This window comes from Antechinus flavipes, chromosome 2 (assembly GCF_016432865.1).
Source record: "Antechinus flavipes isolate AdamAnt ecotype Samford, QLD, Australia chromosome 2, AdamAnt_v2, whole genome shotgun sequence".
NCBI lineage: Eukaryota > Metazoa > Chordata > Mammalia > Dasyuromorphia > Dasyuridae > Antechinus > Antechinus flavipes.
Window position 1 is genome coordinate 22980945 of NC_067399.1, and position 109830 is coordinate 23090774.

The following is a 109830-nucleotide window of genomic DNA, read 5'->3' on the forward strand; positions in this document are numbered from 1 at the left end:
TCCATCTATTCTATGTATCAGTCTATTTATTTATCCATGTTTATCTATATCCATATCTATCTCCCTATCTATAATCTATTTATCTATATCTATCAATCAACCATCTATCTATCTGTCTACCTTATCCATCCATCCATCTATTACCTGCCTTCCTATCCACCCATTCATTTACAAATATAAATTCCTCCCACTCCATGGAATCTTTGACAAAAACAGTCAAGTAAATAAATCCAAGCCCCATGATGACCTCCTTAGACATATATTCAATATTTTTTACCTGTAACCCCTATTTCTCTTGAGGAGTTCTTAACTTGGGGTCCATGAACTTTTGTTTTTTTTTTTTTAATTTTGTTTTTTAAAGAACTTCATTTTAAGTAGAGCTAGCATTTACATAGCATTTTAGGTAGCTAGGTAATACAGTAGAGGAGAATGCCAGGACTAGAGTCAGGATCTGAGTTCAAATCTGGCCTTGGACACATCCTAGCTGTGTGCTCTTGGGCAAGTCACTTAACCCCATTTACTTCAGTTTCCTCATCTGTAAAATGAGCTGGAGGAATAAATGACAAACCATTCCAGTATCTCTGCCAAGAAAATCCCACATGGTCACAAACGGCTAAATATAACTGAGATGACTGAACAACCATAGGTGGTTTACAAGGTGTTTAAGGTTTACCAAGCATTCCCTATGTCTTTCCTCATTTGATCCTCACAAAAACTCTGGGAGGTAGGTGATATTATTATCCCTATTTTACAGATGAAGAAATTGAGGCAAATAGTTAACCAGCTGGTGACTGAGACCAGATTGGAACTCAGGTCCTCCTCATTCCAGATCCAATGTACTACACAAAAATCAAAGGAGAAGATAATAACTGAAAAGCCGTTAGCACAGTGCCTGGCCCACAGTAGGCATCCTATAAATCTTAGCTGGTAGTAATAGTTTTATAATAATATTTTATCACATTCACACACTAATTTGTTGCAGCTCCTCCCTCTACTGTCCTCCAATTTCTGATGTCACAAAAGCAGAGTATTTTGGGTCAGGATCGTGACAGCTTTGTCTTTGTCTCCTCAGCATACTAGCACAAGGAGCACATAGTAAGTCCTCCATAAATGCTCATTGTTCATTGATTGCCTCTGACCTTGATAGGACTGTCCCAGGAGTCTCCCCTCTTCTCTTCTCAGGGTCCTTTGCCTGTCTCCTCTACTTTGGCTCCCTACCAGCTGAATCCCCTGGTTCTGCTTTCGTTAGACTCACTCACTGTACTTTGTATCGTGTTGATCTCGAGACCTGGCAACCCAGCCCATAGACCCTCCTTTGATCTAGCCTTTCGGAATATCATATTCCAGGCCCTTTGATCTTTTAATGTGGATGCTGCCAGATCCTGGGTGATCCTTATTGTGGCTCCTTGATACTTGAATTGGGTTTTTCTAGCCGCTTGCAATATTTTTTCCTTCATCTGAGGGTTCTGGCATTTGGCCACTATATTCCTTGGTGTTTTGATTTTAGGATCCCTTTCAGTGGGTGATCGATGAATCCTTTCAATGTTTATTTTTTCCTCTGTTCCTATGACTTCTGGGCAGTTCTCTTTGATAATTTCCTGGAAAATAGTGTCCAGGCTCTTTTTTTCATCATGTTTTTCTGGAAGTCCAATGATTCTCAGATTGTCTCTCCTGGATCTGTTTTCCAGGTCTGTTGTCTTCCCCAGAAGGCATTTCACATTCTTTTCCATTGTTTGATTTTTTTGGATTTGCTTGACTGATTCTTCTTGTCTCCTCGAGTCATTCAATTCCACTTGTTCAATTCTGATTTTCAGTGAAGTATTTTCTTCACTCACTTTTTTAAAATCTTTTTCTAATTGTCCAATTGAGTTCTTTTGTTCTGTGGAATTTTTTTCCATTTCGCCAATTTTGTTTTTTAGAGAGCTGTTTTCTGTTTCCAGTTCACTAATCCTATTTTTCAAGGATTTTACTTCTTTATCCACTCTCTCTTTAACTTTCTCCAGGCTCTTTTGCCAAGCCTCACTCTGCTTTTCCCATTTTTCTTCTAGCTCCCTTGTGAGAGCCTTTTTAATCACTTCTATGAGGTTCATCTGTGCTGAGGAACAGATGATCTCCTCCTTTGGGGATTCACCTGGGGACTGTTTGTTTTTAGTCTCCTCAGGATTTAGAGTCTGCTCTCTATCTGTGTAGAAGCTGTCAAGGGTTAAAGTCCTCTTCAGCTTCTTGCTCATTCTGTCTAATAATCAGAGACAAACTACCAAAGAAAAACAGAAAAAACTGGAGTCTTTCTTTGGGGGAGGGGCTGGGTATGTTATCGAGCTTCCTCTCCAGACTGTGGGGGGCAGCAGTGAGGCACTAGCAGGACTGTGTGCGCCTGCGCACTGAGATCCCAGAGCGTCCTGAGTCACTGTGGGGGGGGGAAGGGGGGGCGGCCAGGTCCCGAGAGACTCCAGCTGTTTGGGGTTGTATTCTTCAGCCCCGGTGTTTTTAGCTTCTCTGCTGGGTTGCTGACTTGCTGCCGGAGCAAAGTATCCAGTCCTGTAGCGAAGCTCTCCCCGCAGAGACGGCTGCGATCACTCCCCACCCCCTCTCCAGTCTGCTCCCGTGCTCTCACTGCCGCTGCCCTCAGCCTGCGCCCGATCTAAAACCGTCCCAGCCCTCCAGTAAAGACAGACCTTTCTTGGCGGATCTCAAGGATGGCTTCTCTTGGTAACTATATGTGGGTTTTTTTTCAGTCAAGCATTGATTCAGAGGCTTGTAATGAAGTGGATAGTGAGAGAAAGCGTGGAGCTTATGCAGCTGTGAGCCTCCTCTCCGCCATCTTAACCGGAAGTCGACCCTCCTTTGATCTAGATCAAAACTACCAAAATAAGAACTCATAGATCTCTCTCCTTTTAAAAGACAGGTGGGTATCTGCTGATATGGAATGTCTCATACCCATCAAATCAGTCACAGCACTACTTAGTCTTCCTTAATTATCTTTCTTTGCTCTAATTGGAGAACATTTATCATTGGCTTCTACAGCAAAAAAAAAATTGATAAAACTTACTTTAAAAAATGTCTGGGGGGTAACTGGGTGGCACAGTGGATAGAGCACCAGCCCTAAAATCAGGAGGATACTTCCTAGCTGTGTGACCCTGGGCAAGTCACTTAACCCCAATTGCCTCAGGAAAAAAAAAAAAAAGTCTAGGCCTTCCTCAAAATCAATGGCCCAAGGATGGGGCCACTAGTATGATCATCCAGTAATCTGGCAGGACCATTTCACCACCAAAGATCCCGGACAGTTTTGAAGGAAAATTGCTCTATTTTCTGCTCCCATCATTGGTAGGAAGGAGTGTGGCTGGAGTCAGTCCTTCCATGGAGGATTGGGCAGATTTTCAATGCCCCAGCCAGTCCAGCAAAGCTTCTGTGCAGAAGCCGGTGGCAGCTTTCTGAGCTGCTGACTCAGCCCCGAAACCCAGAAGTGGCTGGGCCAGCTCATCCATGGATCTGTCCAGATCTCTCCTAAAGGTTCTCTCCTTTCACCCAGAGACAGGAGAACAGCAAAGTGAGCTGAGGAGCTACCGGGTGGGAGAGGGCTGGGGAGCTCCACAAAATCCGAGGGAGGGAAGGGGCAGCTTTGACTTTTGCTTTATGGATTACCTTCAATTTATTTTATATGCATCTCCTGTGTCCAGAGTAGTTTACACATTGTCTCCCCCATTTGGCTGGGAGTTCCTCGAGAGCAAGGATCGATTTTTTTTTTTTCTCCTTTCCTTGGCCTAGTGCCTGGCATATATAGGCATTTAATAAATGTATTTAAAAAAAAAAAAACCTTTATAACAACCAACAAGGACTGATTTTTTTTTCTCACCTGGCACATATAGTCATTTAATAAATATTTTTTAAAAAACAACTTTAATAACAACCAACAAGGATTGGGTTTTTTTCCTCCTTTCTTTGGCCCAGTGCCTGGCATATATAGGCATTTAATAAATCTATTTTTTTAAAAACAACCTTTATAATTCCAACACTAGGATGGGAAGTGATGAGCTCTTTGTCAATAGAAATATTCAAGCGGACATTGGACAGCCATCTGTCTGGGATTTTACAGAGGAGATTATTCCTGCCTTGGGTGAGAGACCAGACTAAATAACCTTTCATGTTCTATAAAAAGGATAACAATGGCCCTGCTACTGGGGCTGAGCCTTCTACCTGGACCATTTTCAGAGACCCACGGGAAGGCCTTTGATCCTCCCCTCCCACCCCCTACAACTCTCTTTGGCTGACTTGGCAGAGATCCCTCTAGAACTGTTCCCCTAGGCTGGGGCAAGGCTCTTCCCTCCCCTCCCCCTTCCCCATTAGAAAAACAAACAGGAATCTCCTGCTGGGCATCTCCGGGCATCTGTCCCTTCCCCAGACGTTTGGTAATCCTAGATGGCTGCATGTCTCCTCCCTCCTTCCTCCCGATCTCAGCTCCCCTCCACCCTCCTGGGCTGGCCCAATAACAGACGGCAGGGCCTGGGAACGCTTGGCAAGAAGATCTGGAGTTGGCAGCGGTGAGGGCAGAGACAGCTCAAAGCCACAACCAAACCCAAATCATTCTCCAGGAGTCGATGTTCAGCTTTGGGGGGCTTTGGGGGATGGCTTTTCCTCTTGAATTGTGTTTCCTTTTACCAGATCATCAGGCATCTCTAAGAACATGACTCTGGAAGATCATATCTAAGCAGCAGGTACCATTGAGTCTGCCTGGAAGAAAGAGCAGCAAATAAAATGAGACTTTACTCTTCCATCACCCACCACATTCAATCCAATCAGCCCGTTAATTAAAGTATCTACTCTGGGTTAGTTGGTTGGCTGTCGACCAAAATGACATCCCTATGTAAGAGTTAAAGGACAGGGGCAGCTAGGTTAGAGCACCAGCCCTGAGTCAGGAGGACCCGAGTTCAAATCCTGCCTCAGACACTTAACACTTCCTGGCTGTGGGACCCTGAACAAGTCATTTAACCCCAATTGCCTCAGCCAAAACAAAACAAAACATGGGAGCGAGTGCCCAGGCCTGCTTCACTCCATTGTAGACGGGGCAAGTGTGAGAGCATTGTCAGAACGTAGGCAAGCATGCCATCGGGAAGTTGACATATGCTACTGATGCAGTTCTTCACATGGTTTCCCCAAAGCCCTCCCAGGTGACAGTATCAAAGGCCTTGTCGGACTGATGAATATTACGTACAGAGCTCTGTTCTTGGCTTCTTCTGGGGCTGTTGGGCAGCAAACGTCACATCAATCATTTCTGGAGCCGCACTAGCTCGGTGAAATAACCTCTCCCAGTGAAGGACCAGCCTATCGAGGCCTCAGACAAGAATCTTGCCAGTGATGACCCCTCTGTGATGGTCACGGGATGATCTATTTCCTTTTCCTTTACAGAGACAGACCACGGAGGCATCCTTGAGCTCCTGGGGATAACCTCCTCTTGCCATATCACACAAAAGCTTGTGTAGGAGCAGTGATCCTTGTTCTGCCATTGACCAGCTATGGAACCATGAAGGGCCTGGACCAGAGGAGTCCTTAAGGCTCTAAATCAACTACCATACTTTAAAAAAAACAAATCCTGACCCTTCTGATGGTGAACTATTGATATTTCTAAAGTCTTTGGTAGCTTGATCACAACCCTCCATCTCCTCCCAATTCCTATCCTATTCCCCTCCATTTTTGGGAAACCTTCCCTCGGAACCCGGAGCTGTGTCGGAGTCCACAGCTCATCAGTGTATGAAAATGTTTGTGCTCTTCAGCTCTCGTGACAGCCTTCTAACTATCGAACCAAAAAATATTCTGGTCCACGACAGAGAAACACTTTGAACTAGGTGGTTGTTGTTTGACTTCCTGGTCCGATGGGACTGTAAAGCGAGATAAGTCTCCCCCCTTGCTTATCGGGCAAAGTTGCTGCTTATCTAAGGCACACAGGTGACGGGTTCCTTACAAGGCCACTTCCCAGTGTTATACAAGCATTTAAATATCCAAGACTCCGAACTTAACATGGATCGAGTCCAAGAGTGGGGGCTGACCTCCATGAGGATTAATTTTTATCTTTGGTTCATTGCCGCCATCTGCAATTGCTCCAGAAACACCTCTAATATGCTGGGGCTTTTATTTCGGCCTTCCCAAATGAGATATCGGAGTCCCCCGTTCACGTACAAATAATCAACGTATCCAGTGCTCACTGGGTTCAGGACAGCCATTATTTTCCCCTCCCCCTCAAAACCCCCCCCACAAAAGATACATAAGAAATCATCAGACACTCAGTATGCCAGACACTGTATCAAATGCCTGGGATACAAAGAAAGGCAAAAAATAGTTCCACACACATGACTGAATGGAAACAATAGCAGTTTGTACAACAAGGCATAAAGAAGCTACAGGCAGGATACATTGTAGATAATCAACTGAGGGGAGACACTTAGTGTAAAAAAAAGAATCAAAAAAAGGCTTTTTTTCTTTCTTTCTTTCTTTTTTTTTTCTTTTGCTGAGGCACTTGGGATTAAGTGACTTGCCCAGGATCCCATAGCCAGGAAATGTTAAGTGTTTGAGGCCAAATTTGAACTCAGGCCCTCCTGACTTCAAGGCTGATGCTCTATCCACTTCATCTTTGCTTCCAGATCTGATCTTTATGGCCGAGAGAAACAAGTAAATTCCTCTTTGACATTACACGTCCACTCCAAGTCTTTTCTACTCCAGGGCAAACATTCCCAGCTTCCTCAAGTAATTCTCACCCCCACCCCCCAATCTGGTTGCCTTCTTCCAAATGCTTTCCAGCTCATCAACAGCTTTTCTAAAACGTGGCACTATGAACAACACTCTAGAATCAGACTGACTCACACAGAAACGGTGGGCCCCTCACCTCCTTATTCCTCAAAGCTGTATCTCTGCCTATTAGTCAGTTAAGGAGCATTTATTAAATGCCTTCTGTGTGCTAGACAGGGTGCTCAGTGCTAGGAATATAAAGATAGGACGTCAAGTAGGAACAATCATTTCCCCTTTTAACTTTGTTCATATTCTTTTCAAAATTTTGACAATAGCTTTTTAATGTTCAAAATACATGCAAAGTTTTCTTTTTTTTTCCTTATTTATTTATTTTTGCAAAGATAGTTTTCAACATTTACCCTTGCAAAACCTGGTGCTCCAAATGTTTCTCCCTGCCTTCCTCCCCACCCCCTTTCCTGGGACAATCTATGGGGAGACCGCGGGCCAACCACACACTAAATTGGAGACGGCCTAAGCAGGAAGGCATTTTGTCTTTGCTATAGATACTTGACATGGGCCATGGGATCACAGATGGGAAGGTCCTTGAATGGCACCATCGTTCTACAGATGAGGAAACTGAGCTTCTTTCTTTGAGGTTAAGGGATGTGCAAAGGGTTCAACAGTACTAGGAGCCAGCGCTCTAACCACTGCATCATCAGCCTCCTGACACGTGTCCCAGACAACCTAGCGGTAGATTTGCCGAAAGACTTTGCATCAAGCGCCGATCGAAGTGCCCTTGCAGCCTCGGACGCGACGGAAGTCCTCCGTGCCTTTGCCCGGCGCAGAGAAGCTCCGGCTCCTCTCACCGCTGCTCCCAGGCAAGGGAAGCCGAGACGTCACTTCACTTTCTCTTTACAAGTTTGACAACCGGGGAAATCCCATCAATACCCGCCCCCTATCGAGGAGCTTTCTTAATGCTGATTGGTTGATCTAGATCAGAATGGCAGCTCATTGGACCAATAGAAGCACGATTAGGGCTAGCGCTTGGGTAAACAAACCCCCAAGGTAATCGTCGCCCCGAGCTCCTCCCCCACGTGGGGACCGTATTTAGCCCTGAACCAATCCCGGGTCCGGATGGACGTAGTCTTGTTTTAACCAATCAGTGATAACTTTTAAGTAGTGGTCATGCTCCACCCCGGGGGAGTACCCCGCCAGAAAACCGGAGTGCCGGAGTGAGGGGGCGTAATGACGTTTACAATAACCAATCAGCAGCCGGGAAGGGCCAACCGAGGGGGTGGGGAGATCCTCGCGTTTCGACCAATCCGAGGCAAGGATTCTCCTTCTCTGGGACTGAACAGCAGCCCCCTCAACCCAATGGGGCCAACGGGGCGGCCAGTGACGGCCAATAGGGCGGGCGCGGGGGCGGGCCACGAGGCGAGTGTGCCGAGTGTGGTAACGGAGCGAGTGGCATCGGCGGCAGCGAGGGTGGCGAGGGCTCCGGAGCTCGGGCTCCCCTCTTGGTGCTTGAGGGCCGCGGCGGCTGTGGCAAGGACGGCGACGAGGGCGGCAGACTCCTGGCGGGCGGAGAAGCCTCTTCTCGGCCCAGGTGAGCAGGGGTCCGGCGGCGCGCGTTGCCGCTCGGGCCACTGGGGCGCCCCCCACCGCGTGCTCCCTGACTCGGCGCGCGCTCTCCCCAGCCCCGCGTGCGCGCGCCCCTAAGGCAGGTGGGGAGGGGAGGACTCCGGGGCGGGCACGCGCTCGGGCTCCGGGACGGCGGCGCGCGCGGGCGGGATTCCGCCCCCCTCTCCCGCTCCCCACCAGGCTTCCAGGATACCTCACCCCGGGTTCGAATCCTGCCTCGGTCATTTATCTTGCCCAAGTCTTTTAGTGCCTCCCTCAGCCTGAGTTTCCTCATTTATCAAGCGGGGAGACTAGATGCCTGGATTGAAGATTTAGCGCAAAAACCTTAGAGGTCCTACTGATTTTACGGAGGAAGAAACTGAGGCTCAGGACCACAAAGCCAGAAAGAAGTCCGAGGCAGGCTTCGGACCCAGGTTTACACTTTGCTGTTGATCTCTAAGCGTCTGGCAGCCCCATAAGTGCATACTCATCACTAAGCTCTCTTCCTCAGGGAGTCAGAGGCTCAGGCACTTTTTTTTTTTTTGGGGGGGGGGGGGATTGGACAATTCGACTCTTTCCTCCCCCAGTCAGTAATCAGAGAAACTGCTCCCAATCGCCGTCCCCTCCCCCCTGATGGGACAGCCCCGGGCTGAGAGAAACTGGCCAGGTGCCCTAAAGAAACGAACCTCGAATGTTGTGTCCCCGAATTCTGCCCCCTGAATGCGGCCGCCCCGATATCGAGGTGGTCCCGATCTGGCTGTTTAAGAGTGAGGGGCTGGCGGGCGTGCGCTCTGCCGTGAATGGGGTGGTCCCTTGCTGGGGGCAGCCCCGGAGAGGGGGGATCCCATAAGGTCACTCTGAATTTGCCGGCTGGTTTTGCCCGAGCGAAGTGTTCCTGTAGCCACCAGACCGGGCGGGTTTTGTTTTGTTTTAGTGGGAAGAGATTTGAAGTGTGGGCTAAATAGAAGCCTTATGGGGTTTTTCTCTCAGCGTGTTTGTGAAAACCCTGCATTGTGCTCTTAAACCAATCGCTGCTTTGTCTCCTGCTTTGCCAGGCGCATCTAGGCTGTCCCTGGGGGTGGCGGATGGGAGCGGGGGGACAGCCGCCGGGCTGTCCTCGCGTTGTCGCTGTCAGAGCCTTGGGGCGCTGGGAAATGCCCCTGCCCCCTGCTGCCTCTCACTGGGATTCCGTGCGCTTGCGGTGGCTCTTTTTACAAGATTTTAGTGAGACAAACTCAGGAGCGCTCTTAGCAGCGTTGTTCCCAATTATTATGTAAAATAAACATCATCGGAACAAACTGGCCGGAGCCGACACAGGGTCCATGTGTTTGAACTGGGCGCAACAGAAACCGGCTGTGGGAGCGATCCCTCGTGTTCAGTGAGGGTCTTGGGCTCGGCGACACGTTTTATCATTGAGAAGCAGGGCAGGCTGCAAGTTAGAGCGGCCAGGTGAGCGAGTGAGGAGCCCGAAGCAGTGAAGGGGCTGCTCTGGCCGGGCCGCACTTGCCCAGCTCTGAGTGACTGATTCTGATCAATTTAACCCGTATGTGGATGAAGTCCTTTCTCTACAGGAACAAGTCCCACAGAGCTATTTGGTTGTGGCTGAATTTTAGAAAGCCAATTGCAGGAGCCCAAGTTTGGAGCTGGAAGGGATCAGCCCTGTTGTTGTCCAGACCAGGCTGCTGACTTCATACGTGTAAGAAATGACAGAGCCTGAATTTGAACCCAGGACTTAAATCCAGGCCTGCTTTCCCACACTTGTTGCAGGGGTCCTCAAACTACAGCCTGAGAGCCAGATGCAGCAGCTGAAAACGATTATTCCCCCTCACCCAGAGCTATGAAGTTTCTTTATTTAAAGGCCCACAAAACAAAGTTTTTGTTTTTACTATAGTCGGGCGCTCCAACAGTTTGACAGACAGTGAACTGGCCCCCTATTTAAAAAGTTTGAGGACCCCTGTTAAAATTAAGTAACCTCATGCCTTGGTTCACAGCAGAATATTTAACTCGGTTTTTAGTCCAGTTGAAAAAAAAATTTGTCAAGTCAGACATTTTCTCAGGCCATTTATTTGGACAGTAGCTGGCTGTAAGAGAAGCCGGTAGTACAAAAGGACTCTCCCCTCATCCTTTTCTATTCTGAACTTGTGTGCGAGGATCATGTTCATTTGATGTTTACTGCAAATCTTAGATTTCTGTGTCCGTGTGATGTCTCAAGCACCCCGCGACTAAGCCATGCTGTCTCTTGAATTGCTGGAGCAGTGAGTTGTGATGGCCCGAAAGCCTGTCCTTCCCGTCCATCTGGTTTTCAGAACAATCCTCAAAACATAAGTTTCTACTGAGCGGGCTCTGGAGAAGTGAGGGCATTGCCTGCAGCCCCCAAGCAGGTCTAGCATCCAGGCCCTCACTGTCGAGGCGGCCCCTCCGAGAGCCCCCTTCTGCTACTCCTCTGCTCCTGGCACTCCTTTGTCACTGAGCAGGACCCAGTGTGTCCGCCTTCCCTTTAGTCCACTTTCTAAGTCGTTCCAGCTTCAAGGCTTGGGTGAAAGTGCCAAGAACAGTGTGGGCTTTATACCTGTTTCAAACTTTTTGAGCAACCAAATCAAAGAATCTGGAAGGCTGCCTGAGGCCGTTTAGTCGGGTCTGTACCTGAGCAGCTTTCATTTCTGTGGCATCCAACATTTACTTGAAGAACCCGGGATGCTTCCTGTCCCCCTTTCAATTTTTGTAGGGCTCTGATAGGAAGTTTTCCCTTATTATGTATCCCCTAACTCAGCTGTCTTGGACCAGGCAGAGCAAGTTTGCTCATCTCCCAGTTCTGATTCTCTCCCTTCCCCTCTAGTCTTCTTTTCTCCAAATTAAATATCCCTGGTTCTTCAACTGATTCTCCCTTGACATGGTCTTGAGTCTGTCTTTTGGGCCCCCATGATCCTCTGTGCCCTTCTTAAGAGCTCCATTCTTCAAATGCCACTTCCCAGCTGGAGTCAATATTCCATTTCTGCTGTTACCACAAAGTACCAAGTACCTCCCTCATCCCAGGCAGTTCCTTTTTTAATGCAGCCCAAGATCATGTTGTTATTTTGGGGCTGCCATATCATACTCCTGGCTCAGACTGAACTTGAAATCAACTGAAACTCAGGTTTTTCCCAGACATGCTGCTATTTATCTTGCTTCCCTTATCTACTGTTTGTGAAATGGACTTCTTGAAATCACATATAAAATTTTCATTTGTCCTAATTAATTTTCATTTATCTGTATCATGAAATTGGACAATTATTTATTTTCATGATGTTCTTTACATTTTTTTACATGGGTTAGTCTTGGTTCTCTAGAGAGAATGCCAGTTTCTTTACAAGTAGAGATCAGGTTGTTAAAGGCCTAGCCTAGTGCTTAGCACATAGTAGGTGCTTCCAAAAATTTATAATCAATAAAAAGTATCCATCTATGGAGAATTTGGGTCTTAGTCTTATTTAAATATATCAAATTGTTATAAAACTATTTTTGTCTTTTACACCAGATAGCTAAATTTAGAAACTATTGTAAATTAATAAGGACAAGTACATTCATTATTTGTTGAGATTGATTTATTTCAGTTTATAGTTCTTAACTATGCTGGATGAGGAAATTTAATTGCAATTCTAGTAAAAGCTGTAGTTGAGTATGGATTGAATTTCATTGAGTAGCCAGCCATTCCACAAAACGGAGTTATATCATGTGACTTCTCTGATGTAGTGCTTCTACTGCCCTGGCAGTAGAGATGTCTATATTTCACTATTCCCAGAGGAATGGGCAGTTGGCTTCTCCAGTTATTTGTATGTTAAAGACTTTGGGTTCCATTATGTGGACCATCTGAGCTCCAAAATTTAGTTTTTACTTTAAGAAAGTCTTTAAAAACTACTTTAAAAAAAAGTCCTGGATCATAGAACCATAGATTGAAACCTTGGGGATCAAATAGTTCCTTTCATTTTAGAGATGAGAGAAAAGAGACCTTGAGAGGGGAAAGGGCTTCCCAGAGAGAGGATGAGGCAGAACAGAGCTTGAACATGGGCTTTCTGACTCCTGGTCACTGAATTCTACAGTCCAGACCTTTTAGACTCTATGTGCTTTTCCTGGGGAAAAGTTTTTTTTTTTTTTAAATTGCGTTTTCATTTGAAAGATGAAAAAGGATTTTCAAGAAAGACTACCAAAATGGCCAAGGAATTAATATTTGGAACCAGAAATCTCTTCAATATAGGATATCAAAAGATATCCACTTGTAGTTATATAATTGGAATGCTGAAATCTATTTAAAGAGAAGTCTCATCTTTCTGGGCTGGGGGGGGGGGGCCCATTGTTGGTTCTCAGTTTATGTGCTGCTTCTATTTCCTCATGGATTGTAATGACTTTCTGTCATCTTACTAGAGTATTATATGTTCTAGTAATATAGCATTATATTACTATATAATATGTAGTATTATATATTATACTACATATATAATATATGTATTATATTTGGCATCATATGAATTGTTATGTCCCTGGGAGATGGGGCACAGTCACAGTTTTTGCGGGACAATGTTTTGTAATTAGTGGAAATTAAGGTGACCAAAGGCATGCTAGTTAATTGTTTGAAGAGTTTCACAAACCTTTGGATAGGGAATATCTTCTTCTATATGTATATGGATCTATATGTGTTAGTATCTCTCAGAACTTTTGTAAGTGTATGTATTCCCCACTGCTTTTGTTTTTTTCTGGAAGTTTCCTTCTCCAAATTCTGTCATGTTATAGATAAATATAGCATTTGCTTGTTTTTTGCTAAATTTTGTTACAGATTACTCAGCTATACAAGGCCTTCATTAAAGTTTGGTATCTTGTTTTTAATAGGTATGAGAGAAGCTATGATAATCCTCTGTATGTATGTCAGTATTAATAAGGTTGTGGGAAAAGCAGATGATTTTATTTCCCATGGAAGCAGCTGTGGAGAAACTCTGATTTACTATTGATAAGTACTGAGATGTCACATTCTCACTTTTTTATGAATTTTAAAAGCTAATTCCAAATAGTGCTCAGAGCAAGAGTGCAGATCAGAATTAAATTACTGCCAAAAAGATTTTTTTTTTTTTAATGGGACTGAACCAGTATGGGAATTAGGGATAGAACCTTTTAGAGTTCCTGGCAGGATAAGGATATGGGAAGAAACATGTTTGAGAAACTATTGATGACTTTTAAGGATTGTTAGGCTTTCTTTGGGGCACCAACATTTTGTTTGAATAACAGACTCCTACCTCCCGTTATAAAAACACCTTTCATGTCTATGTAAGGGGGTGACCAGTCTGTTGGATTAGAGCGTCAATGTAATGTTCAGGACATGTATTTCAAGTTGAGTCAAAGAGCTTTTAGTCAGCAAACATTTGTTACCCACTCACCGTGTACCACACATTATGCCATGCTCTCGGGGTACAAAGAAAAGCAACAATATTTCCTGATCTCGTCCAGTTCAGAGTCCAATGGGAGAGACAACATCTGCTAATAGAAACGGGGATCTATCTCTAGGCTGCCGATCCTGGGAGACAGGGGCTGTTACTACCTCCATTTCTCATGGGGACCTGGGGAAGGCAAGTGAGCACAGCCCCTCAGGTTGTCTGAGGCCGGAAGCGCCCACCTCATTTAGATTCCGCATAATTGGTGATAATCACAGGGGAAGGTGAGGGGGTTAAAGGAGCAGAAAAGACAGAAAATGGCATTTTATCTGGGACCTGAAAGAAGCTGGAGAAGCATTCCAGATGCAGGGCACGACAGGTCAGAATGCCTGGAATCCCCAGTTGGTCCGAGGCAGGGAAAGGCCCTAAGGAAGGTCGGCTGGAGGCAGGTGGGAGGCCTGGGCAAGAAGGTCAGGGCGGGAAAGACCTTACACACTGAGGCAGGATTTTATATTCTGATCCCGAGGGAGATTGTTGAACAAGATGGGGACATGGTCAGACTTCTGGTAGCTGAGGAGATCTGGGATGTGCTGGAGTGGCGAGGGACTCTGGCTTGAATACCACCGTGATGGGAGGAGCACTGTCAGAAGAGAGAAGGGGGCACAGGTGAGAAACCTGATGGGAGCTGGCAGCTGATTGGCTGGGCTAGAGAGGGAGGAGTGAAGGAAAACACCTGGATTTTGAGTCTGGGCACCTGGTCGACTCAGTGGTGCCCTTGACAGAAATAGGGAAATCCAGAGACATCTTGGTGTAACACCCAAGTGGAAATCAGCCAGGAGATTTAACGAGTGGATCTGAGAATCAAAACCATCGAATTACACATTGCGTCCTTGGGAGCTGACATACTCACTCCTGAAATAGTGTGGAAGGGGAAGAGGAGAGAGCTCAGGACAGAGCCCTGGGAGACCCTGACCTGGAGAGGGAAACAGCAAAGGGGACTGAGAAGGAGCAGACCAGGAGAGAGCTAGGTCCAGAGGCCCTGGAGAGAAGGTGGTCAGGGAAAGAGGGCAAGAGCATCGGAGAGGGCTGGGAAAAGGCCTTGGATTTGCCAAAAGTAAGAGGTTATTGCCAACTTTGTTCAAGTCAGAAGCCAGATTGCAGAGTTCTGAAGAGAGGGAGAGGAAAGGAAGTGGAGGCTATTGTAGGTGGGCTTCTCCAGAAGAAGAAATGGGAATGGGAGGATCAGCTGGTGGGTGTGTGAGGAGACTCGGGTGTGTTTGTGGAGAGCAGGGGGGCAGCTGGGAGAGACTGAAGATGGTGGGGTGATGGAAGTGACATCTGGAGAGAGGGAGGGGAACAGTGGCATGGAGAAGGTCGGCGTTTTATTTATTTCTATTCTAGTGACAAGGTGGGCAAAACTTTGATGCGCATGTGAAGCTTCCATGCTGTCCAGATTATATTGCAAAAGGAACTCTACCATGTGATTATTAATAAATTAAGTCACTGAGATTTGAAAGGTAGGGTTCTACCTCTCTTTCCCCTGCTATAAAACGGATTTAATTTTCTTTTTATGTGGTATTTGCTCACCTACCAGTTGGATAGTTCCAGCTGGGCGGCCCAAAGAGCGCCTTCTGGACTGGCTCTCCTCCCTCCCTCCCCGCTTTCTGTTGAGGGCTCCACCATTGTTTCTATTCCCCAGGTTCATGAGTTGAATCATCTTTAACTGTTCCTTCTCCATCTCTCCTGGAATCAATCCTTGGCTCCCCTCAAGTGCTGCTTCTGCTGGCAGCCCTTGCTTGCCCTCTCTCCCTTACTTCAAAGGCCTTGTTCTTATATGCTTCTCTGTGTTCACTCTTTAGCCCAGTGAAGGACAGGAGGCTTCTGCAGGGCAAGATTGGTTCGCTTTTGCAAGTTTCCCCCATGCATTGTGCCAGGGTCCTGGGCCTCTTATGGGCGAAGGCTTGTCACTTCAGCCTGACTCTTCGTGCTCTCCTGTGGTCCAGGCTCTGCCTCCTGCCGTCAGCTTTGAAGTAGGGACCTAATCATCTTCACCATTTCTGGAAAGGACATATCATATAATTGTTCTGTGATTTTTCTCCCTCTCCCCATGACTTGTTTACAGAATCCCCTTTTCTGCCTTCGCTCTCCCAAATGTGGGATGATCTTCTGTGAGAAAGTAAACTTGAGAACAAACTGGCCTTTTCTGTTAGTATTATTAGTGCTTAGCATAACACCTGGCACATAAGCAGTGTGTGTAATAAATGCCAGTTGAATGAATGAGTAAAAGTGTTACTTTTATTTAGTGAAGAAAACCCACATGCTTTCTTTTAAAAGGCCCTAAATAGTAATATGAGATTTAAAAAAAAAATTGTTTTCAAATGTTAAATAGAGTTTGGGGTACAGAATAACAGGAATGGGCCTCAAAACGCACTGGTTAGCTATCAACAACCCAAAGCAAAAATGTTATTTGTCTCCCTGGAATTGTGAGAGATTAAATTTTTAAGAAATGATTTAGCATCTACATGTTTAACCTGTTTTGGATTGCTTGCTGTCTAGGGGAAGAGAAAGAGAAGAAGGAGGGAGAAAAATTTGCAACACAAGGTTTTGCAAGGGTGAATGTTGAAAACCGAATTTGATTGTATTTTGAAAAATAAAAAGCTATTATTATAAAAAGAATATGGTGTGACATATGTAGAAATATGTTTAGAAGAATTCCACATGTTTAATCTACATCAGATTGCTTGCTGTCTTGGGGGGAAGGGCAAAGGGAGAAACAATTGGAATACAAGGTTTTGCAAATGTGAATGTTGAAAATTATCTTTGCATGTGTTTGAAAAAATAAAATATTATTAAAAAATAAAGAGTAAAAGACCAAAAAAAAATATTTAGCACCTATGTGTGTACCAGGCTTTGTACTGAGGGATGGGATGTCATTGAAAATATTTAAATAGGCCCTGTGTGGTGGTCAGAACTATCTGGAAGCATAATTAATCTGTCGGGTGCTTACAGAGTGAATTGGACACAGTTTATGTTTGGATTCAATTCTAATATATATGACTTAGTCCTCTTCTCTTCCCCCCTCTATACTATTTTGCTTGGTGATATCATCAGCTCCTATGGATTCAGTGATGATCTTTATCCCGATAATTTTCACTTCTCCTCATCCAGTTCTGACTTCTGATCTTTTCTTTTCTTTTTTTTTTTTACTTAATTAAAAAATAATAATAATGGCTTTTATTTTTCAAAATACATGCAAAGATGGTTTTCAACATCCACCCCCTTCTCCTGGACAGCTAATAATCTAATATAAGTTAAACATGTGCAGTTCTTCCAAATATTTCCACACTTTTCATGCTGCACACAAAAAAATCAGATCAAAAGGGAGGGGGAATGAGAAAGAAAGAAAAAAAACTACAGCAAAAAAAAAAGGTGAGGATACTATGTTATGATGCACATTCAGTTCCCAGAGACCTCTTTCTGGATTACATATAGTTCTCTCCATCACCAATCTATTGGAATTGTCCTGAATCACCTCTTTGTTAAAAAGAGCCAAGTCCATCACAGTTGATCATCATGAACCTGTTGTTGCTGTATATGGTGTTCTCTTGATTCTACTCACTTCACACAGCACCAGTTCATGTAGGTCTCCCCAGGTCTTTCAGAAATCAATCTGCTGATTGTTTCTTATAGAACGATAATATTCCATAACATTCGTATATCATAACTTGTTCAGCCATTCTCCAATTAGACATCCACTCATTTTCCAGTTTCTTGCCACTTTGAAAAGGGCTGCTATAAATATTTTTGTACATGTGGGTCTTTTTCCCTTTTTTTATGATCTCTTTGAGATATAGCCCCAGTAGAGACTCTGCTGGATCAAAGGGAATACACAGTTTGATAACCCTTTGAACATAGTTTCAAATTGTTCTTCAGAATGATTGGATCAGTTCACAACTCTCCCAATAGTGTATTAGTGTCCCAGTTTTCCCACGTCCCTCCAACATTCATCATTATCTTTTCTTGTCATCTTAGCCAATCTGAAAGGTATGTAATGGTACCTCAGAGTTATCTTAATTTTCATTTCTCTAATCAGTAGTGATTTAGAGCATTTTTTTCATGTGACTGGAAATTATTTTAATTTCATCATCTGAAAATTGGCCATTCATATTCTTTGACCATTTATCAGTTAGGGAATGGCTTATGGTCTTATAAATTTGATTCAATTCTCTCTATATTTTAGAAATGAGGCCTTTATAACCTACTTACTTCCAAGATCAAATGTAAAATCCTATTTGGTCTTGAAGCCATTCATAACCTGGTCTTTTCCTACCTGCCCAGTATATCTCATATATTCTGGGACCCAGTGACACTGGCCTCCTGGCTGTTCCTGGAATAAGATACCTTATTCCCAACTCTGGGCCTTTTCTCTTGACTGTTCCCCAGATCTGGAATGTTCTTCCCTCTTATCTCTACCTCCTGACATCCAAGGCTTCTTTCTTTCTTTTTTAATTTTATTTTCCCCAGTTACATGTAAAAACATTTTTGTTATACATTCATTTTTTAACATATTTTCTTATGAATCATGTTGGGAGAGAAAAATCAGAACAAAAGGGAAAAACCATAAGAGGAAAAAAAGAAGAAAAAGAAAGTATGTGTTAACTCAGGCTTCAACTAACATCCCATCTTTTGAGAAGTGCCTCTCCTGGTTTTCCATGAAAAGCTTAAAAAATGTTTGTTGACTGAGCCAGCATAATTAAGTAGAAGTTTGATTTTCTTGTTCTTCTGTATCCAGTGAAGTTGATATGAGAAACTTGAAACAGGAACGCTGTTTTTGTTAATTGACAGTTACATCCTTGCTTCAGAAATTGAGAAATAGCTCTTCAGGAAGGAATTTTAACCAAAGAAGAACTAGAGATCATTATTGGTTAGAAAATAGAAAATTTTGATTATATCAAATTGAAAAGTTTTTGTACCAAAAAAACTAATGCAGACAAGATTAGAAGGGAAGCAATAAACTGGGGAAACATTTTTACAGTCAAAGGTTCTGATAAAGGCCTTATTTCCAAAATATATAGAGAATTGACTTTAATTTATAAGAAATCAAGCCATTCTCCAATTGATAAATGGTCAAAGGATATGAACAGACAATTCTCAGACGAAGAAATTGAAACTATTTTAGCCATATGAAAAGATGCTCCAAGTCATTATTAATCAGAGAAATGCAAATTAAGACAACTCTGAGCTACCACTACACATCTGTCAGATTGGCTAGAATGACAGGGAAATATAATGTGGAATGTTGGAGGGGATGTGGGAAAACAGGGACACTGATACATTGTTGGTGGAATTGTGAATACATCCAGCCATTCTGGAGAGTGATTTGGATATCAAACTGTGCATACCCTTTGATTCAGCAGTGTTACTTCTGGGCTTATATCCCAAAGAGATTTTAAAGGAGGGAAAGGGACCTGTATGTGCCAAAATGTTTGTGGCAGCCCTGTTTATAATGACCAGAAACTGGAAACTGAGTGGATGCCCATCAATTGGAGAATGGTTAGATAAATTGTGGTATATGAATGTTATGGAATATTATTGTTCTGTAAGAAATGACCAGCAGGATGATTTCAGAGAGGCCTGGAGAGATTTACATGAACTGATGCTGAGTGAAATGAGCAGGACCAGGAGATCTTTATATACTTCAACATCAATACTATATGATGATCAATTCTGATGGACATGGCTCTCTTCAGCAATGAGATGAACCAAATCAGTTCCAATAGAGCAGTAATGAACTGAACCAGCTACACCCAGCGAAAGAACTCTGGGAGATGACTATGAAGCACTACATAGAATTCCCAATCCCTCTATTTTTTTCCACCTGCATTTTTGAATTCCTTCACAGGCTAACTATACAATATTTCAAAGTTTGATTCTTTATGTACAGCAAAATAACTGTATGGACATGTATACATATATTGTATTTGACTTATACTTTAACATATTTTATACATCTATTGGTCAACCTGCCATCTGGGGGAAGAGGTGAGGGGAAGGAGGGAAAAATTGGAACAAAAGGTTTTGCAATTGTCAATGCTGAAAAATTATCCATGCATATATCTTGTAAATAAAAAGCTATAATTAAAAAAAAAAAGAAAAGAAAAACTGAGAAAAAGGATAATAAAAAAAGAAAAGAAAGAAATATTTGTGCTAGATGATCTCTGACCCAACAAGGTGAAATACTGGACAGAAAAGTAGGTCGAGAATCTAGAATTCCTGAGGTCAAATATAATCTCAGATGCTAATACTGTGTAATTTAGGAAAGTTGATTAATTCCTATTGGATTCCATTTTTCTCAAATATAAAATAAGGCTAACAATACTGTCAATCTTACATGTTTTTTGAGGCTGTAAAGATAATATTTTGAATATGTTTAGTACAATATTTGGTGCTTAATAAATGTTTATTTCCTAAAGAGAGAGAGAGAGAGAAAGCGCTCTTCAAAATGCATCATTATCCCATTTTCCTGCTTTAGTCATGTATACCAAATATCGTTGATTTTTTCTTGGGTAATTCAGGATTGGGGTACCTGTGGGTCATTATCCTGAAGATTCTTAAAGATTATCAGTTCTGGAATGTAGCAGGATAAGCTATCAACCCACATTTTGGCCTAAGAATTTTCTTTAAGTCCTTGATAAAACCTGTTTCCTTGTCACTTATCTCTTTCTCCTTTAAGTTTGAGCTGACAGAAGAATAGTCCAACAAATGAAGTGAAATGCCTTTAAATTGAATATCTGCATTTAATTTACCAAGATATAATATCCTTAGCTTAGCCCCTAGAGAAAGAAGCAATCTCATTTTTGTGCTGTGCTAATGACCATATGACAAAAACAATTCCTAGAAAATTTGGTAATTGAGAAGTGCTAGAAACATGCAAACAGGAGCAAAAAGACAATGGAAAATTCATCTGTCTCCTGCCAGCATATGGAATTGATGTCATGATTGACTTCATTATCAGTGATGTTCCAAAGCCCCCTTTTTACACTTAGGCTGCTAAGAGAGTAGCCAAAAATCAGCCCCATATCAAGAAGAATGTTTGCAGACTCTAGGACAGTGAGAACCGTTTTGTGTATTTCTGCTGCCTTGTTTGGTATTTGACACTTTACCGATAAATTTTTGTTGTGTTTAATTTATGGGCTCCACAGGATGGAAGATGTAGAGAAAGAAAGGACCTGATGGACCCCGGAGGCCAATATGGAGGCTCAGAGAGGCTGAGTGGCCTGGGATTCAAACCCAGGCTCATCCCTCCTTGTAGCCTCTCCACTGTGTTCCTCTGGGCTCTGTGGAAGACCTGGGGTACTATTGGAAAAGGGCTATATACCTTGGGGCCCCTCAGGTGGCCCCAGCTCAGTTTCCTCAGCTGCAAAATCAGTGGCTTGGACTGGGGGGCTCCTGCGGCCCCTTCCGGCTCTGGCATTCAAGGGTTAGGATGTGGGTCCCTGCCATGTTGTGGCACGGTCAGAAGTCCTCAGGGGGGCAGCCTGGAGGGCCCACAGAAAGCTGGCTGGGTAATAATGAGTAAGGATGCATTTGATCCTGACAACAGTGCTAGGAGAGGGGAAAGGGGAATAGGGAAAAGCAGTCTTCCCTGCTGGGCTTCTCGTTTTCCAAGGAGGGAAGGCAGACGGCAGGAGCCCCACCTGCCTGTTGGGAGGGCTTCGCTTCAGCCAGTTTTTCCTGTCGGTTCGCTTCCCTGTGGTGGAGCCTTCTGAGCGCCATTGCCTGCTGCTGCTGGACTCAGAAATGGCTGGGAAGCCCTGCTGGGGCTGGCCTGGGGGCTCTCTCACATCTGCCCTGCTTCCCCCCCAGGACTGGGGTGCACCCTGCTGATGGGGAGGGTGGAGCTGGAGCCCGCGGTCTAGACACATCTGGCAAACCCTTCAGACCAGGGAATGTGATGTCAGAGCCCGGATGTCAGGTCTGGAGCCTGGCTGGCTCTCCCAGCAGCTCTACGTGTCAAATGGAGGGGCTGGATTCTCTTCTCGAGGTCGGGGGGGAAGCCCAGGATCCTGTGCCAGTGGGGGAACTTGGACTACAATAACATGGGCCTTGGCCAGCTTTTGTTTTCCTTCCCAAGGTCTCAGACAGTTGTTCAGAGTCTGGGAGAGCCGGGTTTCTTTGGGTGATTGTTTTGTGAGCTAACCTGAGTTGGATATTCTGGTTCCTTCCAGTACCGCACAGCGCCACACTTCCTGGGGTTCTCTGTAGAAGCCCTTGGGCTTTCCCCGACATGTGGCAGGGAGACAGGAGCAGCCTCCCTTCAGTCGGGCTATTTCACCAACTCTGCATGTGTGCCAGGGTGCCCTGTCCTGGAGAGCCTCCAGCTGTTTATGTTGTCTCTGGTTCTCACGGTGCTGGAACCGGTGCCACAAATCGCCCCAAATTACTGGGTACTTGGTGGTGGGGTGTTTCTCCTTCTGAAAGTCAGGGTAATAATGAGTCTTGACTGAATGTCCCTGACTGGTTAATCTCTTGGATTGATGATAATATCACAGACCAGTTAGGAAAAGCTGTTTACTCAATGTTCTTATGAAGGCTCAAAACTGGGTGTGTGGGGGATGGAGGCTGCCTTGACTTCTGATGTTAATTGAAAGATGTCTCCTCACTAAAGTGGGGAGTGGTCTCAGGAATTACTGACTTGGATTAGGAGCCAGGACTTACAAGCTTTTTTACTGGGCACCAGGTGGGTGCCAAGAGCTGTAGGGAACACAGTAGGAGAACCTCAAGAGGCTTTTGTAGCTGAACATAGATGCAACAGTGAGAGTGAGGAGAAGGCGGGGGGGCCTTCGAGCTCCCCTCCAGCTTGCAGGGCCAGACCACGAGGTCAGTTTGCACATAGACAAACTGCAGTATGGCCCTAATATCCTAATCGTTCAACAGAAATGAGTCCTGATTACCCATAAGATAAGAATCAATTTGTTAGGCTACTGAGGAGGTCAGAAGACTCATTTTGGTAGCTGCTTATTAACATTGTAATTTATTTGAAGCAGCAGCAATTGGAACAGCATTTCTTAATTTCTTTTATTGGCTCTGCCATCGATTCATTCTGTGACCATATTAAAAAATTCCTTACCTGTGTTTTTTTGTTTGTTTTAAAACAAAAATTGGTTCTCAAGCTGATGTCCAATTTGTGTAGAGGTTGTGTTTTGGGTGACAAAAATATTGTTTGAAACTCAAAATATGTTTTCTAATTAAAAGGATTTATAAACCCAGTCCAGCTATCATTTATCAAGGGCCTGCTATCTCTAAGGCGCTGACTTAGGCCTGAAGACATAAATAAAGAATTTGTTAAGCTCTTACTGTGTGCCAGCCACTGTGCTAAGCACTGCAAATACAAATAATAGCTTATGTTTTAATGGTGAAGAAAGTACATAAAGATCAGTTCACAAGCATTTATTAAACACCTACTTTGTACCCGGAAGACAGATGGGGAAATGGGCATAGTCTGGATGGGGCAAGGAGAAAAGTGAGAGCAAGACTATCTTGGGCACTTCCTTCAGTGAGGGTTCTGGAAGAATTCTGCCCTCTGAAGGAGTGGCCGGGGCCCGGCATCTTCCAGGATGGGAATATTGCTAGGGCAGAGGCAGGGGCCAGAGAGTCAGAAGAGACCCCAGGAGAAAATATGTGGGTCCCCCTCTCCCCAGAAAAGTTAAAACCAACAACGAGAGGCAGCCCCTGCTCTGAGGCCTGGAGATGATGCTTCGGGTCAGACATTTCCCCCGGGACAGCATCTTGAAGGAGGCTTCAACTTGAAGGGGGCATAAGAGGGCTAGCTTAAATGGAAGGGAGAGTGGGACGGGAAGGGGGGTAGGGTAGGCCCTAGAGCCCATTCCCTCCTGATGTCATAGGGTTAAGCTTTAGGTGGTAGTCCTGTGAACTATGGGCCAGGTGGCCTCTCTGGTCTGGGTGAATGGCTGTCTCAAAGCCTTTTCAAATTCAGGAAATCTGGGGTATTTTCTCCCTGGGCATCCCTCCCCCTACAGAAGCTCTGCAAGTTATTAGAAATAGATAGATTGACTCAGAGGCTTCTGGCTCCTGTCATTGAACTATCTTAAGACAACGAGTGCGGTTTGAAGGATAATAATTTTTGAATACAAATGAATCTCGAATTGGTAGAATTTTAGTCGGTATCAGAGAAGAGATTTTTGGGGGACAGGAAAGCTGCCATACATCACCCTTACTTGAGAGAATGGATCTTTTCTTCTTCCTGCTCATTTTAGTTACCCTCAACTGTTGCTGATTTCATTGCTTATCCCTTTCATTTTTGAATCCAGAGTTCCGATTATATGCTTTCATAATGACTTCATGGCAGTGGACCCTCAGGTGATTTGGGGAGAGAATGGCGGCAAGAGAGGAGAATTTGGAATTGTTGTAAAGTTACCTGTTACCTGCCAAGTTATTGAAAGGGCCTTGACTAGTAGAATGATGCCAGTGATACAAAGGTGGGATTGCTAGTTACATTACATTTCAATTTAAGAAAGCTCACCAAGCAACCTTGAACAACTCCTTTATTTCTTTGTTTATGTGTTTTCATTCATCTTAGTAAATTTTTTCCTGAAATGCCTGCTTCTCTATCAAGTATTTTCCCTTTATTCTTAAAGTTAGTGAGATCTCCCTGCCATTTGCAGTATTTATGTGAAAGAGGAGTATGATTGTAGTAGGAACTTTTAAGAATCACATTTATTTCAAGACTGCTTATATACTGCTGCATTTTGAGCCGCACCAAAAGGTGCTCAGCTGTGGTAGGTGTCCAAAAAAGTGGGGCCGCCGTTTCTGTGTATTCTCTCAGTTTCTATGTATTCTCACTTTTCTTTGGAGGTAAAGATCCTCTTGTAAAGCCCCCAGGACATCACAAAGTTGATGTTTACTTTGAAGCCATGTGTTGGAATGGAAAAAATGCCGGCCTACCAGTCCAGAGGACCCGGCTCCCAGTTCCAGCTCCTCGTCGTGGGCTGTCCACCTCTGACTAAACATGTTCCCCCTTCACAAGTGGCCCGAAGAATAGCACTAACCTCCCTGGGCTTTTGTAAGGACAAAAAGGTTATGTTGATAAAGCATTTTGCAGACCTGTTGCATAAATGCTGCAGCCAGGGGCCACTCTGGAGGAGGCTAGATTCCAGTCAATGTTTATCAAATACACGAAGGCACCAGAGGAAATGATAAATGAAAGATTCCTTGTGCTCAAGGAGCTTATGTTCTGGCATGAGTATAAGTAACTAAAAGGTGAGCTGAAGAGGTGGAGGCTCCCCAGATCCTGGCTGAGACATTGAGGCTGGCCCTGCAACCTGAATGGTTTGGCTTATGAAGAACAGTCATGAGACATGAGCTCAGAGGGGTCAGAGGTAGCTGGCTCTGGAGAGCTGAATCACCAGGCAAAGGGCTTGAATTTTAATGGAGGAGTTCAGGGGAGCAGCTGGGGAGTTTTAAAGGTTTTAGAAAGCCTTGTTCCTTTAGTATCTAAGTCAGTGATTATAGGGGGTGGAGGCTCTAGGCAGGGAGACCACTTTTGGAGGCTGCTAGAATTGTCTAGGTGAAGAGTGCTGCAGACCTGAACATAGAAGAATTAGTGTCTTTGATAAAGCTTGACTTTGACAGCTAATGCACGGGGAGGTAGAGTCCAAGAGGACATCAAGGTTTTGGACCTGGGTGCTAGTCTCAGTTTGGACCGGAACATTTACAGGATGAATGGATTGAGAGAAAATAATCACCTGTGTTTTTTGGTCTCTGGAATTGTGATTCCAGAGGGATATCAAGCCAGGGAGTTGAATATGTGGGAGTTGGAATTCTTGTGAAAAAAATTTTAGAGCTGTCTCTGTAGATTGGAGAGTTATTTACATGACATAATAGAACTCCTGGGAATGGCTGTGACTACAGAAAGAATACAGCAAGTATTTACTAAGCACTTACTATATATCAGGCACTAGGGCTAAGGGTTGGAAATACAAGAAAAACAAACAAAAATAACGTGAATATAATGAAAGTTCTCAAGGAGCTCAGTTGAGAAGACAATATGGGGGAAAAAAAAGTTACCCTTGTACAGTTGTATAGTCTGATGGGAGAAGAAAAAGAGCCCCGGCACAGAGAGTTCATTGAGTGATTCTACACTTTTGGGCATCTAGCAATAAAAGCTGAGAAAGAATGATGAACTAAATAGAAACACCAGGAAGGGGTCCTTAGGGAGACAGTATCCACATGGGGGTAGTTGAGGGTCAGAAGTCAAAGTATGAAAAAAGGTGTGTGAGCTTGGCAGTGAAAATCAAGAGGCTTAGGGCAATGGCTTGAGGGGACAGCTGCGGCAGGAATGAGGCAGCTTGGAAGGAGCCAGGGCATGACAAAACTGAAGATATGAGAGAGGGAATGAGTGGAGCTAGCACAGGAACAACGCTGCATTCAAAGGAGCTCTCCTTAGAAAAGAAGAGGAGAATGGCAAAGGAGGAGTGAAGACGTGAGGGGAATTTTGGTGTGCAATGGTGGGGTAGGAGAGAGTTTGGCAGGGACCCATAGTTTTAACAAATTTTCATATTATAGATTTGACAAATAACCAGAAGCATGAAGATAAATTGGATTGTATGTCAAATTATGAGCTTTCATTATTTAGTTTCTTACACTTATATTACATTTAACATAATAGTGATAAAACTATCCTGTTTGTGGCATCTTTTGAACTTTAAAATTGGCCCTCAACCGTGTACTAATCCATGGATTTGTCCCCTCAACCGACTGCCATTTTCATTCTCATCATTTCACATTTGAACAGAATCCAAAGATATGTTTAGATATAGTTTTATAATAACTGAATTAACTCTAGGATTCTTAAGACGCTGTAGCAAAGCATGTGGTGATCTTAAAAAAAAATCCTAAATATTTAGTGATGTCTGAATTTCCTCTTGTATACTTTTCCCTTTTTTTCCTTGTCTCAATCCATTCTATATAACAAAGAGTCTTTTAAAATAAAAAAAAGTTAAGCAAAATCAATTCATACATTGAACAAATCTGACATTTTATGCTGTGTGCCTCATCCTTGGGCCCACTCCCTTCCTTGCTCCGGCCTTTGTAAGGGAGTGGGAAGTGTCTTTTCTTATATATTCTCTAGGGCCAACTTTGTTCTTTGTAATTTTGAACCATTTGTTTTTTATTGTTTTGGAGTGGATGTTTTTTCCTTTTACTTTGTGGTAGTCATTGAGTATCTATTTTTCTTGGCTGTGCTGACTTCACTTTGTATCAATTAATGTAAGTCATTCCATTCTCTAGTCATCTTGTTCACTTTCCTCATAACAGTAATATTGTATTTCATTTATGTACCACAATTTGGTTACCATTCTCCAGTTTATAGGCCTCTTTTTTCTTTCTAGGTCTTTGCTCCCATAAAAAGTGTTTCTTTTTGTTAAGGATCTCCGTGGAGTATATGCCTTGTAGTACCAGCTCTGGGTAAGAGGGTATTGTCATTTTAGCTATTTTGTTTGCTTCATTCCAAATTGCTTTCCAGAACGGTGATACTGATTCATAACTCCACCATGCTTGTTTTAGTGGACTTTTCTACAATCCTCCAACACTGATTATTCCCATCTTTGCCATTTTGCTCTGTATGACTTGAAACTTTATGGTTGTTTTTATTTATATTTCTTTTATTAATAGCAATTTGTCAGTCACCAAGCATTTGCAAAGCACCTATTATGCGCCAGTCACTATGCTAAATGCTAATGATACAAAGAAAGACAGAAATAGCCCCTGACCCTAAGGAGCTCACAGTCCAATGGGGGAAACAACATGCACAACCCATGGTGCAAAACGAGATCAGTGCAGGCTAAACTGCAGCTCCTCAGTAGAAGGCAATCATAGTGCTGGGGGAGAAAGAAAGACTTCTTGTAGAAAGTGGGAGCGTAACATCTGCTCTTCAGTGTCATTTCCAGTGATCAGATGACTTGAAACCATTTGATAATGCCAAAGATTTTGGTGTCAAGTATTCCCTTTTTTGGCTCATTAGTAGCTGCTGCTTTGGTGGAGGTGGGACAGCAAAGGGCTTGCCAGGCCGTCTCTCCCCTGGGACCCCTCTCTGCAGCCATAGTACCAGGGCTGACTTCTGGGCAGCGTGGGGGATCCAGGACGTGCTGCCACTTCTGGGCTCTTGGGCTTTACCTGTCTTTTGGTGGCAAATGAAGGTGGGCCTCTTCTTCCCAGGTCTGCTGCTCTCAGGGATGGCTACTGCACCCAGGCAACACTCCTTTGTGTTCAGAACTTTGAGGATATAAATGCTTCCTCAATGTGGTAAATAACTCCAAAACCAAAAGTTAGCGCTCTCTATAATAGAGCAATGCTAGAGGCCTTTCCAGTTGTGTTAGAGAATTCTGTGATCTTCACTATTATTTGATATATTTAAAGAAATGCTTGCTGTAGCAATAATATCAGAACAAGAATGAGGGAATAGGAATAAAAAAAGAAGAAATATATCTACTTTTTGCAGATGACATGAAGACTTAATTGAAACAATAACTTCATCAAAATCGCAGGTTATAAAATAAACCTTATCAGCCTATTTTGATATTACTAACAAGACATAGCAGGAAGCTAATAAAAAGAGAAAATTCATTCAAAATAATTGGGAGTCTATCTACTAAGACATGAAGAATTACATAAATAAAGCAGCTAATAATAATAGCATTTATATTTATTTGGCACCTACTGCATGTCAAGCACTGTGCTTGAGTGCTCATTGCCTTACAGATATTATCTCACTTGCTTCTCAAAGATAACCTGTTTGGTACGTGCTGTTATGAAGGCAAGTAGTTAAGTGATATGCCCAGGGTCATACCTCAAGTTTCTTAGGTTGCATTTGAACTCATGTTTTCTTAACTCTAGGCCCAGGGCTCTGTCCAATGTGCTGCTTAACCTCAGGAGCTATAAAGCACTCTTTACAGAAGTAAAAACTGACCTACATATAAAATTACTTTTTATAAATTCCTTTACTATTCAGTATCGTACTAGACAACAAATCAAAAAGTTACTTTAAAAAAAAAGTTACTTTACAGAACTAGAGGAAAATACTAGATTCGTGTGGAAAAGCAAAAAGTTAAATTTTAAAGAAAATAATAAAAGGGGTCTACCAGTCCCAGATCTCAAACTAAACAATTATCCAAAAAATTTGATATGAGTCAAAAAATAAAAAAGTTGGTGAATGGAATAGAAGCAGAGTATTAATAGATTATTAGGTTAAGAACTTCTTTGAGTCAAACTGTCAATATACAGATCAATTTTGTTTACCTATTATTTGTTACAAAGGAGGGCATTGTTTTTTTTAGTTGTGGAATAAGAGGTATTAATAGTGATGCTAAAACTCAAGAAAGGAAAGGAAACATAAAATACACAGAAAACACATAGTCATTTAGAGACAATCAAGACATTGTGGAATTAAGATGTTTAATTTATTATGTGTTTTTAAAAAATAATTACGTAATTGAGATTCATAGTTTCGCACATAATTCTCTTTTTCTGTTCTTTGTATAAAGGTATCTTATTTGTTGATGTTTGTCAAGTTCATAATAGTCAGAAAAGTGAAAGGCGGCACCTGATTAGACTTGCCTAGAAGAGTGAGTCAGATGAAACTTTTCCTAATGAGGCTAGACAGGGGGACCGGGGACCTGAGCTCTGACAGCATTAGGTCGTATGGGGTAATGTTAATCATGTTATGTCAGATAATCTACTAAGTAACTCTGTGATTGTTTTTCAACATTCATTTTCTTTATTTTTTAATGATATTCTATTTCCCCCCATTTACCTATAAAAACAAATTTTAAGTTTTGAGTTTCAAAATTTTGTTTCTCCCACTCTCCCTTACTGTCTTCCTAAGGTGGTAAAAATCTGATATAAGCCATACATGTGCAATCAAGTAAAACATTTCCATATCAGTCATTTTGTAGAAGAAAACTCAAACTAAAAAAAAGTGGAAAAATAATAACCCCTTCAGTTCTTTCTTTGGAGGTCGATAGCATTTTTCATCATGAGTCCTTTGAACGATCTACCTCAGGATCATTGTATTGCTGAAAGTAACGAAGTCAGTCACAGTTGATCATTGTACAATGTTACTGTTACTGTGTACAATGTTCTCCAGGTTCTGCTCACTTCACTTGAATCAGTTCGTGCAGGTCTTTCCAGGTTTTTCTGAAATCATGCTGCTTATCATTTCTTACTGCACAGTATTATTCCATTACACATTCTTATACCACAGCTTTTTCAGCTACTCTTCAATATATGAGCAATCCTGCAATTTCTAATTCTTAGCTATCACAAAAAGAGCTTCAGTAAATATTTTTGTACTAAACTATTTTTGATCTTGTTGAGTTACAGACCCAGTTGATATGCATAGTTTTATAGTCTCTTGGGATCCAAATTGTTCTCCAGAGTTGTTGAGTCATTTCATAATTCCACCTGTGATGCATTAGTGTCCCAGTTTTCCCACATCCCCTCCAACATTTTTTGTTTTCCTTTTCTGTCATATTAGCCAATCTGATAGGTGGGAAGTGGTACCTCAGAGCTGTTTTAGTTTGTATTTCTCTAATCGATAGTGAGTTAGACCATTTTTTGTATAAATATAGCTTTATTTGTCTAAAAATTGCCTATCCTTTGATCATTTATCAATTGGGGAATGACTTGTATTCTTATAAATTTGACTCAGTTCTCTATAAATTTGAGAAATGAGGCCTTTAACAGAGATACTTGCCATAAGATTTTCCCCCATAGTTGGCTACTTTCCTTCTAATTTTGGTTTCATTGGTTTTGTTTGTGCAAAGACGTTTAAATTTTATGTAATCAAAGTTATTTATTTTACATTTTGCAATGTTCTCTATATTTTATTTGGTCTTAAATTATTTCCTTATCTATAGATCTGATGGGTAAACTGTTCTTGTAATTTACTTATGATATCACTCTATATATCTAAATCATATGACCATCTTTATCTTATCTTGGTACATGGTGTAAGATGTTGGTTTACATCTAGTTTCTGCCATATATTTATTTAAAAAAAAATAAAGTTCCAAATTCTCTCCCTCCCTTTAACCCTTCTCCTACCATTGAGATGCCATCAATATGATCCCCATTATATATGGGAAATTATATTAAAAATATTTTCATATTAGCCATGTTGCTTCCTCTCTCCCTATTTCCTCCTTTTCCCCCCAAAATTTTTTTTTTGCCCAAGACATTGTTCATTCCAGCCCTGTCACACTTTGACTAGAGACTTTTCTAGACTGTTTTCTTCCCAGGAATAAACTATGAAAGCAGATGTCTATATGAGAGGGAAACTGTACACCAAAGTAGACAGAGTGATTTAAATGCCATCAAAGTAGCATGGGTTTTATACCTTCACTCTGTCTACTGGAAGGTACCCAGATCTTTGTACAGTGCTAGGGAACTTATTAGTAGTATTCCTTATATAAGGTGTCTTCTTGGAATATGTTAAGATTACATAGGAATCCATGATAGAACAATTGAATTAAATTAGCTACTTGAGGATTGCTTAACAGCACTGATCTACATATAAAACAGAAGCCTTCATTTGAAAAGGTCTTAGCCAGTCTTATGAAGCATGTCTTGTAAAAGAGCCAAATAGAAAAGGCTTCCTTCGAGATGTTGAGGTTCTCCAGGTTTTCTTTGAGGTTGATAATTATATGGGGTCCTGGAAGTAGTATTGAACTTCTTCAGTGAGCTCAAGAGCTTTTCAGAAGAGATTGGTCCAACAGTTCACTTAGGGAAAGCCAGATGGATGGAGAATGAGTATAACTTGTGTGCATTTGGAAAAGCAGGTGAGTTGTTCTGTTAGTGCATTTTTTTTTTTGAATAGATACTAAAGATGGACACTAAGCTGAGCCAGAAGTAAGGAAAAAATCCAGGCAGGTCATATTTTGGAATATGCCCACAGCTTCAGGGGATACTCCTTGGCCCAAAGGGCTCCTTTATTCTTTGATATCTCTGTAATAAAATCCTCCTGTACTGTCTCAGGATGATGCATGGAAATTATGGTCCTCTCAGGTCAGGCTAGTGCTACACAAGCTTTGACAAGTTTTCCAAGTTAGAAAGTCTTGGGATGTGGCCCTGGTCACAAAGGGTATCTGTGTGAGAAGCCAACCCGGCTGATATAAAGTAATTTATCACTAGCAGCTTACCTACCTCTTTTTACAGTTTTGCATTTACTTAATCGTGACCTCCCCCCACAAAACAAAACTATCATGTCATTTTCTTCTCAGATTACTGCTCTTATTCTGCTCATCTAAGTCAGGTTCCTTCAGGTTTTGGGGGGATGAAGAGTGGGACCAGACAGCTGGGGTTAACTGACTTGCCCAGAGTCACACAACAGGTAAGTGTCAAATGTCTGAGGCTGCATTTAAAGCCAGATCCTTCTGACTTCAGGGTGAGTGCGCCATAGGTTATTTTTCTATTTGCTCCTTCCATAGTGCAGAGCCTTCCAGCTGGTTGGTCACAAAGTCGAGCTTGTTGATGGCAAAATAGCATACCTACCATGTTTCCTTCTGAGAACAAGAGAGAATTACCTTGAGAAAGGTGATGGTTTAAGAGGCCTCCTTTCTGCTCTCCCCCGATAGACTCGAGGTCCACTAACTGCACTCCCTTTGGTGCTCTCAAGACTTAAGAGAAATACAAAGTAAGCTCTTTCTGCAGAAAGATTGGAAAATTGATTTACAATATAGGAAATCTTCAACTTAGAATTAATGTCCAGAAAGTTTATACATATTCTAAAAGTTGGTGGTTTAGAATTTGGAATTCATTTTTCCGTGGAAACAGTGTTGGAAATGATAAAGACTTTTGCAGAGATTCTGAAGGGGACTTCTGGGCACTTTCAAGGGCATTAGAGGTTGATGACATTGGTTATTATGTCTAATTTCGTTTTGTAATTTGATGATTTTCCTTTTCCTGAGTACAGATTTATCATTAACACTACATTTGTGCTTCTCAGTCATGATCAGGATCACTTTGGGGGCTCACAAATGGAATGAAGAGAGGGACGGAGGGAGAGAACAGAAAAGAGGGAAAGAAATTTTCCTGAGGTAACTGGGGAAGAGTTGGAGGAACAAAGGGAAGGAAGAAGGGGGATTAGAAATGTGTATTGCCTAGAAGGGAAAACTGTATAAATTCTGATTGGTTGGGCCAGGGGAAGAAAAGAGGTGGTTGGGAAGAGACTTTGGGTTAAAATGTTTCTCCGCCAGTCACTAGGCAGGGCGTGGCCTTGATTAGAATGGAACACACAGTTTGTAACTAATTTTTAATGATTATAAGATGGCCTTAACCCAGGGAGAGCCTTTAAGTATCTTTTAAATGGGACTAAGTATGTCTTACTATGAGCCTAAAGGAGATTAGGGAACATCTTCCTATTGTTGAAATGAAATAGGACAGGTAGGTGACCCGGGGATGGAGTGTTAGATCTGGAGTCAGAATGACTCCTTTTCTTGGGTTCAAATCCCACTTCAGACACTTACTTACCTTGATGTGTGACTGTGGGCTATAAAATGCACTGAGAAGGATGTGGCAAACCGCTCCACTATCTTTGCCAAGAAAAGTCCAGGGGGTCGTGAAGAGTCAGACATGTGAAAGGACTAAACAGCAGAATCAGTATTTTTGAATTGTGAGGGGAAGGAAACTTCCTTATTAGGAGTATCCCAGCTCAATGAAATCAGAGATCTAGTCTAAAACCTGAGTGATCCCAGGCCTGGGCACAATGTTAGGGCCCAAACCAAGGAAACTTTGTGAATTCAAAAGCACTCTGTCAGTGAGCGGAGAGGAGGCATTTTCAGTCCTGGGGCCTTGTCAGAGATTAACTTGATGATGTAAAGGTTTTACCTGTCTGATAGTGGCACGCAACCACAGCAGAATTAGGTTGGACAATGTTTAACCAGTGACATGTCAGAGTTAGGAGTTATTTCTCCTCTTTGTAATTTACATTGAAAATAAAGTTGGTTTCCTATTTGCCTTTTTAACAATTGCTTGAAATCTCTCCCTTGCCTCCCAACACTTTCTTGGCTTCTTTATCTGATGAACTTTGGAATGCTCATTGTCAAAGTTCTTTGGGTGAATGAATACATGTTGTGAGAGAACTTTTTGCTTGAATTAGATGGAAGGCAGCTAAGGCAAGTAGCAGATGAGCATCAAAGCTGCTGACGCATAGTTTTAGGGGCTGATGCTACAGAATCCCTTAGATAAGGTCTCTTAGAAGGAATGGAGATTACTGTCATTTTCAGACTGACATAGAATATTACTGTTGGAGCTTGGAGCTACACACACACACACACACACACACACACACACACACACACACCACTTTTTCCAAACTTCTGTTTCTTCCCCAGAGATCCCAAAGAAGAACATTGGATTCATTTAGATATTGAGAGAACAGATAGTGGTGTTGAAGACAATGGAAATGTAATTTGTGATTTTTCATGAAAAAGATTTGACTTCTTCCAGATCTGTTTTTTAAAAGATTTTTGTCTTTGAGTTTCATAATTTTAAAGGAGTTTTTAAGAAGTTTATTCCACTTAAGTCATTAGAAGTATGATAGAAAATGTACACAGAACAAGGCTTAACTTGTAAAATACTTGACAGAATACTTGGAAATAAAAGAATTACATATAAAGACAAAATCTGAATATTAGATAGCAATGGCAAGGTTATTTTTTTTTTTTGCCTGACTAGAAATGAAGTATGGAGCACGGATGAGGGTTAGAGAGGAGTAAAGAAGAATAAGAACAAATGGAACTGGTGAAGATGATGTGAGAAAATGTGTCTGAAATGTAGCTTCTAGGTCATTGAATTTGATTCTGCAACTCTACCTAAGAGGAAGGAATTCATACAGGCCAGTCAAACCAGGCTCTGCATTGTACAAATAGGATCAAGTTCAGCAGACACTAAGCCTGTCTTACATTGAAGGCATTGATGGCCTAGCCCTGTCTCAAAGAGATTTATAGGCCAGTAAAAGGGCTGACACACACAAGTAATAACTGTAAAGCGGGCTAGAAAATGACTATGTCCATAGAAGAGATCAAAGAGAACGAGATAGAAAGAGAGGCAGGAACATTTCTGGGGTGAAGGGAGGTGAGGATATCAGGGAAGCTTGGCAGGTAAGCCAGGTCTAAAGGATAGGGGAAGAAAGGGGAACATCGCATCTCGGGCAGAGAAGGCAAGCAAGGAAGTTCAAGAGGGCCATAGGAGATCAGGAAGCAGTAAAATTTAGCAAGAAGATGGATCCTTGATTCAATGTAAATTATTGGGAAACTTAAAGGACCTTATATGTCCCTAGTTTGTGAGATATTGTTTCTCAGATTTGAATTGTAAGACTTTAGGAATTAGCTTTAACTTCAAAGGACAGAAATAGAACCTTTGGATTGCTGGAAAACAAATTTCCATTTAATAGAAGGAGCTTGCAAAGAATGAGAGCAATCCAACAGTAAAATGAACTGCTTTGAGAGCAAATGAAGTAGAAGACTGGCCAGTGTTCAAGCAAGAGGCTGTCAGGAATGGAATGGAGCGGATTCATTCTTGCATGTGGTCTGAGGATGGGCTCCATGACCTTGAAGGCTCAATTCAGCTCTTCAGGTTTACTGATATTACTTAGGCTGGCAACATGCTCACATCTGGTTTAGGAAATATCAAAGGGAAACCAAGAATGAGTGGAACCTAAACCTGGAATGCTGCCTCTTGATATCAGTAAATTTAGGGTTGGTAATTGTCCCAACCAAGATTTTAGTGGTTTAAAATTAGATTGGATGAAATGGCTAAAATATGGAAGGTCTCTGAGTCATCATTCTCAAGAGTGCGCCCCATTTCATTCCAGCCTATATAAAGTGCATGGGGTTTGTGCTTGTGTGCACACACAAGGCGTTTTCACGTTCTGTACCATGGCAAAGAAGCCCAGTGGTCCTTGAGCAAGAACAATTTTGAGAAGTCCTGTGTGTGGGCAGCTGACTAATCGTATCCCAGCTGTCCCACTAGTCACTTTCTGGTTCTTCACACAATAGGCCTAAGACTGTCATAGATGTGCTGGGACAGTGTCACAGCAAATGGAGACCTGGCAGTTCAGAGCACAGCTGGTTTTCAGCATGGACATGTCAGGTCTAAAAAACTGGATTTTTAGTGTATGAAATTAATGAAGTGTGTTCATAGATTTCACATAAAACTATTTGTACAAATGAGCTGCCCAGACTAATCCCAGCCACTGGTTCTATTCAGATCCTAGTCACTAGTGGAGTGTTCTGAACCAAACTGTTGCTTAAGCACTTTTTTTTGGTAGTAAGAAGAACCATGTGCTTCCCACCTTGAGCCAGAATGCTTAGCTGCTGTTTCCTATCTTCTGGATATTTTTTATTAACTTCTCTGTAGAGAAGAGTCTAGTTAAAAAAAAAAAAAAATATATATATATATATATATATATATATATATATATATATATATATACATATATATATATATATATATATCAAGCTAAGCTTTCAGAACGTAGTTGAGATTTATCATAAACTTAAGGAATAGACAAACCAGTTATGTAGCCCCTTACCCATCCCAGTTGGTGGGAATTGTGGGAAGTTGCCTAGAATGAGAAGCTTCTCAACCTAGCAGTGACTTCAGGCCTTGATTGTGGGGCCTTTTGTTTTTTGGGTAGGTGAAAGGTCTCATGGCACCTAGTGATTCATTTGTCTTGTAGTCCATAAGCTATTAACATTTATTAAACACTTGCTGTGGGTTTCGTGATATCTCCTAGGGGTGTTTAAGGAAGAGGGATCCCTGCTCTTTGGAAGCCCACGGTCTAACTGTATAGATGGGACAGTAACATATCTGCCTCTAAATCAAGCAGTGGATGTGTATACCCAACCATACATGTAATATAACATAACATGTAATAAATGTGAGGGGAAAAATGGGAGTGGAGTTGCCAAATCCAGATGTGGTGGGATGCAGAAGCTTTGTTGAGGAAAAGAAGGGGCATTTAGGGAAGCAAAGTGTCCTGTGCCAGAGTTTGGAGACAAGGGAGTGGAAGCTATTGGCAGATGAGAGCAAATGAACTCTGCTGGAGGCTGGTGCTGATCAGGTGGATAGAAAAGATAGGAAAGAATTCCCTATGGTGCTTGAGGTGCCCTCCCGGGGGCAATTAAGAAGGCTGTGCAGTATCATTCCTCTGCCAGACAGTTTTCTCAGCTTCAGGCAGCATCTTTCTAGCCCCATGGGGTCTTGGGATACTTTCCATCCTCAGAGATTTGTCAGGCCAGCTCTTTATCAGCCCAGCCCATGTGTGATTTTTAAAATCTCTTTTCTCCCAGTGGGTTTTCTCTCTCTTTTGGCTCCAAATGAGGATTTCTTGTTCCAGTCAATATAAACAAATGTCTCCTCCTAAGAAAAGTGGACAATTTTTTCACTTCAACTATTAATATATTTACTTCCAAAATGCATATGTGGAGGCTTTATTCTGACAGAAATATTTTAACTTGAGCTGTCTGCTTATTTCAGGCTAATGGAGAGTGCTGAGCTCCACTGTCCAGGTAACTTTGCTATGGAGTTTGGAACGAGATGAATATTTGTTCTTTTGGGTGCTCTGCTGGCCCAATGCTTACTCAAAGACTTCTTGCCTCCCAAAATTATTGAGAAAATAAATGAATACCCAGAGGCATTGTGAACAAAATTAGTTGGTTTGAAGGTACTAGATTCCTCTTCCCAGTGTTTTCTTATGAAAAATGCTTTTGCTCCACCTTATAACAGAAAGGGGATTTGGCCAATTTTCTTTTTAACTATTGCTCAGATCAGGATTGGCCACTTTTCAAAGGTGGGGCCAAACCCTCCCTAATTCACTCTCAAAAGGGAGAAGGCTGAGAAAAATGTAGACAAGTCCCTACTTGATGAAAGATTTACAATCTAAAAACACTGTGTTGGTTTAAAATGTTGAATTTAATATGTGTATAAAGGTCAAGTATACCTATCATTGAGGATCTAAGGCAAGAGTGCTTTTCTAAGAGTTTTCTTGGATGGGTCTGTCTGTAGTACCATCTGCAGTAGAGAATAGCAGATCCTTTTGCTATCTTAGATTTTATAGATGCAAGATTCTTTAAAAAATAAGCTAAAAATAGATGCTTGGGGAACAAAAAGGTAAAATCTCTACTGCATTGCCCAGGAGCTCAAATTTTAGTGGAAGAGACAACATTCAGATTTCTTCCTAGAGGTAAGAGGGAGTCACTGGAACCGATTGAACAGGGAGAGCTTTAGGAAGATCTCTGTTATCCAAGAGGAGGGAAGGTGGCCTGGGAGGGAGAGGTATGTGACAGGGAAGCCTACAGCAGGTTACTGCAGCAGTCCAGAAATGGAGAGCTGAGGGCCCGTCCTGTGGGGCCCGAGTGCCGGGGTCTGGGCAGCTGATTGCCTTGGAGGGTGACTTGGCTCTTGGGGCTGGCTGAGAGCCCTCATTGATCTCAGGAACCAAACACTATGACTTTCCCAAGCCTGGGATTATCTCCTCTTCCGCCACTTCCTTTTCTCCTCCTTTGCAGAACTTTCTCGTTTGGCCCGAGGAATGGCTGCTCCCCGAGGCAGGTGCTCTCCTTTCTGGGCACACCTTGTTCTGAAGGACGGGGACAAAGGACACACGGCATTTACTGAGGCTCTGACATGTGCCAGGCGCACACCAAGTACTGGGGGCGTAAAAAGAGGTGAAAGATGCAGGTGCTTTTCTCGCTGCCCCTCGGCTGGTTGGGTGCTCTCTCTGTCCTGTGTTTTCTGTGCCCGTTGGCTCTGTGAGTGCCAACACTGACTTACTTTTCTCTGCATTGTCAGATATTGGCACAAAGCCCTGCCACACAGTAGGCGCTTAGTAAATGTTTATGGATTCCTCAAAATACTTAAATAGGCTCCACAGGTTTCCCTCCCCTGGGCCTTCTGTACTGGCCCTTATAAGTCAGCGTGCTTCTCTCTGGGGAGCCCTGATCAAGGTGATCTCGACTTAGGATCGGAGAGTTAGGGGTTTACAACTGGAAGGGACCTGGGGAAAGCCTCTCGTTTTACGAGTGAGCGGAGGCCTCGAGAGGAGGCAACTCACTCAGTCTCCCAGTGAGAGGGAGACCCCGGTTCGAACCCAGGCCTTCCCACTCCAAAGCCAGCTCTGGGCCCCTCCTGGGAGAGCTCACCCTCTCTCAAACAGCCAGACACCCTCCCTCAAACATCACTCCTGTGTCCCAAAGTGTATTGGTAACATCAAGTCACATTCGAAATGTCCCGGGGAGATAGAAGCTCCTAGTGGACAACTTCCCTACAACCATCAGCCCGGGTCAGTGTCAGCTGTGAGTCTGCGTCTGCTTCGCCCTCTGGCGGCGAACTCTGTAAACGTGCAAATCTCTGCGTCTGGTGGAGTGGGACTGAATGGGGAGAGTCCTTAACTGTAACAGAGAGTTGCCCCATTTGGGGGACGCTCTCAGAGTCTGTGGAACGTTCTTTTATCCAACTTAATGGCAAATCCTTTAATGATGGGTCTGATTTGTTTCTTAGCCAAGAGTCATCCCAAATTAAATCTGATGTCAGATCGATTAATAAATACCTTATTGGAGTTAAAAAGTCGTGGCTGACAAGCAATGAGACATTTTCTGGTGTGGTTTAATGCTCTTTCCGAAGGCACTTTTTAGAACAGGGAATATTCTTAATATGATTCCCAATGTGTTCGGAGCGTTGACATGAGTGTTGGAATCCGGGAGTGACTTTTCAGTAACCACTTGGAAGGAACGGACTCTCTGGGACGGATAAATCCTGGTGCGTTAAGTGTTTAATCTTGTTATTTTGTAAGTAGACGCCCCATTACCCAGCGGCTCCGTGGCTGTGCCCTTTCCTGTTATGGTGATTCCAGATCTCTGGCCTGAACCTGGCACCAAATCCAAGGGCCAAGTATGACTGGAATTAGGAATGATTCAACTGGAGGCTATATTTAATGGGAGAGATTACTTTACCCGAGGGACCATCACAGTTGGACTTGCTTTCTACTAGTCTCACACATTTGGATGTTAAACTAATACTGGTTAGTAGCATTTACTTCCGTTCTCTGGGCTTACCGTGAGAGCCTGGGTTGTCAGTTCAGATTGACGGTTACCTGGGAACTCTGAGTGCCAGGCTGGAAGGGGGAAATGTCTGGGGATGATTAATGGGGAGATCAGCTTTCTCCCTGCGCTAATCCTTTCTTTGCCTTTGCCTGGGTCTGCACAAGGAAGTTCAGTGACCTAAGGGGAAAGGAAAGTACAGAGAGTCATGCTGCCATTGGGACATTTGAATTCCTGTCTCACCCCCCACCCCATCCTTTTTGACTCCTCATTGAGAAGGTATGCACTCTGCTCATGTACAACAGTGTCTGTGGAAATTCCTTAAGAAATAAGCTCTCCATTGTGTGCTCTCCCAAATGAACCCGAAGTATATCAGAAAGGCCTGGAAATTTTGTGTATCCTCCTTTTCTGACCTGAGAGTTGCTAAAAGAACTTTGCAGCAAATTGGTCATGGTTTCAGGATCTTCAAGTACTAATTTCAGTGCGATTTATTTAGTCCTTTCTCTGCCTCCCAATAGAGGAGATGTGATTGCTCACTTCTTGCTCACTCTACAACTGATACAAGTCAGCTACTTTATAGCTTTGATACAAAATGTAATATTCTTGAATTTGTTTTTAATGTGAAACTGAAAGTATTTTTCTTGCTTGTGGCCTTGAGATTTTTTCCCTGTTAATAAAATAGGATAACTGATTTGAATCAACTTTGCTTCTATAGTTTCTTTCAGGGAACAGGCATGGAGGGGATTGGCCGCACCAGCCCCCCTTAGCTAGGCCTTCCTCCTCCGTGGCATAATCTCTTCCTCCTCAGCCTTGCCACTGCGGCTGCCGGGCACCACGGAGGATTGACTCCTGAGCTTCAGCCCTTTGATACTGCCCTGAGACCCCTTCACAAGTGCTTAGCATCCCAGAAAGTCGCTACAACCTTAACCTTTTGGCCTTTTTTTCCCCTTTCTAAGGTTCACAGATAGCTTTTGTTTTTATGTTAAAAGTTGCTTTACAGTGTTAACATGGCTGCTTCCACACTTCACCTCAGTTGAATCCTCCCTTGTGACAAAATGTTGTTCAATTAAAACAGCTGACATTTCAGTCCGGGCAGCAAATGGCCCCAACCATCTGTCAAGAGGAGTCTTCATAATTATGTAGATGTCCCCTTCCTTTTGGACTTTTTCTGCAGCTCTTTCTCTCTCTGGTTTCTCCCATTCATCCATGTTTTGTAGTGTAATGATTGTCTATAACTTTTACGTATCACAATATGTTCGGCCACTTCCCGTTTAGGACATCTAGGTGACATAATATTTAGAGAACTGGAGTCAGGAAAAACCCATGTCCCAATCTTGTCTCAAATATTCAACATCTGTGTGACTCTGGGGAGTCAGCTAACCTCTTCCAGCCTCAGTGTATTCACCTGTAAGATGTGAATGATAATAAGGCAGTTATCTCCCATGTTTGTTGAAAGGACCAAGTGAGATAATGTCTATAAAACACTTTGCAAACCTTAAAGCTCTCTAGATGTTGGATGTAATTATTATTCATTGATAGGTAGTCTGAGTAACTTTATTTTCTAGATGCCTTTTTGAAGTCTCCAAAATAGTTTCTTATTGAGCAGAAACCAAACATTACAAATTTCTGTAAATGAAGAGGCATAAAGTCAGATTGTGCCCTGAAATAGTCAGTTCATCCCAATGTTCACCTCATGGGAACTCAGTATTTTTCCAATTTCCTCCAAATGTAGTCTCATGATTGGTTTCTTATATTCTTGTCTCATTCCTCAGACAATAGGATGATTTGTTCCTCTTCTCATCTCGCAAAAAGAATTGATTGATTTCTCTGGCAAAGGCAGATGTTTCAGAGAATTAAGCTTTAGTTCGCTGTGAATGTTCTCCACTTCGGTAGAGAAAAATCAGCTTGCTCTTTGTTATATCTGCCAAGTGCTTTTCAAGGAGGGGAATACTGTAGCTCGCCCTTTCAGCAAGATTGGGGTTGTGGCTGTGACACGGTGTGTTCAGTGTGGCCCCTTTCATCACCAGTCTTTGCTAGTTCTGCTTTGAGGGTATCCTCTGGCCTGGGTGGCAGGAGGTTGGCAGTGGCAATGGGCTCGCCAGCTGCATTGGAGACACTACAATTAATGGGCAGAAAGAGGGAGTGGGCTTGTGCAACATCCAGAGGAGTGTCCCATGCTTTGTCAGGAGGCCACAGTGAGAGATTTCATATCAGGTGGCCTGTTTTAACGTCTGTCCGTTGTGACATAAGCAGAAACCTCTTTTCCCCCTTCCTTTAGCAACCTGTGCGGTTTTCATGCTCCACTTATGGGTTGGAAGATGACACAAATTCTTAAGGGGGCACCTAGATGATGGAGCATGGATTTGGAGCTGGGTGGGACCTTGGAGTCCCTCCCTCCAGGTGAGGTATTTGTTGCAGGTTTGCCTCCATAGAGAATGGGATTTTTTTTGCCACATGGGTTAGGATATTTGCCTACCACAGCAGGAATGGGCATTTTTGGGGAGTGGACAACTACTAGCCTTGGAGCCAAGGCCTTGGTTGAGTTCTGATTTCCTCTTTGCCCAGCTGTTGGGCCTTGGACAAACCCCATTTTCTCTCTGTACAATATGGTTATAAGATCAAGAAGGCAGAACTGGAAGGCCTCAGAGACAATCTGGCCCAGCTCCTTCATGGGGCAGAGGAAACAGAAGCTGAGGACAGCCCCTTTCCTTTCTTTTCTCTCTGAAATCACCCCCTCCCACATCGAACCCACTTTCTCCCTGTTGGTCTTCCCTTATCTGTTGGATGTTTCACGGTTGTTTCTAGACTGCTCCTTCCTCCCCCAGCCTCAGAAAACCTGCTTGAGGTACCCATCTCTGCTGGGAATCCCTTTCTCTCACCTTCAGAAGACCACCTAGGGTGGGAGCCTGAATCTTTCCTTCTGACCTCGTCACTCAAGTGGCCTTGGAGGAGCCTCGTGCTTCTTGACCCCCGCAGCCTCTGACACTTCCTTTACTCAGTCCTCTGGGGCTGGTGGGCGCTCCCTCGGGTTGGAGCCTTACCCTCGCAGGGCACAGTGGCGTCACTGCACGCCCCTGTGGCCCACTGACCTCGGACTTCTCCAGCAGGCCCTGGGGCCTTGCCTCGGCCCGTTCCCAGGCAGGCGCTCTTCAGTGTTAGTGTGTCCTGTGTGTCTTGTTGGAGCTCCCGTCTCTGGCCTTTCCTCGTGTCCCGGGCCGGCCCAGAGCGGGTGCTCTGTCACCCAGGGATGCGGCAGCGGGATGCAAACAGTGTCCCCGCGCCCTAGAGATTCCATGTAAAGGTCACACGGCTCGGAGAGATGGAGCCCTTGGTCCCTGGGCAGAGAGTGACAGTCAGACACCAGCTCCCAGACCCTGGGGGGAGAACTTCCCCAGAGGAGGCCGGTGCCCAGGGGAAGCCCGGAATCCTCATCCACCGCCCAGCCTCGCCTGGGACCTGGGGAAGGTCACCTCCCTTAATACTGGCCCTGCCTCCTCCCCAGCGGCGGGATCGGATGAGAGCGTGTCTAAAGACTTTGTCTTTGCTTGTGCCATCTGTTCAGACCAGCTGCTCTTTCCCATCTCCGCCTCCCTCCCAGGCCAGTGAGAGCTGAGCCACGGACCCCCGACCAGCTAACCGTGAGTGTTTCCGATGGCCTTGGAGGAAGGGAGAACGCTGCACTGACTCACTGGGGGAGCCTCGGGGAAGGTGAAGCTTGAGTTAGGTCATGTTCGAAGTCACGCCAGGAGCTGCATGGATGGGCTGGTGTGAGGGGAGAAGCGGGCAGAGCGTGACCGGGGCCGGGCGGAGAGAGACTGATGCGGTTTGAACTGGAGAGGATCGGAAAGTAAGGGTGCGAGGCAAGTGCTGGCCAGCGAGAGGGTTTTGGCAAGCCAGGTGGACTTTGGATGTGGTCAGCCATTGTAGGTCTGGGGACATGATTAAAATCACTGATTTAACAAAATTAATCCAGGGTGATCTATTTGAAGTTGAAAGGGGCCTTGAAGGTGATCAAGTCCCATTTTTCAGATCTGGAAATTGAGGCTGAGTGAGGTCACCCGGCCAGTAAGTTCCCAGGTCACACAGTGTCTGAACCAGTGCCTTCCTGATGCCTAACCCAGGTTTCTTCTCCAACAAGTTGTCTCTCCTAAACAGGAAGAAGCAAGGAAGGCAACTTGTGATCTCAGGGATAAAGCAAGGAAGGCTTGAACTAAGGTGGCAACAATGGGCTGGAAAGGAAAGAGTGAATCTGAGCTGGGGAAACTGCTGCAGTCTGGGATTAGTTCTGGAGAGTTTTGTGCTCAGAGGAGAGGGCAGTCATGGGATTGTGATAGTGAGTTTTTCAAAAGTATCAATAAGATGTTCAGCCTTTTAAAATTCATAGCTGATTCCCAGATTGTGAGCTCTGTTAGGGGAAGGAACACATCTTATTTATCTTTGTATTTCCCCCTTCTTGTAATCAATTTTAATGTCTACAGACAATTATGTCTACAGTTTAAAAGCATAACGTTACCTGTTTTATTGAACTTTCACTTATTTTGTTAGATATTTCCCAGTGACAGTTTAAAATGGTTTGGCGGCTTTGGGCCATGTTGTTGGCTCAGCCACATTAGACAGGATTCTCTGATCCGTACTGGCTGGGTGACCCTGAGTCAGTCTCTGAGGCTCCTTACCCGCTCAGCCCATCCTCCAGCCAGTTGCCAAAGCTCTGACCTAGTCACCGCCCATCCCTCCACTCTAGATTCAGGAGAAGATCTTTGGTTTTCCCAGCCTGGCCCCTCTCCCCCTTCCCATCCTCTTCTATCTTAGCCCATCCACATGTTCTAACACTGGGCCCTGACCCCATGCTTGGTTCACACCGGATCCATTTCCTTTCCCTGCTGCCCTCATCCCCTTCTCACAACTTTGCTCCTTCCAGACTTGGCGTAAATTCCAGCCGGATGGCTTTTCCGCCTGTGCTTCCCCCTCCCCCCCCAAAGTATATCTAGATAGATATTAATGTCTACCAATGGGCTGATAGACGGACGTCTTACATGCAAATAGTCCTTTGCACGTTTCCCCTGTTATTGAGAGGCCCATGAAAGGCAGAGACCGCTGCCGTCTTTCCCAGTGCCCCGTGCTCAGCACAGTGCTGAGCTCATCGTAAAGCCCGACCCAGTCAACTCCATGACTTCCTGTGGTCTCTCAACCACGTATAGACTCCTTTGTTTGGCTTTAAGTCTAGTTTTCCAGCCCTTTGGACATTATTGCACTTCCTGCACTCCTCAGTCTGGCCAAGTCGATCCTATCTGTGCCCCTTGGTGGATCCCCATCCTTCATGCCCACTTTCAAGGCAGTCAGCGCCTTTTCCCCAACTACCTAACATTTAAGTGCTTGTATATATGTGCGGTTTTTCACTTTATGTTGATGCTCTGTATCTGTGTGTGTATTTTTATGGGGTGTGTGGGATGTTCAGGGGAGACTGGCTCCTTTGGGCAAGGGCTGTCGAACCCTCTTCAGGGGCACTCATCCACCTTCTTCCCTGACGTCCCTGTGCATCCCAGAAGTGTAGCAAGCACAGCAGCCACACCTCAGAGAGCCACTCGGCAAAGGCACTAAGCCAGGTGGAGGGTAACCAGCAGGCTGCAGGGCTGGGGGCAGTGAGAACAGTTTATTCCACTGGCCATGAAGGGGGCTGAGACAGACTCTGGGGAGGACACTGAAGACCAGGGCACCCCTGAATCCTCCAGACTTTGGTCCTGCCTCTAGAGTGTGACGACTGCGAGAGAGAGGCCGACGACCTTGTGCAGCTCTGCCTCTCTGCAGTCCAATTCACGCGGGAGTCGAGTGTGGGATGCCATTGATCCTCCGTGATAACAAAGGACCACCACCAACGCATGTGTCTGTACTTGTTGTTTCCCCTTTTCTCGCAAGGAGAGATTGTTTCGTTCTTCGTACTTCCACCTCCAGGCCTGTCCTAAGCACTTAAATCGATGCTTTGATTAATGACCAAGCTTGACTCTACAGAAAATTCATCTCTTTCTCTTCCCAGAAGGATAAAACTCTTCAGAAACTCTCTCACTTGGTATTTGTTGGTCTGCTGAACTGTCTGGTTCCTCCTTCCTTTATTCCTTGTTACAAAGGATAGTTTAAAATGTTGGGTCAGGAAGAAGGGAAGCAATGAGAGTGATCTAAAAACAAAAGATAAAACAATTACTATTGGGGGCAGCTAGGTGAGGCAGTGGATAGAGCACAGCCCTGAAATCAGGAGGACCTGAGTTCAAATGTGACCTCAGACACTTATCATTTCCTAGCTGTGTGACCCTGGGCAAGTCACTTAACCCCAATTGCCTCAGCAAAAAAAAAAAAAAGAAGAAGAAGAAGAAGAAGAAGAAGGAGAAAATTACTAGTAATAATATTCTTTTGGCTGTGTTCTCCACACACATGTTAAGGGGTGCCACTTATGTCCTATGTAGGTAGATCACAAGAGAGAGTGCCATGCGGTTAAAAGGTGGCCTAGTTATGAATCCCTGCTTCACCACTTGTGGTGCAACTGTAATAGGACAAATTTTTTGGAGAAAGATAGTTTAGACTGGATGTATAGATGTAGGAATCATTTGTGGAAACTCATTGGATCTAAGGCGATCCCCAAATGAGATGGCAGCGGGGAGAAGAGAAGAGGGCCTCTGACAGAGGCTGGTTAAAGAGGAATGATCTGGAGGAAAATGTGTCCATGACTCAGGAGGCTTGGTCAGAGCAGAGGAGAACCAGGAGGGAGCAGCACCCCAAAACCTCAGGAAGAAAGTGAGCTCGGGAAGGATGGAAATTGGGAACGGGCAATGCCGATTCAGAGCTAATGAGTGGGGAAGAATGGCCTTAGTAGGATGGGACGGCCAAAGCCGGGTGGTAGAGAGTCAAAAAGATCTGAGGAGGCTTAGTGTTTGTCACCAGCATCCAGTCTCACCAGCTCATCTGAGCCAGGGAATGTTTAACCATAGGAACCATAGTCCTGTTCCTCTGTGGCTTTCTCCGCTGGCTGGTGGCGCAGGGGTCTCTCTGTTTGAGTCTGACACCATTGGTCTTGATACCTTTCTTAAAGAACTTAGCCAAGGGGCAGAAAGCATTGATCTGGTTAGGCTACTTCAAGATGGACAGGAACTGGGCAGGTTTGTGGGCAGCAGAGAAGGAGCGAGGAGGGAGGATGTGCTGGGTTTGGTAGAAAGCGGCTTTCTTAGGAGATGGGGAAGAGGGAACACATTCCAGACATGAGGGTTCTCTTGTGCCAGGAGAGGAGGGATCTCCTGGTCTATCTGAGGAGCAGTTGGCTGGGCACTTGGATGGAGAAGGTCCATGGAACCAAAGTGGGCAAGTTTAAATTGTGGGCAAGCACTTCATCTTCTGTTCTCTGGTAATGGAGAACAGTGCCTTGGTGAGACTTGTTTCAAGAATATCAGTTTGTGGAGGATGGGTTGGAGAGTGGGGGAGACCAGTAGGATACTCTTGCAGTCTCCAGATGAGAGTGAATGAGGACCTAAAGCAGGCAGAGTCTGTGAGGGGAGAAAGTGGGGTGTGTATTAGAAATAGGACTTCATCAGATATAGGAAATTCAAGTGTGTGTGTGTGTGTGTGTGTGTGTGTGTGTGTGTGCGCACGCACGCGCGCACATGCACATGTGAGTTCACAGCATTGTCCATTGCAAGGTTGTATTTGTGGTGCTTATTGTTGGGGTTCAAAGGAGACCCCAGAAAGGTTGGGTTCCACACTGGTGATGTGAGGTGTCTCAAAAGAATTTGCAGGCTTGGGTTCGTGTCCAAGTCAAGGGACAAAGTTTCTTGGAATTGTAACCCCCAATTAGAATTTGGAGCGAGCTAAGCTCCCAAAGCAAAGAACCAGGAACAGAGACAAATTTATAGGAAAAAGTAAGAGACCAGGGGCTTCATGTCACAATTACTCTAATGGATTTGAGGAGTGATCTGGTATGTTCCTCATTACTGGCTCAGAAATTTTGTCATTGCCGACCACGTTTGTGGTCAGCCACCTGACTTTGGAGTTATTGCCACATCTCCCCTAGAAGCTGCACCCCACCACTTACCAGGTACAGATATCCAGCAGGGAACGGGTATTGCAGAATCAGAGTTGGGAGGAGGAATTAGGTCTGGATATCTGGGTTTGGAAGTTTCTGCATAAAACTGATCAAAAAAAAAAAAAAAAAGCTCCCTGGGAGCTGGTGAGATCGCTGAGGTGGGTGGTGTGTGTAAACAGGAGAGAAGGGGGGCTTAAGGAGAGACCCTTAACTAGAACCTGGGACACTCCAAGAAAGGAGACTGAGGAGAGATTAGATTAGACGGGCAGGGAGGAAAGACACAAGGTGGTCTCGGCCTGTGTGGAAGCCAAGGGGTCCAGGACCAGCATTTGTGTGGTCAAATTCTGTGGAAATGGTCATGGGACTGAGCACTGGTAACTGTGGAGAACAGTTGGAGGCTTAGTAAGCGTGAGGCTGAGAAATGGGGGCTTGGGAGAGAGAAGAAGGGCCAACGCAAATGGCTGCATTTAAGGAGAAGGGTAAGGGACGTGCTGATAAATTGTAGGAAAAGAGCCGGCCCATGAGGACAGCATGGAGCTGCAGAGACAGACGGCACCAGGCCAGGGACTTTAAGCCTTGGCGCCTCCAGAGCCTATTACTACTGTCACGACTTAGCAGAGCTATGCATGAAGAAAACCAGGTTTTGGGATTAGGATTTGAGGGTATCTGGGCAACAAATTGGACCCAGGACCAAACCAGAAGAGAAGGAGGAGAGGGAACTGGATTGCTTTTAGGAGACTGAAGCTCTATAACAATTCCAGATTTTTCAGTGGAAACAAAAGACCATCTTCCTTCCTCTCTGCGATCTCCCCTTGTTTTTTTGTGAAGCATGAGCTGAATAAATATGTGTACGTGCACATATGGTGGCTCCATTTCATTTTGGTGATTGTGGGGGAACATGCACAACCTGCTTTCCCCACGCAGCAATACGGTGTTTCCAGAAGTTTTTACTGAATGGTAATTCCCCTTGCTGGTGTTGCCTACACCTGTTTTTCTACCCAGCACCTAATGGCTTTTGGTTTAATGCTTTTTGGTACATTTTTGTCTAAACAGAGCTGACCTCTTTTTGCTCAGTTCTTTTTCATAATCTTTATGATCACCAAATTACATAATCCCTCATTGCCTCACGTCTGGGCTGTTGCAGTAAGTAGTTCCTTGGAGGTCTGCCACTCTCAGGTCTCTCCCCCCACTCCAGTTCATCCTCCAGCCCCTGAGTTGAGGAAAGTCTGATCATCCCACTTCCCTCTCTGGCAGCTCGCTGTTGTTTCCAGGAGAAGTTCAAAATGCTCAGCTTGCCTTTTGGAGTTCTCCATCTACCTCAGGGCTGCATCTCTCTGGGGACGCTGGCCTCCCATCTGGGTCATGTAGAAGATACTCTGGCTCTTGCCATCCGGCACCCCCTGTGCCTCCTTACCTCCTTGGCTTTGTAAGTTCCATCCCCTAGGAAAACCCCATCTCTGGCTGGAAATCTTTCTTCCCTCCCCTTAATTCCAGTGCTTTCCCCAGTGGGACATTAGCCATCTCCTATTTACTTTGCACCTAATTTGCTTTGGATCTGCTTGTATTGCCAACATCTTGAGTGCTGGGACTGTCTTTTACCTCTTGAGTCAGTGTGTGATGGCTTAATGAATATTAATTGTTGAGTTGATAATATCCTTCTAGCAGCTTTGTGGCTCCTAGAGGCCCAGGCCTAGAATCAGGAGGAATCCTCTTCCTGAGTTCAGAACCAGCCTCAGACTTACTAGCTGTGTGACTCTGGGCAAGTCACTTAGTCCTGTTTGCCTCAGTTTCTTTATATGTAAAATGAGCTGAAGAAGGAAATGTCAAATTATTCCAGTAGCTTTGCCAAGAAAATCCCAAAAGGCATCACAAAGAGTTGGATATAATTAAAGCAGAAATAAAGCAGGATATAATTAAAGTATTACTGTTCAGTATACTTGCCTAAGGATCCTTGTGTTTGTGTTGTAACTGTCAACCAGAATTTCTCTGATAATCCTAGGAGTCTTAGACCTACAAAAAGGACCATAGCACTCAGTCATCTAGCTCATGCCCCTTAACTTATAGTAAAGATGAAAAAACTGAGGCAGAAGGGAAAGCTCCCTGCTCCATATCAGATTGGAGAGTAAATGCCTGGGCCAGGAGCACCAGGAAGTGCTGAAACCACATGCTAGGCTCCTTGGAAAGATGACAGGAAAATCTGGTGAATGTTGGAGGCGATGTGGGAAAACTGATATTAATGCATTGTTGGTGGAGTTGTGAACTCAGCCATTCTGAGGAGCAATTTGGAACTGTGCCCAAAGGGCTATGAAACTTTGATCCAGTTGTGTCATTACTGGATCTGTATTCCAAAGAAATCATAAAAGAGGGAAAAGGATCCATATGTGCAAAAATGTTTGTAGCACCTCTTTTTGTAGTGGAAAGAAATTGGATTGGATGTAGTGGGAAGGATTGGATGCCCATTATCTGGGGAATGACTAAATAAGTTATGGTATATGAATATAATGGAATATTATTGTTTTGTAATGAATGATGAGCAGGCTGCTTTCCAAAAAACCTGGAAAAGCTTAACACAAAATGATGGTGAGTGAAGCAGGCAGAACCAGGACAACGTTGTATACAGTAACAACAAGGTTATGGGATGGTCAAAGTGATGGACTTGGCTCTTCTCAACAGTGTGGTGATTCAAGACAATTTCAGTAGACTTGGGTAGAAAAATGCCATCTGCATCTAGATAAAAAAACTGTGGATATCAATTGAAGCATAGTATTTTCACTTTTTTTTTCTTTCTTGTGGTTTTTTCCCTTTTGGTCTGATTTATCTTGTACCACATGACTAATGTGGAAATATGTTTAAAATGATTATACGTGTATAGCTTATATCAAATCGATATGGGAGATTGAATATGGAGTCACATTGTTACCACCTTGTTCATACTTTCCTTTCCTTTGTTCAGATTCTTTCAGGATGAATGGGTCCAATGTTGCCAACACAACAGCCAATGCAAAATCCAAAGAGGACCAGGTGGTGAATGGGCGTGATGAGAAGGAAAGCAACCCCTTTGCAGAGTACATGTGGATGGAGAACGAAGAAGACTTCAATAGACAGGTAAGGTGTGAGTGCTGCACTGTGTTTAGTTTTCAGAGCCTTTCTTCTCCCCCAGGGCCTCTCTCTGTTCTCCATCTCAGCTCTCTCTCCCTTCTCATTCACCTTGTGGCTTCTCTTGCCATGCTACTTAATACTGATGCCTTCCCTCTGCTGATTATCTCTGATTTATCCTGCATACATCTTGTTTGTTATTTATTTTGTTGGGTTTTTTTCATAAAACCAACTCTTTGTTTTGTTTATTAATTTAATAGTTTTCTTATTTTCAGTTTTATTAATCTCTTTTATTTTAAGAATTTCAAATTTGATATTTAACTGAGGTTTTAAAATTTGTTCTTTTTCTAGCTTTTAAAATTGTATTCTCAGTTCGTTGATCATCTCTTTTGTCTATTTTATTCATGTAAGCATCTAGAGAGATAGTTTCCCTCTAAGAACTGCTTTGACTGCATCCCCAAAATTTTGGTATATTGTCTCATTGTCATTCTCTTGAATGAAATTATTATTTCTATGATTTGTTGTTTCATCCATTCATTCTTTAGGATTAGATGATTTAGTTTCCAATTAATTTTTGGTCTATTTTCCCTTGGCCTTTTATTGCATGTAATTTTTGTTGCATCGTGATCTGAAAAAAATGCTTACTACTTCTGCCTTTCTGCATTTGATTTTGAGGTTTTGATGCAGTTTTTTGGTAGGTTCCATGTACTGCTGAGAAAAAAGTATAATCCTTTCTGTTTCCATTCAATTTTTTCCAAAGGTCTATCTTACCTTACTTTTCTAAAATTCTATTTAGATCCTTAATTTCTTTCTTGTTTATTTTGTTGTTCAGTTTATCTAATTCTGATAGAAGGAGATGGAGATCCCCCACTAGTATAGTCTTGCTGTCTATTTCTTCTTGCAACTCTCTTCTAGGAATTTGGATGCTATATATACCTCTTGGTGTATATATGTTTAGTATTGATATTACTTCATTATATATGGTACTCTTTAGCAAGATGTAGCTTCCTTCCTTATCTCTTTTAATTAGGTCAGTTTTTGTTTTTGCTTCATCTGAGATCAGGGTCACTACCCCTGCTTTTTTTTTTTTTTACTTCAGTTGAAATGTAATAGATTCTGTTTTAGTCTTTTATCTTTACTCTGTAATGTATCTCTCTGCTTCACGTGTGTTTCTTGTAAACAGCATATGGTAGGATTCTGGCTTTTAATCCAATCTGATGTCTGCTTCCATTTTATGGGAAAATTCATCCCATTCATTCACAGTTAAAATGACTGATTCTGCATTTCCCACCATTCTATTTTCTCCAAGTTATACTTTTCTCTTTCCTTTCCCCCTTTCCCTCCTCACCAGTGTTTTGCTTCTGAACACCGTCTCCCTCAATCTTCCCTCCCTTTTGTCAAACTCTGCCCCTTTCCTTTTCCCTTTCCCTCCTACTCCCTATCAAATTAAATGTCTGATATTCCCTCTTTCAGCCAAATCCATCGAGATTAAGATTCAAACAGTGCTCATCCCTCTCCCTTCTTTCCCTCCACTGCAATAGGTCTTTTTTTTGCCTCTTCACTTGATGTAATTTACCCCATTTTACCTTCTTTTCCTTTTCTTCTGATACAATCTCCTTTTTACCCCTAGTTTCTTTTTGATATCACATTAACGTCAACTTTTACCTACACCTTCAATACCCCTAACAAAGATACGGTTCTCAAGAATTACACATATAATTTTCTCATTTGGGATGTAAACATTTTAACCTTTAAAAAAGTTTTTTTTCTTCCATTTTTACCTTCTTATGCTTCTCTTGAGTTCTATATTTAAAGATCAAAAATCTCCTTTTTCATTGAATGTCCTTTTTCTCTGAAAGATAATGCTTCAGTCTAAGCTCCTTTGCCCTCTGGAATATCATGTTCCAGGCCTTTCCATCCTTGCACTCACTCATCCATAACTTGCACTCACTCTTTGTACCCACTAAGCTGCCTTCTCTCTGCTCCATGTTTTCCCTTTGGAATCTATTAGTGGTACTGACCAGAGAAACGTGCCTAGGAGGGACAATCCTTACAGGCCAAAGGGAAATGAGGGTTTGAGAGGGAGGGATTGCCTTTGCAGAGAAAGGATGATAGGGAGATGTACAGATGGCTGGGAGTGGGCAAGAGACTTTCCTGGCCTTTTTACTGCATTTTTAGATGTTAGGCTTTTCTGAGACACACTGGAGTCTAAAGACAAAAATTGTTTATATAGGGTTTTCATTGTAACCCTAAGCCTGCTCTTATTTATGAGTTTGGTTGGAATTTTGATCACTTCCAACTTCCTGAATTTGGTTTGGGCCCAAGGGAGTCCATCTCTCTTTGTGTCCCTACGTCCCCTCTGGGAACAAAACCATAAAATGTGAATTTTCCCAGGCCATAAGATTTTTGAGGTACCACTAGGTCTTTTGTTGACTTAGGTAGGGACCTTTATCTTGAAATATGTGGATTGTGATCTTGTGTTGTCATTCACATTTAGCCAGAAAGCCAGAAGCTAAAGGGGGGGAAGTGAGACTGAAGTATTGTGCCACATTGGCTCCTAAAAAGGAAAATTAGCCATGCCTAGAATGGTAGAGGATTTTTTTTCTCGGTGGTTTCAGAATCTGGTGAAGCTTTTATTATATACCTACACTTTATGAATATGGTCGATCTCCCCAGGTATGTGACCTTACTTTAGCAAAAATTGCCAAGAATGCAAATAGAAACAGGTAGGGAGCCTGGAGCTCTCCTTCCAAGTGTAGAGAATGCCTAACATTCCCTCTGCTGGCTCAGGGAGGAAAGTATCTTGCCCAAGATGTTTCTGGGCAAGAATGGGTTTTCAGAATCCCTTCTGGTGCCTCCCTTTTCTAATTAGGTGGTATGGCTAGGAAACTGGGCTGATCCATTCTTTGGCTAATAAAGTTCTTCTGGCCAATCAGGGGCAAAATAGCTACAGACAAAAAAATTATCTTTGGCTTTTTCATTACTGTTAATTTTTTTTTCCTTTGAAAATGTTCTGGGTAATCCTGATTGTGGCTCCTCAATATTTGAATTGTTTCTTTTTGGCTGCTTGCAATATTTTTTCTTTAATCTGATGATTCTGGAATTTAGTTACAATGTTCCTTGGAGTTTTCATTTGTGGAGCTCTTTTAGGGGTGATCAATGGATTCTTTCAATGACTATTTTACCCTCTAGTTCTAGGATATCAAGGCAGTTTTCCTTGATGATTTCTTGAAAAATGTTGTCTAGGCTCTTTTTTCAACATGTATTTATTTCAAGGAGTCCAACAATTTTTAGATTGTCTCTTCTGGATCTATTTTCCAGGTCAGTTGTTTTTCCAATGAGGTAGTTTACATTTTCATTCATTTCCATTTGTCCAATTCAAATTATTTACTGAATTATTTTCTTTAGGTAAATTTTTTATCTCCTTTTGCATTTGGCCAATTGTAGTTTTAAAGAAATTGTTTTGTTCATTGGATTTTTTTTCCCATTTTACCCTTTTTTTTTGGCTGAGGCAATTGGGATTAAGTAACTTGCCCAGGCTCACACAGCTAGGAAGTGTTAAGTATCTCAGGTCAGATTTGAACTCAGGTCTTCCTGATTTCAGGGCTGGTGCTGTCATCCATTTCACCAACTAGCTGCCCACCAATTCTAATTTTTTAAGTTGTTCTCTTTTTCCATTTCACCAATTCTATTTTTCAAGTTGTTTTTCTTTTTCTGTTTTGCCAAAGCTGTTTTTTAAAAAGTAGTCTTTTCCAGTATATTTTTTCCATTTCACCAAATATATATATATTTTTTTAAGGAGTTATTTTCTTTAGTTCTATGTTTCCTTTTTCAAACTGTCCTGCAAAGCTCTCATTTCATTTCTTCATTTTTCTCCGCTCTTTTAAAATCCTTTTGGAATTCTTCCAAGAGAGCCTTTTGAATTGGAAAGTAGTTCAAATCCCCCTTTGAGACTTCATCTGGAGGCATTTTGGCTTTAGTTTCTGACCAGGACAAAGTACCATGACTAAACAACTTCCTTCTTTACTTAGTTCACTAATCTGTGCTTTTTATGCTACTTGTGTCAAGTTTTTTACTTTTTCTGCTTCATGTAATTGAATTATAGGCAGAATGATAGCAAAATTGTCAAGGTAAATACAATATTTAATAAATACCATGTCAATTATCCGTATGGCACCAGGCTAAGCAAGTAGTTTATTCTGGAAGAAACCAACCAAGTGTCTGAATAACTTAGAATCTTCCTAGAGTGTGTAGACTTGGAGTTATTTTAACAGACTGTTTAGACTACTAGATACTTTCTATTTCTCCCTTATCCTGATTTGAATTCTAGGGCTTCAACACTGGTGACTTGCTGGGAGAGTGAAAAAATTTACAAAACTAATTCTTCTGTAAGCTTTAGTTCACAAAACAATGCACAAAACCTAAAAACCAGAATGCAAGAAATAATTCAAATTTCTTTTGACACTGAAAATATCCTACTTTTTAGAATTGCATATCACATACTTTGAGAGTTGGAAAGGACCTCAGAGACCATCTGGCCTAACCCATACACAGAAGGAATCCTCCATGCTTTGCTTTTAAAGATCTGCATGAGGGGAACCTACCTCCCTTCTAGCTAACACATTCCAGTTTTGTCCAGCCTTCATTGAGGGAAAGTTTTCTCACCCCAAAGCCAGATTGGCCCCTCTGCAATTCTGCCCATTGCTCCTGCTTACTTTTAGGCTAGGCTGGTTCTTTTTTTTTTCCCCTCAACAGTGTCTTATTTTTCCAATTGCATGTAAAGATAGTTTTCAACATTTGTTTTTGTAAGATTTTTGTAACATTTTAAGTTGCAGATTCTTTTCTCCTCCCCACTCTGCAGGACACCAAGTCAATATTATATAGGTTATATGTGTACAGTCATTTTAAACATATTCCCTTCTTAGTCATCTTGTAAAAAGAAAAATCAGAACAAAAGGAAAAACCATGAGGATGAAAAAGCAAATAAAAATTGCTTCAATCGACATTCGGTCTCCATAGTTCTCTCTCTGGACGTGGACGGCATTTTCCATCTCAAGTCTGCTGGACTTGTTGGATCCGGGTATTGCTGAGAAGAGCTAAGTCTGTCACAGTTGTTCATCAGTCTTGCTGTTAAGCGTGTACAGTGATCTCGTGCTCGGGGCACTCGGCACCATCAGTCCACCTGTTGTTCCCCGTGGGGCAGTAACACTTCATTACAGTCTCCTACCATCACTTCCTCAGCCGTCCCCAGTTGAAGAGCCCCTCAGTTTCCGTTCCTCCTACCCACCCCAAGCTCACGGCCATCCTGTCTTCTCCAAGCTCGGCCCGCATCACGCCTCCTTTCCCCACCTTAGTTGTGCCCTTTCGTGGTGTCCTTCCCCTGTGGGGACCAGAACCAGACTCAGGGCTGGGGGTCTGGGCAGGGAGAGGGCCGGAGCACTGTGGCCTCTTCTCCTGGCAGCTCTGCCCTTGGGCATTTCCTTCTCTAAGGGCCCCCTGGCTTGGGGAGCTAATAAAGCCCCTCGGGGTTTCCTGAGCACCTCCCTGGTTTATTTTGTACCCGAAGAAAAGGCCTGATATTTAGCTCTATGGAATTTCATCTTCAAGCCCAGCCCTCGGGAGCCTTGTTAACCTTCCCTCCCAGCTTTGAGTTGTCTACATGTCTGAGGAATCTGCCATCCGTGCCTGGACATGAGCCCCTGATAAACAGGAGACCTGCTGCCACATTGAGGTTAAACTGTTCATGACTTCTCTCCTTGGGAAAGCCACGGAATGAAGCTTAGTTCAGTCTCCAAATGTGATGTCAGCCTGGGGAAACAGGATCCGAGGCTGGCGGCGGCCTAAGGACCCAGGGAAGGACGTGGCGAGGGCCGCTGGATGTGATGATCCTCTCTCAAAGTCTCTTTCACTCACTCAGATAATTAACAAGAGCTGCATGGGGTTCTGGTGGCTTTTGGTGCCTCTAACACCTCGGGAAGGATTTCTTTTCTGGAAAATAGAGCTCTAAAGGCTCAGTAAGCTACTGGGGAAACAGGTGGAAAGGAAGCAGGTCTGAACCTTTGGCGGCATTGAAAACTTCTGTTTGCTGGGAGCAGCCCCTTGAGTTTTGGGGTTTCTCAGGTCTGTTACACATTGCACACGGAGGTTTGTGGCATAGCCTTTTTGGCAAATTGGGAGTGGTTCCCAGACTTGTTTGTTACATCCGGTGGGACATGGGGAAATTCAGGAGGAAGAAACCCATCTCACTTTCCTGATCTATTATCGGGCCAGTTTCTTCTTGGATGGGCCGTTCGTGTTTACCGTGCATAAGAAAACATTTCAGAGAAATCAGTGACCTCCTATTTTTAGTCAGTGAGGCTCGTCTGGTATCTAAAAGGACCGGAGTACGGTTTGTTCTTTCTTTATTCTTTCTGTAATGTTTTCTTTGGAGTTGTGGGCAGCTGGCTGGTTTGGGAGGGTGAGATGGAGGGCACAAATGCACGAAGATTTCCTTACAGCCATCCTTGCCTGGGATTATCTGTGCCCCTCGCAGTGACAGCTGCAGACAGACTCCCCTGGCTCCCGGGCTCAGAGCCCGTGCCCTGGGGATGGAGCCTGACGGGCCGGGCACAGCCCCTCCCAAAGCACCCACCCTAGGACGGTGCAGTGTCAGCTGGGCTTTCCAGCTGCGCGTGTAGCAGAGGGTCAGGGTCAGGAGGCGCTCTGAGACAGGGACATGAAGAAGGGGGAGGATGATCTGAAGACACGTAGGAAGGTTGTCTGCAGGGCTGGCGGGGTGCCATTGGTCTGGCCGGCCGACTCTGCATCTGTGCTTCCCCTGGAAGAATCAGAGCGGACTGGACGAGAGAATTCCATCTTCAGGCCCGGGAACCTGGGACTCTGCTCTCACATGGCCCAGAGAGCAGACATCAGCGCAGCGCAGGGAAAAAGCTGGGAGAGACGTGATCAGCAAGGGCAGGCTGGGGCACAGGAGATAGAGCGGCTCCAGCTGTCTCCATGGTCTGGGACTCCAGAACCTAGCCAGCTGGGAGGCTCCCCTGAGGGGTGGGCCCGCGCCACCTTACCCGTGTCACCGCACTCTGTTGCCTCCCACTCTTGGTGCTGCAGAAGCCCACAAGCTAGAAGCTTGCAGTGCCCCTCACTGAACCAAGGGAGAGAGCCCGGCATCCGCAAGGGCTGATTCTCTCTTCCCACAGGTCATTTGGACTAGAGACTGAGGCTTCTGAAATGTCCACAGTTTTGAAGTCCAATCCCTGGGAGTCAGAAAGTGAACAGTAAGGGAACACAAGGAAAACAGGTTGGAATGAACAGGGATCTCAAGAGGAAGACAATTCAGTGAAGGACTTTGTGTGTAAACAGGCCACCCAACCGGGAAAATGTTAATGAAAGGAAGGAAGATGGCCTTCAGATCAGCCAAAAGAGTTCAGACATCAATAAATAAATATTCTTACAGTGTTGGACAAAGGAAAATGAACCAACACCTGATGAAGTAGAGGACCTTCTTACCTAAAGATCATGGAACCACAGTGGAATGTTCCTAAATGGATTAAAAGAGAACTAAGAATTATAAAAGCAGAATTTATGGCCTGCAAAGCAGAGATATTTGGCAGCTTAGAAACACTTGAATCCACTGTAGCAAGAATCAAAGAAACAAAAGCGAGAATAACTGGACAGCAATGCAAATGTAGAGAAGTAAAGGACAGTCTGGAAGATGAACCAATAATGTTAAAAGAAAACAATCTTCATACGAGGGATTTGATTTTGATAGGATGTGTAGAAATCACCTAAAGATTATAGATCTCCCAGAGGAAAACGAATCAAAAAGCCTAAAAACCAGAATGCAAGAAATAATTCAAGAAAAGTGTCTGGAACTTCCGAGCACAGAAAACAAACAATTGAAAACAGATTGCCTCCAGAAAAAAAGCCAGGTGCTGCAAATGCTTTACTAAGGACTTTCCTGTGTGCCGTGCACTGTGCCTTTATGCTCGGGAACACAGATGCCCACAAAAAAGGAGTTGATGTTCTAAGGGAATGAATCATTCCAGTGTCCCTGGTGGGAGAGGCCCTTCTGAAGTGTGAGCTCTAGGGCTGCATTGACCACCTTGGAGGAAGAAGCTTCTGTGATGTGAGGGGGAAGTCCAGAAAAGTGCAGACCTTGCACACCAGGGCCTAACCTGGCCCTGTATATAGAAAGATGCATGGTCAGTCAAAGGAAGGGTTTGAAGCTTTCCTAGAAAGAAAACCAGATCCTCAAACACCCTCAGATGCCAGAAATACAGGAAGGGCAAACAGACATAGCAACAGCAGAATAATGACAGACGTTTTACATGCATGTGAAACAGGGTTGAAAGAAGTTAAATATATAAACACAGAGAAATGGGCCTGAACTGGACTAACGCTCACAACACCTACAGATGAGTTGTGTTATTGGATTTTTTTGGTGGGACTAAATTAAAAATGAATGGCACATAAAATGGGGGAGGGTAAGATGAGAGGTTAATATATAATGTACCATAATTAAGTCAAAGGTTAGCAGTAAAAGGAGAATACCTCCTATAGTTATTCAGGAACATGTGATCCTAAGAAGAATGGACAAAAAGGCATAAGAAGGGATTAAAATGCAGAGGAAAAGGAAGATATTTTAACACTCCCATGGCAGAGGAATTTCATAAAGAAAGATGGAGACCTTAAGAGTATGATTTGCAAGGATCTGGCCTCAGGAAAAGGAAATCAGAGCTCTTGGGGACTACTAATTGAGACAGTTGTTTCAGCTGAGTTAAAGGCTATCAAATAAACCCTCAGAAATCAAGAGCATTTATATTAATTGGATCCAACAGGCAATAATAGAAAGGGAAATCTCATTTCAAGTAACTACAAAACTTAATAACTATCTGGAGATCAATCTTCCAAAGCACACAAAATGCCTGCATCTATTCCATTACAAAATGTTGCTTGGAGAGAAATAAAGAGTAACTTTAATAGCTGGAAATATATTCAGTATTTGTGACTGAGCCATACTAATGTAATAAAAATGACAATACCACTCAAGTGAATTTATGGTTTCAATGCTATACCAATCAACATAGGTTATAAAACTTGATAAAATATCAATTTGGAAAAATACAATATTTAAATATGGAACTATGCCCAAAGGGCTATCAAACTGTGCATCCAGCAGTGCCTTTACTGGTATCCCAAAGATATCATAAAAAAGAGAAAAGCACCCACGTGTGCAAAGTGTGCAAAAATGTTTGTGGCAGCCCTTTTTGTAGTGGCAAAGAATTGGAAATTGAGTGCATGCTCATCAGGGGGAGAATGGCTGAATAAGTTATGGATATTATGAATATTATGGAATATTATTGTTCTATCAATCAACAATGATTTCAGAAAGGTCTGGAGAGATTTATTTGAACTGATAAGTGAAGTGAGTAAAAGCCAGAGAACATTGTACACATTAACAACAAGAATGTGTGATGGATCAACTCTGAGGTGATTCAGCCTTGTGATAGTCATGTGCATCCAGAAAGAGGACTATGGGGCCTGAATGTGGATCACAGGATGGCATTTTCACCTTTTTTGTTGTTGTTGATTGATTGCTTTTTGTTTTCTTTCTCATTTTTCCCCTTTTTGATCTGATTTTTCTTTGTGCAGCGTGATAATTGGGGAAATATGTATAGAAGAACTGTACGTGTTTAACATATATTGGATTACTTGCTCTCTAGGGGAGAAGTAATTCGGGGAAGGGAGGGAGAAAAAATTTGCAGCACAAGTTTTTACAAGGGTGAATGTTAAAAACTATCTTTGCATATATTTTGAAAATAGAAAGCTATTATTTAAAAATTGGATCATAAAATTTTTTTTAATTTAGAAAATCAAGGTAAATAATAAAAAGATATAGGGATGAAAGGGGAATAGGAGTTCCAGACCTCAAACTGTATTACAAAAAACAGTTATCAAAATCATATTGAATTGTTTAAAAAATAGAGAAGATAGATCAATGGAACAGATTAGACAAGGGAAAATTAGAAACAATTGTTATCAAAAGACTTGGTAGAATTTAGCAGTATCGGGACTAAGCCTACGCTGAGCTGCCATTGTCCACTACTTCCCTGGTTACGAGCTAATTCGGGAGTAGTGTTACAATCAATTCTCTTTTAAAGTGAGACAGGAATCCTTTAGAAATTCTATTCTTGTGAGAGGCTGGTGTACCAAGGAGGATGCACCAAATTCAGAATCAGTAATAAGCTTTATACCGTTAGTTAAGTTCTTACCTCTCCAAGGTTTGGATTGGCTGGATTTACAATCCGAGTTAGTTACAATTAGTCGATTTAGAATTCAAATTATAATTTGGTCAGATTTACCATCCTCTTCATTTGTCCATTCCATGTCAAAAGGCTTGTGCCCTGTCATAGAACCTAGACAGTCTGGACCAGTTTAAGCCTGGGGCCTTTTCTCAGGACTTTTGTTGTTTGACCAGTTCCTTGACTCTCTGGGGGATTGGTTGGAGATCTCTTACGAAGAAACTTCATCCCTCCCTTCATCCTGTTTTGACAATGTCAATAGAAGTGTAACTTCTCATACTCCTCACACGATGAAACTCAATAACCTGGTGATCATTAAACCAGTCAGGAAAGCGCTCCCTATCTGATAAAAACTAGTGGGAAAGCTAGAAATCTATCTGGCAGAAATTAAGCTTAAAAAAGTATCTTACACCATACTCCACATTTAGAACGTATGTTCTAAATGGATGTTATCTTAAAGATCAGACTGTTTTTTAAAATTAGAAGAGAAGCAGATTCTGCAGCGATGAGTAGATGTATTCTTAACTAAACAAGAGGTAGAAGCTGTTGGAAAAGATGAAATAGATAGCTTTTGATTGCATGAAAATAAAATAAAATCAATGTATTTAGGATAAGGACAATCTGAAAAGTGTTTAGATTAGGTTTCTCTAATAAGGGGCTTAATATCCAAGATTAAATCAATCTCTGTCTCTTTGTCTCTGTCTGTCTCTCTCACTTTCTCCCTCCCTCCTATACTTCTCTCTCTGTCCCTCCCCCTCTCTCTGTCTCTGTTCTCTCTCTCTCTCTATTTCTCCCCTCTTTCCCCCCTACTGAGAATAGCTTTCTAGAGGTGGCATCTGGGTTGGAGGCTGACAAGGGAGAGATCCTCAGAAGAAGAGCTGAGCCTCCGGGAGGGCCCCACTCCATGCTGAGGAGCCAGGGTCCAGGGGAGCGTTCCCTTCTGCCCCTCCCTCCTGCCCTCTGGCTTTCCCTCTGGACTGCCCTGGATCTGAAGGGTGACTGAAGAGAGTCTCCAGGGGGGAGAGCCCATTTTCTCCCCTCTTCGCCGGGTGCATCCTGGCAGCCATCCTTCTGTCCTGCCTCCCGTAATTCTGGCATCGGTTCCCTGCCCCCCATAAGCTCACCAGGGTACATCCGGAGCAGGGGTCCCCAAAGCCCCTTGTCCCCGAGGCTGCGTTCACGTTACCGCCCTCCCTCCCTGCCAGGTGGAGGAAGAACTGGAGGAGCAGGAATTCCTGGACCGCTGCTTCCAGGAGATGCTGGACGAAGAGGACCAGGACTGGTTCATCCCCTCTCGCGACCTGCCGCAAGGCCTGGGGCAGCTGCAGCAGCAGCTCAACGGACTTTCTGTCAGTGACGGTCACGGGTCAGAAGATATCTTGGTAAGAGGCTCCCCAGGGAGTGTCCCTCTGTCTCCCCGCCTGGGGGTGCAGTCACGAGATCGCCGTCCTCCCCCGGTGTGCTCCCTCCTCGCTGGCCTGAGAGCCCGCTCCTCCAGAGGCTCTGAGGCATGAAGGACTGGCGGGGGCTGGGAGAAGGCGGCCCGAGCACGTCCGCAGTCCCTTAGGTGTCCGGGTGCTTGTTTCTCATGGGGCCTTCTGAAGCCAGAAGTCAAGCCCTGAGGAGCTGGGTCTGCCGGCCGATGGGGGGGGCCCCGGCCCTCAGTCCTAGGACCCCCCAAGGAAGCTTGTTGCTCCTCCCTCATTAGCACCCAGAGCCACCTGGGCTGGCCCCCTGCCGGGCACCTGAGGCTTCAGGCCAACAGATGTGATGCTGCCGTAGTCACTTGGGACTCATCAAGGTCATTGTGGGGGCCACTGAGGTCATTGTGGGGCCCAGTGAGGTCATTGTGGGGGCCACTGAGGTCATTGTGGGGCCCAGTGAGGTCATTGTGGGGGCCCACTGAGGTCATTGGGGGGCCCCACCGAGGTCATTGTGGGGGCCCGCCAAGGTCATTGTGGGGGCCCGCCGAGGTCATTGGGGGGCCTACTGAGGTCATTGGGGGGCCCCAGTGAGGTCATTGTGGGGACCCACTGAAATCTTGCCACCCACTGAGGTCATTGTGGGGCCCAGTGAGGTCATTGTGGGGGCCTGCCGAGGTCATTGTGGGGGCCTGCCGAGGTCAGAGTGGGCACCTCCCGACAGGTGCCAGTTGGAGGAGTAAATGGCTCCCACTTCTACTTACGATCTCCTTTGCTCCTTATTTCAGAGCAAAAGTAACCTGAACCCCGATGCCAAGGAGTTTATTCCAGGAGTGAAGTACTGACTCTTCGGAAACCTTTGAGGAGGACTTGGGGGTCCCTCTTTCCAGGGACAGAAGTGCACACAGAGATGGGGCGGGGCAGGGGTGGGGGGCGGCTGGGGGAGGGGAAAGCAAGAGGGTCCAACTCGACGCTGTGAATCGAGTCTTAACGCGGGCAGTCTTCTCTACAAGCATCTGCGTATCTCTTTTGTTCTGCCAGCCCGCATTTGGGCACTCTGGATCTGTTTTCTTTTTTTCTCTGTTTTTCCTTTTTTGTTTAAACATAATTGCTCTTTTTTCCCTTTTTTGTTTGTTTTTGTGAGAGGACTGCAGCCTCTGCCTTCCCTTTCCCATAGAGGACGTTGGGATGTGGAAAGCATCTTTTTTCCAGGATTAGGGTTTAGGGAGCGCCCTTCTCATCCTGCAGCGAACTTGTCAGATTCAAGGGAGACCCGCAGAAGTCGCCCGGTCCGAGCTGGTTGGCTAGGAGGCGGGGGAGGGGACGGGGCGGGGGCTGCACCCCAGGCTTCTCTCTCCCGAGGACTCTATCCCAGGACCTCCTGAGAGCACGGACTGAGCCACCGGCTGGCAGGGACCGCTCAGCAGGAAGCCGTCAATTGGGAATTCTCTTTTCAAAACTCTCCATGGCGGGTCTGGGCCCCCGCGGTCCTGTGGTGGAGCTCTGGGGCGCCTCCTTGCGGCAGTTGCTGCTCTGCCATCTTCTCCTCCTGCGCCCTTGGGACCCCCGGTGGTACGGGGGCAGGGCCAGGGGGCCGAGGCCTGGGGCATTCCCGCGGGCGGGGCCTGCACTGTGATTTCTCACTCCTTACCTCTGTTCGCATCCCCTACTGTCTCCTGCCCTGCCGGCTTTCCTGCATAAAGGCTTGACTCCCACAGAGTGGGCGATGTCCAAAGATTTCCTTCCAGGGCTTGTTCTTGTTGGGGGAGCTTTAGGAGGCCCCTCGGTGCGGGGGGAGGGGCCCGGCGGCTCAGGCCCTGCCCGTGGGGCTCCTGGGCCTCTGTGGCGCCTCCTGCAGGCGGCCGGACCCCCTTGGGGCGCCTCCGCAGCAGCTGGGGGGCAGCGCTTTGGGGGGACGTGTGAGAACGTCGGAGCCGCTCGTGGGGGGGAACACTTCCCTAAAAGCCCTTGTTCTTGATGAGCCAGATTAGGGTCATTTCTACATCTCTCTGGACTGATTCTCTTCCCTCCACCATTGGGGGAAACAAACCCCTCTTACCTGGGAGGAGGGCCCCGTCCTTGGAGGAGGCTGCCCATGCAGAGAGGCAGCGGCCCCCCCCCTCAGCTCCGGCCCTCAGACCGCTCCCCCTTTTCTTCTCTAGCCTCAGGAGCAGTTGTGGACACTTTGGCTCTCAGGCCCCGTGGTGGGAGGGAGGACGGCGGCTTTGTCACTGCTTTGGAAGAGCCGACCCCATCCCCTTCCGGGGAGCACCAGCGGGCCCTCCTGGGGGGGCTTCGGACGTGGCTGGAGGGAAGGAGACCTTTCTCCTGCTTCCAGGGCCACAAATGGGGGTCTTGGTTTTCCGCCAGCACCACCCTCTTCCATCTCCTATTTGTTCGGCCCCAAACCCCCGGGGGCAGAGCAGCGGTGGGGGCCTGGCTTGCTGGGACACAGTGCTAAGGCCCTGCCCGCCCCTGCTCTGACCCCCCCCCCCATCTTCCGCGTCTGTCTCCGCCCGAGCGGGCAGGGCTGGGGCCTCCTCCGCGCTTTGAGGGCGCCCCCTCCCCGGGCTCAGCCCGTCGCAAGGTCACGCTTGTATTTCAGAGGCAGCTGCTCCCGTCAGGTCCGGGTGTCTTACTTGGGAGCCTGTGTCAGCACACGCAGGGGCCCGGGTTGGAGCCGGACGGGGCCTTCGGGGGCACCGAGCCCAACCTCTCCCTTCTACAGGCGGGGGGCCCAGGGGCCCGGGGGCCCCGGCTACTAAGTGTCTGCGGCTGCATTTGAACTCAGGTCTCGTGGGCTCTGGGCCCCGCCGCTTCTCCAGTTCTGGCTCCGGTTCTGGGCTAAGTGGGGTTTGATCTTAGGGTCTGTTGAATGACTAAGGTGGAATCCCTCCTGTAGAGGGTGTGTAAGATGGGGCCGGTCCCCTTGGCTCCTCGGGGCTCACAGCACCGGCTGCAGACTGCTGGTGGCCCCCGGGGGGTCCCACTGCCAGAGAGGGGCCTCTGAAAAGGAGGCTCTGGGGGGCTGCCTTAAGTTTGGGGGGCGCCTGCATCCAGAGTCCTCAAGAAATGCCCTGGTTTGAACAGCTGTTGGGAGAAGCGGGTGGAGGGGCCTTCTCCTGCCCTCAGTGGCGCCGACCTTGCCCAGAGAGCGTTAGGTGGGCATAGAGAGGGCGCAGCCCCTGCCCACTTTGCTTCTGAAGGCGGGGTGTGGGGGGAGCCCCCCAGAGGGTGGCTGAGCCAGCTCTGGGCAGCCCCCTCCCCCTGGGATGCCCAGGGGCCCGCTGCGCCCCCCGCTGTCACAGACTGGAGTTGCAGGCCCAGACCACAGCCTGGTATCTGCACATGGGCAGACACGGCTCCTTCCTTGCGCCAGGGCACGTGCGTTTTATCTCCCACCCTCCTTGCTAAGGGGCCGGATGCAGGAAGCGCTCAGCATCTTCCATTTCCTGCCGGCGCCTCCGTCGTTCTTCTTCCCGCCCCCCAGTCTGGTATCAGAGGCAGAGGGGCCCCTCCTGCGGGCGCCCGTCACTAAGCCCAGTTTGTTCCGTGCCGGGCACTTCGAGGGCGCGTTTTAGGAGCAGAAACTTTCCCGCGGCCGCCCTGACCCGGGAGTCGCAGTCGGCCTTCCAGAGGACCCAAACCCAAAGCACACCCGCGGGGGCCTCAGCAAGCGCTCGGCCCTCAGAGCCAGCCTCGTCCCAGGAGCCGCCAGGTCTGCGGCGTTTCCTCGGCGACCAATGTTGCTTCTCGTTGGACAGCCCGGACCCCCTGTGCCGGCGGCTTCCTGCATCCCATGGAGGACTAGGTTCTGGAGTATCGGGGGGACAGGGCCTGAAAGCGTCCGAGGGGAAAAATCCCCCAAACCAGCCTTCGGATGAGCGCGGTCCCCTCTCCCAGGGACCTTTGTTCGTTGGGGAGGAGGAAGGACCAGAGAGCTCTCGTGCCTTGGGGGAGGGGGTCATGGAAGGGAGCCCCCGCTTGGAGCCGCCCCCTCGTCCCTCCTGGGGCTCGGGGTGACCCGCAGACGTGGCATTTGCAGAAATAGCGACAGCACCTTGCTGACACGCAGCAGTCGGGTGAAGAGCTTCGTTCTACACTACTACTTTGGGAGAGGGAGAATAGGAGCTTAAAATGGATGTTTTTTCATAAAAATGTCAAAAAGGGAAAAAAAAAAAAGTTACCTTTTCTGAACTTTGCTATTCAAACCAAATGGCAGCTCTTGAAATTTCAATAAAGCGAGAAGGCAGTGATTGGCTGTGGTCCTCGTCCTTCCTACGGCAGCCCCTGCGGCTTTGGGGGGCCGGGGCCCCCCTTCTTCCCTCCACAGCTTTCTGCTTCCCTGGGTGAGCCGGGTGTTCCGTTTCAGCCCCCAAGGAGCCTGGTCTGAGGTGAAGGGCGCGGACTCGATTCCTGGGCCGCCGGGCCCGTCCCCATCCCCGGGCCTGGATGCCACCCTCCCTACGGTTACTTCTGGGCCCTTCCCCAGTTACCTCCCGTAGCCCCTGACGGGCAGATCTCTGTGGATGGGAAGCCTGTTCTCATCCTCTCCATCACCAGAGCTTGGTGTGGGGCACCCGCCTCGGGATCCCTAATGGCCCAGCAGTTGAGCCGGGGTCGCTCTAGGTGAGGTGGGGGTGGTCACCGCTAACTGGGCAAAATCCCAAGCCCCCGGTCTTTGCCATGGGTGCAGGGAGAAGGGGGAGACAGCCTTGGAGCCCCCCCCACGCAGAGCATCGCCATCGACCCTCACCAGACATGGGGCTCCAGCCGTCTCCCCCCTGCACCCCTCCCCCGTGGGGCCAGGACCTGGGGTTCCCACAACACCCATTTACCCAACGATCTTCCAAAGGCTCCCAACCCATGGGAGACAAGCCTAGCTCTTCCCCTCCCCAGGCAGAATTCTGGCCCCGCCCCCATCTCCCCCAGGGCGGCCCCTCCTCCCTCTGAGTGTCCTGAGGTGTCACTGGGAGTCACACCTGCCGAGGGGGGCTGAGGGGAGGCCGGGAGCAGGCCTTGAAACCAAGAGTCTTGTGGTCCCGGCCCGTTGGCCCAGTGGGGACCCTCCCCTGCTCAAGAAGTCCGGGGGCTCCGGGGTCAGCCCTGCTGCACATTGTGCATTGTCCCCTTCACAGCAGTTCCCTGACTCCCACTGCTGCCCATCTGCTCAGTGCTCCATCAGCACGTCCCGCGGAGGCGCGCGGACGGGCCGTGCTCTGGGGCACCTGTCCGCAACGCCCTCCCAGCCGGGCGCCAGCCTGTGTGTGATGTCAGCCCCCAGAATGCTAAAGCCAGGAGGGGGGGAGCCCAAGGAGGGAGGGCGGGGCCCCGTGTGTGGCGGGAGGAGGGCGGGAGCCCCGTGTGTGGCCCGGAGGGAGGGCGGGGCCCCGTGTGTGGCGGGAGCCCCGTGTGTGTGGCCCGGAGGGAGGGCGGAGCCCCGTGTGTGGCGGGAGCCCCGTGTGTGTGGCCCGGAGGGAGGGCGGAGCCCCGTGTGTGGCGGGAGGAGGGCGGGGCCCCGTGTGTGTGGCGGGAGGAGGGCGGGGCCCCGTGTGTGGCGGGAGGAGGGCGGGAGCCCCGTGTGTGGCGGGAGGAGGGCGGGAGCCCCGTGTGTGGCGGGAGCCCCGTGTGTGGCGGGAGGGAGGGCGGGAGCCCCGTGTGTGGCGGGGAGGAGGGCGGGAGCCCCGTGTGTGGCCGGGAGGGAGGGCGGGGCCCCGTGTGTGGCGGGAGGAGGGCGGGAGCCCCGTATGTGGCGGGGAGGAGGGCGGGAGCCCGTGTGTGGCGGGAGGAGGGCGGGAGCCCCGTGTGTGGCGGGAGGAGGGCGGGAGCCCGTGTGTGGCGGGAGGAGGGCGGGAGCCCGTGTGTGCCGGGGAGGAGGGCGGGAGCCCCGTGTGTGGCCGGGAGGAGGGCGGGAGTCCGTGTGTGGCCTGGAGGGAGGGGGGGAGCCCAAGGAGGGAGGGCGGGAGCCCCGTGTGTGGCTGGGAGGGAGGGCGGGGCCCCGTGTGTGGCCGGGAGGAGGGCGGGGCCCCGTGTGTGGCCGGGAGGGAGGGCGGGAGCCCGTGTGTGGCCGGGAGGAGGGCGGGAGCCCGTGTGTGGCGGGAGGAGGGCGGGAGCCCGTGTGTAGCCGGAGGGAGGGCGGAGCCCCGTGTGTGGGAGGAGGGCAGGAGCCCGTGGCCGGGGCCCAGCAGAGCAGGCCCTTCAGTGCTTGTGATCGGGCGCACTGCGTCACGGGCCTGGACACTATTTTCGCCATGAATCAGTCCCATCTTTTGAGAAGGGACTTGCGATCTGGGGCCTGGATGGAGCCGACTCCCACCAGGCACCTCCCGCACCCGGGCAGGGGTCTGAGACACAGGTTAAGGGGGACGTGGAGTTGGGGCATCCGGGTCCTTCGTGCCCCAACCCCGTCCGTGGGCAGCGGCCAGTGTGATGTGTACAAAGTTCAAGAAAGAACCCTGGGCAATTGGCCATTTTATTATCACTGCTAGCATTTAATCAGAGGGGTCGGGCTTGGGACAGGCCACCGGCTTACGGGCCCTTAGAAAAGTGAACGTTCCTGAGGGTAACAATCAACTGATTAACAAGTAATGAGGGGGAACTAAGCAAGCAGGGGCTTCCCTCCACAGAGGGGCCGCTGGGCCCCGTCACAGCTCTCCTGAACAGACACTTTCTGCTCCCAGATCTCCCCAGCTTTGGGCGGCGGAATCCAAAAATTATCCCCCACCCCAGGGGAAAACCATGGGATTGGATACCTTGTGAGGCTGGGGGGAGGGCTGACCGAGGCTGGGTCAATTCGGGCCAAGAGTCCCGCCCTCCGAGAGGGAAACGGCCCCCAAACCACTGGTTATTCCGGACCGAGGGGCTCCCGGAGACAGAGAAGACCGGGCTGTTACCCACGGCCATGCTGAGAAAGGGCACCCGCACTTGGGGGGGGGGGGGGATGCTGGACTAGAGTAAAGGGCGCCCACTTCCTCCTGCCCCTGGGGGCCGGGACCCCGAGGGAGAGCCGAGGGTGGCAGCGCCCACTTCTGGAGCCAGGCTGAAGGGCAGGTTGCCTAGCACTCGCCTCTCTGAAGACGGCGGCCCTGGGGGAGAGAGCTTGGCTTGTGAGCCCCGAGTTAGCATCCCGCCGGACACCGTCCCCCTGCCTCGGCGCTCATCAGTGAGACGGACTTCCCAGCTTCTCCCGCTGGCGGGGACCCTGCGGCAGAGCGAGCCCACGGGGGCGGCTCCAACCAGGTTTTCGCCAAAACTGGGATGAAGCAGCACGAAGCTCAGTGCAGAACCCTGCACTGGGGGAAGCCGGTCAGAAAAAGACGTGGGGGTCTTAGTGAACCCTGAGCTCTGGGGGAGTCAGCACGGTGGGCTGCATCAGGAGGGGCGGGGCTGCCACGGTGGGGAGGGGGGGCCGGCAGCATCGTGTTTGGTTCTGGTCCCTGCGGCTTAAGCAGGAGCTGGCCGGGGATCCCCGGCCTGGAAGGTCAGACTAGCGGGATCTGTTCGCTCCAGAGGACAACTAGGAGACCTTGCAAAGAAGCAGATTTAATTTTAAAATCAGGAACAAAGTCTTAACAATCAGAGTCTCCCACAAGTGGGGCGGGGGCTTCAAGCAGCCCACGCACATCTGGTGGGTTCTCAGGCACCTGATGGGAGGGACTCCTTTGCTGGAGGAGTCGGAGTCGCCCCAACTTCCGGGTCACGGGAGTGTTTCTGGAGCTACCTGAGAGATCTGGAGGTAATTATCTGTAATTTCAGCCATCTTTACTGATTAACAAGAGCACTGACCCGCCCTCCAGGGGCCAGCTAGAAGGTGTGCTGAAAGAAGGGGTCCGCTGTGTTGTTGTAGTTCAGGGGGAGCTTCCGCCCAATGACCTGGGCCCCCAGGCTGGCCCCGCCCAGGGCAGAGGAGAGCGTCAGCTTGAGCAGCGTGAACTTGGAGAAGGCCCTCTGGATCTTCCGGCCCTGGGCCAGGGTGCTGACGAAACCTGGGGCGGGAGAGGGGGTGAGGGAGGGCCGGGCCCGGGGGGAGGGGGAGGGAGGGCCTGGGGGGAGGGTGCTGGGGGGGATGAGGGAGGGCCGGGCCCGGGGGGAGGGTGAGGGAGGGCCGGGTCTGGGGGGAGGTTCTGGGGGGGATGAGGGAGGGCCGGGCCCGGGGAGAGGGTGAGGGAGGGCCTGGGGGGAGGGTGCTGGGGAGGGTGAGGGAGGGCCGGGTCTGGGGGGGGACACTGCCCCACCCCGGGGTCCCCCTTACCTTCCTCCAGCAGGTCCCAGCTGTTCCACACGGAGCCCACACACAGGATGGGGAGGCCCATTGGCTCCTGGAACAGCTCCTGAGGGGGAGAGTTACTCATGCTGGACCTGCCCCCTGAGGAACCCAGAGGGAGGGGCCGCAGGAAAGGGAGGGGCCGGTGGGGGGGTAGGAGATGCTTCCTAGGACTTGGCCCAGGGAGCCATGGGAGGGGGGGGGGAGATCCACTACCTCTGAACCCAGAGTTGTGTCAGCCAGCATCGACTCAGGGAGTGAGTGTGTAAGGGGTGTGAGTGTGTAAAGGATGTATGTGGGCAAGGGGTGTGAGAGGGTGTGTGTGTGAGCCTGTGTCTGCCCAGGGCCCCCTCCTCCCCAGCTTGGTGTTCCCCTCTCTGAGTAAGGAAGGGCAGAGACGTGGGGGGTGGGAGCTAGAACGGGCGGCCAGACAGAAGCGAGCACGGGCTCCGAGCCACCCCCCCCCCCATGCCCACCGCCCTCCCGCTCCCCGCCCCCGCTCACCGACTGTATCTTGGGCAGCACTGCCAGTATGTGTCTGGCCAGCACTTCTCCGGCCTTCCGGAAAATGTGGTGGCAGAGGGCGTCCCCCTGATGAGCACCTGAAAGGGAGAGGGGAGGGGGCTGAAGCGCGCCGGCTCCACCGGCCCCTGCCACGTCTCCCGAGGAGTCCGGGCACCGGCCGGGTCTTGCAGGGGCTCCAGGGGCCCGGCCCTGAGCTACAGGAAGCGGGGAGGGAAAAGGAGCTTCCGGGAGGAGGGCAGCGGGAGAGGCTGCCCCGGGGTCGGGGGCAGCGGGCGTGGGAGGGAGGGGCAGAGACAAGGGGCTTCACACCCAAAACGTCCGGCCATGGGAGGGAAGGGAGGGGGAGCTGAGGAAAGTCTAAGGTCAGGCAGAGGGACGAAGGGGACGGTGGTACGGACAGAGAGGGAAGGCAGGAGGAGGCGTGTCTGTGGGAAGGATGATCCCGGTCTCGGGCGGTGAGGGGCTTGGGGCGGGCAGGCCATTGCCCAGGAGGGGCCAGAAGGGGTCGCTTTTAGCTCTGATTTAAGGGGAAATGAAGAAGGAAGAGAAGGGAGCGGGGGAAGGTGACTTGTCAGGGCAAAGGTTTGGGGTCAGGTTTTCATTCTCGCCGCCTGTTTTCCCAGAAAGAGAAGGTCTCCGTGACCTGGGCTGCGTGAGAGAGAACGTGGGCTCTAGAGCCCGGCCAGCCTCAAGCAATCGCGCGGTCCGGCCTCCGCGCGGGAAAGACGAAGAAACCGAGCGCCCGATGGGTCGCGGCCCGAGCAGCCCAGGCGGGGACACGGCCCAGGCGGGACCGGCCCGAGCAGCCCAGGCGGGACCGGCCCGAGCAGCCCAGGCGGGACTGGCCCGAGCAGCCCAGGCGGGGACACGGCCCAGGCAGGACCGGCCTGAGCAGCCCAGGCGGGACCGGCCCGAGCAGCCCAGGCGGGGACACGGCCCAGGCGGGACCGGCCCGAGCAGCCCAGGCAGGACCGGCCCAAGCAGCCCAGGCGGGGACACGGCCCAGGTAGGACCGGCCCGAGCAGCCCAGGCGGGGACACGGCCCAGGCGGGACCGGCCCGAGCAGCCCAGGCGGGACCGGCCCGAGCAGCCCAGGCGGGGACACGGCCCAGGCGGGACCGGCCCGAGCAGCCCAGGCGGGGACACGGCCCAGACGGGGACACGGGTCGGAAGCAGCGGCCGCCGGGGCTCTCAGCGAGCAGGCTCTGCAGGAGCCAAACTGGGCGGCCAGAGGCTGTGGCTTCCCCCCCACCCCTCCTGTACCTTCTGCAATTTTCTGGCAAAATCCAGCAAAGTTGGATTTATCGAAGGTTCTATAGAGGTGGGTGAGGAGTCCCATCCGGTCAGACACCTGAGGGCACAGAAAGGGGCTTCAGACGGTCATCAGAGAGGAGGCTTCCCCAGCCCCTCGCCAAGAGCTGGTCGCAAGACCCGCAGAGCAAGACCGGACTTCTCGGAGAAACTGTAGGAAACCCGGGAACGTCTTCTCACAGAGGCCCCGGGGCCAGGGAACGGCCCGGGGCTAGCCCGACTTTCCCGTTTTACCAAGAACTGAGATGACCGTACGGGGAGCACTTCTCCGGAGCACTCTCCCACTCCCTCTCCAAGGAAAAGCTCATTCCCCAGGCTCCGGCCCGAAACCAAAGACCGGCCAGCGTCAGGATCGAAGCCGAGGAAAACCAAGCCCTCGAAAGAAGCTCTGAATTGTGGGAGGAGGCACCGGAGCCCAGGCCCCAAACCCAGGGCCCTGGACTCAAGAAGGAATAATAAAGGAGGGGAGAAAACCAAAGTGCTAGTATCAGAAATGAAAAGGGAGGATAGAGGGCTAATGAAGATGAAATTAAAGCAATTAGCGGGAGTTTTCTGCCTAATTATATTTCAATAAATTTAACAACTTAAGTGAAATTACAGAAAGATAAACTGCCTAGATTAACAGAAGAGGAATCAGAATAACAAACCTACTTTAGAAAAAGAAACTGAATAGGCCACACAAAGGAACTTTCAAAGAACAAAGCATTCGGACGGATGGTCTTAAAAGCGAATACTACCCAATATTTAAAGATGAATTAATTCCACCATTAAATAAATGATTTGGAATAATAGAAAGAGTTCTGCCAAACTCCTTTTATGAAACTAATACATGGTGCTGATATCCAAACCAAGAAGAGCAAAAAAATAGAAAACTGTAAACCAATTTCACTTAATGAAGATGGAAGGAAAATCCTAAATAAAATACCAGTTAGGAATACATAGCAGTATATCACCAAGATTATACATGGTGACCAAGCAGGATTTATTCCAGGAATACGAGGATAACATAAGGAAAATTGTGAACATAATTGATTATATCAATAAAAAAATATCAAAAATCTCGATCAATAGATGAAGAAAAAGCTTTTGTTGTAAGGGAATACAACACTTATTCCCCATAAAAACACCCGAAAGCATAGGTTTAGAGATTGTTCCTTAAAATGATAAGCAGCATCTATCTAAAACCATTAACAAGCGTTACTGATAATGAGGATAAGCTAGAAACCTTCCCACTAAGATCAAGAGTGAAACAAGGATGCCCACTGTGACTGATATTAATCAGTATTATTATTAGAAATTCTAGCCATAAGAGAAGAATAAAAAATTGAAGGAATCATACTGGGCAATGAAGTCATAAAACGACCTTTTTTGCAGATGATAGGATGACACACTTGAAAAATCCTAGAGATTCAACTCAAAATCTAGTTGAAAAATAATTTTAGCAAAGTAGCAGGATATAAAATAAACCCACATAAATCATCAGCATTTCTATTTATCATCTACAAAATCCTGCAAGAAAATATAGTAAAGATAACCCACTTAAAATAAGCACAGACAGCATAAAATCCATGAGCGTGTACCTGCCAAGACAAACCCAAGAACTACACGAACATAATTATAAAACACTTGATAGAAATAAAATTGGATTTAAACAAATGGAGAAATAATTGTGCATGAACATATCTAACATATATAGGACTGCTTGCCATCTAAGGGAGGGGGTGGAGGGAGGGAGGGGAAAAATCGGAACAGAAGCGAGTGCAAGGATAATGCTGTAAAAAATTACCCTGGCATGGGTTCTGTCAATAAAAAGTTATTATAAAATAAAATAAAATATATATTAAAAAAAAGAAATAATTGTGCATGGATGGGTCAATATAACAAAAATGACAATACTACCTAAATTAATCCACTGATTCAATGCCATCCCAATTAAATTACCAAAAAATTTTATTTGGCTAGAAAAAATGATGACAAAATTCATTTAGGACATAGACAATACTATCTAGGACTGGCTAAGAAATCAGTGGAATAGAAAATACATATTTGTGTTTAACAAAGACAAAAATTAAGTTTCCAGAATAAGAATTGGTTATTTTGTTTAAAAAAAAAAAAAACTTGGGAAAATTAGAAAGCAATCTGGCAGGAACTAGGTACAGACCCATATCTTATACCATTTATCTAGACAAGGTCAAAAATGGGGCAGCTAGGCAACGGATAGAGCTTGGGGTCTGGAGGACCTGAATTCAAAACTGGTCTAAGATACTTGACACTTATTGGATGTGTGATTTTGGGCAAGTCACATAGCCCTAACTAAAAAAAAAAAAGGTCAAAATGGATACATGACCTAGATATAAAAGGAGAGATTGTAAGTAAATTAGAAGACCATGGAGCATAATATTACCTATCAGACTTATGGATAGAAAAATTTATGAAAGAATATTATGAGACAGAAAATGGATAATTTTGATTAATTAAAAAGGTTTTGTCAAAATCAAAACCAATTTAGCTAAAATTAGAAGCAGAAAACTTTAATAGTTTTTTGGATAAAGTTTTCATTTCTCAAATATATAGAGAACTTTGTCTTGTTTATAAGACTGAGTCAACTGATTATTGGTCAAAGGATATGAACAGGCTTTTTTTTTTTTTTTTTTTTTTTACAAAACTATATATAGGTCATGTGAAAAAATCATTATTGATTAGATAAAGGCAAGTAAAAACAATTTTGAGATATCATCTTACACCTATCAGATTGGCTAAAATGACAGAAGGGGAAAATGACAAACGTTGGAGGGGATATGGGAAAATTGGAACACTCATACACTATTTGGTGGAACTGTGAACTGATCCGACTACTCGGCAGAGAATCTTTGAACTAGCTATAATACCACTATTTAGGTCTGTTTCCCAAAGTGATCAGAAGAACTGGGGTCCTAAATTATTTAACGCGGCTCTCTTTATGATGGCGAGGAACTAGCAATCGAGGAGATGTCCACCAATTAAAGCACGCTAAATAAATTGTGCTATATGATGTGACGAATTACCATTGTGCTCTAAGAAACGATGAACTGGTTCGTTTTAGGAAAATATGGAAAGAGCTAAATGAAATAATGCTAAGAGAACTGTTGTATACAGTAAGCTTGTTTAAAGAATAAATATGAAGGAAGGACTACGTTATTCTGAGTATTAGAAATACTCAAATCAAGTACCCCAGTGCTCCTTAGCACAGGGTGGGGAGGGAGAGTTTGGGAACTTAAAATGTAACAAAAAATAAATTTAATTTTTAAAAAAGAATCAAAAGGGATCCATTTCCATCTCTACACTGCTTCTAAAATGGGACCTGGGAAGGCAGGCGGTGAATGCTTGCCGACTATCCGACAACCCCCGGGGTATCCGAGCCAGGTCTGATCCCCGGCCTCCTGACTAGGATGCCCGTTGCTTTGTCTGCCCCACCCGTGCCAGGAGAGCAGCTGGGCTGAAGGCCCATTGCCTCACACATCACCAGGGAAATGAGAGGTTCTGCCCTGGACTTGCCATCAGCCCTAGAGCACGGTCCCTCCTCTCGGACTCATCTGTGAAACGGGAGGGTTGGGCTGGATTCCCTTCCTCAGAGGGTCTACATCATTCTGGAGAGAGGAGTGATCCTCGTTTCTATTAGGAGATACCCAACTCGGGCTCAGATGTTATCTCATTGGTGCTGTGATTATCCCTATTTTACAAGTTGAGGAAACGGAGGCAAAAAGAGGCTTGAGGCAGCTTTGGAACTCGGGTCTTCCCCACGCCAGACTAGTTTCACCCCCAGATCCATGAAGTTAGTGTGTCCCCCACGGAAACGGGGATCCCATCTGAGCGCAAGTCTGAGTGAGAGCACCTGGTTGCGCCTTTTGATGAACTCAAGTTACTTGGCTCCGAGGAGCCGGAAGCAGTAACAAGAAACCACGGAGAGTGGGAGAGGTATCGCGAGACTGGAGGAGGACTGACAGCCCGATTTCTCCCGAAAATGGAGAAAAGCGTCTGCAAAATTTAGACCAGGGAACCTGACTCTGCTTCCTGGGAAAATTCTAGAGCAGATTATTCAAGGGATGGGTGGTGAACACCCGGAAGGGGAAGCAGTGATTACAAGAGCCAGCGGGGACTTCCCTGGGAGCAGGACACGCCGGACTCTTTTTTTTTTGAGGTTTGGTGAGAATCAGTCTCACAATTTATGTTCATTATTTAAAAAACATTTTAATCAGGTGATGATGAAAGATGACATGAACATAACATGGAATCAGGGACACAAGCAGGAAGTCTTTCTTTGTCATGGAATCCCAGAAACAGTTACAGCCATGGGAAATGGGGGGGGGGCACTGATCCCCCTAGATTTCTACTCATCAGACGGCCTTTTCACCTCGGTTAACCTTAGTTTCCTCATCTGTAAAAGGGGGGGCCGGGCTCAGGAGCTCAAGGCCACGGACCCCGAAGCCGGACCCTTCTCACGCCGTCCCCGACTTTCCCACTGATTCTTGTGCCATTTATTCGTCCTTGTGTGTATGTGTCTTGTTACCCAGAGTCCTCTGCCACAAAATATAGGCGTGCTCCCCTCCCCCAGGCCGGTGTGGGCAAGGACGCCTGTCCCTGCCCCCACCTTTCCCCTCCCCTCCGCTTCCAGACCGGGACAGCGTGGGGGGCTCTGGGGCGAGGAACCTACCTTGAAGTAATCAAACATGGCCCTTTTAACGAAGTCTATGCTATGTGGAGACACCTCCAGGTTGTCCATGGTGTCAAAAACGGTCTTCACGCCCAGGTGGGCGATCCAGTAGGCTGCGGAGGGAAGGGAGAGCTTAGGGCCGGCGGGAGCTGGCGGGAGCTGGGTCCCTGCGGCCCAAAGGCTCGGAGACAGGGCCGGGGGCTCGTGGCTGAGTCGGAGCCGCATCCGCGCAATGGCAGGAAAGTCTCTCCCCCAACCCCCCAACGCCACCTCCCCGGGGAGGTCCCAGCCCCTCCAGGGCACTTGGAGACTGGGGCTGAAAGGGGGGTGAAGGAGGACTCTCAGGTGGGCAGGGTTGCTGCCCTCAGGCATCGCAAAGACCCTCGTGATGATTTGCCTGTGGGTCCCCCAAGAACTGGCAGCAGCCCCAGCCTCAGGGGGCCCGGCAGGGACGGGGGGCTCCCCCTCTGGGGAGGGCAGGGAGGGGGGGGCTCCCCCTCTGGGGAGGGCAAGGAAGGGGGGGCTCCCCCTCTGAGGAGGTTTCACGAGGCAGCTATGAGAGCTCTCCACTCGGACCCAACCTCAGGCAGCGGGGTCAACCCTGGGAGGGCACTGAACTGCATTCTGCCTCAGTTACTCAACTATAAAATGGGGATCCTACAGCCCTTCCTCCGGGAGAGGCGGGAGGATCCAGTGAGAGAGTGTTTGTGAGGCCCGTGGCCAACCCTAGAATGGGACCTAAAAGCTGGCTGAGATCATGAGGATCGTGAATGACTCACAGAGGATGGAAGGGAACTAAAAGGGGCTTCAGCTACCCGGCCCCCGCCCCAGGGGTCTCCCACCCCTCCCGAAGCCTCCCTGCTCCTCAGAGCCGCCCACCCTCTCTTCCAGAGGCCTCTGCCCCAGAACAGCCAGGCCCGACTCCTCCTAATCCCCCCCTTCCGGTCCGGACTCGCGAGCACAGCCCTTCGTTTTGGGGAGCCTGGGTCTGCAAGGGGAGACTCAGCTCAAGGAGAGACAACGACCGGGAGAGGCTCAAAGGGGAAGGGCTGGCCTAGAGAACAGCTGGAGGCCGGAGAGACAGCGGCGGGTGCTACAACCTCAGCTGTCTGGGGGGAGACAGGTGGAAACGGGATGACGAGCCCCTTCCCGGGGTCCTCCGGCCCAAGACCTCCGGCCGAAGACCCCCGGCCGGGCGCCAGGCCCCCTCCCCACCCTGCGCTGTCACAGTCCTGCAGAGAAGGGCCCAGAGGCGGGGCAGAAGGCTGCCCCTCCCCCATTCTCACCGGAGCCCTCGTCGCCCATGAGGTGCCCCCAGCCGCCGCAGCCTTCCTCCGAGCCGTCCGGGTTGACCAGTCTGCAGTTGGACCCCGTGCCGGAAATGAGCACCACGCCACCTGCAGGGAGCACGGGGAGAGCCCAGGGCTAGCAGAGACCCGGTCCGAGGCCCTCCCCCGCCAGGCTCCTCCTCACCCCCGGACAGCGCCCAGGGATCGCGAGTTCGGGCTCCGGGAGGGACCGCGGGTCGCTGGGCCCGGCCTCCGAGGGGAGGGAGACGGCTGTAAGCGAGCCGGGGTTTCCCTGCCAGTGCTCTGGCCGCTCGGGGGGCTTCTCGTCGCTGTTCTTGCCGGAAACCCCGTCTGCAGCCCGGGCTGGCGCGTCTAACTCTAGCGCTGACCGTGGGGACAGTCTCCGCTCCCGGAGCAGGGGGCTTAGCCCGGAGTCCGGGACTCCTTAGTTCTGCTGATGTTCTCAGTTCCGGGATAGGTAGGTCAGTGCTTACTTTACAGACACTCTCTACTTTTGTTTCATGCATTTAGAGCCGTTATTCTGAGAAGGGGTCACAGCGTGACACCAACCCCTGCTCTGGAGCGTCTCTAGCTTTGGAGCCCTCCCTTTCCCCGCAGAAGCTAGCAAGGGTCCCAGCTGTCCCGGGAGCGCCGGCTCCTTACCGTGGGCCGTGGCCGTGGCGATGGAGCCCGCGGCGTCCGTGGAGATGAAGTAGCTGTCGCTCAGGTGGGGGTAGTGGCTCTGCAGCCACTGGGTCAGGGTGGTCACGGCCGTGCTTTGCTCCCCCCCACTCAGGCTCAGGCCCTGCCACGGGGAAAAGGGCGGCGCCCAGGCCGGCAGAGCCGCTGTTCACCCCGCTCCAGACCCTTCCCTGGCTCCCACCGTCTTCAGGGTCACCTTGGGTCCTTTTACCCCAGAACGCGGCCGTTCCTGCCTCCTCTCCTGCCAAACCCCTCCCACCGCACCCAGCCCCCCACGGCCTCCTCCTGGGCCAGTCCTCGGGCAGAAAGACCCGCCTCCGTCCCAGCCATGGGACGTGCGAAGTTACTGCCTGAAACACAAAATCCCGGCAACCAGCACCTCCCACTGACCTGCCGAGTTTCAGTGCTGTCCATGGAGGCAGTGGGACCGACACTGAAAACCGGGTTTCAGAAGGGAGCCCTGAGGTGCTGGGGGAGCTCGGCAAGGCACCTGCCTCTGGGGGTCTCGCTCTCTGTCTCTTTCTCTCTCTGTGTCTCTTGCTCTCTCTCTCTGTGTCTCTCTCTCTCTCTCTCTCTCTCTCTGTCTCTGTCTCTGTCTCTCTCTCTCTGTCTCTGTCTCTGTCTCTCTGTCTCTGTCTCTTTCTCTCTCTCTCTCTCTGTCTCTCTCTGTTTCTCTTGCTCTCTCTCTCTCTCTGTCTCTCTCTCTCTCTCTCTCTCTGTGTCTCTCTGTCTCTCTTTCTCTCTCGCTCTCTGTCTCTGTCTCTGTCTCTCTCTCTCTCTCTGTCTCTCTCTCTCTCTGTCTCTCTCTCTCTGTGTCTCTCTGTCTCTCTTTCTCTCTCTCTGTCTCTCTCACTATCTCTCTCTCTGTCTCTGTCTCTCTCAGCGCACTTGCCCCAGGGTCACGCAGCCACTAAGTATCTGAGGCCGGCCCTGAGTTCGGGTCCTGCTGCTCGGGGCCAGAGCTGGAGCGTTCTCAGCGGTTACCTGAGAGCCAGACTACCTCCTGTCCGTGCTCTCTGGCCCGGGGTCCGTCTGTGTGCCGGTGACGGGGACTCTCGGGTGCTCAGGCCTAGGTCCTTGCTCGGGCCCCGGACTCACCAGGCTGAGGAGCGGCTCGGTGACGCTGACCCCCGCTTGCTCCTTGGCTCTGTTCACCATGTCATTGATCCTTTCCGCGCACTGCTCCAGGCCAATCAGCTGGTCCCCGAAGAGAAGGGGAGTCAGGGGGGCTCGGGGCCGGCCACGGGCCGAGGAGAGCCCTTCCCCCAGCCCCCGCGCAGCCTCCTTACCCACTGGTTGGTGCTCGGGCCGGACACCTCCGCCACCACCTCGCCGTCCCCGGTCAGCAGCACGGCCTTGGAGTGGGTGGCCCCCCTGAGGGAAGAGCCGGATGCGGCCTCAGCTCTGAGCCGCTGCCCTCGGGACGTCCCCCGGCTCCTCGCCGCGCCCGCCCGTGGGGCACCGTCTCCCACGCCTCCCGCCAGCCGCCGGACCAGGGGAGTTGCAGGGAAGAAACTCCTCCTGCAGGTCACGAACGACTTCTCCCCTGGGGAGTTAGCTGGCAGCGGGGTCAGAGGCCCTGGGCAGGAGCAGCTGCCCCCCCCCCAGCTCCCCACCTCTGCCTCAGGCCCTGGGCAAACCACTCCTGCCCCTCCCCCCGGGGGGCTCCGACCTGGAGGACCCTCAGTTCCTGGGTCTCCCCACAGTCACAGAGTCCAAAGGGGCCTCAGACAACAAGGAAACCGGGGCGCCCATAGGAAGCCACATGCCCACGAGGGCAGCTCAGCCTAAAAGGAAATGCCAGCGTCTCGGCTCGGGCGCCCGGTCTGGCACAAGCGGGCGCTGGGACCCGGCCCCTCTCTGGGCGGCGTCAGGGGCTCCAGAGGCTGCCGAGGGCCCGTCACCCGCTGAGACCGAAGCGTAACTGACGCAAAGGAAGGGCCCGGGCCAGTCCTGGGGGGTCGTGGCCACTGAGGCTTCCCGCTGCGCCCTCAAGGACGGCTGTGCTCGGAGCCCAAGCCCAAGTGTCGCCCGAGCCCGACCTCAGGGGGCCGATCCGGCCCGGACCTTTACGCCGAGCTCCCAAGCAAGTCACTCAAGCTTTTCCCTGGGTTTCCTCATCTGTAAAGTGAGCTGGAGAAGGAAGCGGCTCTTCTGGTCTCTCCCCTTCTCTCTGGGACCCCAAATGGGATGGGCAGAGAACATTCCTGAAAACTCAACAACCAGAAGAGGCCCCTGGGGGCTCTTCCTTCCCGGAACCGATCCAGAGCGGTATCTGCCGAATCCTGGGGGGAGGAGCAGCTCCATACCCCGGCCTGCCACACCCTCTCCTGTCCCAACAAAAGGCCCACGGGCCCCCTGCCCAAAGGACACTGTCTGCCACCTGCAGGCCTGGGTGCTCCCTGCACCCCCCCGCCATCCCCCGCTGCTTAAGGCTTCCCGACCCCGGGGGTCTGGCTCTCTCTGCCCTTCAGCTGTGCTCCCGGATTCACGCTGTAAATACTTATTAACGGTCTGTGTGCCAGCGTCTCCCCAACAGACCCCGGGCTCCTTGCAAGCGGCTCCATTATTCTCTGTCACCCCAGATTCTGATTCAGGACCTCGTACATGGTAGGGACTCAATGAATGCCCCCCAAGTGAACGACGGCTGGCTCCGTTATAAGGCTCTATATCCGCTCTGGCAGCAACGGGGAGCAACTTGGGCCCAACAGCAGCAGTACCTGAGAGGAGGGGGCTCAGAGACTAAGGAAAGCCTCCTCCTGCGTGTTTCTCCAGCTCCAACTTCAGTGACTAAGAGGAGGGGGCTCAGAGACTGAGTAAGGAAAGCAGCCTCCTGTGTTTCTCCAGCTCCAACTTCAGTGACTAAGAGGAGGGGGCTCAGAGACTGAGTAAGGAAAGCAGCCTCCTGCGTGTTTCTCCGGTTCCAACTTCAGTAACTAAGAGGAGGGGGCTCAGAGACTAAGGAAAGCAGCCTCCTGCGTGTTTCTCCGGTTCCAACTTCAGTAACTAAGAGGAGGGGGCTCAGAGACTGAGTAAGGAAAGCAGCCTCCTGTGTTTCTCCAGCTCCAACTTCAGTGACTAAGAGGAGGGGGCTCAGAGACTAAGGAAAGCAGCCTCCTGTGTTTCTCCAGCTCCAACTTCAGTGACTAAGAGGAGGGGGCTCAGAGACTGAGTAAGGAAAGCAGCCTCCTGCGTGTTTCTCCGGTTCCAACTTCAGTAACTAAGAGGAGGGGGCTCAGAGACTAAGGAAAGCAGCCTCCTGTGTTTCTCCAGCTCCAACTTCAGTAACTAAGAGGAGGGGGCTCAGAGACTAAGGAAAGCAGCCTCCTGTGTGTTTCTCCAGCTCCAACTTCAGTGACTAAGAGGAGGGGGCTCAGAGACTGAGTAAGGAAAGCAGCCTCCTGTGTTTCTCCAGCTCCAACTTCAGTGACTAAGAGGAGGGGGCTCAGAGACTAAGGAAAGCAGCCTCCTGCGTGTTTCTCCGGTTCCAACTTCAGTAACTAAGAGGAGGGGACTCAGAGACTAAGGAAAGCAGCCTCCTGTGTGTTTCTCCAGCTCCAACTTCAGTCACTAAGAGGAGGGGGCTCAGAGACTAAGGAAAGCAGCCTCCTGCGTGTTTCTCCAGCTCCAACTTCAGTCACTAAGAGGAGGGGGCTCAGAGACTAAGGAAAGCAGCCTCCTGTGTTTCTCCAGCTCCAACTTCAGTCACTAAGAGGAGGGGGCTCAGAGACTAAGGAAAGCCTCCTCCTGTGTGTTTCTCCAGCTCCAACTTTAGTAATTAAGAGGAGGGGGCTCAGAGACTGAGTAAGGAAAGCAGCCTCCTGTGTGTTTCTCCAACTCCAGCTTCAGTGACTAAGAGGAGGGGGCTCAGAGACTAAGGAAAGCAGCCTCCTGTGTGTTTCTCCAGCTCCAACTTCAGTAACTAAGAGGAGGGGGCTCAGAGACTAAGGAAAGCCTCCTCCTGTGTGTTTCTCCGGCTCCAACTTCAGTGACTAAGAGGAGGGGGCTCAGAGACTAAGGAAAGCAGCCTCCTGTGTGTTTCTCCAGCTCCAACTTTAGTAATTAAGAGGAGGGGGCTCAGAGACTGAGTAAGGAAAGCAGCCTCCTGTGTGTTTCTCCAACTCCAGCTTCAGTGACTAAGAGGAGGGGGCTCAGAGACTAAGGAAAGCAGCCTCCTGTGTGTTTCTCCAGCTCCAACTTCAGTAATTAAGAGGAGGGGGCTCAGAGACTAAGGAAAGCAGCCTCCTGCGTGCTTCTCCAGCTCCAACTTCAGTGACTAAGAGGAGGGGGCTCAGAGACTAAGGAAAGCAGCCTCCTGTGTGTTTCTCCAGCTCCAACTTTAGTAATTAAGAGGAGGGGGCTCAGAGACTGAGTAAGGAAAGCAGCCTCCTGTGTGTTTCTCCAACTCCAGCTTCAGTGACTAAGAGGAGGGGGCTCAGAGACTAAGGAAAGCAGCCTCCTGTGTGTTTCTCCAGCTCCAACTTTAGTAATTAAGAGGAGGGGGCTCAGAGACTAAGGAAAGCAGCCTCCTGCGTGTTTCTCCAGCTCCAACTTCAGTGACTAAGAGGAGGGGGCTCAGAGACTAAGGAAAGCAGCCTCCTGCGTGCTTCTCCAGCTCCAACTTCAGTGACTAGAGGAGGGGGCTCAGAGACTAAGGAAAGCAGCCTCCTGTGTGTTTCTCCAGCTCCAACTTTAGTAATTAAGAGGAGGGGGCTCAGAGACTAAGGAAAGCAGCCTCCTGTGTGTTTCTCCAGCTCCAACTTCAGTGACTAAGAGGAGGGGGCTCAGAGACTAAGGAAAGCAGCCTCCTGTGTGTTTCTCCAGCTCCAACTTCAGTGACTAAGAGGAGGGGGCTCAGAGACTGAGTAAGGAAAGCAGCCTCCTGTGTTTCTCCAGCTCCAACTTCAGTGACTAAGAGGAGGGGGCTCAGAGACTAAGGAAAGCAGCCTCCTGCGTGTTTCTCCGGTTCCAACTTCAGTAACTAAGAGGAGGGGACTCAGAGACTAAGGAAAGCAGCCTCCTGCGTGCTTCTCCAGCTCCAACTTCAGTGACTAAGAGGAGGGGGCTCAGAGACTAAGGAAAGCAGCCTCCTGCGTGCTTCTCCAGCTCCAACTTCAGTGACTAAGAGGAGGGGGCTCAGAGACTAAGGAAAGCAGCCTCCTGTGTGTTTCTCCAGCTCCAACTTTAGTAATTAAGAGGAGGGGGCTCAGAGACTAAGGAAAGCAGCCTCCTGCGTGTTTCTCCAGCTCCAACTTCAGTGACTAAGAGGAGGGGGCTCAGAGACTAAGGAAAGCAGCCTCCTGCGTGCTTCTCCAGCTCCAACTTCAGTGACTAAGAGGAGGGGGCTCAGAGACTAAGGAAAGCAGCCTCCTGTGTGTTTCTCCAGCTCCAACTTTAGTAATTAAGAGGAGGGGGCTCAGAGACTAAGGAAAGCAGCCTCCTGTGTTTCTCCAGCTCCAACTTCAGTCACTAAGAGGAGGGGGCTCAGAGACTAAGGAAAGCAGCCTCCTGTGTGTTTCTCCAGCTCCAACTTCAGTGACTAAGAGGAGGGGGCTCAGAGACTGAGTAAGGAAAGCAGCCTCCTGTGTTTCTCCAGCTCCAACTTCAGTGACTAAGAGGAGGGGGCTCAGAGACTAAGGAAAGCAGCCTCCTGCGTGTTTCTCCGGTTCCAACTTCAGTAACTAAGAGGAGGGGACTCAGAGACTAAGGAAAGCAGCCTCCTGCGTGCTTCTCCAGCTCCAACTTCAGTGACTAAGAGGAGGGGGCTCAGAGACTAAGGAAAGCAGCCTCCTGCGTGTTTCTCCGGTTCCAACTTCAGTAACTAAGAGGAGGGGACTCAGAGACTAAGGAAAGCAGCCTCCTGTGTTTCTCCAGCTCCAACTTCAGTGACTAAGAGGAGGGGACTCAGAGACTAAGGCTCCAACTTCCCTGCTGATCTCCAATCTCCCCCTGGACACACCTGAAACTCAACATGTCCAAAACCGAAACTCACTTCCCAGAAATCATGCCCTTCTTTCTTCCCAATCACGTGTGAATAGGGCTTCTGAAACTTCTTCCACTGAGAACTTTTTCCGGGACCCTGGGTCCACACGTATATAAAACAGAGACCAGCTTTTGCTGGTAATTCTGCGACCCCCACATTCAGTAGTGACCCCCCCGCGCTGCAGAAGGCACTGCAGCCCCCAGTGTCCCAGGCTCACAGATCAGCCCCGTCAGCCTTTCTCCGCCACCGCCCCCTCTCGGGACCACTCCTCTCATCACTCCCGCTGGCGTCTCCCCGGCCCCACCCACTCTCCACGCAGCTCCCGCCCCATCCCCCGGCTCCGGTCTACTTGTGACCCCACCGTACTTCCTGACCTCCAGAGCGCCACACAGATCTCGGGGGGCTCGGCCCCTCCCCCAGCCCCCTCAGTCCGGAAGTCACTCGGTGCTCGGAAGTCGGGCATTGGCCGCGTCCCGCCCGCGGCCACACACCTCACCTGATGGCTCGCCCTCTTCCCTCTGCCCCGTGACTCCCTCCGCGGCTCCGCTACGGTCCCCTCCTGCTCCTCCTCACTTCCTCCCGAGACCCCTCCACTCTCTCCTGGGCACCTTTCGTTGGCAGGGACGTGCACGCGGCCTCCCCCATTCGAACCCGAGCTGAGGCTGAGCCCGGGAGCGCACAGGGGCTTCCTAAGTGCCAGGATGGCGGGGGAGGGCAGATGAAGAAGCTCGGGTTCACGCCCAGGCACTTCCTAGCCCGCGATCCCGGGCAGCGGCCTCAGTTTCCCCCCCTGTCACAGGAAGCTGGAGGACCGGGGGGAGGCACGGGCCCCTCTCACGCCCACTGCCACCGGCGGTCACCAGCCCAGACGGACCCTGCAGGCGGCAGACGCGCGGCGCCCCGGCCCCGGCACTCACCCCTCCACGCCCCCGAAGAGCCCCGCCATGGGGCCTCCTCTGCGCCTGCGCTGCTCCCCGCTACTGGTCCCGGCGCCCCGATCCTCTTCCCGGTTTGGAGACCGCGGTCACTTCCAGCTCAGACACAGACCGATCGTCATGTGACAGTCTCAGAGTCTCTCCCGCAGCTGATTTCCGCCAGGCCGGGGAGGGCGGAGCAGCGGGGGCCCGCCCCTAGGAGGGACAAGTGTGGGGGAGAACTGGAGAGAGGGGCGGACGAGCCCCGCTGTAGGGGAGGGAGAGGCCGTGCCTGTAACGCGCGCGACCGGGCGGGGGCGGGCAGAGTTCCAAGCCTCAAGTGGTGATGCTGGAGCAAGGAGGCTCGGGGCCAGTCTGCAGGGGATGGGCCAGAGCTGTGGAGCGAGCATCTCTGGAGGGAGCTGGGGCGCGCTGACCTGTCCGAAGGGGGTAGGGGATGCTGGGCATTGTCTGTGTGCGTGCGTGCGTGCGTGCAAGGGTGCTGCTGATGCTGGGCGCTGTGTGTGCATGCGTGCAAGAGTGCTGCTGATGCTGGCGCTGTGTGTGCATGCGTGCAAGGGAGCTGCTGATGCTGGGCGCTGTGTGTGCATGCGTGCGAGGGTGCTACTGATGCTGGCGCTGTGTGTGCATGCGTGCAAGGGTGCTGCTGATGCTGGCGCTGTGTGTGCGTGCGTGCAAGAGTGCCGCTGATGCTGGGCGCTGTGTGTGCATGCGTGCAAGGGAGCTGCTGATGCTGGCGCTGTGTGTGCATGCGTGCAAGGGAGCTGCTGATGCTGGCGCTGTGTGTGCATGCGTGCAAGGGAGCTGCTGATGCTGGGCGCTGTGTGTGCATGCGTGCGAGGGAGCTGCTGATGCTGGGCGCTGTGTGTGCATGCGTGCAAGAGTGCTACTGATGCTGGGCGCTGTGTGTGCATGCGTGCGAGGGTGCTACTGATGCTGGCGCTGTGTGTGCATGCGTGCGAGGGTGCTGCTGATGCTGGGCGCTGTGTGTGCATGCGTGCGAGGGAGCTGCTGATGCTGGGCGCTGTGTGTGCATGCGTGCAAGAGTGCTACTGATGCTGGGCGCTGTGTGTGCATGCGTGCGAGGGTGCTACTGATGCTGGGCGCTGTGTGTGCATGCGTGCAAGAGTGCTACTGATGCTGGGCGCTGTGTGTGCATGCGTGCGAGGGTGCTACTGATGCTGGCGCTGTGTGTGCATGCGTGCAAGGGAGCTGCTGATGCTGGCGCTGTGTGTGCATGCGTGCAAGGGAGCTGCTGATGCTGGGCGCTGTGTGTGCATGCGTGCGAGGGTGCTACTGATGCTGGGCGCTGTGTGTGCATGCGTGCAAGAGTGCTACTGATGCTGGGCGCTGTGTGTGCATGCGTGCGAGGGTGCTACTGATGCTGGCGCTGTGTGTGCATGCGTGCAAGGGTGCTGCTGATGCTGGACGCTGTGTGTGCATGCGTGCAAGAGTGCTACTGATGCTGGACGCTGTGTGTGCATGCGTGCAAGGGTGCTACTGATGCTGGCGCTGTGTGTGCATGCGTGCAAGGGTGCTGCTGATGCTGGACGCTGTGTGTGCGTGCGTGCAAGGGAGCTACTGATGCTGGGCAGTGTATGCATGCTGCAAGGGTGCTACTGATGCTGGGTACTGTCTGTGTGCATTCATGCAAAGCTGCTACTGGTGCTGGACAGTGTATGTGCATGTGTGCAAGGTTGCCAGTGACACTGAGCACTGTGTATGTGTGCATTAGTGCAAGGGTATGTGCAAGCTGTAAAGGTGCTACTGATACTGGGCACTCTGTACATGCGTGCAAGGGTTCTAGTGATGCTGGGTAATGTGTGTGCATGCTGCAAGGGAGCTGGTGATGCTGGGTAGTATGTGCATGCGTACAAAGTTGCTACTGATGGTGGCCAATGAATGTGCATGCTGCAAGGGTGCTACTGATGCTGGGTACTGTCTGTGTGCATTCATGCAAAGCTGCTACTGATGCTGGACAGTATATGCGCATGTGTGCAAGGTTGCCAGTCATGCTGGGCACTGTGTATGTGTTGGAATCCTTACTAACTGCTAACTAATTAGAGTTGATCTAATCTTACAAGAAGATTTTGGCCAGAACCTGAAACTAGGTACTAAGTAGAACTAATCAATACAAGGCTTGTGTTCACACCTTTACTCACTGGAGTTCAATGAGTTCAGACCTCCCTTGAAGCTCTTTGGGCCAGAGAGCACTATGGGAGAAAACCCATAATCCCTCTCTCTGGAAGGAGCATAAATAGGCCAATGGGCCAGTCGAAGAGGTTCGAGAGAGTGAAGAAGCTACAAGTCGAGATTTCACCGGAATGACATGAAGAGTTGGAGCTGGCTGGAGGCTGAAGAAAGCAGAGGCAGAGGCTGAAGGACCAGACCTTTGGATTTGGTGACATTCGGAGAGAGCTCTTGGAACCAAGCAGAGAGATAGGGCTCTAAGCTAACTGGGCTATATTGGAGATAATAAAAGATCTGAACTTTTATCACCTGGCTGCGTTTTGAGAAGAAAAAGATCACCACATGTATGTGTGCATTAGTGCAAGGGTGCTGCTGGGTTGTGTGTGTGTGTGTGTGTGTGTGTGTGTGTGTGTGTGATCCTACGAGAGTGGTGCGCTTTCTATACGTGTCTCCGGAGAGAAGGGGTCCGAGCATGTCCCGCTGGACTGCCCAAGCGCCCTCCTTCCTTGGGTTGTGGGCGGCCTGGGGTCTCCCCCTCTCCGGAGCCAGTGGTGGGCCGAGCAGCCAGGAGGGGGCCCCCAAGATCAGCCGGTGGCTTTCCACCATGTGCTTCTTTCCAGTCTAAGACCCGAGAACGGGAAGAGTCCGGATCCCGCCCCCAAAGGCTCCTTCCTGCCCTGCACGCTGCTGCCTCCATTAACCTGGAACCAGGAGGGGCGTCCTCTGCAGATACACTGCACCCCCAGAAAGAAAGCGACTGGGGGGAAATCCCATCCCATCAAAAGGATTCATCACAGGAAGAGGAAGTGGCAGCCCCCAAGGGGGAATCTTTTTCCTGAGGCCCCCCAGGTAGCGGAGGGATTAAATCCGGGGTGACTGATTGGAAAGGGCTTTACACATCAAAGCCAGGGTGGGGACTTCGTCGATTTCCCAATAAAGATTGTTTCTCTCACTGCCCACTGTTAAAAGAAAGGGGGGATCTCTGAGGTCTGTCCCGCTCTTGGTAGCTTGTGTCCAGGACACTCGCGCTGACCCACGCTGTGGCTCACAGCCACCCCCATCCCTGCCCCCCCACCCCGAGCCTCCCACACCCCCTGCCCCCTTGAGCCTTCCACAGGAGCGATCGTTCCCTCCTTCCCCAAGTGGTCCTCTCCTGAGATGTTACCAGGAAGGAAAACCAAGGACGTTGGGTAGCCATCAGCCTCCTCCCTTGTGTTTTCCTTATTGCGGCCCCCAAAGACCGCCTGCTGCCAGAGGCGGCCCTGGATTTGCAGCCAAGAATACCTGGATTCAAATAGAGGCTCAGAGTCAGAGACCCTGTGGCTTCTGGGGGATCCCACTAAGTCACTCACCTCTCCTGACCTCAGTTTCCTCAACTGTAAAAAAGAAGGGGCTGCACTCAATGACCCCCAAGGTCCCTTTCAGCTCTTAGTGTGCAACTCCTATTTATATTAAAGTCTTAAAAGTCACTTAGATGCTAAAAACAAATCAAGCAAAAACCATTTATTTAAAATATTAAACAATAAGGGGCAGTTTATTGGCCCAGTGCAGAGAGCCCCGGCCCTGAAGTCAGGAGGACCTGAGTTCAGATGTGACCTCAGACACATAACACTTCCTGTCTGTGTGACCGTGGGCAAGTTACTTAACCCCAACTGCCTCAGGAGAAAATATTAAGCAATAGGATTGAGTAAAATACATCAGTTCCTAATACCCAATTTCAAGTGAATGGATCCCAATCCCAGTCTCCTGCCCCAGTAATGGAGGGTTATGAATCCAGCTCAGTCTGGGATCCAGCATCTCTTTAGGGATCATTGCAAGAGTTACTGGCCCTTTAGCATGAGATTCTCCCATTTTATCATTGATCTTGATGGTAAAGGGATCTCAGAGGCCATCAAAGGCAGTTCGGGGGTGCCATGGCGCACAGAACTCCAGGAAGATTCATCTTGACGAATTCAAATGTAGCCTCGGACACTTACTACTTGTGTGACCCAAAGCAAGTCATTTCACCCTGTTTGACATGATTTCTTTATCTGTAAAATGGAATAACAACAAGCTAACTTACTGGGCTGTTGTGAAGGTCAAATAGGATGATGTGTAAAGTGCTTTACAAGTCTTAAAAAAGCTGTACAAATGCAATTATTTGTTGAAATGGTTGTAGGGAGAAAAAAATAAATGCTTGATCACTGAAAGTATTTAATTTAAAAAAATCTCCTTGCCTATACATGTACACGTGCTTCCAATCAGACTCCACATTTTGCTGTGCCTGTTATATCTATGAAGCACCTGAGACCCAGGCCCTGGGATTTCAAAGGCACAAAAGAAATATCTCAGAAGTCATCTAAAGCGCCTGAAGTAATTTGGATAACCACGTCCGGATGATCCCAGGACTTTGGGACATTTTTGTTTAATGAGTCGGTTTGGTTTGAACAGAACCAGGGGTTCTTAGCATGGGGTCTGGGACATTAGTATTGTACTATTATATTTGCGTTCCATCCTTTTCCCTCCTATTTTTGTCAAGACCCCATTCCTGAAAACACCAGTCTCTGAAGGGCGTGACTGGGTAAGGCGACGGCATTAACTAGTTTGAGCTGGTTTCCACCCAAATGGGACCCTGGCTTTTGCTAAAGTCTAATTGAGAGAGTCTGGTGTCTTTGGTCCCGTCATTAGAGTCTGGGACAGCCTGGCCTGTGAAGGAGAAACCAAGGTAGAGAGACCCTGATGAGGAGCCCAAATTGTGTTGAGGGGGCTCAGACCTCATGACCAGGCTATATTTGCATCCAATCTCCCACTTCCCCAATAATAAAGTAATGGAGAAGGGCTAAAGGCTGTTCATCTCCTCAGTAAGTATTCACTAACTCCCCTTAGGGAAAGTCGCAGTATAATTATGATTCTTTGCTTTCAAAAGGGACCATTGATATCACTGGATGATATCCAGACTCCATTATTATTTAAGTGACACATAAAATGTCTCCCAGAATTACTGAAGCCCAATGACTGGGCAAAAGTCAGGATGATGAGCGACGGCCTGGGACGCAGTGGACGGATGACGATGGGGTCTTTTATGCCTGACCAAGAGCCCCATATCATTGGAACAAGTTGCTCTCATCCAGCCATTTCGCCGGGGGAAGTCTTCAGGTGCTTGGGGGAGACGTCCCCCAACACACTGTTGGGTGGGAGGCCCTTTAATTACCTTCAACCTGGGTTAGCCCACACCTGGCTTCCTAGAACGTGACTGCTTCTTGCAGCAACACTGGATTCCAGAGAGATAACTAAATGACAGATTTGAAAGATAGACAGGTGGGCCTTTAAGGTGTCTCAGAGACGCCCCTTTTCTCTTTGGTTACTGAAAAAAAATCATTGACATTGACCATCAACTCATTGCTCGTAGGCTAGTCTAATCGATGCATTTATTTTTAATATCCAGAATTTTGTCTCGTGGAATTTCGTTCACAAGAGTTTAAAAGTTTTTGATAACTATATTTCAATGACAGATGGTTTCTTTTGTGCTTAATTAATTAATTAATATTCTTTTGTATTTAATTTAAAAGCATATTCCTATGCTTTTCATTATACACATATTCTTATATATATTTTTATATATTTAAAAACATAAGAAGTTCATGAGCTTCATCAGACTGACGGCCAAGGGGTCCAGGACACAGAAAAGAGGAAGAATTCCTCCCATGTACAAATAGACGCCTCTGCCAAAGTACAATCCCTGAGAGCAATTAAAGGAAACAGCATAAAAAAGCCATGGTCACTCGTATGGGAAACCTTATTATTTTATAGCTGGCTTGTAGTTAAAACAAGGAGGGCTGGTGTTTTACGTTAATTATGTTTATACTAACATTGTCCACTGCATTGGAGCGGAAGTCTGTTTAAAGCTGTTTCCATGTATGCAATTACAGTCACTGTACATGCTGCTCTCCCGATTCTGCTTTCTTTACTGATTTCACCCCATAAAAGCTTGCCCGGATCTCTGAATTCCTAATAGTCCTCATTCCTTGCAATAGAGCCCTTATCTTCATATCCTTCGTGATCGGCTATTTCTCAATCCCTGGTTTTCAGCTTAGAACGGGGAGGTTTTAGAGGGCATGAAGTCCAATCTCCTCATTTTATAGATAGGGGAATTGGAGGCACATGGGGACCGGAAAGAGCCTATTGTCCCAGCTATTAAGTATCCTGCTAGAACTCTGGGAGATGATTATGAACCACGACATAGACTTCCTACTTCCTATATTTTTGCCCGCCTACATTTTTGATTTCTTTCACAGGCTAATTGTACGATATTTCAGAGTCCGATTCTTTCGGTACAGCAAAATAACTGTTAGGACATGTATACTTATATTGTATTTAATTTCTACTTTAACATATTTAACATGTATTGGTCAATTAATGACCTGCCATCTGGGGGAGGGGGTGGGGGGAAGGAGGGAAAAATTGGAACAAAAGGTTTGGCAATTGTCAATGCTGTAAAATTACCCAGGCATATATCTCGTAAATAAAAAGCTAATAATAAAAAAAAATACATCCTGCTGTAGAATTTGAATTTAGATGTCATCTCCAGATCCATCCCACCTTTTTGCTATCACAAATACTGCTCATTATATGTGTGTATCTCTATAGAGGTAGATATATATGTGTATGTATATATATATATATATATATATATATATATATACATACACATATACACATCCCACAGACACCCATACATAGATTATACATGTACACACATGTACATATGTTTGTATATTTTATAGACTGATAATTTCTCCTGTCAATAAAAGCACCTTGAAGTCTGAATCTAGGTCAAAAGGAATAGTTTTGTTGGTTATTTATTTATTTATTTATTGATTGCTAAACATCCAAGTTTTCTAGTGATGGTTGGACAAGTTAACCACTATAACAAAAGTGAATTAAGTGTTAATAAATGTTTGAAAGATAGAAGAGGAAGTAGTTTGGGTCCACGATAATGATTCCGAGTTTGGAATTCTTAGCTTTTTTTTCTAGCTCTAGAAAAGGATGAATGAAGCTATGGTGTGAATTAGGTAATGGGGTGCAGTTACGGCCACCCTGGGAAATTTGAGGAAGTAAGTGTGTTTGTGGATGGGCGAGACCAATGGAAGACACAGACAGACAAAGATGGCACCAGGTACACCAGGGTCCTTTCTCCTGGGACCAGAGCGGGAGGGAGACAAATCCATCTAAATAAACTTTTCAGGGCAGCATCAAGGATGCCTCCATTTCCTGTCTACTCTCTCTTCTCCCTCCTTTTTCAATCTGAATTTAATTTAATCAATCTGAATTTAAATTTCAGTCTGAAAGCTTATTAAATCTGGAGGCCCCCATCTTTTTTTTTTTTTTTTAACTGTTCCTTATAGTTTCAAAGTACTTTAAATCTGGCCTCTAATTTAAGGGGGACTCTTCACCTTTAACATGTTACAGGCTCCTTGGATAGTCTAGGAAACCTATGACCCTATATCAGAATAATTTAAATGTATTTAAATTTAATGCATATAATTTAAATGTTTATAATTTAAGTGTTTTGATGCAAAAATAAGATGTAAAAGATTACAAAGGAAACTGAATATACTGAAATACAGTGGTGAAAATATATATATATATATATTTTTAAGTACACAGACTCTCCTCCAAGATAACCCTTCCCTGGCTCTAGGTAAAAGAAAAGATCCATTTTAATTGTTTTAATTTACACAATTATGTTAATATAGTGAAAGCAAACAACTTAGTGATAAGATCAGGGAACCAAGTGATGCGGTTGGTGACAGAGCAGAGAATTGTGGGAATCTCTCTTTGGTCGGCGCAGGTCCAACGTGAAAGAATTCACAAACCGGAAATATTGGACTGGCAAAAGGAAGTTTATCGTGGGCACTGCGGAAGCCAGCTTTTGCTGGGAAGATTGACTTCCAAGTGACAAAGTCCTAGCAGACAGATAAAGGTCCTAGCGCAGAAGTCCTGGCAGAGAAATAAAAAGGGGTTAACGCTGAGAAGAGAATGTCTTCTCAGCGGGCAGGGGTCCTGGCAGGCCGCTATGACGAGGAGAGAGAGGGGTTCCTTGGCAAGGCGTGATTCTGCAAAGAAATGAGCCCCAAATTGTCCTTTAATAGGAAATCTGAGACTGAAGTTTCAACTGAATGAGATTCTTTCAATGTTGTCACTGCCCTGTGATTCCCAGTAGAATGGGATCACTTAAGTTCCAGCCACTAGGAGTGGTCCTGGATTAATTTTCAGCCCAATAGAGGGTGCAACTACTCAATAGAAATATCAGGTCTGGATCTGCAGCTAAATGAGACCACTTAAGTGCCAGCTAAGTTGGGAGCGGTCCTGGCCAATCTTAATGAAACCACTTAACTGTCCCAAGGGTGAGTCTCTGTCAGAGGAAAGTCTCAGGGCTCACCCCAAAAGTCAAGGAGGACAGTTTCAGGGTCCCCCGTCATCAGGAACTCTGATCAACATAAGACCGAGTCTTATTCCAAAGGAACAGTGGAGAAAACTGCTTCCGCCTTCCTGATAGGAAGGTGAAGGTCTCAGGCAGTGGACTCGACCAATGTGGAATTAAAAAAAAATTAACTATACATGTTCGTAATGGGGGAGGGTTGTTTTAATTTCATTTTTCATTATTTCAGCTAATTTCATTAATTAATATCTCCTTATTTCTTTTTGTTTTTATTTCATTCTCAAGTGGTTGAGGTGAGAGGAGAGTGGATTTTTTGGTTGATTGAAAAAATACATATCATTAAAAGAAATCTTGTATTAAAGAGCTACCCTAGCTAGATACAAGATTTTTTTAAATTAAATCTTGTATCTAGCTAGGGTAGCTCTTTAATTGTGTTTAGAGAGGGCACAGGAATAAGCCTGTGAGCCTTCTTGGAATCATTTAATTACCTGAGGTTTCCTTCCCAGCTAGATGCCACCTGGGGGCATGAAAAACTGTTGTTTTATTTTATGATTATAATTCTGTACCCGCCCCACAAGCAGAACCTTAAACTGAATTTGTGGTTTCTCTTTCAAAGAGTTTATTGATGCACTTGGTGTGGCTAATGATAGCAAAGATCTGCAAGTACTGCTGGCAAACATATTTAGCAGCAAGCGGGGTCGTAGGAGGTTTTTTTCCTCAAGTCAATTTACTTATTTTTAACACACATTGCTTCATGAATCAGGTTTGGAGAGAAAAATCAGAGCAAATGGGGAAAACCATACGAGAGAGAAAAAAAAAAAACAGAAAAAAAAAGTGAACGCAGCATGTGTTGGTTGACATTCGGTCTCCTTAGATCTCGTTCTGGATGCAGATGGCATTTTCTGTCCCAAAGTCTGTAGGGATTGCTTTGAAAACTGAACCACTGAGAGGATCCGAGTGTTTCATAGTTGATCATGGCCAGAGACAGATTTATTATATCCCCAAAATACGGTCCCAGGCTACACAGAAGCTCCTGGACCCTGAGTAACATTTTCAACAGGCTTTAAAGGTTTCAGTTAGTGGCCAGGATATAAATAAAGTGGGATTTTAAAGAGGGCAAAGGAGAGACATCCTGCCTCCAGCCAGCCCCAATGGGATCGTGTGGCCCGGTGCGGGGTCATTCCCTTCCACCCCTTTCTCTGGAGCAGTTATTCAAATGTGAATGGGCCGCCTCAGAGACATTCTGGTGGTCCCTCTCGCTGGAGGGTGACCAAGTGCTGGAGATGTGATCATGGATAGGAACGAGGAAAGGATGAGGGGGGAAGACCAAGGAGACAGCTGCCGTTTGCTCCCTGGTCTTATCACCATTCAAATTTTCCATCTTTGCCTATTCGATTGGGTTTTTAATTTGCAGCTCCAGAAAAGAGACATTTAAGGGGAAATGGGAGAGTTTTGTAGAGAAATCATTAAAGAGATAGAATTTCAAACATCACCCACAAATCCTCAAAGGCATATGTTGTAACTTCTCTCTCTGGGCAAATAATTTCCCAATGAAAGTCCTTCCTCAAAGGAATTTGTGACCAAAGAACTAGAGATCATTATTGATCATAAAATAGATAATTTTGATTATATTAAGTTAAAAAGTTTTTGTACAAATAAAACTAATGGGGGCAGCTAGGTGGAGCAGTGGATAGAGCACCAGCCCTGAAGTCAGGAGGACTTGAATTCTAATCTAGCCTCAGACACTTAACATTTTCTAGCTGTATGACCCTGGGCAAGTCACTTAACTCCAATTGCCTTCGGGTGGGGGGTGGGATGGGGGGAGGAGGGGAAATAAAAACTAATGCAGACAAAATTAGAAGGGAAGCATAAACTGGGAAAACATTTTTATAGTCAAAGGTTCTGGTAAAGGCCTCATTTCTAAAATATATAGAGAATTGACTGTAATTTATAAGAAAGCAAGCCATTCTCCAATTGATAAATGGTCAAAGGATATGAACAGACAATTCTCAGACGAAGAAATTGAAACTATTTATAGACATATGAAAATATGCTCCAAATCATTATTACTCAGAGAAATGCAAATTAAGACAACTCTGAGATATCACTACACACCTGTCAGATTGGCTAGAATGACAGAGAAAGATAATGCAGAATGTTGGAGGGGATGTGGGAAAACAGGGACACTGATACATTGTTGGTGGAATTGTGAACACATCCAGCCATTCTGGAGAGCAATCTGGAACTATGCTCAAAAAGCTATCAAACTGTGCATACCCTTTGATCCAGCAGTGTTTCTATTGGGCTTATACCCCAAAGAAATACTAAAGAAGGGAAAGGGACCTGTATGTGCCAAAATGTTTGTGGCAGCCCTGTTTGTAGTGGCTAGAAACTGGAAAATGAATGGATGCCCATCAATGGGAGAATGGCTGGGTAAATTGTGGTATATGAATGTTATGGAATATTATTGTTCTGTAAGGAATGACCAGCGGGAGGATTTCAGAAAGATGGAGAGACTGACATGAACTGATGCTGAGTGAAACGAGCAGGGCCAGGAGATCATTATACATATAGCAACAAAAATACTATGTGATGATCAATTCTGATGGACCTGGCTATTTTCAGCAATGAGATCAACCAAACCAGCTCCAATGAAGCAGTAATGAACGGAACCATCCCAGAGAGAGAATTATGGGAAATGTATGGAAATGTATGGGAAAGCTGTGGGAGGTGGAACACAACATAGCACTCTCACTCTGTTGTTGTTTGCTTGCATTTTGTTTTCTTTTTCATTTTATTTTCTTCCTTCTTGATCTGATTTTTCTCATGTGGGAAGATAACTGTATAAATATGTACACACACATTGCATTTAACATACACTTTAGCATATTTAACATGTATGGGACTGCCTGCCATCTGGGGGAGGGGGTGGGAGGAAGGAGGGGAAAAGTTGAAACAGAAGGCTTGCAAGGGTCAGTGTTGAAAAATGACCCATGCAGATGTTCTGTCAATAAAAAGCTTTAATTAAAAAAAAAAAAAAGTCCTTCCTCAGCACCAATTCTTAGAGCAGTTACTATGCAGCTTAATTACTATTCAATGCTGGGTGATCTTGTTTGCTTGTATTTGCTAGAAGGGTCTGTCACATATCTTTTGAGGCTGGAGAAGGGAAATCGAGGGCTCACTCAGGGGAGTGAGGGCGTTGCCAGGGCTGGGGGTCAGTTGGCACAATCTGGGTTGAGGGAAGGAGGACAAGAAGCAGGGGGTTGCCCCTGGACTTAAGGGGGCATGTGTGTGGGGGAGATGAGGTCGGAGGTGATGAGGGTTCAGACTGAGCTCCCCCCCAGGAAAGCTGGGGCTAAGATGACTCTTCTTGGGCCTGTCTCTGTGGATTAGATCTGGGGGCCATAAGGAGAGGACTAAGGGAGGCCTTTTAAGGGAGAATGGGGAAGGCGCTGGGATGTTCCCAGAAGGCCTCAGGAGCAGCCTGGGATTGGTTGGGGGGGGGGGGCTTGCAGCCTCATTAAGACTGGGCTGGTCGGCCAGAGGCCTTTTCCCATCCACGCCTCAGGTCGTAGTTCCAGGAATGAAGGGACGGGTGCAAAGGGCAGGCGGCCTTTCTGGCTCTGGGCCCGGCCCCGATGGCTTGCACAGTGGCAGCTGCAGCTCGTGGAAGGGCCCTGAGGTTGGGTGAGCGGGAATGACGGAGGATCCCGAGGGGGTTACGGGGCTCCCAGAACAGGTCTATCTCTACGTGTGTGTCATAAATTGCCAAGGTGAATATATAATTTATGATTATTATTGAGAGAGTGAGCATGACAAAGCGGACGGAGGGCAGGCTTGAAGTTAGGAAAACTTGGGTTCGAGGACTTCCCGTGGTGTATTCTTGGAAAAGTCCCTTACCCCTCTTATATCCCAGGGAATTGTTCCAGCCTTTCCGTGCTCCGCAAAGGCAGTCCCCCACGGAGACCAGGAGGGGCTGGGGGGGGAAGAGGGGAAAGTTGGAACAGAAGGTTTCCAGTGTCCCAAGGAGAGCCACCGTACTGTTACATCGCACCGCTGAAGAGCCAGGTCGCTTACAAAGTGATTACCTCCCGATATCAATAAATGTTCAATTAAAATGTGGCACGAAATAGGCCACAGCGCGCCGGGCTTAGGGTCGGGAAGGCCTGGGTCCAGGTGTCACTTTGGTCACTCATTGGCCCAGACTTTTGTCCCGAGCTGTAGACGAGCAGTCCCGGAAAAGGGCATTTTCACACCGAGGAAACCACAGGCTGTTGATCTATCACCATCAATTTAATTTATTTACAACTTAACAAATAAATGGCACGTTTGAGCATCAGTGGCGCTGGAAAACGGACCGCGCCCTTGCCCCCTGCATGGACGCAGGCCCTGCCCCTCAGCCCCACATCCCTGGCTCCGGCTACTCTGGGCTTGCTTGTTCGTGTCGACAGAGCTTCTATGGTGCCCAGGTCCCAAGTCCGTCACTTTCTGGGTTCTTGCTATTTTATTGCTTTGAACAGAGGGAGTCTCCGTTGCTTCTTCATTCATTCCTCCGTTTATGGTTGCGGGAATGAGATTATGGGTCCAAAGGGCAGGCCCACTTTCTGGCTTTCGGTCAGGGCTCAGCGTTGTTCCCAGAAGGGCTGCGCCAGCTCGGGCTTTCCAGTGCCCCCGACACAGGAGACCCCGTTCTGGCAAAAGCTCATGAAATGCTCCCCCAAAAATGGATAATGGGGAGGAACGTGGGACATCTGCAATCTCTCTCACACCCACACACATCACACCCACACCCACACACATCACACACTCACACACATCACATACACATCACACACTCACTCACACACATACACACACTCACACATCACACACACACACACATCACACCCACACCCACACACATCACACACTCACACTCACACACTCGCACTCTCACCCACACTCACACACTCACACATCACACACACTCACACACATCACATACACATCACACACATCACACACTCACACATCACACACACTCACACACACATCACACACAACTCACACATACACACACTCACACTCACACACTCGCACTCTCACTCACCCACACTCACACATCACACACACTCACACACATCACATACACATCACACACACACTCACACACACTCACACATCACACACACACATCACACACATGATAACCTTCTGAAAACTATTTTTAACAATTATACTTTTAAAAGCTAACTGTAGTAGCCACAAAACCCATAATGATGAGGATGGTGATATTGTCTTTGTCTGTATAACTCTACAGTTTACAGAGATGGTTATTATCTCATCTGAGCTTCCCAGGCCCACGAGGCAGCGTATGATTATATCCATTTCACAGATGGAGAACCTGGGGCTCAGAGCGCAGAACCTGGCTAATAAACATCAGAAGCAAAGCCTCCAGAGCGTGAGCCCCGCCAAAGATGGAAGACAGCATCATCTACAAGGGGCCTTGTGGTTTTTGACTTAGGAGTTACCAGAAGTGTCTTCTGGGTAGACGTTCAATCATTCAAATGGCTAAAGATGAAGTTTAAAAACGTCATTGATTTTTAAATTTGTTATCACTTAAATCCTGCCCCCCATCACTTTCCGCTTGTCATCGCCAGAAAGCCACTTCACATCCCGAAGCTTGTTTTAAAGATGGGAAAAAATAATGCACCTGATGAGTACACGGAATAATTGTGGTAATGTATGCACTGTCCCACACCTGTGCATAGGTATGGGTGGAGGTCAAATGAGTATTTATTAAGCTCTTACTGTGTGCTCTGTGCAAGTTTATAAAGACAAAAGCCAAAGCTCCTGGAAAACTTACTTTTTAGCAGGAGGAGATCACCTGGGCTTAGAGAAGGTGTACAAGATGAGTGCAAGGTGATTTGGGGAGGGGCTGGCAGGTGCACATGGGGAAGGCTCCAGAATCTGAAATGTTTGGGACAGGGGCTGGGGGGAGGGGAGGCAGGGGCTGACGGCCCCTTGGCTACTGCTCAAGGCAGGAGGCCACGGGGCCCAGGGAGGCCGTAGCCGGACCAAGGACGACTCCAAGGCTGTGGGGCTGTTCCAGCTCCCATTTCCGTTTTCCCCATCAGGGTTAATGAATCTGGGTGTGGTTGGCTGCCAGAATAGAGAGATTGGAAATCAGCTCTTTCTGTGAAAAAACCAGAAGCCCAAGGCCCTGGGGCCTGCAATGTGCACTTGGGGAAGAGACCAGAGAAAGGAGGAGTAAATGTGAGGACTCCAGTATTCTCCTTCTGCTAACCCTTCCTCCCTCCTGACACCTGCTGCAGAGGAGTCTGGGAAATCTGGCTCCAAACAAACCCTTCCACCTCAGGCAGGGAGTGGGAAGACCGGCAGAATTCGGTGTTTATCGTGCAGCCATCGATAAGGCGATCTGTGGGCAAATCAGGTCCCGTAGCCTTGAGATCTCCTCGGCATCAGGGGCTGGTGAAGTAAGCTGGGCTTTGAGCCAGGAAGCCTGGGTTCAGACCTGCCACAGGCACTATGTGATCGGGGCAAAAAGGAGTTTAGGCTGCTTCACGTCTTCCTCAGTGATTTAAATAAAAGTTTAGGCAGATTTGTAAATACACAGAGCTGGGAAAGAGTCACACCAGGTGATGGAATCAGAATCCAAAAAAGATCTGGATAGTTAAGGAAAGTGGAGTGAAGCTAATGAAATGCAGTTCAGTAAGGATAAATGTCTTTTATTTGGGTTAAAAAAGCCATCATGACAAGTACAAGATTGGGGAAAGGTGTCTGAAAAAGAACTGGGGGTTTTAGTGGACCTCAAGCTCAGTAATGATTAAAAAAAAATCTAATGAGATCTCAGGCTCAAGAGGCAGTTGGAGGCCTTCAAGCCCAATCTGGAGGGTGGATCCTCAGGTTTGTTCTAATGGGGGATTCCTCTCTGAGAAGGGGTGGGCTCGGCAGAGATTCTAGGACTCCACAGCTCTCTGACTTTGTTTCCTCATCTGTGACGTAAAGAGGCAGTGGTCTCTGCTGAGGGGGAAGACCCGGGAAGGCGAGGTCCGTCCTGCCCGGTTCTGGGGGCCGTGGGGCCTTTGGGGTTCACTGCTGAGCACGCGGAGAGATCTGCTCTCCCAGAGATCCCAGGCCACGGCTGGCCGGGGAGGGAGCTTTTTCCAGGAGGATCCTTGGGAGAGGAGGAGGAGGAGGAGGACTGCAGCAGCTGTTTGGAGGACGGCGGGATCTCCTTCCCGAGCCTGGGGACCCAGAGGCATTCTGGGAAGGGTTCTCCATCAAAGGCTGGAGCTGCTGGGATTAGAAAGAACCTTAGAGATCAGCGCTCCCGCTTCTCAGACGGGAAGCCCAGGGCCCCCGGGCTGAACTAGCTGCGTCCCCTCCCGAGTTCTAATCTCCTGCCCCCACACTGCCCGTGGTACAGCGCCGAGAGCGCCGCGGCTGGCCTCTGGGTCTCCCGGCTCTCCCTCCCCGCCGGCCCCGTGCCATGCCGCCCGCCCTGCCCTCGGGGAGTGTCCCTCAAGCTTCCCGGGCCCGGCGTCCCAGGGAGGGCGCTGCCCCAGGGAGGGCGCTGCCCCCGGCGTCCCAGGGACGGCGCTGCCCCCGGCGTCCCAGGGAAGGCGCTGCCCCGGGGAGGGCGAGGCCCCGGGGAGGGCGCTGCCCCCGGCATCCCAGGGAGGGAGCTGCCCCCGGCACCCCAGGGAGGGCGCTGCCCCAGGGAGGGCACTCTTAACCACGGGTTAAGAGTGACGCTCTCACGGTGGCATTTTCGGGACCAAGGAGGGGACGGGGGAAGGGAGGCGCCCCTGGCCGGAGGGTCTCCGACACCAGCTCCGCCCCTCGCAGCCGTCTGCCCCCTCCCTGGCTTACTGTGGTGTGGGGGAGGGGAGACCATGCTAGGGCCTCACGTGGCCTAGTCCCTCGCGGCCACGCATTCACGGTTCAGCGGCCCGGCGAGGCTGAGCGGAGCGGATGGCGGAGCCCTTGGGGGGACAGGCTGGGAGATAGTGTCAGCCACGGCTGACCGAGCGGTGACCGCGGGCCCATCACAGAGCCAATTAGCACCCGCAGAAAGGGCGGGCGGCCCCTAACGGCTTCTGGGGGGGGCGCCGCGTGCAAGGGCCATGTCAGGCCGCGTTAGTGCCGGCGGGGATGAGTGCGGCTGCGGAGGCCGAGCGTGCCGGCTGGGAGGGGGCGGGCAGCGCGGGCCTCGGGGTGGGGGTGGGGCTGCAAAAGTGTGCCAGAGCACGTGGGGGCGGGGGCGGGGCCGCGGGCTGTAGTGAGTGTGTGTACACCTGTCTAATAAGCGTGCACCAGAGCACGTGGGGGGCCCTGTCCCCTGCAGGCTGTTGGTTAGCGGGTGTGCATGCATACACCCCCATGTGCAATAAGCGTGTGCCAGAGCACCCTTGCACGGGGATCCGTAGCGGTTTCTTGTTAGTGTGTGGGGATACACATGTGCATGTGCATATATCCCCCATCTGGGTGCGTGCACATGGGCACACATCTCACGGCGCGCACTGGTGGGCTGAGGAGCCTCCGTGGGCACTCTGGTCCCTGGCCCACATGCATAACTGTGTGACATAGCCACGTGTGACCACGCATGTGCTCCCAACAGCATGTTTAGCGCACCCAGACCCCGCGGGAATCCCCGGTGCGCCCCGTGCGCCTGCGCGAAAGGCTTTGCCGAGGCTGCCCCGGGTGTGAGCTGTGAGCGAGTCCCGCCGAGCTTAATGGGCTTCTGGTGCGAGTGTGTGTGTGTTTGTCGCTGTGTTACCCGCCGGTCGGTCCAATAGCTCCGTGTGAAGCTGGAAAGAAATGGGCCGTACAGGGAACGTCCCACAAAGAGTCAGACGGGGCTGGCTGAGCCACGGGGGAGGGTGTTCAGCGGGGATGCGGCACTGACTCGGGTGGGCAGTTTCCCTGTCCCCGGGCTGCCCTGGGTGGTCCCTGGTCAGAAAGCTTCCGCCCTTAGGAAAAGTCCTATCAGCAGCCTGTGCTTTGGAACCCGGAGCCAGTTAAATTTTGCGGACAGTTTTAGTCAGTAGTCAGCGTTTGTTAAGCGCTTACCGCGTTCCTGGTGTAGGGGTGGAGCTTTGGGCCTGGAGTCAAACCCAGCCTCACGCGGGCTGTGTGATCCTGGCCAAGCCACTTACCCCTGCTGGCCTCAGTTTCCCCAGCTGTAAAAACGAGATGGAAAAGGAAATGGCCAAACCCTCCGGCATCTTTGCTAAGAGAGCCCCAGATGGGGTCAGGAGGAGCCAGACGCGACTGCCACAGCCGTGATGTTCCTGGCGCTGGGCTGAGCTCTGCCCTCAAAAAGCTTCCGGTCTAGTGGGGAAGAGAAGCTAAAAGGGGGGGAGGGATAAAGTCTAGAATGTGGGTTTTTCCCAGATTTTCATTCATAACAGGCTCGTGGAGCACAGAGAAGGAAAAGGTCTCCATCAGAGCCATTGTGCCTTCATCTGGGGGGGGGGGGAATAAAGTCTAGAATGTGGGTTTTTCCCAGATTTTCATTCATAACAGGCCCGTGGAGCACAGAGAAGGAAAGGGTCTCCATCAGAGCCATTGTGCCTTCATCTCCAGCCGGGGTGGGGGGGAGAGAATGAGGACAACAGGTAGGAAAGTAGAAGGACCGAGACATGGCCTCCAACAGGCCAGTCCCGTCTGCAGCAGGGAAGGGATTATTTGGGGATGACGTCGCTTTGGGTTCTTGTCTCGTTTGGATACAGGTGTTGGGAAGGAAATGCAGGGTAGGGGGAAGGGGGGTCCCTGTGGGTGGGAATGTGGGGGGACAGATTCAGTCTGGATTTGGGGGGTAGCTTCCTAGATCCCCGGATTCTGGGGTATCAGATAGAGAACACCTTCTAAGGAAACTAGCCCAGGTTCGAATGGGCTCAGGACACTATTCCCACCATACTCATGTATAATTAATCTTCCTAAAACCGTGATGTCTGAGTGTGAAAACTGTGTGTTGTGTAATTCTGCATGCCAGTGAGCGAGCGCTTCTACAGCTGGAGCTGGAGGGCTTCGGGCTGTGTGTGCAGCTGGGATTGCTTGGGAGATTCCGGGCAGGTGTCGGAGCCCAGACTAGCATTTTCACCTTATAATTGGAGGGGGCGGAAGCCCAGAGAGGAAGGGACCCACCCCAGTTTTCCCAGCTGGGCGGGGCTGGCCGGCCAGGAGGAGGAAAAGTCACTGAGGGGGAGGCCGGCCTGGAGTTAGGCTCTAAGCAGGGCAAAGCACTAGGGATGCCAAGAAAGGCGGAGACCTGGTCCCTGCCCTCAGGGAGCTTACTGTCTGAAGGTCCAGGGGTGAGTGTGTGTGTCTTGATTGCGTTTATTTTTGTGTAGCTTCGCGAAGGAGGTGGAGCTAGTGAGTTCCCGACCCCTGGTGATCTCTAGGAGGCTGGAGGACCACTCGTTGGGGCGCTTCCTTCCCAAAGCGCTCATCCCTGACGCCTGCTGTGCGCCAGCACTCTGAACCTGAAAGGAGGATTCTTGCAAGGAAGGAGCTGAGTCCGTGGGATTGAGGAGATGTCCGCTTTAGCTGCCAGTTCTCTAAGAAAAGTGCCTCTGAGAAAGCTGCCCGGGCCCAGGCAAGGAGACAAGACTCGGAAGGAGACAATAAAGGATTTGGACTTTAACTCCTGGCTGCTCCTGTGGTGATCCCTGAACTGAAATGAAGGCTGCCCCAGAGACCCCCAGGAAAACGGAACCAGAACTTCACAGAGCCCTCTTTCTTCCTCCCTTCAGAGATCTGGGTTTGAGTTCCAGCACCAGGATAGGTGAGGGCCCAGATCTGGAGGCCTAGAGGCCGCGCGGTGATTCACAGAGAGCCGGGTCTGGACCCAGGAGAGCCGAGTGCAAATTTAACCTCACACGGCCCCAGCCAAGGCACTTACCTCCTGCCTGCATGTCCTTGTCTGTAAAAGGAGAGGGTTAAACATTGGGCTTCTAAGGGCCCATCTAACCCTAAATCTAGGACTTCTGTCTAGGGCCCACCCAGTCCCAAATCTGGTTTTAATCTGGAAGCGTCCTTCATGGCGATTCTGCAGAGGAAGCTGGCCCAGGCCCTGGCAATGATTACAAACTAGTTAAGTAGGTTTTCTTATGGAAGGAGGAGGCCAGAGTCTTGCATTTGGGGTCCGAAGTGGTGGGCCGGCGTTCAGGGCCCCCCTTACTGATTTGGTGACCCTCCCTGGGGGCTGCTCCTTTATCTACAAGGTACTCAGGTCAGGCGGGTGATGTCCCAGGGCGGGGCCATCTCTAGCTAGGTGGGAAGCTAGTCTCCCTGGCCACTGTGTCTGCATGTGAGCCTTCCCTGCTCTGCAGCTTCTCTGCATCCGCCAGCCACCCACAAACTGCCCTTCTGGCACTGGTCCTCCTGGGAGATCGGAAGGCAGTGCTCCAGGCTGGGAGGGGCTCTCGGGAGCGGGGGCTTTGGGGCGAATGGGCCCTCGCTGCTTCCTCAGCAGTAGTGACGGATTCAGAGGGAAGATCCAGGGGCTTGTCATAGCAAAAAGGGGGGGAGAAGCCACAGCTCCCCACACCAGCTCGCCTCCTTCCACACCTTCTGGACCCATGCCCCCTCCCACACTTTGGACTAGGACCAAACACCTGGGTAGGAACATGGGATTTTCATTATGACTGTGCAGCTTTGGGCTGGGGATGGTGGATTTCAGGCTGAGAGTCAATCAAATGAGCATTTCCAGCAGGAGGGCTGTCCACACTTTCCAGGGAGCACCATCTATGAGCTTTTGGGTGAAGGGTGCAATATGGAGACTCCCTGCTTCCTCAGCCAGAGGACCATGGATCAGGGAGGGGGACTGAAGGCCGAGGGCTGGCTGGGGGGGGGGGCTGAGGGCCGAGGACTGGCACTGGGGGGGCTACATCTGAGCATGGGGAACAGGCACTGAGGGTCATGGACGGTGTGAGATTGGGTCTGGCTCAGGTGAAAGACCGATGGATAGAAAGTCCAGGATTGATCCTCCCTGAGCCCCAAACGCTCTGACCCACTGCCTCATGGGCTCAGTGGGGCCCCCAGAACAGAGGTCTAACCCACGTCCTCTGCTTTCCTTCAGCCTCTGGCTTCTCCACGAACTGCAAGAAACTGGATGGAGTCTGGCTGTGGGGAGAATTAAACTGAGTGAAGGACACTCTAAACGGGAGGCCCCCTCCCCATCCTATGGCGTTTATTGTTTGCGCACCTCCAGGGTGCTGTAGCTGCAAGGGCTTTGGAGGCCCCCCTGCCCTCAGGGGCTTCAGGACTACAATGGGGTTCTGGCTTTGAGCAATAAGCAAACATTTATTAGGTGCCTACTGTGTGCAGGGTCCGGGGCTCAGGGCCCGGGATGGAAGAATACTACTAGCCAAAACTGAAGGGGGAGAGGGGGAAAGAAGGGGTAGTTGAATGAAAAGGATGAGACTCCTTTTTTGGCTCGCGTGAGCCCCCGTGAGGCCGGGGTGGGGGAGGGGCCCAGGGGCGGAAGGATCTCATTCACTGATCCTTCCTAGAGCCGCAGAGCGGGGTAGGCTTGGGAATTGGCTTGGAACCTTTTGTCACAGCGTAAGGGACAGCAGCAGAAAGGCTGGAGAAGACCCTCGCAGCTCCGGGTGGGCTTCTGCGGGCTGTGCGTGTGCGCGCGCCCGCGTGCTCGCGGATCTGGATGCGCTCGTGTCTACATGTCCAAGTGGGTGACGGTCACTTTCCTCCCCATCCCCCCCATGACTCTCCGCGGCCACATCGGAGGAACGAGAGGACACTTCCGAAGTGTGGATTGCAAAGGACTTTGTGTTTTCCTCAGCGACCAGCCCAGGTCTCTGTATACTGATGGTGCTTAATACGTTCATTGAACTAACGTCACGCCAAGCGGCTTCCCTGCCCTCTAGACCATCTGCTTATGGCTGCCACACGGGGGCAGCAAATCCCCCTCCTCACAATTCGCTTTTTCCCTCCCGGCTCTCGGACGTGAGTTAGAAAGCGCATTGATCTGACAATCTCGCGCCTTCCTCTAATACGCACGAGATGGGCGAAGGCTAACCTATGTGGTGGGAAATTTAAAGCAAGGATTGACGCGATATTTAACCGTCATTGCTTTCCTTTGTGGTCCTGTGTATTTTATTTTATGCCTTTAACACGTTCTTCTGAGAAGGGGCGCTGGTCTCCCCCAGTCTGTGCCAGGATCCACGATACGAACAAGATTAAGGACCTGGAGTTAGAGGAATCGAGTATTTCCCTAGATTAGAGAGCTGGGCTCGGCGTCAGGAAAACCTGAGTTCACATGTGGCCTCAGACACTTCCTAGTTGTGTGACCCGGGACAAGTCACTTAGCGCTGTTTGCCTCAGTTTCCTCATCGGTAAAACGAGCTGGAGAAGGAAATGGTAAGCCACTCCAGTATCTCTGTCAAGAAGAGCTGAAATTCGTTTATAAAAAAATTAAACTTGATGAAAAAATTAGACTACAAGAAATGACTCCCCTCTAATATTAAGGTTTTTTCCTCCTTGCTGCTGCTGCTAGAGGACAGAGTTGGAACTATCAATCAATTCTGGAAAGATCTAGAATTCCAACACTGTGCTTTGTGAGAGCTTGTCAAGAAAACCTGCAAGTAGGCTACGAAAAGTTGGACTTCACTGAAAAAAATGACCGAATACAAGAAAATTACTCCCCTCTAATATTAAGCCCCCATTAGTTTTTTTTTCCCTTCTTCCTTGCTGCTACCAGAGGACAGAGAACTATCAATTAATTCCAGAAAGATTGAGCGTTCCAGAGCTGTTCCTTGTGAGAGCTTGTCAAGAAAACCTGCAATTAGTCTATGAAAAGTTGGACTTGACTGAAAAAATGACTGAATACAAGAAATTACTCCCCTTTAATACTAAGCCCCCGTTTATTTTCCTCCGTGCTGCGGCCAGAGGACAGAGTTAGAACTATTCTGGAAAGATTGAGAGTTCCAGAGCTGTTCCTTGTGAGAGCTTGTCAAGAAAACCTGCAATTAGTCTATGAAAATCCGACTGAAAAAATGACTGAATACAAGAAATTACTCCCCTTTAATATTAAGCCCCAATTAGTTTCCCCTCCCCCTTCCTTGCTGCTGCCAGAGGACAGAGAACTATCAATTAATTCTGGAAAGATTGAGAGTTCCAGAGCTGTTCCTTGTGAGAGTTGTGCAGAAAACACGTTTGGGGCGGTCTGGCCCTTTTTCTGAGAGTGGGGGATCGCAGGGTGAGGAGGGATCCCCGAACTGGGTGAAGGAGAACTTGAATTCCCCCCTTCCAAAGCTGCTTTGCGCCTCCGCCTGATTTCGCCCGGGAGGCTTTTCGGGCTGTGGCCAAGGGGCATCCTACAGTTTCTCGCGCCCCAGGTGGGAGCTGGGTGCCCGGTGGGCAGCAAAGATGGCTGAGCAGCCCCGAAGAGGGTCGGGCGGCCCTCCCACTGCAGGTGCCAGTCTTCCCGAACGTCCCATGTTCCCGATGGGGTGACAGGTCATAGCGGAGCCAACAAACCTCCCCTCCCTCCCCCCGCCCCGGTCGGCTCTCCTCCAGCGCACGTGGGCTCCCGGCGCGGAGTGGAGGGCGTCCCGGTCCTCGTTGTCCTCCTCTGCCCACTCTCCACCAAATCCGGGTCCTTGCCTGGACCCGGACGCGATAGTCCAGTTGTGACCGGTCTGAGTCTTCGCAGAATCCGCGGGGACTGTCACTGGGGAGGGGGCATTCCGCTGCAGGGTCTTGGTCTCCCCCGGGCCGGGGGCTGCTCGGGAGGGACTCGGGAGGTCAATTTCAATCAACCCCA

General features: G+C 48.2%; 2 protein-coding genes and 2 long non-coding RNA genes across 5 annotated transcripts; 2 read left to right on the top strand and 2 right to left on the bottom strand.

Moving 5' to 3' along the window:
• Positions 1-8054: 8054 nt before the first annotated feature.
• PAIP2B (poly(A) binding protein interacting protein 2B) lies at positions 8055-66983 on the top strand. Of its 2 annotated transcripts, none has more exons than XM_051974311.1 (4): positions 8055-8323; positions 50863-51014; positions 62512-62688; positions 63516-66983. In XM_051974311.1, exons 1-4 carry the CDS (start codon positions 8092-8094, stop codon positions 63570-63572), a joined length of 618 nt encoding a protein of 205 aa, XP_051830271.1. In that variant the 5' UTR covers positions 8055-8091; the 3' UTR covers positions 63573-66983. The 2 variants fall into 2 exon arrangements, with proteins under 2 accessions (XP_051830271.1, XP_051830272.1); XM_051974312.1 differs by lacking the exon at positions 8055-8323 and adding an exon at positions 43227-43485.
• Positions 66984-70249: 3266 nt separating this feature from the next.
• NAGK (N-acetylglucosamine kinase) lies at positions 70250-86950 on the bottom strand. The gene is made up of 10 exons (XM_051974313.1): positions 86408-86950; positions 80797-80881; positions 80606-80704; positions 79469-79610; positions 78803-78913; positions 77517-77629; positions 72779-72866; positions 71495-71592; positions 70979-71057; positions 70250-70712 (listed from the first exon to the last, which is right to left on the bottom strand). Exons 1-10 carry the CDS (start codon positions 86434-86436, stop codon positions 70531-70533), a joined length of 1026 nt encoding a protein of 341 aa, XP_051830273.1. The 5' UTR covers positions 86437-86950; the 3' UTR covers positions 70250-70530.
• An 11687-nt stretch (positions 86951-98637) lies between these two features.
• Positions 98638-100732, top strand: LOC127552337 (uncharacterized). Its single transcript, XR_007951331.1, has 2 exons — positions 98638-98809; positions 100411-100732. It is a non-coding gene; the product is annotated as an uncharacterized LOC127552337 (long non-coding RNA).
• A 1016-nt stretch (positions 100733-101748) lies between these two features.
• Positions 101749-103216, bottom strand: LOC127552338 (uncharacterized). Its single transcript, XR_007951332.1, has 2 exons — positions 102912-103216; positions 101749-102335 (listed from the first exon to the last, which is right to left on the bottom strand). It is a non-coding gene; the product is annotated as an uncharacterized LOC127552338 (long non-coding RNA).
• Positions 103217-109830: the final 6614 nt, after the last annotated feature.

What these genes read in the sequence shown, in the direction of transcription:
- PAIP2B (XM_051974311.1), top strand. Translation starts at nt 8,092, where the DNA reads ATGGGGCCAACGGGGCGGCCAGTGACGGCCAATAGGGCGGGCGCGGGG. An exon ending in GAAGCCTCTTCTCGGCCCAG is followed by an intron (nt 8,324 to 50,862) that starts GTGAGCAGGGGT and finishes TCCTTTGTTCAG; the next exon opens with ATTCTTTCAGGATGAATGGG. An exon ending in AAGAAGACTTCAATAGACAG is followed by an intron (nt 51,015 to 62,511) that starts GTAAGGTGTGAG and finishes CCTCCCTGCCAG; the next exon opens with GTGGAGGAAGAACTGGAGGA.
- NAGK (XM_051974313.1), bottom strand. Translation starts at nt 86,436, where the DNA reads ATGGCGGGGCTCTTCGGGGGCGTGGAGGG. An exon ending in TGCTGCCCAAGATACAGTCG is followed by an intron (nt 71,058 to 71,494) that starts GTGAGCGGGGGC and finishes TCTCCCCCTCAG; the next exon opens with GAGCTGTTCCAGGAGCCAAT. An exon ending in CTGGGACCTGCTGGAGGAAG is followed by an intron (nt 70,713 to 70,978) that starts GTAAGGGGGACC and finishes CTCCCGCCCCAG; the next exon opens with GTTTCGTCAGCACCCTGGCC.